This window comes from Gracilinanus agilis, chromosome 2 (genome assembly GCF_016433145.1).
Source record: "Gracilinanus agilis isolate LMUSP501 chromosome 2, AgileGrace, whole genome shotgun sequence".
Classification (NCBI taxonomy): Eukaryota; Metazoa; Chordata; class Mammalia; order Didelphimorphia; family Didelphidae; genus Gracilinanus; species Gracilinanus agilis.
The window spans coordinates 402,112,247-402,232,867 of record NC_058131.1 but is presented as its reverse complement, the minus strand read 5'-3'; the positions used below and the strand labels follow the sequence as shown (position 1 = coordinate 402,232,867).

The following is a 120,621-nucleotide window of genomic DNA, read 5'->3' as shown; positions in this document are numbered from 1 at the left end:
GGGGGGGGGGGGGTTGAAGGGGAAAGGGGAGCATGAATCATGTAACCATGTTAAAAATGAATATTAATAAATGTTAAAAAAAATATTAAAAAAAAATTTATCTCTTTCTCTAGTTCTAGCTCCTCCCCAACTCATTGAGAAATCAAGCAATGTGATACTCATTATATATGTCAAATCATGCAAACATATTTCCATATTAAAACTGAAGTTGTTCTAAGAAAAGGCCTGGAATTGTTGACTTTCTGAGAGTTCCATATGTGTCATCAGTCTTGTAGCAGCCAAAAAAATGTTAATGTGTTGTTGGGATTTTAAGAGGGGAATAATTTCCAGGATAAGGAGGTGACAATCCTATTATATTCTGCCCTCATCAGACTTCATCTTCATTTAGAGTATTATTTTCATTTTGGGGCACTGTAGTTTAAGAAAAGTAATGATTAGCTTGGATAGGGTTCAGAGAAGTACATCCAAGAATGTGAAGATTCAAAGAGATTTGCTTATTAAGTAGAAGAGAAGACCCCAGGGGAACATACCAGGTGTCTTTAAGTATATAAAGGATTGTCATTTGGAGAGAGATTAGACTTATTCTGTTTGGTACAACAGGGCAAAACTGGGAGCACTGCATGGAAGTTATAGGAGCAAATTTATGCCTGATGTCAGGAAAATTTTCCTCTTAGTTTCCTAATCTGCTGCACTCCTCTCTACTTTTCCATCAAGTCCTTTTCCATCAAGTCCCTTTTTATCCAGCAAGATCACTTTAGCGCTGGAACTCACTTTGTCAGTACCCTGCTACCCTTGGATCTTCTCCCTCCCTCTGATAGAATTGTGAAGAACTTTCCTTCCAGAGCCTCCATTTAAGGAGGGAGATGAAGTTAGCTATCTCTTCATTTGACACCTATCTGCATTCCTGTAATTCTCTATGATGCCCTTACTCAGACTATGTTCTTTCTCTGTTTTTCTGCCACCTGCTTTTTGGCCATCTACTTTTCTGGTTCCTTTTGTATGTTTTCTCCCCTCCCCTCTACTCCCAGTATATTTTAACTTCTTAAGGTCAGGGACTGTCTTTCGCCTTTTTGTTATATCCCAAGCACTTAGCACATTATTTCACATATAGAAGGTACTTAATAAATGCTTACTGACTAATAATCAGAGCTGTCCAAAGTTGGAATGGGCACTCTAAAGTGGTAGTTAATTCCCTGATCTATGAAATCTTCAAGAAGAATCTTTATGGTCATTTGGTGGGTACAGTACAGTAGGGATTCCTTTTGTGTATATGGGGCCAGATAGCTTCTGAAGTCCCTTCCAGCTCTCAAATATTTTGAGAAAAGTTTGAGTCTGGTATCAGGGTATTTTGAGGTGTGAAGAAGAGATTAGAAAAATAGTAATAGCCTCTGGTAGGTATTGTTTTTTTTTTATTTTTAAAAATTTTATTTTTTAGAAAAACTTTTTTTTCCATGGTTACATGATTCATGTTCTTACTCTGTCCCCCCCAAGCCCCCCCACCAGCTGACGCACATTTCTGTTCTTCATGTGTCATCAATCAAGGCCTATTTCCATATCATTGATAGTTGTACTAGGGTGGTTATTTAGAGTTTACTTCCCAAATTATGTCCACATCCACCCATATGTTCAAGCAGTTGTTTTTCTTCTGTGTTTCCACTCCTGTAGTTCTTCCTCTGAATGTGGGTAGCATTCTTTTCCATAAATCCCTCAGAGTTGTCCTGGGTCATTGCATTGCTGCTAGTACAGAAATCCATTACATTTGATTTTATCACAGTGTATCAGTCTCTGTGTACAATGTTCTCCTGGTTCTGCTCCTTTCTCTAATATAGCTGTAATGTGGGTTCTATAGAGCAGCCAAGGGGCCTAGGCAGATGTTGATGATGGAATATGAAAGGAAGAGAATCCCAAACAAAGGCTGTATGAGAGTTAGATAACCTCTCACAGCAGCTAGGTCAAGTCCCCTTTAAGCCCAAGATTCTCTGCTAATAGGCCCAGGGCTTGGAACCAATCCAGCCAAGACAGTTAAAAATGTTTCCAGGAAGCTGACTGAAACTTCCTGAAATCTCAAATTGAAATGGTTAAAGTGGCTTAGAAAGGCTTTCTCCCACTAAGTTGTAAAGTGGATCTGACTGCTATTAAAGTATGGTTGATGCTAAGGTAAGCAAGACTCCAAGACTGTTTAGGCTCAAGGCTAACTAGGATTTATTTGTAAATAACTGTGGGAAGGAAAGGGTAGGTAGGTGGACAAAGAAAACCCTAAGACCTTGCCTAAATTTTTGATGTAGATTAATCCTGGAGGACAAGTTGATGTTCTCTAGGAACTGAGCAATGAGACAGCCTTGAGGGCAAATCCCAACTCCGTTGCTTGTTGCTGAGCCCAGAGGCTGGAAAGCCCCTGGGTCAGTTGCAGTTGTTCTTGGTTGTAGCTGTTTCTCACTAGCTGGTATGTAAGGATGTTATCTATGCCAAGAAAGTATTGAATATTTGGCTAATAAATGAATAGTTCCTACCTGCCTAACAGAAACTCCCAAAACCACCCTGGGGACACAAAACCCTACAGGTGAGTCAGAGAAGTGAAGTTCCCAGGGGTTAAAGGACCTCCTTTTATATACCCTGTCCTTAACTGACACCCTTTGATGACTTCAGGATACAGGAACCAAATCCTTGCTCAGCCAATAATCCAATGAACACTAGGGAGGGAAGGCTATCTGCAAGCTGTCCACCAGATGCAGGCTCTTCCCTCTACCTAGGTTTGCCTTGATAGATGTCTCCAATCTTCTCCCACATCCCAAAGATCCACAGCTTGTAGAGTCACCGCTGGCTGGACAATAGCTCCAAAACCTTCTTTTTCCAGCCCTGACAGTTCACTTTCTCTTCTCTTCTTCACCTGCATTCTATAAAATGCCCATGACTGGCAGCCAAGATTTTGCCCTTAGCATGCCTGCTACCTATCCTAAATTTCTATCCTACCCCATAAATTACTCATAACAATGTAGAGCAAATCAAGCATGAAAGGAAACTTGTAAACAAATCAGTAGAATTCCAGAAGATCTGTGAAAGGAATGATTTGACAGAGAAGTGGTGATGGTTAAGTCTAATACCTGATAAAGATCTGATGGTGTTGATGGGGACAAAGAAAAAGTTGATTGTGTAGTTATCTCTTACTAAACCATTATTAATTTAGACTCTAAATGAAGTAAACAGAAAAAACAGGGCTTTTTACTAGGTAGGCAGGTGGCTCTTATGAATCACAAGGAACAATGGGCCAGGTAGTGAGAACTGGCTAGAGGTAGGGCAAGAAATTGAATAGACTTATCCAAAGCCACAGAAAGCAATTCTGAGGTTTTAAAGATTTAAAATTAAGTCTCCTGCCTCTTTCTTTATCTGTCTTGGTTCCTCTCACTTTCAATTGAACCTAGCTGTGATTCTTTTGTTACCAAGCTCCCTTCCTTCTAACTGTCACTACTGGGATTCTTAGATTTCTCAAAATATCCTTTCTTTTGTATCATTGAAAAACACATGTCATGATCTTGAGTCCCTGCAACATTGTAATCATTGCTCTCCAAGCTTTTCAGCTTGTTTATATCCTTCCTAAAATGTGACACAATATTACTGTGGAAAGGAAAACTGAAACAAGCTTTTGGCTTTTCTGCCCACTGAGAAGGAGCAGACAGTGGTTGGAATGTGAAGGGAGGGGCAGTGACAGTTGGAGTGAGAGGAGAAGTTTGTGAGAAAAGTTAACTGAAGGTCTTTGCCCTCTGAACTCTGTCTAGTGTGGAGCAAAGTCCTGGAGCTCTAAATTCCCACCTGTGGAAAAGCCTTGCCTCCATTTTCCCTTGCCCAGAAGAGAAAGAAGGTTCCCGTAGTTGGAGAGCCTCCATTAGAGGAAGAACAAACAACTAGAGCTGCCGAGAAGGGGCTGATCCCTTAACTTCAGGGGGTCACTCTGAAGATCCTTTCCATCCCTTGACCTTCCCAAGAAGGACAGTTGCCACTGGTTAAGGCAGGAAAGAGACTTTAATTAGATAAGAAGAGGAGACAAGTTGGAGCAGAGCCACCTTGGCTCAGGTGAAGAAAACAAGAAACCCCCAAATAGGGTTGCCTCTCCTCTCAAACCTATCTCCCCTTGATTCCTCTATCCTCTCCCTTCTCCAGCTACCTTGTTCATCTACAAAATAAACCAATTTATAGTCAGATCAAGGAAAAATTACACGAGGCAAAGAGGGGAAAGAGATTTGAGTATCTCCTTTGCTCAGACTCCATTTTGATCGAGACCCCTGCGGTGCCAACATTGACCGTGGAGAGGTTTCTCTAGGGAGAGGATCCGTGCTTGATCAACCAGTGTTACCATCCACCTCTCCAAATAGGAAAGCCTTCCCTTTAGCATTCAAGGCTGGTTCCTGTTCTCTGAACATCCACCATTCCAGAGAAACCTCCAATATCTGTTGTCTGTAGTAAAAGTAGTGTATTGAGAGGGGAGTTGACAGACATTCACACCCAGATCTGTCATTCTTTCATAACATCAAACCCTCTTAAATATACCTATATTCACATTACAGATGTAGTCTGTATCACTGCCTGTGTTCTAGACACTACTTTTTCTGATGCAGCTTAATAGCGTATTAGCTTTTATGGCTGCTATTTCATACTATTGACTCATTTTGAACCTAAAGTCCATTAAAACCTTCTAAACTACTTTCTAGCTACATATCTCCCATCTTGTACTTGTGACATTTTTTAAAATAAAGGGTAGAATGTGACATTTATCTCTATTTTTTCATCTTTTTCAGTTTGAACCATCATTCTAGAATGTGAAATCTTTTTGAGTTCTGACAATCTTTTATGTTAATCATCCTTTTCAGCTTAGTATTAGCTGCAAATGAATACTATCTACATCTTTATTCAAGTCAATGAAAAAAATTAGAGAGGAAAGGGTCAAGGATAGATTTCTAGTGGACTCTATTAATAATCTTCCTTTAAGTTAAAATGGAGTTATCTATCATGTATGAATCTAGCTCCAAATTAATTATTTAGACCACAACTTTCTTTTTTATAAAAAGTTTCTCAAATGCTTTGCTGAAATTTGAATAAATTGCGTGTACAGCATTTTCTTCAGTAATTTTGTCAAAAAAGAATATAAGATTAGTTTGGCATGAACAGTTCTTGATGGAGACATTCTGGCCTTTAAAAATCATTTCTTCCAGTTTAGATATTCACACACCAAGTTTAAAAATATATAGAATTTTTTCCCCAGATGTTGAACTCAAATTCACTGGTCTATAGTTTGCAGACTCTACTTTCTTTTCTTCCTTCTTTCCTTCTGATAGGAAGGCATTTGGGAAGAAGGTAATGGACCAAAGTGGAGACACAGAAGCTTGATGGAATGTAGGAAGCCAGAAAGTACAGAGGAAGATCTCAGTATCCTGGGGTGGGATTCTGAAGTGGGTAACTGTCATCTGGGAGAAAGTGTGAACTCTGGAGAAGTAAATAGCTCCTGAACTAAGCTCTCTCCTACTACTGATCTTTATCCTGATCCTGCGGGAAACCTACCAGTTCCAGATATACCTCTTTGATCCCAGACACTGAAATAACATCTAGTGACATCTCAAGAGAAGCGTCAGTGACCTGGACTTCTGAGTTACCTTGGTGGGCTTTGCCAACACCTGAGTGACTAGGTCACACCAGGCACCAGTTCCTGACTTAACATCTATCTCTGGCTTTCACCAAAGACTATAATTTGTGTGGGCTTAGCCTAGGGTAGCAAGATAGGGCCGAGATTTGAGATAGAAAGGGAGTTAGAGTAGCCCCAACTCTGTTGGGGACCAAAATGACCCTTTGCAGGGTCAGTGGTATGGGAAAAGTAGGAATTATTAGTGATAGGGAATCCTCTAGCCCTCAGACCTTACCTTATCCAAATTAATCCTCTATAATAAATCTGTTACTGTTTAAACCAAGAGTCAGATTGCGTGGTCAGGATTGTAAAGATAGAGAGAAGCCAGTACCTTGTATATTAATAGCTCTCAATAAATATTTCCATTTATAGCAGCATCATGAGATAGAAAGACCATTCGATTTTGTGGCAGAGGATTTTGGTTTGAATTCTAAGTCTGCCCCTGAATTTGAGGATAGGACAATCTTTCTAGTCCTCAGTTTCCTTATTTTTAAACTTAGCTGATTGGATTAGATGACCTTCCTGTTCTGAATCTGGCCTTTTATGTCTTGGTAGTTGTTTTTGCTTGTTTTATTTAAAATTTAGCTTTTAAAAAAAATAGCAAAAATCGATTTTCTCTCTTCTCCCTTCATTGAGAAAACCATCTCCCACAAAACCTATGTAGCAAAATCGTTAAAACTATGTAAAACAAATGGCTTGCATTGCCCATGTTTAAAAATTATATATCTCAATTTATATCTTGAGTACATCAAATAATATATGCAAAGTGTTTTTCAAACCTTAACACATTATGCAAATACCATTGTTATTATCATCACCTCTTTCAGGAGGATAGCATGCTTCATCATCCATCTTCTGTAATAGAGGTTGTTCAGTGCTTTGAGCACAGTTCTTTTGTCTTACAAAATGGTTTGGCCCGTTGTTTAATGTAGATCTCATCCTATACAATTTGAATGAATTATGTTTCAAATGATCTCTGAGGCAACCAGGGACATAGTAAACAATACAGAGCTGTCTGAAGTACCTAGTGCTTGGATCACACACTAATAATCAGAAGAGGGCTTAAGAACAAGCCTACCTGGTTTGCTCCTCTCTCATTTTGCCTTTGGCTCTTTTATTGGTTAAACGAAATTCTGAAAGTTAAAGTTTTAAAAAGAATCCCCCAAAGAAAAGATAGTGTAGGGTGATTTAGAATTAGGTAAGCATGGTAAGATAGAAAGATCACGAGATTTTGAGGCAGAGGATTTTTGGTTTGAATTCCAATTCTGGCTATTCAATCCAATTTGGCTATCCAAAGTATTAAGGTTAAATGTTGGGGTCGATTAAAAAAAAATTAACTAACACTGCTTCCACATCGAACAGAATCTCATAAGATCATCGCGGACCAACCAGAAGCGGAAGTGGGACGAGAACTCCCATTCTCGCGGTTTTTCTTTCATGGACAGTCAGAGCAAAACAAAGAGTAAAAAGCTCTCTGGGAAGAGGGCGGAGACCCGGAAGTAATTGTGCTCCATCTTCCCAGAGCAGTCGTTACGCGTAGAAGTGTCGTTATACGCGGAAGTGTCGTTAAAACATACCTATAGTTTGTTGTTACCTCTAGGCTTTCCTCTGGATATCTAGAGTTATGGGCCTTAGAGTCCTACGGTTCCTGATGGGCATCAGCCTAGGAGAACGAACCTACCCTTTGGCATCTCTGCGCCAAGGGCTTAGAAAGGACAGGATGCGGAGGGATCCTGGGAGCAACCTCCGTTAGGACCTTTTTAAACTGGAAGAGGAATCAGACTTAAAGAATGCCCAGGAAATCTCGTTTTCTGTGATTTTATCCACAGCTCAACCCTCTTCCTTCTTTGAGTGACTAAAAGTTTCTCGCACGAGAACTCCCGGGGGGTGAGGGGTTGGGGAGGTTGGGGGGGCGGGAGGCGGTAAAGGGAGGAAGCGCAGAGCGTGAAGCTCTGTGAGTGCGGAGGAAACTGGAAAAATAGGCTTTCGGAAAGTGGGGATTGGCAGAGGAGGGCTGGGAATTAACAATTGGTAGCTGTTCGGCCCCTAGATTGGAGACAGAGTCTCTCCATCTCTTCCAGGTTGAAGAGACTAGGAAATCAATGAATCAAAACCTGTTTGTCTATCATTAACAGCCAGTCAACAAACATTAAATCGTCAGAAAACATTAAGCCTCTTGTGTGCTAGGCCCTGTGCCGAACACTAGGATAAAATGAAAGGCAAAAACAATCCCTGCCCCCAAGGATATCTCAGATTAATGGAAGAAACAGTGCAAACAGCTATGAATACACAAGATATGTATATAATAAATAGGAAGTAATATGGGAAAAGGCACTAATATCAAGGAGAACCGGGGAAAGATTGAATTGATTTACAGACAACCCCATATTACAGCATTTGGAAAATTTGCATAAATGCCATTATGGATCAGAACTTTCCTTCTATGAAAGGGCAATTTTTAATTGATATCAGAGAAGCAAAAAGAAGCGAATAGATTGAGATTTGAGGGGACATCTTATGTGTCTTCCTCAAAACTGACCATAGCAACTAGTACTCTTGCTCATAACTTTACAATGGGACACACACACACACACACACACACACAATGGGCCAAAGATCTTTCTCTATTTAAAAACAAATCTCCTTTCCTTTTTAGAGAACAATTCCTCTTGTGCATAATTCTTGTCTAACACACAGAAATGTATTTCCTAAAAAAAAAAAAAAACAAAAAAACCCCAAAGCAGAGATCCCTCATTTCCTAGTCTTTTACATAGATGTTCCCTCCTTACTCTAGTAACAGTGGGAAGTCATATACTGATACTAAGTTCAAGCAATTTCTGAAGTAGTTGAAGACCATAACAGCTTATAGCTAGATGGAGACCAACAAAGACCTGTTTAATCTTGATCTTGAAGGCCCTTGAAACCACAATATCTTGTTTCAGCTTTAGGGAACTTTTCTTCAACAAAATTGTATAGATCACTGTTCCAGGTATTGTGAGATTAAACAGAATATTTAAAGAACCAAGATTTGGTCTCTGCACAGGAAGAACATAAATTTTTTTGGAGAGATGCCTACATTAAATGCCAATTGAGTTATTAAATGCAGTAAATGTTACAGGAGTTTAATGGAGGTATAGGTTACTGGGTAAAGGCCAGCACCTTAGTTTATAAGCTTTCCTGTCAATAGAATGAAATATTCAGAAGAAATTTGGGGGATTGTAGTCATAATTGAAATGGTAAATATCACCTTTATCTGGAGGGAAGGTAGGAGTACAACCACTAGCAAAACATTTTGAAACTATATCAACCTCATTTAAACTGGTACATTCAGTGAAAATGAAGTCAAATTTGTTTATTTTTTGGCACTGTGGCAATAAAATCTGGGGATCTTGAGGTTGTAAATCAAAGAAATTCTTCATTATCAAGTCTCATGATTCAAATAACACTAAAGGGAAATTATATAGAGACAGAGACAGAGAGACAGAACACCTGACCTTTTTAAAGGGAAAGATTCATGTTCATTTATTTATTTTTAGGTTAGTGGCTTGATTGGCAATGTGTTTAGAATACAAATCCATTGGTAATTAACTGAAATATTTTTTAATAAAATGGAGAAAGATTATAATTGTAAATATTATTCTAGACATGAATTCAAATTCAAACATGAATCCTAGCCAAAGCAAGGATAGTTTGATAGTTCCTGAATATTAATTCTTATTAAAAAAACCAAAAAACAAAAAACCCTTACTTTCTGTCTTAGTAACAACTCTAAAAGGGCAAGGATTAGGCAGTCAGGGTTAAGTAACTTGCTCAGTGTTACACAACTAGGAAGTGTTTGAGTGCCAGACCTAGAGTTGGGAGGACCTGGGTTCAAATCTGGCCTCAAACACTTCCTAAAACTATGCACAGGCTATACTCATCCTTCCTGATCTGACTAACCCAAATTTTTATTGTTTTAAATAAACTAACACTATTAACCTTAAAATTCTTAACTTCGCCTCCAAGTTATAAAAATAACAAAGACTAACTGGTTGAGTCTCAACAAGAATCAAGTTGGGACTCTGAGCTTTAGCAGACTCAGAGTCCAAACCAAAGACCAGGTCTTTTTTTGGTCTTCTCAGAGTTGAAACAATCTATTAAAAACAGCAATAACGTTGGAAAAGGAGAACACTAAGCACCTTCAGATCTTTACCTCAGACAGTGAGAGATAGAGAGAGGCAAAGATGTTACCTCCTCCAAGCCCTCAGAGAGAGTTTCTGTGAGTTACTCTGCCAATTCCAGAGACCAACTGCCACTCCCAGAGAGAGTAACTGTTACAGAAAAAGACGTTAGACTTGAAACTGACACTCTCTCAGCACTGTTTGAAACTCCAATTCTTTCCCAAGCCAGCGTCTCTACTTATCTCTAAACTAATATAACAAGACTTATTTTCTAATATCATCCTTATAGGAACAAGGAAAAGAACTTATATGTCCTAAAATATGTATAGTAGCTCTCTTTTTGGTAGCAAAAACTAGAAACTGGGGGGATGCCCATCAATTGGGAAAAGGCGAAATAAGTTGTGGAATATGATTGTCAGAATGCTACTGTACTGGAAGAAATGATGAGCAAGTTGGACTTTAGAAAACCATGTAAAGACTTGCATGAAATAAAGAGCTAAACTAACAGAACCAAGAGAACATTGTATTCAGGAAGTACAATATCGTTTGAAGAGTAACTGTGAATGACTAAATATTCTGTTATATAAATATTCAAATAAACTACAAAGGATTTATAAAGGAAGTTGCTCTCCACCTCCAGAGAAAGAATTGGCATATGAAAGAATATATTGTATCTGGATCAAAAGTTGGCCTTCTGTAGTGTGGGGAAGGAAATGGCTTGGAACTCAAAATGTAACAAGAAAAAAATAAATATAAAAAATAAAATCTTTATAATATCCATTCAGCACTTAGTCAATAGAGCAGCAGTGTGGTATAATAGAATGCATGCCAGACTGAGAGGCAAAAGAGACTTGGATTAAAATCTCCTCTCACTTGGCCATGTGAAAAAAATAAAATAAAATCTTTCCTCCCAAGATAAAACAACCTGATTTATTCTGTTACACAGGCACTATAAGAGGTACAATTAAAATTTAAAACATCTATGTGTCACACTTGCTCGCTTTAAATAAAGATTAGCTAAGACCTGATTTAATTGGTTAACTAGTTGGTTAATGAGGGGGATGACTTATTTTTTCCATTTGACTATTTAATCATAATCTCTACAAGTCAAATATTTGTCAAGTTCATGATACTTGGTTCAGTTTTACATAGACCATACCATTGAATTTATAGTTATTTTCCTGTAAGACTGGACTACCTCAAATGATTCACCTTAATTTAAGGAATTTGATCAATTTAAAGTAAGGGTCCATTTTATTTTAATGTGATATTTGTAATAGAACACTATGTTTTGAATATGGTAAATATTAAACTTGATTTTTCCACATATGTCTAGAAAGTCAGGTCCATAGAATTGTACAGGCAAAGGTATCAAAGGGTTAACTAGTAATTTGCATTTTGTATAAGTCCTTACCATACCACAGAACTGAACTTAAAAACATAAAAGAACAAATCACCCTAAATTGTAGTCAATAAATATTATTCACTAAGTGGTGGTAATTGGACTAGAAATGCCTTCTGTAGAAGGTAATGTTTGAACTGCTCTTGAAGGAAGCCAGAGATGGCAAGAGATAGAGGTGAAGAGGTAGGGCATTTCAGGCAAAGGAAATAAGACAGAGATGGAACATAATGTTAAAAAAATATTAGGTGTCCCAATAGCTAGATTGCATTCTTATGGGGAAAAATAGGGGAGTTAACTTAAATATTATATATGGGTTCAGAAGGGTGAGTAGGAGACAGGAATGGACAATAGGTGGGACCAAACAAGTTAGGGAAACTGGGTTTAGCTGTTAAGGGAAATGACTGTTGACAGGAGTGACAGGCCCTAACTGTTACCCTGCCCCACCTAGACAAGGGGTCTGTGAAAACCAGCAAGCAAATAACAACAGGGCTTGTAAACAAATTTAATTAAAGGAACTATGGTCTAAAGGATGGGAATAGGGGTTTCTATACTTCCAGACTATTGGAAAACCACAGGGTCAGGGGAGGGACTTATCTACACTGAACGAAAGCAAGATAGGGCCCAAAGAATAGCAGGACTGAAGTGGGTATCCTCACAGCAGAGTCCTGACACACTCCAGTGATGTTGCAGCTCTTCCAGGACCACTATCTGTACTCCAGGTGGGTAGATCTGGGAGCTAACCCAGCCCAAGTTAACCTGCAACTCAGGTTGGGATTAATAGTCTCTACCAAAAATCTCCTACAAGTAGATGACAGTCTTCCTTCTGAATATCAGGAAATCCGGGTGCGAACTCCACTTCCTCTGAGGTCTCCCAGGATCAGTTACAACTTGTCCCAACCACCATGGAGTCCATCTCAGAGAGAGAGAGGCCACACTTTCTGCTTCCCCATTCCATTTAGAATTCTCCAGCCCTGCCTGCTAGGTCTCCTAAATAATAATTTAGTAAACTTCCTCACAACAGCATGTAGTGGAGTAAGTGAAGGAGAGTGGAAAATTAGGAAGGAGCCAGGTGATTTGAAGCTTTAAATTCAAAATTAAGGATTTTATACTGATCTTTGAGATAATAGGGGACCACTAGAGTTTATTGAGCAAGGGGTGACAAAATTAGGCTTGTGTTAATTACTTCAACCAAAAAAATGTTTAATGCAAAAAAAGCATAGTTCTACTAAGTTGAATGACATTTACAATTTATTTGATTTCTACTTATTCTTCTAAGAACACTTAGAATTTAACTTTTAAATTATCATTCTCAGTTGATTATAGGGTGATTCTAGTGCAGAATGGAAATATTTTAAACATCATCCTCATATGAAATGTAAGAAATGATGCCATCAATGAGATGCCACCATTCAGTTCGTAAGATATTGAACCTTATCTCATGTTCACTGATGTTTAATGTTTACAGATTAAGTGGTTACTTGCAGATCAAAAGGATGCGATAACTATTGAATTTAAACATGTAAGATGGATATGTTTGGAGAGGTGCCCAAGGATGTTAGGTGGATGACAGACTTGAAAGATGGAATCTGTCTGGGCCACTCTCCTATCCTTCTTACTGAGAGGATGTGGGGTATCTCTGTATTGTATATTTGGAATTGGGAAGATGCCATTTAAAAGTATGTTATATATTTCCTATGGACACGTGGGGACTTTGAAACTACATTTCCCATGATTCTTCATGGCAAACAGGAAGTATGATGATGTAAGAGAGGGGATAAGTCTCCTGGGTGAGGAGGAAGTCACTCTCTTAGCTACCTGAGCGGGCGATACGGAAGGTAAAAATGGCTGAGGCAATGTGAATTCTTACAGGCACGTGGTCTAATGATTTTATCCCTATCAGCATGGCTTTAATTAAAATACTAATTTCTATTATTATCATTTTTAATTTTTTTATTTAAATTTTTTATTTAAATTAAATAATTAAATATAAAATTATTAAATTAAAAAATTTAATTTTTAATCATAACAATAAAGGGGTGTGTCTACAGAGATGAGCAAGTGACAATAGCCTGATAGGGGTTTCTTTTTGGGGATAAAGATGCCAGGATTACCAGCCTAAAGAATCCCTCTTTTAGTCAGACCACCTTGCCAGGTCAAGGCAGCACAGCAGTGGGGCTTAATCAATGGAGCCAAGCCCCAAGCTGCCAGCTCTTCCCACTCCTTCCATTCCCTCTATATCTTTTTCTCAAGAAGCTCTTTATCTGTTTGCTTTTCAAAGTTTATTATTGTTGGTATCAATATTGTAGGATTGGGGAAGGGCAGTGGTATTAAGGGGATCCCTGAACTAAATTCCAATTAAGGTTCTTCTTCCTCTGGTAGAGCCAAACACAAGACCGGGAATTTACCTTCCCTTCCCTATACCTTATCCCTAAGCTAATACAGATAGGTATTGAAATCAGGGGTCTCATGTTTGCAAGGCAGACAGCCTGTGTCTCTTCTTGGTTGTCCTGAGGCCTCTGGGGGTTGGGGGGCTTTGACTTCTGAGGTCCTGGTGTGTCCTGGAACTCTTCCTTGATGGTGTCAGGTTAAATCATGTTCAACACAGGTTTTGAGCTGTCCAACTGTCTCCAGGAAAATCCCTCCCTCTCCCTCAGAGATCCTAGCACAAAGACCCCCAAAGTTCTCTCCCACAATCCTTTGCTCCCCCAGGCTCAACTGTTGTGCTGTCCCTCCTCTCTCTTCCTGAACATTCTGAGAGGCTTCACTCTTGCAATTCTGTCCTTACAGACAAAAATGTCTGAATTTTGTCTAATGTCTAAACTGCATGTCTGATGTCTAAATGTCTAAACTCTAAACCATGTTTTAAAATTAGTACAAATAGGAACTCTGAATGACTCAGGATACTCAGGGATAAGAACTTGATTCTATTACACAGCAGTAAGTTTATTGGTAATAGATTTAGACTTGTAAGAAAACTTAGAGCTTATCTAGTTCAATCCTTCATTTTATAGATGAGGAAATGGAGGCCAGATGAAGTGAAATGACTTGCTCAAGGCCATATAGATAACATTATATATGTATTTATATGCATTACTAAGATAAAAGGAACATTTTTTTCTTTTATGTGGAAGAGGTGTGGATATATGTATTGAAGGCCCAGCATATTAATTTTAGGGAAAGATATTCTGCTAAAACAACAATAAACATTTTTTAAGTACTTTATTGTATAGAACACTGTACAATATGTTAGGGAAGGAAGAATTGGATAAGACCAGGCTAGGTCACTCCAATATAAAAAAAGTGATAATGCTACCCAAATTAATTTACTTATTCATTCCTCTAACAATAAAATTCCCCAAAGAATATAATATTGGCCTATAAAAATAATGATGATATTTATTGATATGGTTTGTTTTTTATTTTTGAAGAGGACCAATTAAAATTATGGTGTGATGTATTGACTTGTATGTGAATTGGATTTAAGTGAGACAATTGCTCAAAATCATCAGTCTCATTCTCTCTTTCAGAGTCATCCAAGTTCAGTGGCAAGACAAAAGTCAGGATAGGCCAGGATGCAGTAGATGATCTTGATGTCTTTCATGACCAAGGTATAGGTGTTTCATAGCTCCTACTTCAGTTGCTTTCATGACCATTATAACAAATTGTTCTTGTCTCCCCATTCCACTGGTGTAAGTCTTCACATGTTCAAGGTAGACACCCCACTAACTTACCAATAGTTTTGTGGCTCACCAGTTACCCTCAACCTGGTTTAGTCAATCTGGTCAAATGGTTTAACTGTGACATGGCTGTTGTGCATACTAGAACTTCTTGGAGTCACAGGTAATAGTTGGGTGAAAGTTAGACACTAAAAGTGGAAGAGTAGTCCTGAAAAGGACTTATAATACCCTCACACCAGAGATACTAGTTCTCCTGGAACACCCATTTATCCTAATGATGACATTTATATGGAGAAACAAAATGTCAAGAATCTCATAGATAATAATCAATAAAAGTGGAAGATGGAGTCTACCAATACCAGATCTCGAACTGAATTAATGTACTACCAATTATGAAATGGTCAGTGTAATTTATCAGTGTAAAATATTAAATATCAAAATGCAGAATTAAACAAATATAATAGCATAGTCTGATAAGCCCAAAGATTCCTAGTTCCTGGGAGAATGGCTCACTATGTAAGAAAAAGTTTAGTAGAATTTAGATTCATTTAATCACAACATACTTTCTATCTACATAAATTGCAAATGAATACATACACTAGATATGAGAGGGCAAATAATAAATAAATTAAAGAAACAAGGAAGAAGTAACCAGAATCAATGAGAACAGAAGTATTCATGAAACAAGTGAAAGGGAGAAAAGATCACAATATAATTTTAATTACATAAAACATAAAATTTTGCACAAATCTAATGTAATACAATTTAGAAGAGAAATAGGTAACTGGGGAAAAATTTGCAACAAAATTTTCTGATAAAGGTTTCATTTTCAAGATATATAGGGAACTAATTCAGATTTAAGAGTCCCAGTAGAGAAGATATAAACAGGAAATTTTCCAAAAAAAGAAATAAAAAATCAACAACCATACCCCAAAAGCTAAAAATCATTAATAATTACAGAAATGTAAATTAAAGCAACTCTGAGGATGCATTTCATATCTATAATCCTGGCAAGGATAACAAAAGAGAAAAATGATAAATGATGAGGAGATTGTGGGAAAACAAGCACACTGTTAGTAGAGATGTGAACTGGTCTAGTCATCAGCAATTTTGAACTACATCCAGGAAATTATCAAAGTGTGTACCTTTTGATCCACCTATACCCTATAGCATAAGTAGACCTAAACCCCAAAGAGAATGAAAAAAAAAAAGGGAAAGGATGTGTAAGTACAAAACCGTTTATAGCAACTTTTCATTGTAATAAAAAATTGGAACCAAAGGGACTTACATTGGGGAATGGATAAACAAATTATAGTATATGAATGTAATGTAATATTAAACCATAAGAAAGTATAGAAGTGATAATTTCAGTTGGAAACGGAAAGACTAACTGATAAAGAACAAAGTCAGAATTAGGAAAACAACTAACTTATGTTGTTAGCAATAACAATATTGTAGAGAAAACAGTTTTGAAAAACTTGAGAGCTGTGATTAATTCAGTGATAAACCATAAACCAATGATAAATCATAAAAGAAGTGAATAAGAAACAATCACTTATCTTCTAATAGATAGGTAATGAACTTGGAATATAGAAAGAGATATTTTCCATACATAGTTAACATGAGAGTATTGTAAATTTTGTTTTTCAGTTTAAAAAATAATTACTAATTTGGGAAAAGGATAAAGAAAGGACAGATTAATTTAAAAAATATTTGTTCCTTGAAAAACAAAAATAATAAACTACAAAAAGAATAGACAAAATTTTTCTCAATTTTTTTCTACCCAGTGAAATCTAAATTACCATGGGACCATGCAATGTAAGCAATGTAATTGCAATGTAGGCGATATTTAATTTGCTTGTAAGGGTATATACATAAATATATTTTTTACAGTCCAGTACAACAAATAATAAAGATGATGTAGAAGTTAGAGTTTGGAAAACATTCATCTGATCATTAAATCATTAGATTTGATCATTAGAACATAAAAATAAAATGAAAAACTTCAGTTTCCTTAATTTTCTTTAAAGGAGAAGATAATATGAAAACTTTTTAGTTTTTTTCCGATTTAATTTCTGAAATAATAAAATAATAAAATTCTGAAATAATGAAAAAATAAAATATTGAAAATGATTAGAAAAAAAGTATTTTGTGGAGGTCATTTTGATTCATGGCAATAATGCTCAAATCTAGAAAATAAAAGACAATGAATAAGAAGAAAATCATGTTTTTAGATAAGATGAAAATTTACACCTTAAATCACTTGGGGTCGCTGATAACTTAGAGGATAATGCAATTTTGACTGCTGAGCTTCCACAATCAGATAGCCGCCTAGGTATAGATTCCAAATCTATTATAGAGCCATAGTTAATAGATTATGACTACAGGTCTCTTCAAAGGATTAAGGACCCTATCTAAAGCTATTGATTCAAATATCTGGATCCATGAAGCTTGTGAAATGGAGGATTTCTAGAGAGGCAGCTGTTACTTTGATTTCTGCAACGCACAACCTGGGTGGGAGGTAACGAGCAGCCAGGTTCATTGTTCTATGCCAGAAAAAGCAAAACATAGTATGTTCATGGGAAGTAGTGTAGGAATTGGGTCTGGAAGTTGAGGATCTTGTGTAATGGCTGTTCCAGGTGATATTCAGGGGAGACTCGCAGAGGACATTTCGTTTGTGAATTCGCAGATGAACGTGAAGTGCCGCATGGCTGGATGCAGCCTGGTAGAGCTACCCAATTTGTAGCATCCGCTTGGAGGCGATCCCGGACAAGCCTCTATAGATATTCCATTTAAAAGTGGAAATTAAGGAAGTTAATGACAATCATTCGTATTCTCTGCAACAGAAATAAAGCTGTTGATTGTAAATTCCATTCTGTCAGACTTTCGATTTCCTTTAGGAGGCTCATTGAATACCTGTGCTGGAAAAAAATCATAGCTTGGTGTTGATCACATTTTCTTCCTGGCTATTTGTGCCAAATATTGAGAAGAAAACGGACCTATGATTTAATAACAAAAGGAATACCTGAGTGATTAAACTCCCTCTCCTAGTGCAGGTTGAAACTTTCTCAACAATTTAGTCTTCAGGAAGTAAAGTGACTAGCCTAGAGTTGCCTAATCAATATATATCATGGGCAGGGTCGGAATCCTTCTTGGATTCGAGTCCAACTCTGGCCACTTGTGACTGGGAATTCGCAGTGTGGAAGTAAATTAATTAGTCGATTTGGTGTTAAAGAAGTTTCTTGAGGCTTTTGTTTTCCTTTCTTTCCTGACAGTTCAAGCTCAAGAACACAGTGAAGCTCTCTCTTCTGGTGTGAATGACAATGCCTCCCAGTTTGAACCTTGGAAAATTAGGTTAATTTATAGATAATAAAGTGAACAGAACTTTAGTAATAAGATCAAAGACTTCTGATTTAAAGGAAGGAATTAATAAATAAGTCATGTATAATTTTGATAACGTTATACCAATTCAGGTAAAAGATATTTTCTTATTGCACTTGAAAAAGAGAGAAATTAGAGTTGATCAGCTTAGATACTGAAGCCACAAGTATATGAAATTCCTTTGACAGTGAAATTGATAGTTGGTGCACAAAATTTTCTTTAATGTTAGCCATTAATAACATCCCCTCTGAAATGGACTTGACAGCAGTATCTTTACCAGTCCCAGAGGATTCCCAGCCAGAAACAGTCATTTTCCTCATTAGCATGTCTGACCCCATGCTAGGGTTTCTATATTCAGGAATTACAAGCTTCTGGCTCTGAAGGGACCCATGGACCTCGAAAACGTTCAGACTGAGACCTCGAAGGAAGGTGGGCCATCGGGAGACATGAACTTCAACCTGTGTGTGGTTTTTTCGACCTGTGTACCTGGTGTTTGTGAGGAACGATCCTGAAGTCAGTTCCTCGCTTAGGTGATGGGGCTCCTGAGGGGGCTATACCTAGAGAACAGGTTAGTGTTCGCATTACTGCCCCAGGACCAAGAGGAGCTGAAGCAGTTGAAGTTCCAGGTGAGCGCCTAGGTCTCAGACTTCACTCTCTTGGACTTCTATGTGAGTCGGCAGGCATTAGTGCTCGAAGAGAAAGACCACCTTCTTCAGTGTTGCTGCCTCAGGTGGGTTAGGTTAGGAAGCAGTCCAATGATCCAGCTGGATCCAAAGACGGAGAATACAGGCCACGTGGTTGCTAAGAGCTAGGTTGTGGATTCGGATTCCGGATCCTAGGCTTGGCTATCTCAAAACCTATTTCCATAGTATTCATTATTGTAATAGAGAAGTCTTTTAAAACCAAAATCCCAAATCATACCCATATCAACAGGTAACAAATCATGTTTTCTTCTGGATTTCTATACCCACGTTTCTTTTTCAGGATGTGGACATTCAGAAAGATAATATTTGATTAAATAGCAAACAAACAATTGATTAGAACATAGCTCTACCTGTTGGAAAAAAAAAATTCCCCGGAGCCTTAACTATGATTTCTCTGTGACTGATGCAGTTGTGGGGATTGTTGCTGTTCTGACCAGAGTAGGAATTTCATTGATTTAAGGAGAACAATGGTGAGGAAACTCCCTCTATCAACCAGATTTATTTTCAAGGAATTGTCTGGGGTTTTAGGGAGGGGCATTGAGAGGGTAAATGAATAGCCTGGTCGCATCGTTTGCATTTGAAAGAGATGGAACTTGAACTCTGGTCTTTGCATATTACAGCCCAAAATACTCTCCATTTTGCTATTTCCCCATCCGGATTATTTCATCTTGTTCCTTAATAGAAAACTATAATTTCCAAGGCACTGGCTTATTTTATGATTATTAACACCACCTAGTACCCGTTGGCAAAGACATGGCATGCGCACAGAGCCGACACTCGGGAAGCTGCTCTGTTCACCTTCTTCCGAGCACCCAAGAACATTTTTTGCATGCCCCACCCCTCGGTCCAGCCTCTCAAAGCAAGCACTTTCTCCCTCTGTTCTCTCTGATAATGCGAGGGCTCACCGACAACTTGAATTTGCACTCTAGGCACTCGAACTCCTTAAAGGTTCGCCTACGTAGACTGGTGTATTTTTCTTCTTTCCAATTTTTTTAACTGAATTTTGTCTCTTACTAATAGTTGGTGCGTTTATTGAATTTTCTTTCTTTAATTGCTCAACTCCACATCTTTGTGAATCATTTGATTATTTTCTTTTTAGTTTTCTGCTCTGTCCCTGATTATAAAACCTTTACATATATTTTTGTTATTGTTCTGTTGGTGATTGAGGGATAGAACTATATAAGAGGAATGAATTTTAAAGAAATACTGAAAATTAAGAATTCCCCCCCAAAATGGGAAAATTTATATTAACTGATTCAGTGACGAATGCAAAACGAATAAAAAAACAGGCACAAGGATTATTATAATGTAAATTGTAATAAACAGCAATAAAACAAACTTGAAGGCTTTATACTAATAATGATCATACATACTTGTCCCCGGGGAAAACTGGGAAAAAATGCACCACCAACCCTTCAGGGGGAAACTTTAGGTGTGGAATATTGCAAATACCATTAAAGATAGTCAGAATATTGATTGACATTGCCCAATTGTTTTTTTTTCTGTTTCTTTTTAAATCTTAGGAGGAAGAATTTAATGGAAAAGGGGGGTTGGCAATAAAAATGTGATCAGAAAGAAAAAAAATAAATTTAAAAATAGTTTTAATATTATAAATTAATAAATTCAACAATTTTAAAATAAAAAGATATCATAATGAAAGTTTTAATAACATGGTGTCTGATAATGAAATTTGGATTTTTAAACCATAGTTTAAAATATTAAAATGATAGGGTCTTGGACAGGTATATACCTAACTAACAAGAGCTGATTAAAAATTCCTTTAGTGAAGTATTGCAAAGTAAATTTAAACTTAAAAAGGATGTGACTTGAATAGCCATCATGTTAGACACCATAGAGAGTAACAATTACATAGGAAGGAAAAAAATCTAGATAGAGAGACCCAAAAATTCTCAGGGGACAAAAATCCAAGAAAATGTTCCAAAAATAAAACCTTTGATCCCAGATATCTATACTCAAAGTCACAAAGTCTGAGCAACAAACCAATTCACTGGAGAACCTCATGCAAAAAGGCAAATTTGATTTCATGGGAATTACTGAGACTTGAGAAAATGCAATTAATTACTGCATTATGGCTCTGTAAGAGTTTATTCAAGAGAAGTAAAAGAGGAGTGGGAAAGCATTATATCTTAGGAAGATATACTTAAATGAGGAAATAAAGGAATGAGAGAAAGGGGAAGGAAGCATACTGTGAGTGAAGAAAAATAAAGGCAGAAACAGAAATATTTGCATAAAATTTACCACCAATCACCTGAGTAGATAAGAAGAGATCAAGAACACATATCAATTCTGACACTAAAAGATGACATTGTAATGAAAGGAAACTTCGCTTATCTTGATATATGCTGGAACTCCTTAATGGCTTACCTTAAAGATAATTTCATCCTTAATAAGATGATATTAAAATTGATGTGGATCTGATTTTCATCACCAAGCAGAAGCTGGTTACTGGGGTGAAAATATTGGCAACCACTCCACATTACAAATTAACACAGAGAAGGAAGAAAATACTGACATACACCACTGATTTTTGGGAAATGATTTTCAAAGGGGAAAAGGATAAATGGTGTTTAATTAATAAAATTCTATGTGAGAATTCAGGTCAAGAAGGATAGATAGTTGTTAAGAATGGAATTCTGAAGACAGAAAAAATTCCGTTGAAGAAAAAAGGCCAGTGTTATTTACAAAGGTAAATGTAGGTGCACTGGAAATCCATCTATAAACTTAGATTTTTAAAAAATTATACACATAGAAGGTGAAAGCAAGACCAATAAGGACCATTGGGTATTTCTATTTATTATGCAGCTGAAACCTCTTATTTTTACATCTTCTCTATTAAAATACAAGTTCCTTGAAAGCAGTGATTTGTAGTTTCACTAAAATACAAAAGTTTGCACAAAGTGAATGATGCTTTTTCCATTCATTTATTTATTTTCGTTAATTTATTCAGTCATTTAAAATGTGGCAAGGTCCACATACAAATCACATCATATTTTAAAAAAAGTTTTACTGGAGATGAAAGAATTAAATAAGAGCTCAGACCACTGCTGCATGAGGAATAGATGGTGATCATAGCTGGCAGAAAGATAGAATAGCTGCGCAAGTATTATTTTGCTTGTTTCCCCTGAAAATAAGAATTATCTGTGATCTGGAAAGGAAGGAACAAAAATAGTCTGTAGAGTTTTGAAACTTAAGGTAAGTAGAAAAACAGTAAGAGATAATACAGCTGTCCTGGACCCCACAGAATTACACACCAGCGTTCCAAAAGAGTTGAAAATGCAGTTGTCATCAATGATCTTTGAAAACTCTTGTGAAACAGTAGAGATACCATAGAATGAGAAAAAGGCAAACGTTGTTTCAATTTTCAAAAAGGAGGAAAATGGGGTCTAAAACCACCATCCAGCAAGGACTTTACTGCTTGGTTAATAAATATTTGGAAAAGGAAGTGGAAATCACTAATAGCCAATATGGCCATGTGGAGGACTGGTCATCTCAGACTAATCAAAACTCATTGTTTTTAAAATTTTTATTTTTATTATCATGCAAAATGCATTTCCATATTGGTCATTGTTGTAAGAGCACACTCATACATAACCAAAACTCCAAAATAAAACCACAAACACATGATGCTAAAGATAAAATCTGCATCTATTTGACTCCAACAGTTCTTTCTCTGGAGGTGGATAGCATTCCCTGTCATAAGTCTTTCAGGTTGTCCCAGATCATTGCATTGCTCAGAGTAGTCAACTTTTCATAGATGATCATCATCCAATATTGCCATTACTGTGTACAATGTTCTTCCGGTTCTGCTTATTTCACTCTGCATTAGTTCCTGAAGATCTTTCCAGGTTTATCTGAAATCATCTTGCTTATCATTTCATATAGTACAATAGCATTCCATCACTAACATGTACCACAATTTGTTCAACTCAATTGATGGACATTCTCTCAATTTCCAATTCTTTGTCACCACAAACAGAGGTGCTATAAATATTTTTGTACTAGTAGATCTTTAAAGCCTTTTTTTTACAGCTTCATTAAATAAGTAGAAATTTGGATTGCTTCAGAAATAATTCTTTTAATATTTTACAAGGTTGTTTGTTTTATCCTTGGGGAAATGATGAAAAGTTAGATGATAGTATGGCTAATTAGAATTAAATTTGAATGACTGAATCCAAAGATTATTATTATTTTTTTTTAACCAGAAAACAGTTATCTCTTTATTTATGGCTGCACAAAGGCTGACAGATACAGACGGTGGCCACAGGCCAGCCCTCAGGAGTGGAGGGCTCGCCACTTGTCCAAGGGGCCTCGGTTAGGGAATGAGCCGCTTCTTGGAGATCATATCCTCAAACTGATCGGCATTGAACTTGGTGAAGCCCCATTTCTTGGAGATGTGGATCTTTTGGCGGCCAGGGAACTTGAACTTAGCCCTCCGCAGAGCTTCGATCACATGCTCTTTGTTCTGGACCTTGGTTCGAATGGACATGATGACCTGGCCAATGTGAACACGGGCTACGGTGCCCTGGGGCTTCCCAAAGGCCCCCCGCATGCCAGTCTGGAGCCTGGGAAGAGGGAGAGGATTAGGATCCAACCCTAAGCCTAGGTGCTTCCTTAGAGCTAGCTGAGCTGCCCAGACAGGAAAGGGTTAGGCTTAGGATTAGGAAGTGTTTCCGAGGTCCCTTAGAATACCCTGCACAGAAAACAAGGTACAAACACAACCAGGGAATTCATGTCTGCAACCATTGCACACCAGTCCCACACTGAGCCGTAGGGTTGGTCGGCTTAATCAAAGATTATTTCTTAATGGTGCTATTTAAACGTAGAAAGAAGGTCTTTAATAAAGTGATCCAGGGATCTGTACTTGGTCCTGCTTAGTCCGAATGAGTATTTCTCTTTGGATGTACAGACAAATGAGGAACTGGGTCAATCTCTGTCCCTTGTGCTCAGGAAATCTCTGGACCGAGAGGAAACATCAAAGGTTAATTTATTATTAATTGCCACAGACGGGGCAAACCTGAACTCACAGGCACTGTTCATTTGCTCATTAAGGTGCTGGATGTGAATGATAATGAACCAGTGTTTGACCAATCACTTTATAAAGTCCGATTACTAGAGAATACAGCAAACGGAACGTTGGTGATCAAACTGAATTCTTCTGACTCAGATGAAGGATCAAATAGAGAGGTCATCTATTCTTTCAGTAGAGATGTTCCTTCAACTGTGCAGAACAAGTTCAAAATAGATGCTAGCACGGGAGAAATTAGAATCAAGGGGCAATTGGATTATGAAGAAGCCAAATCATATGACATTCAAGTAATTGCTTCTGATAAGGGAATTCCATCAATGTCTGGCCACTGTAAAGTCTCATTGAAAGTTCTGGACATCAATGACAACGCCCCCGAGGTATCCCTCACCTCACTCTCACTGCCAATCCGAAAAGATGCCTCTCCAGGCACAGTTATTGCCCTCATTAGCGTGTCGGACCGTGACTCAGGTGCCAACGGACAAGTGACTTGCTCGCTTTCACCCCAGGGGCCCTTTACACTGGTGTCCACCTTCAGGAATTACTACTCACTAGTGCTGGAGTACCCTTTAGACCGCGAGAGCGTGCCTGCCTATGAGCTGGTGGTGACTGTGAGGGATGGTGGTACACCAGCCCTTTGGGCCAAGACCAACTTGTCTGTGGGAATCGACGACGACGTAAATGACAATGCCCCAGTCTTCGAGCAGCCCCAGTACACTGTATTTGTGAAGGAGAATAACCCACCTGAAAGTCACATCTTCACGGTGTTAGCATCGGACACGGATGCGCTGGAGAACGCTTTAGTGTCTTACTCCTTGGTGGACCGACAAGTGGGAGAACGTCTACTGTAGAGTTATGTGTCTGTGCACTCGGAGAGCCGGAAAGTGTACGCCCTGCTGCCCTTGGATCATGAGGAACTGGAATTGCTGCATTTTCAGGTGAGCGCCCGCGACGCTGGCTTCCCTCCTCTGGGCAGCAATGTGAGCATGCAGGTGTTCGTGCTTGATGAGAACGACAACGCGGCAGCGGTGCTGACGCCTCATGCTGGCATTAGCTCAGTAACGGAGTTGGTATCACAGTCGGTAGCGGCAGGTCATGTGGTGGCGAAGATCCGAGCTGTGGATGCGGATTCGGGTTACAATGCATGGCTGTCTTACGAATTGCATCCAGAGGTGGGCGTAAGTCGCAGCCCTTTTCGCGTGGGTCTGTACACTGGAGAGATCAGTACGATTCGGGCACTGGAGGAGTCGGATGGACCGAGACGGACGCTGTTGGTGAAAGACCATGGGGAGCCTCTTCTGTCTGCCACAGCTACAGTGATCTTGTCTTTAGTCGAGAGTGGATTCTCAGTGAAGACCTTTTCTGGGATAGCTCACCAGTCGGAGGTGGCAGGCATGTCGAAGGAGAAGGTCTTGGGAGACATGAATGTCTATCTAATCATAGCCATCTGTGCTGTGTCCAGTCTCTTGGTGCTAAGCTTGTTGCTGTATATGGCTCTAAAATGCTCCACTCCCTCTCAGGCTGTCTACGGCCCTGGGAAGCCCACAATAGTATGCACTAGTGGAATGAATAGTTGGTCATATTCCCAGAAGCGAGGGCAGAGGGTTTGCTCCGGAGATGGGGTAGAAAAGAACGACCTCATGGCCTTCAGTCCCAATCTCCCTTCCTGTCTTTCTTCTGAGGACAGAAGTCCACCCCCGGAGACAGGTTCTGCTCCTTCTTGTAAGGTGAATTCATAATTTAAGGTTTATTTATCAATTGAATTTTCCATCATCTTTGTTTTACACATATTTATGTGATGACAACATGTAGGTAAATATTCAGGGCATATTCCATGTGATTGCAAAGCAAATCTGTATGGGGCTGATAGTTTCAGACTCCAGTTTTCAATATTACTGTCATTGGGAACTGCATATTTTTTGTCTTACTTATACCTTTCACACTTATTTTCATAAGACTATGTCCAGACAACATATTTTCTTCATTTCTCTCAAATTCTCCTGAAAATTACATTCCCTCAGAGCTATGATTCATATCCACAACCATTACTTTATTAATTTGACAGACTGATATTTGGCTTTTATTATTTTGAAATGTGTAGGATATGAAGGAATTGAAAAATTAGCCTTATGTGATATAATTAGATGTTTTCTTGGAAGGATTTTGTTTTTCCAGTTCTTTTGCTAGTGATTTGCTATAACTTTATCTAGGGAAGTAGAAAAAATTTATTTCAAGATTTCAGTTTTATGACCTGTGAATTTGCTGTATAAATTATTCATTTGGTTTCATTAACAAAGAGCTTTGAAGGGAATTAATTCTTCAGGTAAGGAAGATGGACATTGTTTATACAAAATTCCCATGTCCATTTTGTCATCCTATTCTCCTCCAATTATTTCTTCTTCTTCCTATTGTCGTTGTTGTTGTTGTTGTTGTTCTTCTCCTCCTCCTCTTCCTCCTTCCTTCCTTCTAGGACAATTGGCCAAATTTTTTTTTTGTCTTTATAATTTTCAGGGAAAATAGAGACACAATAAGAGCAGTAAGTTATGGAATTAATAAAAAGTTTCTGCTACATACAAAAAACTGTTTTTATAGTACTGATATCTCTTTTTAGAAGTATTGACAGGAGAAGTTTCCTTATAATACAATGTTTTATATTAAGCATTTGAATATTCACAAGAAAACTTAGAATATTTCATTTACTTTTATTAGAACTGATTTTCTGTTTGACACATGCTTACATAGTTTTATGTGCAAAAATTGCACCTTTAGAAAATAATATTTCATAATCTTATTCAATGTAATTTGTGCGACCTTTAAAAATTGCTCCTAGATATGCTGAAATGCAGCTGTTATATGTAGGGTAACAAATATCAAGAGGAATCTGGAAAATTCAAATTCTCCATTAATTTCTAAATATGTAAGTGTTTGAAATCAGTGACTATTTTTACTTCTTGTGGACAGAACCTCAGAAAGCTCATGACAGCTCTACTTCTATAGGCAGAATAGTAAAGGTAACTAAAGAACAATTATAGGTAATTATAAAAGCTTGGGACAGCAAGGTATAGCAATGGATTGAGTAAAACCATGGTGTTGAGAAGACTCACCTTCCTGACTTCAAATTTGGCCTCTGATATTTAAAAGCTATGTGACTTAACCTGGTTTGACTCAGTTCTTCATCCATAAAATGAGCTGAAGAAGAAAATAAGGGAAAACCACTACATTATCTTTTCCAAGAAAATCCCAAATGGAGTCATAAATAATTATAGTCTTGCAATATTCACATATGAAGTTAATAAAATGATCAAAATAGAATTAAATGCTACTAAAGGAATGACATAATTAAAATTTTCATAGGAATTAGTCTAATTCCACATGAATTCAATTTTTAGCTGAATTTTTTACAGCTAAAAACAAATCTGTTAACTTTACTATATCTGTTATACATTTCTAGTACAGAGTTTTCTACAGTGGAGTTCCTTTTTTTTAAATTGGCAAACTATAAAATTAAGGAAGTGTACATAGTGGAGAGAGTGTTATAAATATCTATCCCTCACCTCTAAACTTTTGTGACTCTACTTTCGAATGCACTCTCTCCTCACATATGCCACTCAAAATCCTAATTTTCTTTCAAAGGTGAGCTAAAGTTTGATTTCTAACATGGGGCCTTTCCTGATGCCCTAAAGCTGTTTCTGTTCCAATTATTTTGCACTTATCTTATATAGATATAATACTTACTTATATGTATACATGTTGTTTCCCTAAATAGAATGTAAGCTCACTGAGGGCAAGGAACTTTACACTTTAGTCTCTCATATGCATAGCACCTAGCACAGTGACTATAAGAGTAGAAATGGACTCTTGATCAACATTAGGAAGGGTTGGGCTCAAATCTCATAGCTGACAGTTAAAATTAACCTGATCAAGTCATATCTTAGTAGACATTTGCTCAGGACTTTATGATTAAGTCTTTGGTTGGGTTGTGGTTTGCTTTGATGGATCAGTCTCATCACGCTGAAATCACAAGTCCTTCCCATGCTATTTTATAACTTTTTGGAAAAATCTTCCCCTTGTTCCTCTTGATATCCCTTCCAGGGAAATGGATTATTTTCATTTTTCATTGTTATACTCTTCATGCTGGTTATTTTTAACCAAATGAGTGTGACATCTCTTTATTGTTTTTAAGTATTTATTCAACTGTCTTAAAATATTAAAAAATATTGTTGCTATGAATGGAGCCCATGTGAAAGGAAACCTTGATGATAGTTTATAATTAAAATTATTGTTAGGAACTTTCATTTCTCCTAGGAACAAGTGACTGAAATCTCTAAAGGTAAAACATTAACGCAAAGTCCATTTCCTCATAAGTTTATCTTTAAAATGTCAGAAAAATTATTGGATCTTTGAAGACAAAGATATTCAAGAGAAAAACATATTCTTGAGTATTTTTTATGAAAGTGAACTATGACAAAATTTTAACTCTCAATATTATTCTGATGTGGTCATAACAGAGCTGGTGCTTACCTATTGACTAATTATTTCATTTAATCCAATACATTCATAACTATTAACAAAATAAATGTTCCAAATGGCATATCTACTTCTCTTTTCAATTAAATATATTTCTAGATTGCAAACTATTTAGAGACATAAAAATAATACAAACTCATTTTTATTATATGCCAGTTATTTGCTATTGTCCTAATTGTGGGTAGAATAAAAAATCCACTAGCTTATCCAAACAGAAATCATTCCTCTTCTCACTCTTTTTGATAGCCCTGAAGCATTTGGCAGTCATGAACATTTTCCTCCCCTGCTTGTGAAGATTCTCCTCTCTTGGCTTTTATGGCACTAAACTATCTTGGTTCTCTCCCTGGGTCTTTCTCTCTGTATCTGTCTGATTTTCATCTCTCTCTTCCGAATTCTTCATTAGTTCTCATGTCCTAAATATGGACATCCCTTCTGGTCCAATATTTTGTTTTTGCTTTCACCTCTAGAAGTTTCTCAGTGAATTTAACCATGCTCACTATTCTATGATTCCTGCATTTTCTTAAGCTTTGCTTCTTATCCACCTCCCTGTCTCATGCCACCAAATGCCATCATGTAATTTTTATTTAGATATTCTGTCATCTCCTTAAATATTGCCAATGTGAAATACAGGCTTAGCTACTCTCCAACACATAACTTTTTCTCTGTCCCTTTGTATATGCAAGGTAATTCCCTCATTTTTATGTCTCATTATCTTCTCCCTGCATAGAATCTTTCCTTTTCCTTTGTTCACTAATTCTTCAAGATCTAGCAAAGACCTCACTGCTATTTTTTGGGATGATTTTAGCCAAAACTAGTTTCCTTCTTGACTGGCCACTCATATCTTCTCGCATATGTTGACCTTCCATAATATTCTGTTTAGCCCTTTATGCTATTTTGGCTGGTATTATTCTCACATAAATTTGTTTGTATAGTTAAGATTGTATGATGCAACATAGATAATTATAATTTATGAAAAAAGTTTGTATTCACCTTGAAGCCAGAGAGTAGATCTAACATATACTCACTGTTTCCCACAAAAATCCCTAGCTTGGTCCTCAACAAAATACATGTTCCATAAATAGTTGTTGAATTAGAAAATGGAGAGTTCGAATGTGCATATTCTTCACACTGTTTAAAATAAAATCAATTGTTGGTTTTGTATATTGATTACTTGAAGCAAATTAAAGATGGATTTATTTTAACAAATAAAATTGATGTTGATATACCTTTTATAATAGCATTTACTAATTAGGTTGGTAGATGGGAAAATGAGTATTTTCTTTTTATAGAACAAATATGCTAGTTGAAATTGAAGTTTGAGAAAATAGTTTGCTAGTTGGGATCAGAGAAAGCTAATTCCTGAAACATTTTGTACCTTATAAATGCAACTAATTTTAATAGGACTTTTAAGGATTTTCTTGTCTCCTTAAGGAGAAGGAGAAGGTAAAGTAAAAATTATATTTGAATATCCACATGAGTAAAAAGAGGCATAGGTCTAAATATTACTTAAGACTTAGTATGATCTACTCACGAGCAGAGAAAGCATGGAAAATTATGTCCAAAATACATCTTTTTTCAAGCTATTATAAAAACCAGATTCACAAAGTCAAATCTCGGGTAGGTGTGCAGACCAGGTTTGATTTTGCATCTTGGAATTAAGCATTTCTTGTATTTCTATCTTAGGTTCAGACTCACCACTCACACTATATATGGGCTTACCTTACATTTTGATGCCAATTTCCAATTCCATTCAGAGTGAGGAAAAAGGTGGTGGTGGTGATGGTAGATTTTAAAGGGCCAGCTTTGAGAAATATAATTCAGCATATCCTTAAAACCAAACATAATCAATTTTTGCGAAGGTAAAAAGATGATTTTATCAGATACACCATTCAAGCGTCTTCAAATAGAAAAATAAAAATTGGAAATACTGCAGGAGTAAACGAAAAATAGATAATTCAAATAAAATTTTAAAGTCAACTGACCACATGGTGTCGCTGTCTACCTTCTAACAAAGGAGGGAGCTCATCCCTATGATTAAAAAAAATCGTCCACATCCTTCCAAGTTTTCTTACTGAAAAATTCTGAGAGCGCTCATTGCTCTGCCATTGAGCTTAAGGACTTTCGTCATCCGCTTTATTACTGGAATTTGTAGAGTGATAGATAAATGATTAAGGCATTTGAATAGGGTTTGCGATGATAAATTGGAGGACAGGCTGCCTGGGAGCCGGCTTCTGCTGCTTTCGCTTCTACTCCACACAACCTGGGAGGTGGGGAGCGGCCAGGTCCATTACTCAGTGCAGGAGGAAGCAAGACACGGTACGTTTGTGGGCCGCATAGCGCAGGATCTGGGTCTGGAAGTTGGGGACCTTGTGACAAGACTGTTCCGGTTTGTGTCCAAGGGCCACAGGAAGTATTTGGAGGTAAACAGGCAGAATGGTATTTTGTTGGTGGATTCTCGGATCGACCTTGAGGAGCTGTGCGGTCGCAGCCCTGTTTGTAGCATCCACCTGGAGGTGATCGTCGACAAGCCGCTACAGGTTTTCCATGTGGAGGTGGAGATCAAGGACTTTAACGATAATATGCCTGTGTTCCCAGTAACGCACAGAAAACTGTTAGTTTACGAATCCAGAGTAGTGGGTTCAAGATTTCCACTAGAGGGAGCATCTGACAATGAGGTGGAAGCCAATGTTTTGCTGACTTATAGGCTTAGCACTAATGAATATTTCTCTTTGGATGTAAAGACCAAGGATGAACTCAGTAAGTCTTTGTCCCTTGTCCTTAAGAAATCTTTGGACAGAGAGGAAATCCCAGAATTTCCTTTATTATTAACTGCTACTGATGGGGGAAAGCCAGAGCTCACAGGAACAGTACAATTATTGATAGAGGTGCTCTATGTTAATGATAATGCTCCAGAGTTTGATCAGGAAGTTTACAAAGCCAAATTACTAGAAAATACGGTAAATGGAACGTTAGGGATAAGATTCAATGTCTCGGATATCGATGAAGGAGTAAATGGAGAAGTTTTGTACTCATTCAGTAGTGACACCCCTTCTAACGTAACTGCAAAATTTAGAATCAATCCCATCACTGGGGAAATAAGAATAAAAGGACAACTGGATCACGAAGAAATAAAATTATATGAAATTTACGTAATAGCCATGGACAAAGGAACGCCACCATTATCTGGTCATTGTAAAGTTTTGGTGAAAGTATTAGACGTTAACGATAACGCACCAGAGGTGGCCGTGACCTCACTATCATTGCCTATTAGAGAGGACGCTTCTCCGGGCACAGTCATCGCCCTCATCAGTGTGTCTGACCGTGACTCAGGAGCTAATGGGCAAGGGACTTGCTCGCTGTCACATCCTGGGCTTTTCAAGTTGTTGCTTTCAAGAATTACTACTCGCTGGTCCTGGAGGGCCAAGTGGACCGTGAGAGTGTGTCGATGTATGAACTGGTAGTAACAGCGAGGGATGGTGGAATGCCGGCTCTGTGCACCACAGCCGGTGTATTAGTGGACATCGGCGACGTGAACGACAACGCACCTGCATTTGAGCAGTCTGTATATACTGTGTTCGTGAAGGAGAACAACCCGCCTGGCTGTCACATCTTCACTGTGTCCGCATCGGATCCAGATGAGCAGGAGAATGCGCTGGTGACTTACTCTATAATGGAGCGGTGGATTGGAGAGCGTCCACTATCGAGCTATGTGTCAGTGCACTCGGAAAACGGGAAAGTTTACGCCTTGCAGCCCCTGGACCACGAGGAGCTGGAGTTGCTGCAGTTTCAAGTGAGCGCCCAGGATGCTGGTTTCCCTCCCTTAGGTGGCAACGTGAGCCTCCAAGTGTTTGTGCTGGACGAGAACGACAACCCGCCAATAGTGTTTCTGCCTCAGGTTGGGGCCCAGTCTGGTGGCAGTCCAGTGACTGAACTTGATCCACAGTCAGTGGCAGCTGGACATGTTGTGGCGAAGATCGGGCAGTGGATGCAGATTCTGGCTAAAATGCATGGCTGTCTTATGAGCTGCTGCCAGAGGTGGGAACTGGAAGGAATCCTTTTCCAGTGGGTCTGTATACGGGTGAGATCAAGCACTACAAGGACCTTGGAAGAGTCAGACGGACTGAGGCATGTGCTCTTGGTGCTGGTGAAGGACCACGGGGAGCCTTTTCTTTCTGCGACTGCCACGGTGACAGTGTCTTTAGTAGAGAGCGGACAGATGCTCAAAGGGTCATCTAGAGTGGCCAGAGATGGGGCACGAGATAGGAAGGCGACTCTAGTAGATGTGAACGTTTATCTGATCGTTGCCATCTGCTCCGTGTCAAGCCTGCTGATGCTGAGTCTGCTGCTCTATGCATCTCTGAGTTACGCGGCATCCCATCAATGTGCATATGGGTCTCGCAAGTCCACGAAAGTGTGCTCCGGCACTGTTGGAAGCTGGTCATATTCCCAGCAACAACGACAGAAGGTGTGCTCTGCAGATGGGGTGTCCAAGAATGACTTCATGGCTTTCAGCCCCAACTTTCCTACATGTCCTAGTTCTGAAAGAAGAGCTGAGCAACAGCAGGTTAGTTTAGCCTTCCAAGGTGTTTGGAAGCTAAGACTTTGTTTCTTGTTTGTTTGGAGAATTGACTGTTCCTATAGAAGAACCATTTTCAGTTTCCTCACTGGGTTTGGAAAGTAAGTTTGGAGGAACTGAATGTTCTCCTTTCCACATCATTTATACCTTTAAGAATTAAGAAAAATATTGTTAATTGTTATATTTTAATTTTTAGAAGTCTATTAGGACTATTTTTCTACCTTTCATTTCAAATTTGGGTGCCCTGCGTTTGTGGTATGCCTTGAGTTCTCACCTATATTTGAAGTTCATCTTCAGCCATATTCAGTAAACTCGAAGTAGTTGAAATTTTAAGACAAAACTTACAAATAGATGGTTCCCTTAAAAGGCTTTCTTTAAAATTATAAAATAGTTCACTTCCAAAATTCTGCTGCTTTTGAGCTGCTATGCTTTTAACTTAATTCGAAAGTTCTTTAAAATTGGTATTGTATGCAAATTGTTAGACTACCTTATATGAAATGTATTCATTTTCAATAAGAACAATATGAGGAGGAAGCAAATGCCTCATTTACGTTATGCACGTGGTAAATTAATGCCAAAATTTCATATTTCTTATTATTTCTACATTTCTGTTGATAAGGATGTCCTTTAAGTGTTTGTTTTTCCTTTTTTGTGAGAGAGGGGCAGGGATATTGTAGATTTTCCTATTTTTTTAAACTTTCAGAATTTTCTGGGATTGATGAGTCTATGCCAAGACCAAGAACTTCTGGTCAAATAAAAGTCTCATGTGACATTTTAAAGGCTCACATTCTAGTATTGACATTAAATCTATTCTCATTAAAGATTTAATAACTTTTTCAGTAGTTATTCCTGGTTTGGCAGTAATGATTATGGTGCTAATAGGAAACAGTCACGAACATATTTGCTTTGTTTTCATTTGTTGTATTGAGAAATATTTTCCCAAAGATTTTTTAAAATATGAAAACCCATGTGTTTAATGCCAAATTCCTTAATTGCAATTTAAAGTGAGTGCATGTATGGGTTGATGGGGATATGATTGGGAATGTAGATTCTAAACGATCACCCTAGTGCAAACATCAGTAATATGGAAATAGGTTTTAATCAATGACACATGTAAAACCCAGTGGAGTTGTGAGTAGGCTATGGGAGAGGGGTGGGAGGAGGAGAGGGAAAGAACATGAATCATGTAACCATGGAAAATTTTTATTAATTAATCAATAAAAATTTAAGTGAGTGTATGTATTTAAATATGGATAGGATTTTTTGAGCTCAGCTAATCCCAATCATTTATTTCAAAGGGGAAGACAATGAGGTCTAGAGAGGCTGTAACTTGCTTAAGGTCTTCTAGGCAATAAGTACAGTGCCAGAAATTGAACTTATGTTATCTAACTCTAGATACATTGCTTTTCATACTATTTTGCCATTGGTAGTGAAGTGAAAATATTTTACTATAATGTGTCTTCATTTAAGAACTTTTCAGAATGGGAAAAACTCACTCTCTGCCTAAAAGATATTAACTATTAGGATGAAAGAAAACAACATGACTTAATTATTCAGTAGATTCTAAATGTTTATAATATTCTGGACATTTGATTATTGAAATCACATAGATGCTCTATACATGACTGAATAAATGCTTTAGTTTTACAAAAGCTTCTTCCTTCTTATGGACACAATGTTTTTAAAAATCTGGGCCCTTGTCTGTTTTGCATGGGGAGAAGAGGGAGAAGAGGGATGATTACTAGTAAATGTGGTTAAAGATTCTTTCTGCCTCTCTTTTTAAAGAAAGTTTTCATAAAACATTTCCCAGATAATTGGATCAATTTTATGGTCACCCAACTATAGTATGAGATCATTCTTAATCCAAGAGAATAGGGTCAAGATAGTGTATTAATGAAAGGGAGTTGTTACTGTCCTTAGTTTGTACCTACTAGTCCATAGATGTAGCAACTGGCAGAAGGAATGACATCCTAGGAATATAAAGGAGGTAAGTATTTAAGACACAATACTGAGTAAAACGAGCAATCCACCAATTTTTGAGATGTCTCTATGAAGGTGTCATGAGGGATCATTTGGTAGGAAGAGAATAAATAACTGTTGACTGCAAAGTTTACTAATCTATTGCTAAAGCCCTTGTTCTGATGTGTTATGTATTATCCTTCATTAATTTTTTGTTGAACATCAAGCATGTGAAGTTACACATGACTGATGAACAAAGTACATGCTATTTGTATTTTTCTTCTGCCATTACCTTTGAAAAAACCAGTTATAAATATTTTTTGAAGTACAGTGTCCAGAGTATTGCTTTATACAATCAAGAAAACAATTTAATAATATTACAAGCTTTTTTAAGAATAAAATTCAAATTTGGAAGCACTATAATTACTGAGGAAAGGAACTTTTCAAAGGAATGCAATGTTAACAAATTGATGCCAGAGGTTTGATCTATAAATGTAGTAGAGGCAGAATAAACCATCTTTTTATTTGGGGAGTCTTGTTTTTGAGAAATTCCTTTGCAAATTTCATCCTTGTGACCAATTTTGTGCTAATGTGGAAAAATGTCAACTCTACCCTGTCAACTATGCTTTTCTTCCCATAGTTCTCTTTGATGGAATTTCACTTTGTGGGAAACTGTAATTCTAATAATATAATAATATTTTTAAAAGGGTGATTCTTGTTCAAGCTGGACTGTATTTAGTTTATCCACAATTACACACTCTTTTCTCTAGTAATATTATCCTGATATAGTATGTTGTTGTTGTTCAGATATTCAGTCATGTCCAACTCATAACGTCTCCATGGACCATAGCAGACCAGGTTCTTCTACTCTCTACTATCTCTCAAAGTCTGTCCAATTTCATGATAATTGTTTCTATGACACTATCTAGCCATCTCAACCTCTGCTGTCTCCTTTTCTCTTTGCTTTCAATCTTTTTCAACAGCTGTGTGTTTTCCCATACGTCCTGTTTTCTCATTACATGGCCAAAGTATTTAAGCTTCAGCTTCAGTATTTGACTTTCCAGTGAATAGTCAGAATTAATTTCTTCAAGTATTGATTGATTTGATTTCATTGCTGTACAAGGGACACTCCAAAATCTTCTACAGTACCATAGTTTGAAAGCATTGATTCTGTGCTTTCTTATGGTCCAACTCTTGAAGTCATAAGAAAAACCATATCTTTGACTGTAGGTGTGTCAGCAAAGTGATGTCTTTGCTTTTAAGTATGCTGTTCAGATTTGCCACAGTTTTCCTTCCAAGGAGCAAATGTCTTTTAATTTCATGGCAAATGTCATCATCTGTAGTGATCTTTGAGTCCAAGGATATAAAATCTGACAAAGCTTCCATTTCTTCTCCCTCTATTTACCAGGAAGTGATGGGATCAGTTGCCAAGATCTTAGTTTGTTGTTGTTGTTGTTAATGTTAAGGTTCAAGGCAGCTTTTACACTATCCTATTTCACTCTCATGAAGAGGCTTCTAAATTCTTTTTCACTTTCTGACATCAGAGTAGTATTGTCTACATATCTGAGATTGGTGCTATTTTTTCTGTTGACTTTAATTCCAGCTTTTGATTTGTCTAGCATTTTGCATGATGTATTCTCCATATAAATAAAATATATCATATATTGTATAAGTTAAATATAGTATACATGATATATTTTAGCTAGCATTTTTTTTTTGGTGGGATGGAGAAAATAGGTGTCATTGTGGATGGAGAGCAGGGCCTAGTGTTAGGAAGACTTGAGTTTAAATCTAACCTCAGACACTTACTAGATCTGTGACTCTGGATACTCCTTCTTCCTACTCCCTCACTGGCTGTTTGCCTCAGATTCCTCATCTGTAAAATGAGATTATAATAATAGCACCACCTTTGCAGAGTTATTGTGTTTAGCACAGTGCCTGGCACATAGTGATTATTATATAAATGTTAGCTATTTTATTGGTTTAAAATAAATGTGGCATTTCATGTCTTTTCAAGTGTTTCCCAAATGTCTTAAAGTCATCATAAGTGAAGGACAACTTTGGTAATAGTTTATAGTTGAAATTACTTAGGAATTATTATTCCTTTCAAGAAGAAGTTGCTGATGTGACTAATATTGAAATATGTTTTGCAGGATTTCACATAAAAAATGATATCAAATTACTTGTCTTATCAAGTTAGGGAAAGGAGAGGAAGGAAGAGACTTGGAATTCAAAAAATTAAAAAATATTTTTAAAAATTTACATGGAATTTAGAAAAATAAAATCTAAAAAGTGTTGCTGACATTTCTAGAGGCAGACCATTAAAACAATTTCTATAGGACAGATCCAATTTGTAACATTTCAGTTCTTGCTTCTGTGAATTTCAGGATGTTTATTTCTGAAAAAATATATGATAAATATCTTCATGAGAGATTAATTCTCAATACTGCTGTCACATGTGTACCCATAAATCTTTCTGATGAGCAACTGATTATTTTATGTAATCCATCACATATAAGTTCCTTAACAATATAAATTCCAAATTCCATATCTGCTTCTTGCAACTAAAACCATATCTTGTTTATTACTTTTATGGAATTAAAAAATAAAAGGCTTATATTTTGTATATCACAATTCTTTATCATCAACTATGTGTGCAAATGGTTTCTAGTATTCATTGTTGTTGATCTCCTGGCAACATCTGATAGTACTGGCCATTCAACTTTTGAAAGAAAGTTTAGTAATACATTTAATGTCTATATAACCATCACTTCTGAATATACCCTTCCTCATCACCTTGAATTTAATATGTTCCAAATGGAAAGATTTTTCTTTTACTTCCTCCCCCACTACTACTAGAAAGAACTACTAGTTCTTTCTAATTTCAGTTAATCTGTTTATCATCATCATTATTATCATTGTCATCATCATTTATTAAACCTCAAATCCTTGAAGTTATTTTTTATTCTTTCCTCTAAATTATCTCTTATAGACCATTAATTACTGAATCTTGTTGATAACTCATTCTCAACATCTCTTAAATCTGTTTCAATCTATTTTTCTTACCACCACTTATCATTGTACAATGGGGATAATCCTGTATCTGAGTTAAAATTTTTGCTCTTCTACTTACTGTCTTTATGATCATAGACAACATTTTTGGGACTCCAGAATTTGTAAGATAAGGGATGAGGCTAAGTAAGTGGTACTTTCTAACTCTAAATACTTTGTTGCCAAAATTAGCTCTTTTAAGAAAATGTAACATTATGTCAGAGGAATCCTGGCCTCAAAAAATCTTTCCTTTTGAAAATGAAGACATTTTCTTGAGGACACATTATTGAAAAGTTACAATAGCCAATACTACTGGACATTTACTCAGTAAATAAATAGCTATTATTTTCAAAATATATTGGCATAATATAGTCTTCAGTGAATATGAGAAAGTTTTGCAATCATAAGATGATTCAAAATATCTAAAAGGGAAAGAAAATAATCTAGAAAGTAATTGGTAGAACGGAGTGCTCATTATCTGCGACAATATAAGAGGAATAGATGGACAAGCATCAGCATAATAATGAATGTTCAAGGAATTTTTATGAGAATCCAGAAGAAAAGACTGAAAAATTGTAATGGATATTTTTCTTGAAGTTAATGAATTTAAATGTAAATATTTTCCAAGTAAAATTAACTGGTTGCATTACTTTTTATTTACAAGTTTTTAGTAAGATATTAAAAATTTTAAACTACATAAGATAATAAAAATAGGCAGATCTCACTTACATAACTAATCCACAGAGTGTCGCTGTATACCAAGAATTTTACTATACACAGAAAAAACACTAATTTTCCTTACTGGGAAGATAGAGGCTCCTTTCCATCACCATCCCAGAAGAGCTGAAAACCAGGGACTGCCTGAGATGGAGATTTAAGGAATCGTAAGTAATCCTACGTATTTGTGAGAGACAGAAGGTTGGTCCAAGGGCAGAAAAAAGGGATTTGAGATGACTGCAAGGTCTAGAGGCCTCCTGGGTTTCCAGCATCTGCTATGCTCCTTTCTTTTCCACACAGTCTGGGAGGTAGGGAGCGGCCAGGTCCATTACTCCGTGCTGGAAGAAGTGAAACATGGTACTTTCGTGGGCCGCATAACTCAGGATCTGGGTCTGGAGGTTGGGGAGCTTGTGACGAGACGTTTCCGGGTGGTGTCTAAGGGCCGCCGGGACTACCTGGAGGTAAACAGGCAGAATGGTATTTTGTTTGTGGATTCTCGGATCAACCGTGAGGAGCTGTGCGGTCGCAGCCCTGTTTGTAGCATCCACCTGGAGGTGATCGTCGACAAGCCGCTACAGGTTTTTCATGTGGAGGTGGAGATCAAGGACATTAATGACAACCCGCCGGTGTTCTCCGTAACACAAAAGAATCTGTTTATTTCTGAATCTAGTCCACTAGATTCTAGCTTTCCACTAGAGGGCGCATCCGATGCCGATATTGGAGAGAATGCTTTGCTGACTTATAACCTCAGTCCTAATGAATATTTCGCTTTGGATGTAAAGAAAAAGGATGAAAAAATGAATTCTCTTACGCTAGTTTTGAAGAAAGCTTTAGATAGAGAGGAAACCATTGAACATCATTTATTACTAACTGCCACTGATGGAGGGACACCTGAGCTCACTGGCACCATTCAATTGCTGATCACAGTACTGGATGTGAATGACAATACCCCGGAATTTGAGAAGACAGTTTATAAAGTGAGATTATTCGAAAATGTGCCGAATGAAACATTAGTGACGAAAATGAATGCTTCAGATTTGGATGAAGGATTAAATGGGCAAATTATTTATTCATTTACTAGCGATGTTTCCCCCAATGTGCAGAACAAGTTTCACATAGACCAAGTAAATGGTGAGATCAAGATAAAAGGGAATATAGATTTCGAAGAAACAAAACTATTTGAATTCCAGGTAGAGGCGACTGATAAGGGGACTCCTCCCTTGGTTGGCCATTGTACAGTTCTGATCGAAGTCCTGGATATCAACGATAATGCCCCAGAAGTTGCAATGACATCACTATTACTTCCCGTTAGAGAGGATGCACCTCCAGGCACAGTTATTGCCCTTATCAGTGTGTCTGACCATGACTCTGGCGCTAATGGGCAGGTGACTTGCTCTTTGTCACCTCCTGGGCCCTTCACGCTGGTGTCCACTTTCAGGAATTACTATTCGCTGGTCCTTGAGGGCCAGGTGGACCATGAGACTTTGCCCGCTTATGAACTTGTAGTAACAGCGAGGGATGGTGGGGCGCCAGCTCTGTGGACCACGGCCAGTGTGTCAGTGAACATCGGTGACGTGAACGATAACGCACCTGCCTTCGAGCAGACTTTATACACGGTGTTTATGAAAGAGAACAATCCACCAGGCTGTCACATCTTCACAGTGTCTGCGTCCGATCCGGATGCAGAGGAGAACGCGTTGGTGACTTACTCGTTAGTGGAGAGGCTAGTAGGGGTGCGTCCACTGTCTAGTTATGTGTCTGTGCACTCAGAGAGCGGGAAAGTGTATGCCCTGCAACCTTTGGACCACGAGGAGCTGGAGCTGCTGCAGTTCCAGGTGAGCGCCCGAGACTCTGGCGTCCCCTCACTGGGCAGCAATGTGAGCCTGCAGGTATTTGTGCTTGATGAGAATGACAACGCGCCGGTAGTGCTACAGCCTGACGCTGGCGTTAGTCCAGTGACAGAGCTGGTGGCTCATTCGGTGACTGCGGGCCATGTGGTGGCGAAGGTTCGAGCTGTGGATGCAGATTCAGGATATAATGCGTGGCTGTCTTATGAACTCCTGTCGGAAGTGGGAGCTGGTCGCAGCCCTTTTCGGGTGGGTCTGTACACTGGTGAGGTCAGCACGACGCGGGCTCTGGAGGAATTTGACGGACCGAGGCAGACACTGCTGGTGTTGGTGAAGGATCATGGGGATCCTGTGCTATCTACCACAGCTACTGTGATAGTATCCCTGGTGGCAAGCAGACAAATGCTGAAAACCTCTAGTTCAGTTCGTGCAGAGGTCAAAGAGGGGGTTAAGAAAGAGGCACCGCTGGTGGATATTAACATGTATTTGATTGTAGGTATATGCTCGGTTTCTAGTTTATTGGTGCTGAGCTTGCTATTCTATGTGGCAATAAGGTGCTCTGCGCCTCCAGAGGGCCTCTATTGTCCAAGAAAGCCAACTATAGTGTGTTCCAGCGATATGGGGAGCTTGTCTTATTCTCAGCAGCGAAGGCCAAATGTTTGCTCTGGAGAGGGAGCAGCTAAGAGGGACCTAATGGCCTTCAGCCCCAACTTCCCTCCTTGTTTGGGGGACAGAGGTCAGCAGCAGGAGGCAGTTCCAGAACCTTCTGGGAAGGTAAGTTTCAATTTGTCTACCTGAGATAGTCTTTATTAGCAATTTCAAAAAAAACTTTTGAAAAATTCCCAGAAATATTTTCTATTTACTCCCCAGAAGCTTCATTCTCCATTTCACAAATATCTAATTTTATTGAATTAATTTCCCTTTGTGACATCAGGATTTATTAGCACTATAGGTGACATTTGTTCTACTGAGAAATCATAGTAGCTATGAAATATCCTTTCATTCCTTCCACTACTCACAAATTGAGACTCACTTTCCCACAGATACCCATAGTGTCTTTAGGAAGAATGGACACAAATACACAGAACACTGGCAATTAAGCTTGAAAATAGGAAACATGTGTGGCCAAAATAACTCATGCCTCTGATACTTTTTTTGTCTCTACCATCACAGTTATTTTAACCTACACTCCTCCCTTCTCCTTGACAAAACTACATTCTTCCCTGATTTGATTCCACATTCTCTTTATCTTCTCATAAAACTATCTTGTTTTTTCTTTTTGCTTTAGGAGAAAGTTTTATTGATATATTAAATTTGTAGCACTACACCACCAAGTGTCTTTCTTTTCTAGGTCCAAATTTTATATTGAAGTATTTTATTATTCAAAGCCTTAAAAGGGTATGTGGGAAATAGAGTATTGTTAATTAAGACTTTGATCAAAGGCTCAGAAGACTCCCTCTGCAGGAAGGGGTCTATTGCTCCCTTCATTTTTATATTCCTCATCCCCTGTCCAACTGAATCTGCTTCTCACATCAGAGACACTAGTTTCTCTTTGGTTTTGACTATTTATTAATAAGCTACACTATTTTTCTGAAGCCATGTTTGCTAAGATTCATTTTCTTTTGCCCTCAGACTTAGCAACTCTTAGGATGAAGTAGTGTTCATTTATTTACTTCTCAAAATGTAATTCTCAAATTACAGCATAATTATATCATTATTTTCAAACTTATATGTATAAAACACAATTAATTTTATTCAAATAAACATACATGGAGAACAAACTTATTAGGATTTTTAATAAGAGTATAATTCATTGTTCTAATGGATTCATGATTACACCAATCAGTATATTCTTTTCAGTACTACAGATTATACTCCATGCACACTTCATGCTGTGCATTTCTTATCTCTGTCCTCCAAAGAGAATCTATACTCAACATGGGGAAGTCTTTTATCTAAGTCTGTACATTTTCTGAGTACAGCATTTGGGCTCTTTATCAGTTAACTTGTAGCCTTCTTAGATGAATCTGCTTCTGCTTTGATCTTTCTGTACTCTAATTCCCTTTAGCCTCCTTTTATATGTTGTCTTCCTCTAGTCCTTGAGAGCCTGACTTAGCTTTCTTCTTGTATTTGTATTCCCAATATTTAGCATGATCTTAGGCATGTAGTAAGCATTTCGTAAATAGTTGATGACTTGAATATCCAATTAGTTTTTCTACCAATTTATTTTTCTGGAGCTTAATGGTATCAACACTTAATTTGCATGGAGAGCATATGGATCTATTGTTGCTCATGGTGCATCTTGCTATTGTTCTTAATGAAACCTGAAGTGTTTTTTTTTATTTTTCAGAGACTGTAGTGTTAAGAGGTTGGGTTTTGTGTTGGGGAGTATCTTGGAATCTTGGAACAATTTCACAAATTCATTATATCTTTCTATTCTCTTATTTCTATTTAGTTCTGGTCCCAGCTCATAGTCTCAGTACATTTTCCATTTGAAGTTCTCACAAAACTGATTAATATAGTGACTTGTTTGTTAAACTGCTTCTCTAGGGTTGGTTTGATCTTTTCATTTTTCCTTTATGGATTCTTAGGTCAATCTCTTTTGGGTCACTGGATAGAGTGTTGAAAGACCTTTATTTTATGTGGACACTTGATGCAATCAAAAGGATTTCTTCAGAAAAGAATAGCATCTGGAGGACTTTGTCCTTTTAGGAATGAATCCCTTTAACAAGTACTATTCAGAGAAAATCTTATTGTTTTTCAAAAGTATTTTCATTGTTGATGACTTTTGAAGGTAAGATCATTTGATCTCTTCCTATTCCTAGAGTATGACTTTTGTTCTCTTCATCAATATTATCTTCTACTACATCATCAATAAAAGTGGCCATCCACTCTTTATTTTCATATCTGTAATGAGGGATAACCAATACTTCCTAAGAAAATTTATTCCACTTTTGGTATAGTTAGAATTTTTAGTTTTTCTTACAAAAAGAAATGCCTACCTATTAATTCTCTTTTTTAAACCTGTGAGACCAAGAAATCTAATTATTTCTCACCATGAAAGTCCTTCAGATACTTAAAGGCAGTTTACATTTATTTCCCCATAAATTTTCTTTTCTCCAGCCTAAATTTTCCTAGTTCATTAAAACAATTCTTAAATTGCAGAGCCTCCAGTTCATTACCAATGGTCACTTTCCTCAGGATACTCTCTGGATTATTAATCTCCTTCCTAAAATATGGCCGTGGGAGCTGAATGCTCTATTCCATTTGTTTTCTAACGAAAGAGGAGAGTATAGACATTCATTTGAATATTATTGACAATTCTCTAAATGAAGCCGACAATTTAATTAGCTGTATTTACTCTCATGCTGGATTTTTGACTCTTTGGAGTTGACTAGAACTGCAAGGTCTTGAAAAAGTCATGAAAATGGTTTCTAATAATGGCTCCCACTTCTTGTCCATGTAAAGCTGATTTTAAAATATAGGTGTAAGATTGTTCAATAATCTCTATTAGATTTAATATAAATAATTCAGTCCATTTTCCTATTCTGTAGATATCTGGTTATAACTATAATTCTCATATAATGTGTTGGCTAATATTTTCAGATTTATTTAATCCGAAAATCTTAAAAGAATGCTATCCCAATCATTGACGAAAATGTTAACTAATACACAGAAAAGAATAGATCCTAGAAGCCCCCTATTGGAGACATAAATTCAAAATGATACCAAGGCATTGATAAATATTGTTGACATATGATAATGTAGCCAATTCTGAATTCATCTAATTATATACTGTTACCTCTTCCACCTTATAACTTCACCTAGACAACTGGAATAGCAGGAGGAGCTATTTCAAAAGTTTTATGAAACTATGCCTATCCAAATGGCCTGATTTCAAAGTCTAATAACCCTGTCAAAAATAGATATGAATTATTCTGTAAGTTATGATGGCTCTAAGTAATTGTTACTTTCATTTCTACACACAGACCCACACTTTCCTTAATAATATGTTCTAAATATTTACTAGGTATTGAAGTCAAGTTCAACAATTTATATTTTTATAGAATTCATTCTATTGTCATTATTTTGAAAACCAGGATAACACTCTCCAGTTCTGTGACATCTCTCTTACTTTATCATTTCTCTTTCTTTTCTTTTTAAACCATTGCTTTCCAGCTTAGAGTCAATGCTTTGTATTGCTTCCAAGGCAGAAGAGCAGTAAGGGCTAGGCAATGGAGATCAAGTAATTTGCCCAGAATCACACAGCTGGGAAATATCTGAGTTCACATTTGAAGCCAGGACATCTCATCTCTAGGCCTGGCTTTCAATCCACTGAAGTACCCAGCAGCCCCCTATCATCTTTCAAAGATCTTTGACAATGGCTCTATAACCATAATCTGCAATTCTTTCAATATCATGAAATTCAGTTCTCAAGTTCTTGGCGACTTGAATTCATTTGCATTTAGGTGGTTTCTTATTGTTTCCTTGTTTATCTTCAATTTTCATATCCTACTAATCATTTTTCATGTTGTCTTTTCTGGTCCAAAGCTCATTCTCCTTCACAGAAAAGACTAAAGGAAAGTAAATGTTGATGAATTCTGCTTTTCTGAAATTGTATGTTATTACCACTATATCTGTTTGAGGTGAATTTTCCCTTTTATGATCCTTCTTTTCCTCTTTCAAAAAGAATGTTCTTAGGTTGTCCTTCATGCTCTGCCAAAACTAAAGATAGAAGACATCCAACAGTCACTTGAAAATGTAGAGTTGGAGCTCAGGAGAGACATGATAGTTAGACTGTAAATTTGGGGATTAAACATATTCAGATAACTGAACCCATAGAAATATCACCAAAAGAAAGAATATAAAGAGATAAAAGAATAGCGTCCAGTAGATTCAGAAAATCAAAACCTTAAAATAAATATTTCCTTCAACATTGCTTCTTTCCTTCCATATTTTTCCCTAGTGTTCTGAGACTTATCCATTTTCTCAATGCACTCTTTTAAACAAACAAACAAACAAACAATCAAATAAATAAATAAATATATCATGCTGATTACAACTCAGTTGTCATCAATATTTTAAAAAACGCATGTGGAGAAAGATGAAAAAAGATGTTTTCTCTTTGTCCTCACATAGCTTGGGACACTTAGGATTTTCTACTTCCCTACCATGTATCACATCATATGTAAGAGTTCTCTTATTATGTTTAACCCTTCTGGTGGATAGATTACTTAATCTCTTATCCTCCTGTTCAAAGAGTCTAGCACAGAGCTTTGCATATAATCACTTAATGGTTGTTGATTTGAATGTTTTCCTGCTGAACAAAGTCTGCATTACTTCTACATTCAGGTAGTAGAAACATTAAAAAGGATAACATTATTTTATGAAATCGTGAGAATAGTGGACTTTTCCTTCCCTAGACACTCAAGTGTGGGGAAATGAGGAATATTTTCTATTGCAAATACAGTAAAGAGAATTACTAAATCAAGTCTGTGTACCACTTAGTATTGACCACATGATGTCGCTGCCTACCACGAAATAGTCTCTCCCTCCCCACCACCCCCAGAAGGCCAAACCTCACATTAAGCATTAAAAAGAACTGTTCTGTTGGAGAATGTGAATGATGGCGGATGCAGCAGAATGGATTTAAAAGAATCAGAGAACAATATTTACCTTTATTCTCTAAAGATGATTCATTGATTAGAACAATTCCACGGAGGATCTGCAATGTTTTTTTCCCGAGTAGGCGGCCTGGGAAGCCAGCATCTGCTGTTTTCATTGATGCTCTGTACAGTCTGCAGGGTAGGGAGCAGCCAGGTCCATTACTCCGTGCTGGAGGAAGCAAAACACGGTACGTTTGTGGGGCGAATCGCCCAGGACTTGGGTCTGGAGGTTGGGGAACTGGTGTCTAAACTGTTCCGGGTGGTGTCCAAGGGCCGCAGGGACTACCTGGAGGTAAACGGACAGAATGGCATTTTGTTTGTGAATTCTCGGATCGACCGTGAGGAGCTGTGCGGCCGCAGTCCCGTTTGTAGCATCCACCTGGAGGTGATCGTGGACAAACCGCTGCAGGTTTTCCATGTGGAGGTGGAGATCAAGGACATTAATGACAACCCGCCAGTGTTCCCAGTGAAAGAACAAAAGCTGTTTATACCAGAATCCAGGTTGCCAGACTCTAGGTTTCCGCTAGAGGGTGCATCTGACCCAGATATTGGGACTAACGCCTTGCTTACCTATTCTCTCAGCACCAATGATTACTTCATTCTAGATGTGAAATCAAAAAGCGAGCAAGACAAATTGGTTGAGTTGGTATTGAGGAAACCTCTGGACCGAGAAGAAGTTCCTGAGCATCGCTTAATACTGACAGCCACAGATGGGGGCAAACCAGAGCTCACAGGCACAGTACAGCTGCTTATCACTGTACTGGATGTGAANCTTGGATAGCTCAGGGAAGGTGGGTGATGATTGATTTTGCATTTTTATTTTTGTTTAGGTGCAAATTGCCATTTTCCTACATTATTTGATAATTCTTGTGGCTTAATGTTTGTTCATACTTTAAAAGTTTCCTTTTTCTCTCTTCAAATTGTGTATTCCATTTCTTAAATAGTATGATAAGATTTTATGAATGATCTTTTCCCCTCTTTCATCTCCTTCTCCTCGTTCTTTCTTCCCATCTTTCTCTCTGTTAAGTATGTCCCTGCATAGGCCATCGTTTTCATATATCTTTTACTTATGAAAGCATAAAAATTGTACTATTCTTTGGCTAGTTCCCATTACATCTCTCTACTAGGTTCCCCCACCCATAATCGTTTTGTGCCATATATATCATTAGTATGAGTGATATTATCTTATGCATGTTCAAGTTCCCATTTTGATTGTTCTTTAATGCATTCCATTTCTTTGTAAGCAAAATTAATATTTAGTTTATAATCTTAAAATATCTAATTGCTTTGTATTAAGTCAGTTGTATAATCATTACGAAGAATGTTTTTTAAAGCATACAATTAATTGTCTATGCTATAACTAGTGAGCATTTATATAACACTGAATTTTGCAAAATATTTTGCATGTGTTATTGCATTCACTCCTTACAACAACCCTGTAAGGTAAGTGATATCCTCATTTTATAAATGTGGAAACTAAAATTTGTTATAGAGATTGCCAAAATGGTCAGTGATTCCAAGTGACTGTTGTGGACTTTGAATTTATTAATACACATGGACTTATATTCATGAGAACATATGTGTGAAGGCATGGTCAGGAAAAAGACAGAGGCCAAAGACATTGATTATACAATGGCTAACTCCTGAACACTTTCTTCTAAAAAGAAATGGTAAGCACTGGATGCAGTGAGCACCAAAGGGTATTACCAAGGAATAAAATCAACTATATTTTAATGGACAGGAAAAGATTTGGAATAGATGTGGAAGTTATCCCTGGGTCAGCTTTCTGCTCACATGACAAACCATGGATTTGTCAAAGTTAAGATTAAATTTTTTAATAAGCAAGAAGAAAGAAGAGTAATGAGAAAAGGTCTGATGTACAATAAAGAAAATTTAATCTTGGATCATTTAAACAGGTAATGTAAAAAATATGCAATGGACAACAGAAATAATATTGATGCTGACATTAATAATTTGATCCAGAAGTGAAGCTATGGTAGATATTTTATTACAAGATGAAAAGAATCCAGCAAATGTCTTAGTCAACAAATTTGTTACTTCTTGGTTAAAAAGAGAGAGTTGTTTGCTAAATGCAGTACCAGGGTTAAAATATAGACACATCTGTAAAATCTTTGAGAAAGATTATATAGGAATATGAGCAGTATCTTTTCATCATAAAAGAGCAAGAAACATTGAAGGTAATACCAATTAAAATAAAGGCTGGCAAGATATCCAACTAAGCAAAATCATCCAAGGATGAAAATGTGAAAAGGATTACAAACACAAGAAAAATGAAAAATATTAAAAAATATTACATTGCATGATTCCTCCAACAAAGACAGTGGAACCACTACAATGAAAAACCAACAATGCAGTCCCTGAGGAAGTTTACAGAGGAAGTAAAATGGTATTAAGGAGAATAACAACAATCAGAAATACATATTACCAGATCAAGTATATAGGATATATGTTAAACTTTTAAATAAATTACAGTAAGACATTGAGGGTATATGTGTGCAACCTATTTATAAAGAAGATCTATGAAAAGGAGAAGAATAGCATACTGGATTTCTTCTAGAGAAAAGCACTTACTGAGACCAAACTTCCTATGACAGCAAAGACCTATCTTTTCAATGCAAACATTTTACTGGTGTTGTTGAATAATAGAGAAACTTAGACTGCTACTGTATCTGAGCAAAGGAAAGCTGAATTATGGGTATGAGTAGACTGAAACATAGAACTAGTGATGACCTCTGAAGCAGAGGGTTTAAGGATGTCACTGTAAGCTTAAAATTAATATATAATATCTCCAAGTATTATATTTTATAAGATTTATTAAAAATCACTAGAAGTAAAGAAATAAAAAGGTAAAAAATAAAACCATATGCTCAAGCTAATCTACCTATTCAAAAAGCCCACTCCACCAAATCTGTGACCAGAAGGCAAGAAGAAGAGAGGCAGAAAAAGGGAGAATTTATGTCCTGCATATGGCAGTACTTAACAACAAGAGGAGAGTGGGGTACTGGTAAATGGAATTCAGGGGTACAAGATTTCTAATTACACATCACCAATGAATTGTATGACTGAAAAAGAAAATAGATTTGTCATGTGACAAGAGAAATGGAGGATATGCTTTAGCCGTTGGGACAAATCAAAGAAGGCCTCCAGCAAATTGGGGGTGATCCCTTGTGACTAACTTGTATGGACAGGAATTCTAGTTGTAGAGGATGGGCAGCTAAAAGAAACTCTCAGCCTTCAATTCTAAAACATATATTGGAAGAAGGAAGAGATCTTTGCTTATTTCATGTGTGTAGCTAAGGATAAAAAGAATAAACTAGATTAGAAACCACAATCATGAATAGCTTGAATAAGAATGAATCATATTATAATGAAATTAAGTATAAAAATTAATGGTACATTCATGACTGCTAAGATGTAAGTTCCACTGTATATATATTTTTAAAAAATGAAGATATAAGTAAAATTTTTATTAAGTTCAAAGATTAGCACACTATGTGAACAAGAGTAGAGAGTGGTAATACTTTAACATTTGTATAGAAAGTTTTATCTGAGACTGACTTGAGAAAAGAATTGAGCTCTCTATGTCTGTGACCAGCTAAGATGCAGCATATTAGAGTACTAAATAATTTTATCTGGAAACATTAGATCTAAAGTGTAATAATAAGAAAAATAATGAACTGACCCTGATTCAGATGGTCATTAAGTTGAGACTCAGAATCAGATACTAGGGAAGTAGCAGTTGAGAATTAACATACTTGAGCAGAGGAGTTTGTAACTATATGCAGCATGTTCAGAGCCCAAGTCTCTCATTTCTCACAAGCTTGATAATTCATTCGAACCAGACAGTACATCCATCTGGAACATTATGAACTAAAAGACATTCATATGAGTGGCTATTCCAGGCAAGGCCTTTACTGGAAAACTGATTTTAAATAGTATCAGATGGATGTACTATCTGGTTCAAATGAACTATCAAGCTTGTGAATTTTCTTGGATTTAATACGAAAATAGCATTGCGATGAAATTATAATTTAAAGAATTCTACAATACTTATTTTAAAAAACAACAACAGGATATTTTCAAGACAATGAAAAGGAAGAATAGGAAACCTTGAGAAGACCAAAGAAATAAAACCAGCAGCAAATTAATCGGGATAGTACTTACAAACTGAGCCACATGATGTCGCTGTACACCGAAAAGTGAGTTTTTAAACAAAAGAAAAACACTTTCTCCCCACTGTAGAAAGAAGCTCATTCCGTAGCTGCTTCAGAGAAAACGAAAAGGGCCAGGAACGGGGAAAAAAAAATTGAATTTCAAGATTCACATAGCATCTTCAGAGATGATGTACATTTCGAATCCCAAATAGGTGCCATAAATCTAGAAGAAAAGATTTGCGATGGGATTTTCTGGGCAAGGCGGCCTGAAGCTTTTGCAGTGGCTTCTCCTCTATTCTGCCTGGGAGGTAGGGAGCAACCAGGTCCATTATTCAGTGCCAGAGGAAGCGAAACACGGTACGTTCGTGGGGCGAATCGCACAGGATCTGGGTCTGGAGGTCGGGGAGCTAGTGTTGCGGCTGTTCCGGGTGGTATCTCCTGATCACAGGGACTATCTGGAGGTAAATTTGCAGAATGGCATTTTGTTTGTGAATTCTCGGATTGACCGTGAGGGACTGTGCAGCCACAGCCCAGTTTGTAGCGTCCACTTGGAGGTAATTGTGGACAAACCACTGCAAGTTTTCCATGTGGAGGTAGAGATCAAGGACATTAATGACAACCCACCTGTGTTCTCTGTAACACAAAAGAATCTGTTTATTTCTGAATCTAGCCCACTGGACTCTAAATTTCCACTAGAGGGCGCATCGGATGCAGATATCGGAGTGAATGCTGTTCTCTCTTATAAACTAAGCCCCAATGATTTTTTCACTCTGGATATACAAAACAATGATGAGCAAATTAAACCTCTTGGGATAGTATTAAAACAACTTCTAGACAGAGAAGAAATTCCTGAATTTCACTTACTGCTTACAGTCACTGATGGGGGCAAACCAGAGCTTACTGGAACAGTTCAGCTGCAGATTATCGTATTAGATGTGAATGATAACGCTCCAAAATTTGACAAAAAAGTCTATAAAGTTAGATTAGCCGAAAATTCACTCAATGGAACAATAGTATTGAAAGTAACCGCCTCAGATACGGACGAAGGAACAAACGGCCTAATTATTTATTCTTTTGCAAATAATGTTCCCCCAAATGTACTGTCTAAGTTCGCAATAGATCCATTGGATGGAGACGTTAGAGTGATTGGACACATAGATTTCGAAGAAAGTAAATCATATCAAATCCAGGTAGAGGCGACTGATAAAGGAATTCCCAAGATGGTGGGTCACTGCATGATCTTGGTCGAAGTAATGGACACCAATGATAATGCCCCCGAAGTGACAGTGAAGTGGCTGTCGCTTCCAGTTCCAGAAGATTCTCCATCAGGAACAGTTATCGCTCTAGTCAGCGTGTCTGACAGAGACTCTGGGGCCAATGGGCAGGTGACTTGCTCGTTGTCGCCACCTGGGCCTTTCACGTTGGTTTCCACTTTCAGAAATTACTATTCACTAGTACTAGAGGGTTCTGTGGACCGCGAGAGCGTGCCTGCCTATGAGCTAGTGGTGACTGCGAGGGACGGCGGGTCACCAGCGCTTTGGGCGACAGCCAGCGTGTCGGTGGCCATTGCTGATGTGAATGACAATGCACCTGCCTTCGATCAGCCTGTGTACACTGTGTTTGTGAAGGAGAATAACCCTCCAGGCTGTCACATCTTCACAGTGTCAGCGTCTGACCCGGATGTGCAAGAGAACTCGCTAGTATCTTATTCGTTAGTAGAGAGACGGATTGGGGAGCGTCCACTGTCTAGCTATGTGTCAGTGCACTCGGAGAGCGGGAAAGTGTACGCCTTGCAACCCTTGGACCACGAGGAGCTGGAGTTGCTTCAGTTCCAGGTGAGCGCCCGCGACGCGGGCTTCCCACCCTTGGGCAGTAACGTGAGCCTGCAGGTATTTGTATTGGACGAGAACGACAACGCACCGGTAGTGCTCCCGCCTCACGCTGGGATCAGCCCAGTGACAGAGCTGGTGTCACTGTCAGTAACTGTGGGCCATGTGGTGGCGAAGATCCGGGCAGTGGATGCGGATTCTGGCTACAACGCGTGGCTCTCTTATGAGCTGCTGCCGGAGGTGAGCATTGGCCGTAGACCTTTCCGTGTCGGTTTGTACACTGGCGAGATCAGCACGACGCGGGCCCCGGAAGAATTGGATGGGTCAAGACAGATGCTATTGGTAGTGGTGAAAGACCACGGGGAACCCCCTCTATCAGCCACTGCCACTGTGAGCATATCTCTCGTGGATAGCGGGCAGGCGCTCAAGGCTTCCTCTGGTGTGTCCAGGTCAGTGGCAAGTGCAGGGAAGGCAGCAGAGGCTCTGGATGTGAATGTTTATCTAATAATAGCCATTTGCTCAGTGTCCAGCCTGTTGGTGCTGAGTCTGCTGCTGTATGTAGTACTACGGTGTTCTGCACCTCCCCAGGGTGTGTGCGGGCCAGGGAAACCAGCGCTGGTGTGTTCCAGTGAGATTGGAAGCTGGTCCTATTCCCAGCAGCGACGGCAGAAGGTGTGCTCTGGAGATGGAGGTGTGAAAAGTGACCTTATGGCCTTCAGCCCTAACCTCCCTCCGTGTTCTGGCCCAATAGACAGTGTTGAGCAGCAGGCAGTGGGGCAGGATCATTCTGCCAAGGTGGGTCTTAGGGATTATTATTGATTATTCAACTTTATATTAGATAATAGGAGCTATTTCTTTAAGAAATTTATTTACATCTTTTGGCTCTGTTTTCTTCTTTTGGTTATTTTTTCTCTTTGCTCCTTAAATTACACTTTGTTATTTCTGAAAACTTTCCCTGAGAGCTTAAAGAGCTAATTTCTTTTCCTTTCACTTATTTAATATTTTGGAAATTTGGTGGCATTCTTATTTCCATTTGTCTATAATGAATAATAGCTAATGCATATAGGACTAAAGTTTATCAAATACTTCACATTTATTTTCATTATTTCATCCCTACTCTATCTAATATATCAAGCTTCTTCCCATACAGTTTTGAATATTACCAAAAAATAAGTCATTTTAAACTTTATTTTTATTCTAAAATATTTGTCATAAATAATTCTCTTGAGTAATTTTTCTAATATGTGTTTTTAGGTTCCTAAATGAACATTTAAAGGTCTTTATAATTTTGATAGAGAAAATAGTTTTTTTGGTGTATGTATATCTTCAAAAGAGTAACTGAGATGCAGCAGAAGCTTTCTTGGCAGCAAAAACATTTAATACTTATTAAGCTTTTTACAAACCCTTACTTTCTGTCTTCGAATTAATACTATGTATTGGTGCTAAAGGAGGAGTTGTATCCACTGAGCTGCTTAGCTGCCACCTTCACCTTATTCAGTTTTAAAGGAGGATCCTGTGTCAGAGAATCAATTATTCTCACTTGTGGAATTTCTTGCTGAACAAATTAAAGTAGTTTTATTAGCACTCCCTACTAGTTCATGAACTCATTAGTTCCTGAAGTGGAATCCCTGTAGGACTTTAAATACAAGTAGCAAGGTTTTATTCTTTGAAAAACAAAGTAATTAGGTTGTCATAAGCTAACCCACCAATGCTGCTCTATAACTTATGCTTTTATGTACATGGTTAGTAATTTTCCTATGACTTTAGAGTAGTTGCTCCTTTGACTAAAGGAATTTATGCTGTGCATCTTATGTCAGAAATCCTCAGGATATTTTCATGGTTTTTTTTCTTAATTTTTTTTCTTTTTTTGGTATATGATCTGTTAACTGACAATTTTGCCTAGTATTTCTTAACTTCATGGGATGTTTGGTCATCTTGCCTCGATGTGCTCATAACAATGAAACCAGAAAGATCACAGTGAAGTTTATGCATCAGCATTTCTTATAGAGCAGGAAGAACTAGAGAAATTTCATTTGAGAGGTTGATAATTCTTTCAGAGAGAGACACACAATGGCACAGAGAAAGTAAAACAGAGATGGGGAGAAGACAGAGAGGGAGAGAGACATCAGAGAAAAAGGGACAGATGGAGGGAGAGGGAGAAGGGGAGAAAAGAGAGGGAGAGGAAAGGGAAAAGGAGTTGGAGAAAGGGAAAGGGAGAGAGAAAGAGGGGGAAAAGAGGGAAGATCAGCCAGAAATGTTTTGGAAAAGATATATTTCAAGGTTAAGAAACAACTCACAGATTTGGTACCCTGGAAGCCTGACTTCTTCAAGGAACACACTTAAAAATATAACTCACAGGCTTTCACCAGTTAACTTTTAATAATCAGAATAGCATAAACATTACTCATGAACCTCCTTAACCATAAATTTGGGGGAAACTCTCCCCCAAGTATACACAACGCCAGAGGAAAACTAGTAGGGAGGCACACATATATAGATCATTTTTCACCAAAGCAACTCAAGCCTCTAACATTTACTGGCTCTGAAGTCTTTTATCTTCTCATTGTATCCTCATATTGCTCCATATAGGTGTATTATCTCTTGGGCAGGTCACTCAGGTGAGCTCCCTGGGCCTACTCTTTACTGTAGTTCAATTTAATTCTATCTGATGTCTCTAGATCTGATTCTCTTTCCCTCTTCGTCATTTTAGGAGAGAAGGGCAAAGAAAAAGGAGTAATTTCCTCTTAAGAGCTGGTCACTACCTCCACAGATAGCTCTTTTTTTGGTTGCCAGGGATGCCTGTCTTTTTTGCCTGAGTTCCTTCAGTTTTAAGTGCCATAAATAAATGGCTTCTCATCATTTGCTCCTGGACATCACCTGAAGTGTGGCCTGTCCTTCAGCAAACAATGGCTAATTTCTTTATGATTCAAGTAAATGGAGTAGAGAATCTTTTTCAAGATGTGAATGGGTCACTCCCAGGTTCATATCCTTTCTAATCTTCAAGTGGGTCACTTAGCATATGCTGTCACTCAAGGTTTCATACTCTGCCATAATGCAACCACTTACAGTCTGAAGGGGGTAAGACTTTAACTTATTCCTTATATCACATAAATTTCCTCAAGTGGATTAGGGAAACTCACTTGATTAAGGGTTTCCCATTCAGACTCCTCAAAATATGAGCATTTCGATAATAATATATTATCTTTATCAGTAGTAGTGGATCTTCTAGATTTGAATCCCAACACCTCAGTACTCAAATGCTTTGAAAAAATCATCTCCCAAGACTGTTCTGATCAAATGAGATAATCTTTGTTGTTGTTGTTGATGTTGAGTCATGTCCAATCCTTTCTGAATCCTTTTGGGAATTTCTAGGCAAAGGTACTGGAGTGATTTGCTATTTCTTTCTCCAGTTAATTTTACAGATGAGGAATTGAGACAAATAGGATTAAGTGACTTTCCCAGGGTCACATAGCTAGTAAGTGTCTGAGGTCAAAGATGACCTCAGGAAGATATCTTCATGAACCCAGACCTGAAACCCTATCCACTTAATCTATCACCTATTTAAAGCATTTTATAAAACTATACAGGGTCATTAGAAAGATCAATTCCTAAAGAACTAATGTAACAGGAAAAGCACATACAGAAAGAACTGATGCTGGAAGAGATCGACTGAGGGACTGAATTTCAAGATATCTGAGAAGAGAGGATATAAAAAAACATGAAAATGTCACAAATAATATTCTTCTGTCTCACCCATCTCCATCATCCTCAAACAAGAAGACATAGATTATTACTGCTCCATTTACCGTCCTTTTTATCTTTAGTGTCTTTATTTTTAAAAAAAGAAGTTTTAAACTATGCCCGTTGTTTTTATCACATTATTTCTAAATACTGTCTTCCCTTCCTACTGAATGAACCATTCTTTGTAATGCTCATTTAAAACAAAAGAATAAAAGGTTAATTGAGCAATGACACTGACAGTATATGCAACATCCCATCCCATCCATAATTCTGTGTAGACCTCTGAAATGAAAAAGAGAGCTGAATTTTGATAAAAATTCTACTGTAACAGTAGTAACTAGAAGAAAGTCTGAAAAATGGAAGAGATATTTTCAGTTAATCTTCTATAATAGAGTGCCTCTTCAGTCATAAAATTTACTGAAAAGAATACAATATCTCTTTACTATGTATGAGCCTGCATACTACATTGTCTTTGGTATTTTTGAGCCTCCCCTGGATTCTATCCTATTTAAACTTTTACTGAATTCTATTTGAGTAAAATATTTTGCACCCATGTTCTTTCTCATTCAATTATTTTATAACATGCTATAGACTAAGTTTGAAATTCTTTGTGAGGCAGTTTCTGATTAAAACCCAATGGAAAAAATCAGAGTAGCTTATAGAAAAGCAATGGTAAAGTACAGTCTAAGGGAACTCTATTTAACTTTGGTAAATCGAAAAATATTTGAGTGAGGACATAAATAACCTGCAAAAACCAAGACAGAGTTGTCCTTAGCCTTTCTTTTTCATTATTTTAATTTCACTAAAAAAACCCTTGCCTTCTGTCTTAGAATTATACTATTGGTTCCAAGGCAGAAGAGCAGTAAGGGCTAGGCAATTGGGGTTAAGTGACTTGCCCAGAGTTATACAGGGAGGAAGCATTTGAGGTCAGATTTGAATCAAGGACGTCCTTGATTCCAGACTCCAGGTCTGGTACTCTATCCATTGAGTCATCTTGTTGCCACCTTCATTATCTTTAAATACAATACTCCAATGTTTTCTGAGATCATAAGGCCACTAGCAATACTCTTCCACACCTCTCAGGTTTCATTCTGTTGAATATGACCTATTTTGGTCCAAGACTTCAAAATTTCCTAAACTACTTCTTGAACCATGGAGGTCGAGTTCCTCCATTCGGGTTGTGAGCACAGTTCAAGTAAGAAGTTGCTTAGGTAGTCCAAGTGAAGTGTATTTAGCAGGTGTTTGCCTCCAAATGTGTGTTCTATTTAGATAAAGACAAATCAAATTTCACTAGTATCAGTTCATATCTTTGTATCAAACATCACTCACTGGAAATCTTAAAAAATGTAAATGTTTCTAAGCAGAGTAACTTTAAGTAAGTACTGACAGTACTGTAACATCAGTTAGTGGATGAATTGGTTTTGCCAGCTTTAGAGTTCTGAGATACATGATGAAACTAATACTTGAAATAGTAGTTGGATGAGGAAAAGTATAGAAAAGGGAATATGAAATGATGATGAAGACAAACTTCTGTTTTGATATCTTGTCCAGTGATAGCCCCAGTCCTATGTCAGCAAAATGGTTTTCCCTTCAACCTGCAGTGGGTATTTGCTTTCATTTAGTACACAGACAAAATTCCTGAGGTGACTTAAGCAATGTATATATTTTATATTTTTGGACAGAATATAAGATGACAGCCCTCTTTATTTCATATGATTTCAAGTATATCAGTTCTATATTCTTGTATAACATATCTGCAATTTCTATTCTGTCTGAAATACTGCCTAATAGATTCTTATGTAATATGGACTACTTTTGTGACTTTTGTGACAAATATATCCTCTTCTCTGAGGTTTAGTTTCTCCATCTATAAAAAGAGGACAAAATGACCTCTGAGATCCTTTTCAGCTCTTAATTTGATTCTATATAGGATTAGTCACTTAGAATGTGGATAATTAAAGCAGTTTGAGTAGCTCTATAGTTCCTGACTGATAAACTCTACCAGTAGCTTGAATTGATATTAAGAATTTATCTCGGGGCAGCTGGATAGCTCAGTGGATTGAGAGTCAGGCCTCAGACACTTCCCAGCTGTGTGACCTTGGGCAAGTCACTTGACTGCCAGTGCCCACCCTTACCACTCTTCCACCAAGGAGCCAATACACAAAAGTTAAGGGTTAAAAAAAATAAACAAAAAAAATAAATAATTTATCTCTTATCTGTACTTCTTATAGGAATAAATCTTTCATACCAACAATGGACCCAACTTTCAGTGGACACAATAATAATAGCTAACATTTATATAGTAACTACTATTTACCAGACACTGTGATCAGCACCTTATTTATATTTTCTCACTTTATCCTCACAACAACTCTAGGAAGTAGGTACTCTTAGTATCCCTATTTTACAGATGAGGCAAACAGAGATTTAATGACTTGCCTAGGGTCACACAGTGAATAAATATCCGAGACTGGGTTTCATATCTTTTTGGTGCTCTTTCCATTGCCATTTAGCTACCTCAACTTTTTCCAAGAAAATAATCCAAAAGAGTGAATTTTATCCTTTGAAGTAATCAGTGTTTTTCTTCATAGAACTAAGTAGCTTTTGCAGATTGTTCATTTGGGGGTTGATTTCCTGTCTGACTTTTTACTCACAAATTTTGTTGATCCAGATTTAATCAGCTAATGAATTTTTAAAAAATCAGTTTTAACTGATTGGTCCTTCACAAACATATAACAATAAACAACAACACAACAATAATAATTCACACTTGTGTAGCATTGTTCAATTTGCCCCATTCTTTACATAGATGATCTCATTTCATCTGGGTTTATGGTTCATATTAGGACTCTTTGTAAAGTTGCTAAGCACACAAGATAATTGTTATAGATAGAAGCAAAGATCCTTTTTGAGCATAAGGCAAGGATTTATGTAATTTTTTTTTTGCAAAAAGGGCAATCTTGGATATTTTCCATTTCAGTAATTCAGGATTGAATAGAGGATTTCAGCTTTGGAACGTCTGAACCTAGAAGCACTAAGAAGGTGTAAAAAAAAAGTCCCCCCCCATTACAGGTGATAACTGGTATTGAGTAAATTGGTGGACATATTTCAAAATAAAGGAATAAATATGTATGTATAAAGGAGAAGATGAACTTTTTGCAAAATGAGAATACTTCCAACAAGCAATAGTTTTAATTATTTCTCAGTAGAGAAAGGAAAATAAGGCTTTTTTTGCCCACTAATGGAAGTGGGGGGCAGAAAACAGGAAATGAAACATTCTTTTGAATTTAATAATGCTGCCTAACATTGTTTCTTATAGGAACAATAATTTTTGCTTTTAACAGAGATATGATGAAGGACAGGGGAGGGGAAAAACCTATTAAATATCAATTTGCAGAGGTCAATGTAGTTTCCCTGACCTTCAATAAAGTAAGATAATATATAGACAAATTGAGGTTTAGTCTACAGATCTTCAGATTTTCAGTAATATATTGAAACCTTGAGCTTTCTCATCATAAAAGGACATTTCCCACACAGATGGAAATATTTAGTGTGACTGAAAAAAGGCAGTCAGCTAGCATTTATTTATCAAATGCTTATCCACACACTATGCTAAGCCCTGGAAGAATATGGACTAATATAATTTGATTACATGAAATAAACATCCAATAATAACGATAATTCAAATAATCCAAATAAGGAAAATATTTTCATTTGTTTTGATATGTAATCCAAAAACTTGGAAGTAGAATTAGGTGAAAATCACCATTAGATTTTTTTCTGCTATTTACACTTAAAACAACACTGTACTTGGAAAAGCAATTTACTAGACAAGATCATATTTAGAGTCTAAGTAGACTTATATAAAAAACAAAACATAAGACCTTGAAAGGATTCTCGAAACGGCAAATTCAACATAAAGGAAACGATGGCAATGCAACCTAAAAGAAGTGAATGTAAGAAATACAACTCTGCATTAATTGCGATTATACTTACATATTGAGCCACATGATGTCGCTGTCCTCCACAAGGTGGATTTTCTAACAAAGGATAAACCGTGTTTCTCATCGGAATAGAAACAAGCTCGTTCAATGGCTGATTCAGAATGAACAGCAACATTCAATGAAGAGAAAAAGCAACGTAGATCGGATTTAAGGAGAAGAAGGATAAAGTAGCCTTTCAAAGATATTCTTTAAGCTTCAAATCATGAATCAATGATTTTTGAATTCAGAGAGAAGGGATTTGCGATGGCATTTTCCTGGGGAGGCGGCCTGAGAGCCTGGCAGCTGCTGTTCTTGATTCTTTTCCACACAGTCTGGGAAGTGGGGAGCGGCCAGATCCATTATTCAGTCCTGGAGGAAGCTAAACACGGTACGTTTGTGGGGCGAATCGCGCAGGACCTAGGTCTGGAGGTCGGGGAGCTTGTTCCGAGGCTGTTCCGGGTGGTGTCCAAGGGTCGCAGAGACTACTTGGAGGTAAATGCACAGAATGGCATTTTGTTTGTGAATTCTCGGATAGACCGTGAGGAGCTGTGCGGCCGCAACCCTGTTTGTAGTATCCATCTAGAAGTGATCGTGGATAAGCCGCTGCAGGTTTTCCACGTGGAGGTGGAGATCAAAGACATTAATGACAACCCACCTGTGTTCTTGGTTAAGCAACAAAGATTATTGATTTTAGAATCCAGGACTGCAGATTCTAGATTCCCACTAGAGGGCGCATCTGATGCTGATATAGGAACCAATGCAGAATTGTTATACAAGCTGTCTGCGAATGAGCATTTCACTTTGGATATACACACAAATGAGGAAGAGGCTAAATCCATAGAGCTAGTTTTGAAGAAATCTTTAGACAGAGAAGAAACTCCTGAACACAGCTTATTATTGACAGCCACAGATCAAGGCAAACCAGAGCTAACAGGAACCGCGCAGCTGCTGATTACTGTGTTGGATGCAAACGATAATGCCCCAGCATTCGATAAATCCATCTACAACGTCAGATTACTGGAAAACATTCCTAATGGGACGCTAGTGATCAGATTAAATGCCTCTGATGCAGATGAAGGTGTAAATAAAGAAATACAATATTACTTTGGAAGTCTTGTTCTAGCCAATGTAAGATCGAAATTCAGCATTGATAGTAATACAGGAGAAATCAGAGTAAACGGAAATATGGATTATGAAGAATGTAACTTGTATGAAATTAAAGTTGAGGCTATTGATAGAAGTTCTTTCCCATTAACAGGCCATTGCAAAGTTATGGTGAAGTTACTAGACCTTAATGATAACGCTCCTCAGGTGTCTGTGACTTCGCTTTCATTGCCTGTCCTAGAGGACTCGCCGTCGGGCACAGTTATTGCTCTCATTAGCGTATCTGACCGTGACTCAGGTGCTAATGGACAAGTGACTTGCTCTCTGGGACCCCCAGGGCCCTTCACGCTGGTGTCCACCTTCAGAAATTACTATTCACTGGTGCTAGAGGGCACCGTGGACCGCGAGAGCTCGCCGGCCTACGAGCTAGTGGTGACTGCAAGGGACGGTGGGACGCCAACACTGTGGGCCACGGCCAGCGTGTCTGTAGCCATTGGCGACGTGAATGACAATGCACCTTCTTTCGAGCAGCCTGTGTACACTGTGTTTGTAAAGGAGAACAATCCTCCAGGCAGTCACATCTTTACTGTGTCAGCGAAGGACCCAGATACACAGGAGAATGCTCTTATATCTTATTCACTAGTGGACCGACGGGTCGGGGAGCGTCCCCTGTCAAGCTATGTGTCCGTACACTCGGAAAGCGGGAAAGTGTACGCCCTACAGCCCCTGGACCACGAAGAACTGGAACTGCTGCACTTTCAGGTGAGCGCCAGAGACGCGGGCTTCCCTCCTCTTGGCAGCAACGTGAGCCTGCAGGTGTTCGTGCTGGATGAGAACGACAATGCGCCGGCCCTGTTGCCGCCTCACTCTGGCGTTAATCCAGTAACAGAACTGGTGTCAAAATCTGTGGCTGTGGGCCACGTGGTTGCAAAGATTCGAGCTGTGGATGCGGATTCTGGTTATAACGCGTGGCTGTCTTATGAGCTGCTGTCAGAAATGGGCGTAGGGCGCAGCCCTTTCCGAGTGGGTTTGTATACAGGAGAGATCAGAACGATCCGTGTCCTAGAGGATTCCGATGCATCTAGGCAGACCCTACTAGTATTAGTGAAGGACCACGGGACACCTAAGTTGTCATCCACAGCCACTGTGAGTGTGTCACTGGTAGAGAACGGGCAGACATTCAAAACTTCTTCTAGTGCTTCTACGGTCCTGTCAAAGGCTGGCATGGGACAGGAGACAGCGCTGATAGATGTGAATGTCTATCTGATCATCGCCATCTGCTCGGTGTCTAGTTTGTTGGTGCTGAGTCTGCTCCTTTATGTGGCATTGCGATGCTCTACGCCCCCGAAAGATGTGTGTGGTCCTAGGAAGCCCACGCTAGTATGTTCCAGCGAGGTTGGGAGCTTCTCTTATTCTCAGCAGCGGAGGCAAAAAGTATATTCTTGGGATGGAGTAACCAAGAACGATCTCATGGCCTTCAGCCCCAATCTCCCCCAGGCTCCTGATTCTAGGGAAGGAGGTCAAACCCAGGAAGTTGTGATGGAGCATCCCGTGAAGGTGAGCTCAAATTTCCATCTCTTAGCAACTATTTAATAGTAATTTTAAAATTTCCCCACAATAGCTAGTGTTTATATAATACCTAAATGCCAAGGATTTTACAAATACTCTGCTATTTGATCTTCACCACAACTTTGCCTTTTGCATTTCTAACTCCCTCCCCATATGGGAAGTTTATTTAGTACTATTTCAATCAAGTAGTCATGATAAAATTTAGCCTCATTTATTTGTGGTTAAAATATTCTCATTTAATAAGGTGAATAGCTCTGACAGTAACAATAAATAAGACTAGTGAATTTCTGTCAATATTGCTGTCTTGATTAATCTTTATGCAAGATTTATGCTCAGAAATCAGCTATTATCTATGGAGTCTAGTTTTAAATTCTTCTGCTGGCATTTAAGAAACTTCACAATAATGCAACATCTACCTCTTCCATTTTTAAAAATTAAGTTCCTCCACATACTGTAAACTAATCTGAATATTTCACAAAACTAAAAATTTCAGCCATTGGTATTCTATCCATTTTTAAGTAGCTCAAATTCCTCTCCACCATGATTTGTTTCCTGAAATTTCCCCTATTACATTTTCCCAGGAAGACACCATAGCCCTTACATTTGTAATTGAGGAACTTGTCAGTTATTACTTTTTTTGCATATTCTAGATATTCTTCTTTTATATTATAAGGTGCTGTATTGTTTAATGCATCCAGCATCATGCTCTGGAGATAGTAGTTGCTTAATAATTGTTTGTTTAATTTAATAATAAACAGTTTTCTTTCAGTTAAAATAAAGTTCAAAATGTACTTATACAGACACTAGTTTATTGAATTTATGTTCTGGCAATGATGTATTCATTCATAATGCAGGAAAGCACTCTTCATCTTCTTTTCAGTGTTAAGAGAGATTAAATCTATAGCATCACATTTCCAACACTGTCCTATCAAACTTGACTCCCCCCTCCCCCACTTTACATTTTGGACAAACATTTTGGTTTGGCTCATCATCTAATTTTAAATTTGTATTGTTGTCTTCTGTTTCTTATCTCATCATAGTTATCCCACTATCCCCCCTCTGATTTATTTTGATTTTTATTATTGTATTTTAGGGGTTTGTATAGTGACTCATTTCCTCCCACTTCATTTTGTACTTGGATCCTTGGTTGTGGTGCCATCATTATGAAGTTTTTTTCTTAGACATCTTTTGAAAATTTAATTTAGGTGAGAAGTAAAATAATACTCTATATGTGTAAATATTATTAGCATTTTGGGGGTATGTGAAAATAATTTAGACTGATTTCAAATATTTAAAAAAATATTACTTAAGCTGATACTAAATGTAATCTTTCAAAATTAATTCAACCTTTGTCTCTATAACATTAAGATGGTGGTATAAGTGGTAGCAGTTGGCTCTTGTTCCATGTTGTATATATTTGTGATGAGAAAGCTGTGCACTAGTTCTGATGTAGTGCTTTTATGATTACTACTTCCTTTTGTATTCATATCTTTATGTTGTCCTGAAATCCCTTTAATTCCTCAAGTTATCTCTTAGTATGAGAGAAGATGTCCCTGAGAGCACATGATCATCAGGATAATTAATAAATTGAAAGGGACTCTTTTTCTGTACATTGTAGTGAGTTTGTAAACTAATTTAGTTTACAAAGCTAATTTAGAAAAAAACCAACTCAATAAATTCAGGTATTTGAAATGAAGAAACTTTTATTGGTTTCTGTACCAAAGGAATATTATGTAATTTTGAAGGTCAAATATAGGCCACAAAAGTTCATAGAGATGGGGCAACTAATCCTACTTAGGGTGATACATTTTTCTCATTCCCTAGAATGAATGAAAGAAGTAACATTGACAAAAAGGGGGAAAGAAGATTTAACCTTGCTGGAAGAAGTCCATTGTGAAGTTCTTATATATTTATGTTATGTAAGATATTTTAGGGTTTTCTGGTATATATAAAGGGAAGACAATAAGAGTATTCCCACTAACCTGGATGCTCATTCATATAATCTATTCAGGAATGGGAAGGAAAACTCAGAAAAGGAAATTTGTTTCAGTGAGCTACTGAAAATTACAAAGAAATTCTTTAGTTGGGACATTGTCTATAAAAAACTATATTGAATACCTCGTAAATTCAGCTTAGCTCAAGGGATGACACTGTTAGCTGAGGAAACATTGTCAAATATCCGGATTTTGTTATAGTGAGAAATTAGCTTCTTCTTTCATGATCTTGAGAAATTAGCTTCTTCTTTCATGATCTATGAAATATATGCACACACACACACATATATATTTCATATGAAATGCTTTTCAAGGGCACATCTCCAAAGAAGGATCATAATCACTTGTGTGTTGAGATTCTTATGCTTCAAATACAGACTGGTATAGATTTATTTTGAAGATGTTTTACTAGAAGAAGCTATAACCCTAAATTCAATGAAAATGAAACACTTTCACAGACAGAGTTATCTAAGGATCTGTAATGCATCTTTTTTCATATAAAGAATAATTGAAAACTCTATAATCCATTCAGAATTTCTTTATTAAGTGCTTGAGTGCCTACTATGAATAAAAGTTATACGCGAAGAAGAGACAGGGATACAAAAATGACTGAAGACAAAATATCTGTCTTCGGAAGATTATGGCCAAGATTAGGTGAAATCAGATGATCATATTCCAGTTCCTCTCTGATCTCTACACTATAGGTAATACTAATGCATATACCTATAATAATAATAAAAGAAATATAATAAAAGAAAATCTATAAGCAGAAGAAGATATCTGCTTACAAAATTATTTTAAATTCTGGATTCAGCTTGTCTAACTGCAGAATCTGTCCAAGATGAATGAACCTATAAATAAACCCAATGGACTGCTCATTTAACTGCATGCCATAGTTTGAGTGATAGATATTTTAAATCCATTTAAGTTTTCTTATATGGATTGTTAGGTTGATCCCCTTCGAGTGACTTTGGGTCTCATAAATGAGAATTTTATGTGCTCAGCATTTCAACATCTGCTTATCTATAGGAAATTCTTTTTCCATTTGAACTCTGAGTAGAACATCTTTTATCATTATGGTGAAGATCTTTGACAAGAGTGTTCATTGATTAAATTAGTCGATTAGAGGTTGAACAGTCATCACTGTGATATATATCCATCATGGCATCTTATATGAAATGAATGTACAAAATGAAAACAACTTCTTGGAGATAATCCTAAAATTTTTTTTCTCTTTTAAGTCAATTAAAAAAACCAATAAACACAGTTGAATTTCATATTCTCTATGCCTCTGAAGATATGGTTTAGCGTACAAAATCATCTGTGAAAGTCTCTCTATTCTTTATTTTTTATTAGTGAAACTTTTGATGCATGTGTAAATTATTTTTAGAAAGTTTTTTATTGAGGTGATAAAGTTGAAATATGTCTGTAGTTTGTGATTTCTTCTGTTTTTCTTGAATGATCATTTAATCAGGACTTGTTATGGAAATGGAATCTTAACGATACAGATTTTGAGTGTACTAGGAGATGTGGAACCTATGATTTTTTTTTCACAAAAACTGATACTCTCATATAAAATGATAGATACCTCAAATAGAAATATTGGGAAGCATTTGTTCTGGACAGAATACTCCTTAGGATTGTTCTTTTACCTTCCAGTAGTATTACAATTATTTTGATTCTTCTCCAGGTGTCATTGATCTCCTTCCCTTTTCTTTAATATCTACTAATCTTTTTTTTAAACAAGGATATTGTGTTTCAAGGGGAGAGGGCAGGAATAAATTGGAGGTAGAATATTTGTCAATAATAATTATAACTAATAATGAACATTTCTTTAGCACTTTGTGGTTTACAAAACATTTTATATCTAATGAGTTCATGACAAATTGAACTAGTTATTATCTCCATTTTATACATGAAGAATCTGAAGTTTTATGTAACCTCACAAAGTAAGAACAGAGCAGGATCCCCAAACAAGTCTTTTGTCTCTCAAATTCATTACTTTCAGGGGCAGCTGGGTAGCTCAGTGGATTGAGAGCCAGGCCTAGAGACGGGAGGTCCTAGGTTCAAATCTGGCCTCAGACACTTCCCAGCTGTGTGACCCTGGGCAAGTCACTTGACCCCCATTGCCTACCCTTACCATTCTTCCACCTATAAGTCAATACACAGAAGTTAAGGGTTTAAAATTTAAAAAAAATTAAAAATTAAAAATCAAATTCATTACTTTCCCCGGTAAATTATACTTTCTGTCTACTGTTCCAAACCACATTAATTTTCCATATCCACAATATTGATAATATTTTTGCAAATTGAAATAAGGGCTTAATATTTAAAACTGGTTCATACTACTTTTCAAAGAAAGAATAAAACTACATTGCCTTTTCCCTTACTGTGCTATGGACTAGACTTGTTTCTCAGTGGTCATGCCTGAAAAGCTTAAGATCTGGCAGGTTCTATTATGTAATGGAACAGTTGATGGAAATAGACTGCATGCCTATTGTCCTAGGAGAAAGCTCAGATAAATTTTCGAAGGCTAGTAATCATTGGTCTCAGAATAATGAAATTTTTGGTAACAGAAGTTCTGTCATGTGCAAAGTAATAGAAGAGTTTCTATTTGCCCCAGTGGAGGATATACTCCTACTCACAAGATAAGAGATAATTGAAGTGAAGAAAGAAAATTAACTTTAAAATCAGTAGGAAATACAATATTTCTTACCTCAAGGTATGGTTCAATGCTCTCACGAAGAATGAATTGCGGAAAATAAGTTCAGAGAATAAATTCATTCCTTTCATGAATTAGTTAAGGATGACTTCCTACTTACTCTTTGGTCCACATGATGTCGCTGTTTGCCACGAAATGTTATCCAAGCAAGCTCAAAGGAAAGTTCTTTTTCCCTCTGGCCCTGGAAATGCTTTGGGGTTTGTAAGCGGATGACATCTCGCCATGGCGTATGCATCATGATCTGTTTTTATCCAAGAGAAGAAGACGAGAGCTATTTTTATTCCGAATCGTGATTCGAAAATTGGAACATTTCACCAAATATTTGCGATGGTGTTTAGCGAGAGAAAAGGCCTGGTAACCTGGCAGTTGCTCCTCTCATTTATTCTCCACGCAGCCTGGAAGGTGGGGAACGGCCAAGTCCATTATTCGGTTCCAGAGGAAGCGAAACACGGTACGTTTGTGGGGCGAATCGCGCAAGATCTGGGTCTGGAGGTCGGGGAGCTTGTTCCGAGGCTGTTCCGGGTGGTGTCCAAGGGCCGAAGGGACTACTTGGAGGTAAATGTGCAGAACGGCATTTTGTTCGTGAATTCTCGGATCGACCGTGAGGAACTGTGCGGCCGCAGCCCTGTTTGTAGCATCCATCTGGAGGTGATCGTGGACAAGCCACTTCAGGTTTTCCATGTGGAGGTGGAGATCAAGGACATTAATGACAATCCGCCAGTGTTCTCCGTAACACAAAAGAATCTGATTATTGCCGAATCGAGGTTGCTTGACTCTCAATTTCCTCTAGAGGGCGCGTCCGACGCAGATATCGGAGCGAACTCTCTCTTAACTTACAGACTCAGTCCTAATGAGTATTTCATTCTAGATATAAAAAATAACGAGGAGGAAATTAAACTTGTATTAAAAAAACACCTAGACAGAGAAGAAACACCAGAACTTCACTTATTGCTTACAGTCACGGATGGGGGCAAACCAGAACTAAGTGGAACAGTTCAGCTGCTGATCACTGTTCTGGATGTCAATGATAATGCCCCGGAATTTGACAAAACACTCTATAAGGTGAAACTGGAAGAAAATGCAGCTAACGGAACGCCCGTAATTCAACTAAATGCTACAGATTTAGATGAAGGATCAAACTGTCAAATTACTTATTCATTCACAAGTGATATTTCTCCAGATGTAGAGGCCAAGTTCCATATAGACCCAGTAAGTGGAATTATAAAAGTAAAGGGGTATGTTGATTTCGAGGAAATTAAATTATACAAAATTCAGGTAGAAGCTACTGACAAAGGGACTCCCCATTTGGTTGGTCATTGCAGGGTCCTGGTGGAAATTCTGGACATCAATGATAATACCCCTGAAATAGTGGTGACATCCTTGTCATTGCCGGTCAGAGAGGATGCCCCACCAGGAACTGTCATAGCTCTCATCAGCGTGTCCGACAGAGACTCAGGCCCTAATGGGCAAGTGACTTGCTCTCTCTTGCCCGAGGGACCATTCAAATTGGTGTCCACCTTTAAGAATTACTACTCTCTCGTTTTGGAAGGTCCCATAGACCGGGAAAGCGTGCCAGCCTATGAGCTTGTGGTAACTGCGAGGGATAGTGGGATGCCAGCACTGCGAAGCGCTGCCAGGGTATCTGTGGGCATTGGCGATGTGAACGACAACGCACCGGCCTTCGAGCAACCTGTGTACACCGTATTTGTGAAGGAGAACAACCCGCCAGGCTGTCACATCTTCACAGTATCTGCTTCTGATTCGGATTCTCAGGAGAACGCGCTTGTGTCTTACTCCCTGGTGGAACGGAGAGTAGGGGAACGACCTCTGTCAAGCTATGTATCTGTGCATTCGGAGAGCGGCAAAGTGTACGCGTTACAACCCTTAGACCATGAAGAACTAGAACTGCTTCAGTTTCAAGTGAGCGCCAGAGATGCGGGGTTTCCTCCTCTAGGCAGCAATGTGAGCCTCCAAGTATTTGTGCTGGATGAAAACGACAACACACCATCGGTGCTACCCTCTCATGCGGGTTCTGGGGCAAGTGGGGGCCCAGTGAACGAGCTGGTGTCACAGTCTGTAGCTGCAGGACACGTGGTGGCAAAGATTCGGGCTGTGGACGCGGATTCAGGCTACAATGCGTGGTTATCTTATGAGCTGTTGCCCAAAATGGGCGTTGGGCTTAGCCCTTTTCGAGTGGGTCTGTACACTGGAGAAATCAGCACCACTCGAGATCTAGAGGAATCAGATTCAGGAAAGCAAACATTGCTGGTGCTGGTGAAAGACCATGGTGAACCTATGTTGTCTGTCACAGCCACTGTGATCGTGTCTGTAGTGGAAAGTGGATTATCCTCGAGGACTTTTTCTGGAGCATCCAGGTCTACTAGTTCTGCAGGCTCAGGAAAGGAGGCAATTTTGGTAGATGTGAACGTATATTTGATCATTGCTATCTGCTCTGTATCCAGCCTCTTAGTGCTTAGCCTTCTGCTATATGTATTGCTTCGGTGTGCAGCACCCCAAAGGGGTGAGTACAGGAATGGGAATCCCACAATGGTGTGCTCTAGTGGGATGGAAAGCTGGTCGAATTCCCAGCAGCGGCGCCAGAAAGGTTTATCTGGAGAAGGCGCACCCAAGAACGACCTTATGGCTTTTAGCCCCAACTTTCCTCCTTGTCCTGGCTCTGTGCATAAAGGGGAACAGAAGGAAGCAAGTGCAAATTCCTCTGACAAGGTGGGTTATTTGAAATATTTTGTGTGTTGTCACAATACTAGCTTGGGTCAGGTGGAGTTTGTTTTTTCATAATAGCTATAAACTGCATTATTTTGGTTATCTTGGTAGAATGGTGAGATCACTTTTCTTTTTTGAAGGGCCTTTTTTGTTTACAATTTGACTAGGTTTAAATAGGTGGATCTTAAATTCAGTATTGCCTTTCAATAATAACAACATATTTGTCATAATTTCAAGTTGTCTTTTTCTCCTGGATAGTCTTCCTGGCATGTTATCAGTGTACTTGAAATACAGTTCATAGCTTCCCTCTGGCTTTCTACCCCTCCACCTTCAAATTCAGGAGCTCCTTGAATAGATTTGTAACCTGAATGGTGCTGTGAATCTCTTAAAACATATACTGCATTTTATAAAATTTTATATTCTCATAATTGGACAGGACCTTACGGAATATGGAATTCAAACATTGGGAAGGCACAGATCTTTTCTATGACATTCTCAAGAAGTAACTATTTAGCTTATTGTTGAACACCTCTTATGAGGGGGAACACTCTACATTCTGAGAGACTCCATTTCACTTCTGGGTTATTAGGAAGTTCCCCCATATTCTCTGCAATTTCCAGTCATTACTCCCAAGTCTCTGCTTTTTGAAATTAAGCATAAGTTGAATTCTTCTTCTACGTGAACTCTACAAGTTCATGAGAAAGCTATAATGTTCAAATAAACTGTTCTGCCTTTAAGGTAAGCAATTCCAATTCCATTAAATCATCTCCAGAACTTTAATTATCTTAGTCATCTGCAAATTGCTCAGTTCAATTTAATGAGTCTAGAAATCTAGCTAGAAAGAATTTATTAGAAAATCTTTATACTGAATAGAACAATGAAAAATTCTGTCATTTCTTAAAATAAAAAAGTTATGAGTGTTTGTGTATAGTAAAATTTTGTAATAATATCACTTTTTTGAGGATGAGTATATAGCAAAGAAAATATGTAAAGATTTTTGCAACTTTGAAGTGCTCTGGAAAAAAGTGCTTTTCTTAGGATTACCATGCTTTGTGACTTTTAAAAACTCTCATACTCTAGCAACTGTTTACTATTTATACTTATTTATACTTAGGAACTAAACATTATTCTTTATACTTAGGAACTAAACATTATTCTTTAACAATAAGTCTATTAGTGAGCTAACTCTATGCCAACTTAGTTCACTAAGCATGAAGTGTGCCAGGAAAGAAAAAAAAAGCTCCCTGGGAGCCTAGTCCCTTTTTAGTATTTACAGCATGATGGAAGAAATCTTCATTCATTCTCCAGTAAAATTTTCATTGAAATGTTAAAATCTTCATATTTAATTCCTTTTTTAAATGGACTTGTATTTTATTTAGCTGGGCAGCTAGATGATGCAGTATATTAAAGTGTGGTCTTAGAGTCGGGATGAGTTCAAATCTAACCTCAGAGGATTCCTAGCTATGTAACCCTGGGCAAGTCACTTAAGTTTGCCTTAGTTTCCTCATGTATAAACCACTTCAGTATCTTTGCCAAGAAAATCCCAAATGGATTCCTGAAGAGTTGGACAAAATTGAAAAACAATTGAACTATTTATTATTATGTAATACTAACTAGAAGTCCAACTATGGAGTCTGAAGAGGTAGGTTCATTCTGTATCTCTGATACATGTTGGTCATATCATCACTGGAAAATCAAACTGTATTTCCAGGTGATTTTGTAAGTTTATAGATAACATGTGAGATGCTGCTATGTATATTAAGGTGGAGAACATCCCCACATGTATGTTCAATACAATGAAATCACTCAAATAATTGCACTTGACTAGAGGTTACATATACTTCATTCAGAAAAAAAAACCCAATTACTTCATTTTTCATGATAGGATCGGGCACTTTAAAATTTTGGACTTTGGAGGGGGTTATTTCACTCAAGAAAGCTTAATTTAAAAACAGAACAAAAATATTCTTTCATGTTCAGTAAAGCTCTGGCACTTTTGATGGATTTGGTTTCTTTTTAACAGATAGTTATGTAGACTAATTTTATTAACAGTTCATCTGTCAGGCACATTAAATGAAACCGATTTGTCCTCATTATGCTGCTTTCAAGATTATAAATATGGGAACAATCTTGCAAAATTAGGCAAAGGAAAAAGGTCGTAAGGGTACATACTGCTACATATTTCATCAATGCTTTGCTTTTCAATAAATGCAACAAACATTCATTTGTTGTATATTATGTGCTACTGTGTTTTTGGGAAGGTAGAGGCATTGAAAATATTAAAAAGACAAGGTACCAGTTCTCTTCAAACTTATTGGGTAATACTTTCTTTCTGGAAGAATATGGAGGAGAGAAAATTCTTGCGACTTTCTTTTCAAATGAAAATAATGGAATCAATGTTAACTACGTACTTGAAGGAGGAAAAATACTCGTTTTAGTACCTACTTGATTTTCATTAAAAAGGAATGTGTAAGCGCCATTAAGCTGTCTTTTTTGTCGTGCCATGATTCAGAAATGATATATTAATGAGTAAAATAAAAAAAAAAAACTAAAAGAAAGAGGAACTAAGAGGCACAAAGACAAGTTGGAACAAAGATACAATCGATGCGACACAATAGACTAAATTTCAGACTTACCCAAATTACCACATGGTGACGCTGTTGGCTCAATAAAACAAATCCTTCAGGCATGAAATCACTGCTCTTCTTTCCGTTTAAAGGACCCTGCATTGAGACTTCGCCAGCATCCATGTTTTTAAAACCCATACCACAGAAAACAAGCAGGCTCTGGATTTCTCTTCCAAAAAATTTGATCTCTTTATAAACTGCAAATCACGGAGGAGAGAATCAGATACATTGTGTGTTTACAATGGGATTTTCCGGGGGAGGCGATCTGAGATTCCGGCAGCTGCTCCTCTCATTTTTACTCCATACATCCTGGGAGATGGGGAGAGGCCAGATCCATTACTCGGTGCCAGAAGAAGCGAAACACGGAACGTTTGTGGGGCGAATCGCGCAGGATCTGGGTCTGGAGGCTGGGGAGCTTGTTCCGAGGCTTTTCCGGGTGGTGTCCAAGGGCCACAGGGACTACTTGGAGGTAAATGCGCAGAACGGCATTTTATTTGTGAATTCTCGGATCGACCGTGAGGAACTGTGCGGCCGCAGTCCTGTTTGTAGTATCCACCTGGAGGTGATCGTGGAAAAACCGCTGCAAGTTTTCCACGTGGAGGTGGAGATCAAGGACATTAACGATAATGCGCCAGTGTTTCCTGCTGCAGAACAAAGGCTGTTCATTTCTGAGTCTAAACAACCAGACTCTCGATTTCCGCTAGAGGGCGCCTCAGATGCGGATATAGGAGTGAACTCTGTCTTGACCTATGGGCTTAGCCCTAATGAGTATTTCATTTTGGAAACGCAAACGTATAGCGAACAAAGTAAAACTTTGTCACTTTTGTTAAGAAAATCTTTGGACAGAGAAGATACTCCAGAAATTAATCTGTTACTGACCGCCACTGACGGGGGCAAACCGGAGCTCACAGGTACAGTCCAATTAAGAATCTCGGTGCTAGATGTCAATGATAATGATCCTGAGTTTGATCAGTCAGAGTACAAGGTAAAATTGTTGGAAAATGTAGCAAATGGCACATTTATAGTAAAGGTCAATGCCACAGATAGGGATGAAGGAATAAATAAAGTTTTAAAATATTCACTGCGTTCGATAAAACCAAAGGGAAATTACTTGTTCAGATTAGATGAAAATACAGGAGAAATTAGGGTAAATGGAAACTTGGATTTCGAGGAAAATAAATTCTATGAACTCCAAGTAGAGGCGACTGATATGGGAACCCCTCCCATGGTGGGCCACTGCAGGGTTTTGGTAGAGATACTCGACATCAACGATAACCCTCCAGAGGTCACTGTGACATCATTATCGCTGCCAGTTCGCGAAGACGCCCCACCGGGCACAGTCATCGCCCTCATTAGCGTGTCTGACTTTGATTCAGGAGCCAATGGACAGGTGACTTGCTCTCTATCTCCCCCGGTGCCCTTCACGCTCGTGTCCACTTTCAGGAATTACTACTCTCTAGTGCTGGACGGTACCTTGGACCGCGAGATTGTGCCCGCCTATGAACTGGTGGTGACTGCAAGGGATGGAGGGAGTCCTGCTCTGCGGGCCACCGCTAGCGTTTCAGTAGGCATTGGCGACGTGAATGACAACGCGCCTGCCTTCGAGCAGCCTTTATACATCGTATTTGTGAAGGAGAACAATTCACCGGGAAGTCATATCTTCACTGTGTCCGCTTCGGACCCTGATGCTCAGGAGAACGCTTTGGTGTCTTACTCGCTGGTGGAGCGCAGGGTAGGGGAGCGTCCGCTGTCGAGTTATGTGTCAGTGCACTCGGAGAGCGGGAAAGTGTACGCCCTGCAGCCCTTGGACCACGAGGAGCTGGAGCTGCTGCAATTCCAGGTGAGCGCCCGCGACTCAGGCTTTCCTCCTCTGGGCAGCAACGTGAGCCTGCAGGTGTTCGTGCAGGACGAGAACGACAATCCGCCTGTTGTGCTACCGCCCTACGCTGGCATTAGCCCAGTGACAGAGCTGGTATCACAATCGGTAGCTGTGGGCCATGTAGTGGCGAAGATTCGAGCTGTGGATGCGGATTCTGGCTACAATGCGTGGCTGTCTTATGAGCTGCTGTCCGAGGTGGGCGTTGGGCGCAACCCTTTCAGAGTGGGTCTGTACACTGGCGAGATCAGCACGACGCGAGCCCTGGAGGAGTCAGATGGCCCTCGGAAGATGCTGCTAATACTAGTAAAGGACCACGGGGAACCCACGATGTCTGCGACAGCTACGGTGACCGTGTCACTTTTGGAGAGTGGTCAGGTCCTTCAGACGTCTTCTGGGGTGGCCAGGCAGCCAGCGGCGTCATCCATTGTTAAGGGAACATCCCTGGTGAATGTGAACGTGTATTTAATCATAGCCATCTGTTCTGTATCTAGTTTGTTGGTGCTGAGCCTTTTGCTATATGTGGCGCTGCGATGCTCTACACCGACGCCGGGTATATACGGGCCTGGGAAGCCCACACTGGTGTGTTCGAACGAGGCTGGGAGCTGGTCGTATTCCCAGCAGCGGCGGCAGATGGTTTGTTCTGGAGAAGGAACAGTCAAGAACGATCTCATGGCCTTCAGCCCCAACCTTCCTCCATGTCCACCAACTTCAGACAGAAATCAGCAGGAAACAAAGAAGGAGCCTTTGGGCAAGGTGAGTCTTTTATAGCTCACTCATGCTTATAGAAACAACGTTGTAGCACGTTGATTTTTATAGTTTTAAATTCCTTCTCTTCCTTTTCTTCCTTCTCTTCTTGTTCTTCCTTTCCCTCATCTTTTCCTTCAATATGTTAGGGGTGGCAAATTCTAACTTTTCAATAACAGAAGTAATATATATTTTTGGGCTGTCATTTTTTAACCTGTTTAAAGTTCTCCCATCACACATTGTTATTAAAAAAAAAATAGGACCAATGGCTTCTTTCTTTCTTTCTTGTACCAGACAGGCTTAAAAATTATATATTTTAACAGTTTTGTAGGCTCTTTTAATAGAGTCGATGTGGCCATTCATTGTGGATCATATAGCTCTAAATACATTCTTTTCCTATTTATTAATTTTTGTCCTATTTTGTATAGCATTCTTCTCAGTTGTTAACTTTATTGGGCTTTTTAATAGAATTAGCTGCTGTGTTGAAATCTCAAATAAATCCTTTCCTTATTATCCATTTCTTTTAATTCTTCAGTATTTTGTTTAGATGGTGATGGTTACATTGACCTGCATATGAGCAAGGTGGATCACAGTGTATTTTTTTTGCTTTTCTTTATCATTTCAGTGACAGAAGGAGGTAACTTAATGCAGCTCTTTATTCTGAATTCAAGATGCAGAAAGTGCCATTTAGATCCTTTAGGGATTTTTTTTTGTTATTTGTTCTGGAAAGTTGCATTCCTCATTGTCTTGAGAATAATTTACCATCCAATTTTCAGAAAACACCCCTAACTTAACACTTCCCATGACTGAGGTGCACCTTTTTAAAAAATTCAGACTTCTTTGAACCAATCCTTTAACCTGGAAACACGTCAATCTGTTATCATTTTTCTGTTGTTATGCTTCAGCAAATTAGGAAACAGATCAAATTAAGCCAAGGCAATTCATAATATACTCTACTTCTATCTGTCTAAAATAGTCATTCTTTTTATTTCTTGTGACATAGTCAATCCATAAGTAATTCTATCTTTAATTCCATCTTCCAATACTTGCAAGGATCTATGACCCGTTGATGTAGGTATACCCTCAAAATGTGAAGTTTTTAGGGTATCTATGTTTTTTCATCCTGTGTCATTCACGTAAATATTCTCACATAAATGTTCCATGAAGAATCTACTCAATTGCTTTAGCTCTTTTTCTATGGTAAGCATTCTATGGGTACCTGTGCAACACATGCAAACTCTTTTTCATATTTCTTTCTTTATCTGCATTATCATATCATGGTTTCTGATCACGATTCCTCCATGATATATTTTATGCTATTTTTGGCACTCATATAATCACTAATAAAATGCTGCTATCTACCCATGCCTACCATATTTCTCTCTCAGCTGCTCTTTGTCTCCCTTGAAATTTTGATTCTTTGGAGATTGTGGTATTCCATGATTTTCAGCCATGCAACATGACTAGGAGAATATTCTTTTTAAAAACATGTCCTTTTCTGTCAGGGAATATTTGATATTGTTGAAAATATGATATTACTTCCAAAGTATCATCCAGGTCAATATTTTTCTCATTTTGAAAGCTGGATTTAGCTCATTGACCATCTTCTTTTGGTCTCAGTCTAATCTATTTGTACTGATGAAGTAACTGAAATGATTTTTCAGAAAATACTGTATTATGTTTGTACCTCAAAACTTTAGTGCCATTTCTTCACTCTGAAAAAAATATGTAATTTTTAAAGACATTGAAATTATTTCATCAAAAAGTTTATATTTATTAACCAAATGCTGGATCTCTGTAGTCATTTTAAGGATTCAATCCCTGTCTTTACCAAGTAAAGTATCAAAGCACAAGAAAGTTGATAAATTCCTAGAATAATATTAAGTCTGGAATTGCCAGTGAGACAATCTAGAAATGTTCATTTGAATGAATAAATGTCATTTTTACTAAAGAAAGAGTTTCCTTGGCCTTAAAAAGATCATGTTAAGGATTTGTATGTGCTTTTATTCGACTTTGTATAACCAGTCACACATGCAAATTTTAGATAACTTCAAAGTACTAATTTGTGAGTCATTTCAAATTTAGAGTCACATTCAGTGCTATAGTCTTTTTGTTTTGATTGCTTGAGTTTGTTTTACAGTGTAATGGTTTCTTGGCCACAGACTTATATATGTGCAAAGCACTCATTTCTATTATGTTGGTTTAGTTACAAAGATGATAAATTATTTTTGATGAAAAAGAAAGTACAGTATGTAAACTCATTTATATAAGAATATAGATTTTTAAAAGATAATTTTTCAGCTTAAACATTTTGCTCTTTATTTAATTAAACTTCTGATACTATATATTTGAGTTCAATTTTGGTTACTTGATTTTTTTTTCATTCAGAGTTGACAGATACTCTCTGGAGTCATATAGACTCAAATAAGAAATAAATGCAAAGTTTTCAGTTTGACAAAGCTTTCATTCACAATATCGCTTTTCAAAGTACAGAAGTACAGAACTCATGAATCCCATGCCTACATATATAAAAGAACCAAAAGTAACTGGAGTGGAGAATTCCAGTTCTCATTTCATGACTTCCTGGCACTTTTATTCCCATTAGTTACAGGTTCTGTTTTGTTCTTTCTTTTTCCTTTGAGAGTGGTCTTGAAGGCAAAATAAGAAATTTGGAATAACCTTTGCCTTCTATTCATAATCTAGGAAACCTCTGAAGAAAGTATATAGGTAAGCACATAATTAGACTTCAGGGAATGATTACTTAGCACTTTCAGTGACTTTGTTTATTAATGTGAATAAGTACCTAATTGTTAAATTGACCTAAAGGGTGGCCAATCTATGAACAACAGAAACTCTAATAAGAGTATTTACTGTGGGCATTGCATTTCAAAACCTTGAAACAGTGAGATATTTCAAGACTTCAGCCAAAGACAATGTTTCCAGCAAATAAATCTGAGAAATCAACTGAGAACAATGGAAACACTTTCATGTCCAGTCAACACATCTAACCAACAAAGAATAAAAGTGAAGTCACTATCTACAAGACATTATGGTAATGTTTATCAATTTTATTTCTAGAAAAAAAAGGCTTATATGTCTAGTATAAACAAGTTGTTAAGATCTGGGCAGATAGTTGGCTCTGTGGATAGGAAGTCAGGCCTGGAGATGGTATTCCAAGGCATCTACTGCCTTGGAACAAATATTGATTCTAAGACAGAAGGTAAGGGTGGAAAAAAAAGATCAAATGAACTACTAGGTTATCATTTAATGAAATATTTTAAAAGTGAAGATACTATTGAATTACTTTTAACCTTCTGTCATTGTTAATGGTCTTTGGTAACAAATCATAGATTAGATTTTCCTTCCTATCATTGAACTTTTGTACAATCAATCATATCAAAATCTTATAATAATAGATTTGGAACTGGAAAGAGGACCTTCAGGGTCATCTCATCTAAAAGAGTCATTTTACGTATGAAATCATTCAGGACAAAAGAGATTAAGTGACCTGGTCAAGGCCAAACAGGCTGCACCAGCAGGACCAGGATTCCAACCCACATCCTTTGCATTTGTGCCACTTTGCCTTATGGTATCTTGAATTTTATATTAATCAATCAATACTTGGAAATTTATGTATGAATTTTAAGCAAAAGAAGTTATCAGGACATTAAGTAGAGAAAATAAAATTTAAAAATATGTCTTAAGAATTCCGAAAATGCTGCAATTGGCTGGAGCTTATTTGTATTTAAACAAGTTAGGAGGAAAGACAAAAATAGTGAGACAGATATTAGGGTTAAAAACACATAGGTAAACCCAATATAAAAAAGAAAATAAATTCCTTTTAAAAACTTACACAAATCGGCACATGATGTCGCTGTCCACCCAAAAGCTGATGGAAACGAAAAATTCTACTCCATTCTTGGATATTGCAACCAGTCATAGGAGGATTGGAGCCATGTTGGTGAAGGAAGCTTGATAGTTTAATGACAAATATTTAAGGAAACACATCAATTGTGGATGAGAAACCTGCAAACAGTTATTCTACTTCACAAATAATCGGTCTGCGTGGGCGATGGGGGTTTCCCAAAGAAGCGGTCTAGGAACCCGGCAGCTGCTGTTCTTGATTCTGTTTCACACAGCCTGGAAGGTGGGGAGCGGTCAGATCCATTATTCGGTCCCGGAGGAAGCGAAACACGGTACGTTCGTGGGGCGAATCGCACAGGATTTAGGTCTGGAGATCGGGGAGCTGGTATCGAGGCTGTTCCGGGTGGTGTCCAAGGGCCGCAGGGACTATCTGGAGGTAAATGTGCAGAATGGCATTTTATTTGTGAATTCTCGGATCGACCGTGAGGAGCTGTGCAGCCGAAACCCTGTTTGTAGCATCCACCTGGAGGTGATCGTGGAAAAACCGCTACAGGTTTTCCATGTGGAGGTGGAGATCAAGGACATTAATGACAATCCGCCAGTGTTCCCGGAAAGACAACAAAATGTCTTCATTTCAGAGTCTAGACTTTTAGAGTCTCATTTTCCACTGGAGGGCGCGTCAGATGCGGATATTGGCGCAAACTCTCTTTTGAAGTACCAACTTAGTCACAATGAGTATTTTACTCTGGAGATGATAACCAAAAACGACAAAAGCGTGTTGCCTGAACTAGTATTACATAAATTGTTGGACCGGGAGGAAACTCCAGAAATCATTTTGTTACTGACGGCCACTGACGGGGGAAAGCCGGAGCTCACAGGAACAGTTGAACTATTTATCACAGTCTTGGATGTGAACGATAACCCTCCCAAGTTTGATAAATCTGGATATAAAGTCAAACTTTTTGAAAACTCACCAAATGGGACACTAATTATTAAACTTAACGCTTCAGATCCAGACAAAGGAATCAATGGAGAGATTTATTATGGAATTAAAAAAATTTCACCAGAAAGTGAAAAATGCACGTTTATTATGAATTCAGTTACTGGCGATATCCGAATTCATGGAGAACTCGATTTCGAAGACAATAATATATATGAAATTCAGGTAACAGCCACTGACAGGGGAGCTCCTCCCATGGTTGGTCATTGCACAATCTTATTCGAAGTCGTGGACATCAACGATAATGCCCCTGAGTTGTCCGTGACCTCCCTATCTCTTCCAGTCCGAGAGGACGCCCCAGTAGGCACAGTTATAGCTCTCATTAGTGTATCCGACCGAGACTCTGGAGCCAACGGGCAGGTGACTTGCTCACTGTCGCCTCTGGGGCCTTTTACTCTGACATCCACCTTCAGGAATTACTACTCGCTGGTGCTGGATAGTTCTGTTGACCGTGAGAGCGTGCCGGTCTATCAGCTGGTGGTAACAGCAAGGGATGGAGGGACTCCAGTGCTCTGGGCCACAGCGAGATTGTCTGTGGACATTGGCGATGTGAATGACAACGCACCAGTCTTCGAGCAACCTTTGTACACCGTGTTTATGAAGGAGAATAACCCACCTGGAAGTCACATCTTTACAGTATCTGCATCAGACCCAGATGTTCGGGAGAACGCTCTAGTGTCTTACTCTCTAGTGGAGCGACGAGTAGGAGAACGTCTCCTTTCGAGCTACGTGTCTGTGCACTCGGAGAGCGGGAAAGTGTACGTCCTGCAACCTCTGGACCACGAGGAGCTGGAGCTGCTGCAGTTCCAGGTGAGCGCACGCGACTCGGGCGTCCCTCCCCTGGGTAGCAACGTGAGCCTGCAGGTGTTCGTGCAGGACGAGAACGACAATCCGCCTGTTGTGCTACCGCTTCACACTGGCGTTAGCCCAGTGACAGAGCTGGTGTCAAAATCTGTGGCTGTGGGCCACGTGGTTGCAAAGATTCGAGCTGTGGATGCGGATTCTGGCTACAATGCGTGGCTGTCATATGAGCTGCTGTCCGAGGTGGGCGTTGGGCGCAACCCTTTCAGAGTGGGTCTGTACACTGGCGAGATCAGCACGACGCGAGCCCTGGAGGAGTCAGATGGTCCTCGGAAGATGTTGCTGGTCTTAGTGAAGGATCACGGAGAACCGGCCTTGTCAGCAACGGCCACAGTCAGCGTGTCTCTTGTGGAGAGTGGAATGTCGGTGAAGGCTTTGTCTTTCAATGCTGAAGCTGCAGCTGCTGGGCGGGCACCTGAGGCGGGGGTTAGAAACGAGGCAGCCCTGGTCGATGTGAACGTGTACCTGATCATAGCTATCTGCTCAGTGTCTAGTCTGTTGGTGCTGAGTCTGCTACTATATGTGGCTTTGCGATGCTCTTCAGCTCCGCAGGCTGTGCCCGGGAATTCCAGGCTGGTGTACTCTAATGGGATGGAGAGTTGGTCTCATTCTCAGCAGCGGCGGCAGAAGGTTTGCTCTGGAGAGACTTTAGCCAAAAATGATCTCATGGCCTTCAGCCCTAACCTTCCTCAGTCAAACGAGGAGAGTCAGAATCCCTGTTTAATTGTGAGTTATTTGTTTTTTAATTGTATATTGTTCTTTCAAAATTTAGGATCAAATTTTTTTTGCTGATGAATAACTGAATATATTCCATTCTTAAGTGGAGATAACTTCTCTAATGATTGAACTTCAAGGTCCAAAGCTATGATTAGAAGAGCAAAAGTGATCAAAGCTTTTAAACTTCTAGCTTTATGTTTAATCTTTTCCTCTTATTTTTGCCATAATTTGTACTTTCATCTTCTCTGGGTCCTCAAATATTGCATATCTCAGTTGATTAGCCATAGGTTCAAATGATTTTGAAGGCACAGGCATTTCTTTTTTTAGCCATAAGTGTTCTTTTTGATTGATGACTCTTGTTGTCTCCTCTGTGGTATTTTAGACTTTAAGATCCCAGTATATATTAATCAATTCAGGCAATTGTATGGCCCTTGATAAATAATAAGGTAACTAATGCTAATATTTTTCCATTTATGATTCAAGAGAATGGAAGAAGATCCCAGAACTTTGGGTGGACCTTCTATGACCAGTTTATGGAAGAACTTAGACAAGAGTCACATAGAATAGGCAAACACAAATAGATGACAAGTGGTATCTAAGAAAGGAACATCAACATCATGAGATCATCGAACACTGGAATATTATAGGAATTCAACTAGGAAAGCACTGATTGGACTATAAAGTTAGTATGTGTGTGTGTATACTAGAGTATAGAAGATAAAACTGGAAACATTACTGTACCTCTTGGCTACAATAAATTAGATTATGTTCAATCCCTAAATAATACAGTAGGAGGAAATTAGGTTCTTTGTTTTAAACATCAAACTATTTCAGGGTATCCAGTACACTCTATTATTTATATCCCTACTACTGGACATTAGGTGGCACCCACAAAAATTTAGAGTGTGCTTCCCAAGCATCTAATTCATAATGAAGTTTCTCATTCCATATAAGGTTAGTTTAAATAAGGAAATTTAATAATAATGATAACAATAAAGAGACAATCTAATAATTTAACAATAGAGAATCTAATAAATTGACTCCATGCATACAATCAGAATGAAGCAATTCCTATAACATTCTGTAAGATATGAGGACAAAATGCTTTAAAATTCATAAAGATGTCATTTGGTCAATGTGTTGGGAATCTCTAATAAGGTAAACCACAATTCAATATATGGTTTAGTGTGTAAGTCCTAGAGAGTTGTCTGAATTACATAAAAGGTAAGTGAGTCATCCAAGGTCAAATAACCAGCAAATTTAAGAGGCAGGATTTGAATGCATATTTTGACTCCAAGTCTAGGATCCCATCTATTCCATTACTCTGTTGTCATACAAAACACATTTAATTAAAATTCCTTAGAGAATATTTAGATAATTTTTATAAAAGGTTGCCTGAATACATATATACATATATATACACATACATATATAGATAGATAGAAACTTGGATGGAATGACTAAAAATTTAAGACATGATATGAATAGAAATTGGTAGGGAATAGAAATAATTGCAAAGCAAGTTTAACTGGTTGTAGTGATGCTTAATGCTATTCATTCAAAATTATTTTAAAATGGCAATGAAAAATATAAAAAATTGGCTGACATTGATTTTCTTCTAAGTTAATGAGAATTTTCAATAGCTGATCCTTTGTAGGTGGGGAATGGTAAAGGGGGTGGGGAATCTGAATAACTTTTGTTTATCTAGTGCCCAATGGTAGAGGAAAATCCATCTATGCTATTCTGACTCAGTGTGCAAAAGATCGTTCAGGTCATTTAGACTAAGGAGACAGGGATCACCATTTCTTATTGAATATTCTAGCCATATCTTGAAAGTTGAAGAAACTCCAGAAAGATGCATTTCAGAGCTGATTTGACTATTTTGAAGATAACAATTATGAGTAAATTAAAAGTCATAAGTTACTTATTTTAGGTATTATATAAAGTTCTGTGAAGGACAGAACATAAATAATTACAATACGAGGAGAGAAATAGTTCTATCCCTTGTGTTTGTCAAGAATACAAATCATTTCTATTTTTTTGAAAAAATTTAAGTCAAAGTGCTATAAATAAGATATCAAACTTGTTCTTTCAACTCATACCATCATTTTGAATTGGATATTTTCCAATTGCCTAGATATGATTATGAGGAACATTTTGGAAAAGGATGTTGAGTAGTGTCAAAGACCAACAGTAATGGATGGAGATAAAGAGAGACTTCATACATGAGATTACTAATCATTCAGGAGCTGAGTTTCCCCCTTTCTGACAGAATAGCATTCTGGATGAATCTTCCTTACTTTTTACTCCCCATAGAGTATTTTCTGTCAGAATGTAGGGTAGTCTGTTGCAACATCCATTTTCAGTCTTTGCAGTTGCCAAGAGAGAGGCATAACTTCAGAGATAAACCGACTTGTAACTTCTTGTAGAGCTGTTCAGTGGTGGTACTGCAAGGTCTAGAAATCATTGCAACTGGACTACAATTGGACCGAAGCCTTACTGGCCCTTTTCCTTCTCCTGTTCCTTATTAGCTTCCTGTAGCTTATTAGCTAGACCCTGCCCCCTTTTGGGAAATTTTGATGGACAAGAACAGAAGAAAGACCAGGATGTAAAGGGGAAATCTTTTTCATATCTCCCTATCCTCTTCCATTAAGTATGTTTGACCCAACCCTCTCTAGGTTCTAGATTTTGTATGTCAGATTCCCTTTTAGTGTTTAGGAGATCTTCTATGACAACTAAAGTAAATGCTCATTGAGTAGTTAAGCTTGTGGAAAATAATACAAATCCTGTCAAATCAGTGGGATCCTTAATATAGCTACATTGATAGCCAACCTAAAATCCCCAAAGTACTAATATTCCTTCAATTGGGTTGGGGTTGTTTCCAGGAGAAAACATTCTCCACTCATGGGCAGAAACATCATAATCTACACATTGCACTAGACTTTTTTCTTTTTGAAGCAGAAGTTGCTAATCATTTCCTCTCTGGAGAACAAAGAAGAGATGGTTCCCTTTGAAACTCTTCTTTAGAATTTTCCAATCTCTCAGAGTACTTTGTTTCTCTTTTGTTGTATTCTATTTCACGATTGTAGCAATTTATATACCATCTTAACTCTCTCGGTTCAATCAAATTCAGTGTCTATCATTTGCCCAGTGTAGGCAATGGGAATTGTTTGATTTTTTGATGGATCTGTCTTTTAGTGGATATGGGTCTCATATTTCATGTTTCAACCTAGGGTTTCTCTAAGATTACGGACAGAATTAGAAGCATCCTTAGTGGTCATAGAGTTCAATACATTTTTAAAAACATAAAGTAATTGTGACCCAGGGAGGTTAATCCATTTTTTCAAGGTCCCTCAGATAGCAAGCAGTAGAGTTGACACTCAAAACTTAAGTGTTTCTGAACTGATTCCAGTTCACTTGGTTATCATTATGATTATGAAGAAAAAGTGCTTTAAAGTTTGCAAAGAACATTAAAATATTATCTCATTTTTTCATCACAATAATACTGAAAGGTAGGTGCTTTATCTATATTTTACAGTTGAAGAAATTGAGGCAAACAGATTAAATGACTCTGTCCAGGATCACACAGCAAGTGTCAGGCTGAATTTGAATTCAGTCCTTCCTGACTTTAGATCTAGAGCTCCAGCTACTTTGATAAAAGCAGCTCAAGAAATGAATATATTCTGAAGGATAGTTCTTTCAGTTCTACAAAGCTCTTTATTCACACCTCACTTAATCCCCACAACAACCTTGAGAGGTACTTACTAAAAGTATTATGATTCCAATTTTACAGATAAGGAAACAGGCTCAAAGATTTTGAGTGACTTGACTATGATCATTCAATGTCTATCACATCTCACTGCAGATACCCAAGTGGTTACATTCTTTACATCTTTAGAATATTAAAAAACAATTTTATGCATATATGATAAATTTAATGGGGAAGATTATAATCCCAGAAAAATTTTAATACAATTTTAAATACAGCAAAGAAAATTGAAGCATCACTTACCATTCTTCCTTTATTTGCAAGTTCTTTCTTCTCAATCTGACTGGAAGAAGTGATATATTGACAGGGCCTAAAAATATACACGAGGAACACTTGTACAAGCACTGTACCTGTGATTGGAACACAAACCGGATGAATTCAGTTCTCCTGAAGCGATTATTCAGAGTAGCTGGCCCCTCTGGGCTCCCAGTAAGATCGTTCAGAGCACTAAATGCAGGAAGGGTTCTAAAAAAATGTAGAGAGAAAAAGTTCTTCACGTTTCTGCCATCAAAATGTTCCATGGAACAGCAGTTGAGAGGAAGAAGACTGGAATTTATCATTTCCAGAAATGAAATAATTTCTTCAAAAGAAGTAGAAATTAGAAGTCAAAAGTGAAAATATCAGACTTGTGAAAGATATTCTACTGAGAATTTTGAGAATCCGTTACTATTTTAGTTACACATTCATGCACATGGTGTCGCTCTTCACTGAAAACATTTGGAGAAGAAAGAAAACGGCAGCTTCTCCCTGAATCCGCCTGAAACGAAGCAACTCTGGTTATTCTTTCCCGGAATCAGATAGAGGCCATATTACTGGCTCTCCCCAAACAGTTTGCAACAAAGAATTCATCTTTTTGCTTCCCTGAAGCGCCAATTCAAATATAGATAGTCTTACCTTTGCGTAATGGAGGGTCCTTACAAAGCCCAGCATCTGCTGTTCTCCATTCTGCTCTTCACAGCCTGGAAGATGGGGAGCGGCCAGGTCCATTATTCAGTGATGGAGGAAGCGAAACACGGTACGTTCGTGGGGCGAATCGCGCAGGACCTAGGTCTGGAGGTTGGAGAGCTGGTGTCGAGGCTCTTCCGGGTGGTGTCCAAGGGCCGCAGGGACTACTTGGAGGTAAACTTGCAGAATGGCATTTTATTTGTGAATTCTCGGATCGACCGTGAGGAGCTGTGCGGCCGCAGCCCTGTTTGTAGCATCCACCTGGAGGTGATCGTGGACAAGCCGCTGCAGGTTTTCCATGCGGAGGTGGAGGTCAAGGACATTAATGATAATCCGCCCATGTTCCTAGAAAATAAAAAAGAAATAAATATTGCTGAATCAAGACCACCAGACACTCGTTTCCCGCTAGATGGCGCATCTGATGCAGACGTAGGAGAAAATGCGGCCTTGACCTACAGGCTCAGTCCCAATGAGTATTTCGCTTTGTATGTACAGAGCAATAGTGAACAAACTACTTCGTTATCACTTATTCTAAGGAAATCTTTGGATAGGGAGCAAACTCAACAACATCGTTTATTACTGACTGCCACCGATGGGGGCAAGCCGGAACTCACCGGCAGTGTTCAACTGCTGATCAAAGTGCTGGACGTGAACGATAATGCCCCGCAATTCGACCAATCTGTTTATAAAGTGAGAATGTTAGAGAACGCTTTGAACGGTACATTAGTGATCCAGCTCAATGCTTCTGATGCTGATGATGGAACCAATGGAAATATTTTATACTCATTTCGTAGCCCAGTTCCTCCTGAAGTGCTACACACTTTTCACATCAGATCAGATACAGGAGAAATTAGAATAAAAGGAGAATTGGATTTTGAAAAGAATAATAGGTATGAAATTCAAGTCGAAGCTATTGACAAAGGGAGCCTTCCAATGGCTGGCCATTGCACAGTTCTAGTGGAAATTCTGGACACCAACGATAACTCTCCTCTGGTGTCTGTGACATCACTTTCATTGCCTGTCCTAGAGGACTCCCCATCAGGCACAGTCATTGCCCTCATTAGCGTATCTGATGGTGACTCAGGCGCCAATGGACAGGTGACTTGCTCATTATCACCCCCAGGGCCCTTTACACTGGTGTCCACCTTTAGGAATTACTATTCGCTGGTGCTAGAGGGCCCTGTGGACCGTGAGAGCATACAGGCCTACGAGCTAGTGGTGACTGCAAGGGACAGCGGGACACCAGCCCTGTGGTCTACGGCTAGCTTGTCCGTAGACATTGGGGACGTGAATGACAACGCACCTTCCTTCGAGCAGCCTGTGTATACCGTGTTTGTGAAGGAGAACAACCCACCAGGAAGTCACATCTTCACTGTGTCCGCATCTGATCCGGATGCGCAAGAGAATGCGCTGGTGTCCTACTCATTGGTGGATCGGTGGATAGGTGAGCATCAGCTGTCGAGCTACGTGTCTGTGCACTCGGAGAGTGGGAAAGTATACGCCCTGCAGCCTCTGGACCACGAGGAGCTGGAGCTGCTGCAGTTCCAGGTGAGCGCCAGAGACTCTGGTTTTCCTCCTCTGGGCAGCAACGTAAGCCTGCAGGTGTTCGTGCTGGATGAGAATGACAACGCGCCACAAGTGCTACCTCCTCTTGCGGGTTCTGGGGCAGGCGGGGGCCCAGTAACCAAACTAGTGTCACAGTCAGTGGCTCCAGGTCACGTGGTGATGAAGATCCGGGCTGTGGATGCGGATTCAGGATACAATGCATGGCTATCTTACGAACTACTGTCCGGCGTGGGCGTTGGGCACAGCCCTTTCCGCGTGGGATTATACACGGGTGAGATTCGCACGACGCGAGTTCTGGAGGAGACGGATGGACCTCTAAAGATACTTCTAGTATTAGTAAAGGACCACGGGGAACCTGCGCTGTCTGTTACCACCACTGTGAGCGTGTCACTATTGGAGAGCGGGCAGGCCCTTAAAACTTCGTCTGAGGTTGTTGGAGCTGTGGCCGAGACAGGAGTTAGGAAGGAGGCAGGACTGGTGGATGTAAATGTGTATCTGATCATAGCTATCTGCTCAGTGTCTAGTTTGTTGGTGCTGAGCCTGCTGCTGTATGTGGCACTGCGGTGCTCTGCTCCCCCGCAGGTCAGATATGGGCCTGACAAGCCTATGCTGGTATGTTCGAATGAGGCAGGGAGCTGGTCCTATTCTCAGCAGCGGAGGCAGAAAGTTTACTCTGGAGAAGGAACAGTCAAGAACGACCTCATGGCCTTCAGCCCCAATCTGCCCCCGTGTCCCAGTCAGTCACATAATGAGGAACAGCAAGAATATGGAGCAGAGCAATTGGGGAAGGTGAGTGTTAACAAGAAAATCTTTCATAGGAAGACCTCTGCCTTGATTATGATTTTATTATATTAATTTTATTTTATTTTTAAAATTTCAAACTCCTATCTTCTGTCTTAGAATTGATACTAAGTATGGAGCCCAAGGCAGAAGAGTGGTAAGGGCTAAGCAATTGGTATTAAATGACTTGTCCAGGGAACACAGCTAGGAAGTGTCAGAGGCCAGATTTGAATACCAGTTCTCCCCACTCCAAGTAGGGCACTCAATGCAGTGTGCTACCTAGCTGCCCCAACTATATTAATTTTAAAGATCTATATTCTTTTGGGGCTCAAAACCTATGATTTTAGATACTTACTATTGTGTCCAAGATCTGAAAATGGATATTGCACTCACATCATACCCTCTTCCTCTTTTGTGCCAGTCTGTGAGTCAGTGGTCCAGTGGGAAGACCTAAGAAATAGTTCTACTTTAAATATGTTCTAGATAATGGGAGAGAACAAAGGGCCATATAAATATCCCATATTTCCATGATCTGGTTAAAATGGAGCCCCAAAGCAATAGTTTCAAATATTATTTACTACCAAATGAACTCTTGAAGGGCCTTAAAAATGAATGAAACTCAACTAGGAGAGCATACCATTTCTTGTTGGAAGAAATATCCACATTGAAGATATCAAGATCTTATGAAACATGAAATCCAACATTGTAAAGAAAAGGAGAATTAATGTTAGATAAAGATTGTGTGGCATATTTCTTCTGATATTTCATTTTAGTAGATGTTACTTAAGTACAGACTGACCCAAAAGTCTTCGGTGCAGTTTTAAGCTTTTAAAACATTAGGAGACCCAGACATTCCCTTGTGCTCAGATGACATCTCCCTCAAATTCTCAGAGAGTAGTTGACAAATGAATGACTTGGGCAAACTATTGCTTTTTGTATACACAAACTAGTTTGGCTAAAATTTGTTGTATTGTTATTTTTGATAATAGTAATTTGGAACTTATTTGGGGTTTTAGTATCAGGAAGCCGAGATCAAGAACTGGGTTTCAACCAATTCCCTTTTACTGAGATAATGTCTAGTTGATTCTCTTTATTAGCATGGAACATACCAAACTCAAAGAACAGTATGTGTGTATATATATATATATATTTGCCCTGAAGATGTGTCTTCTAAGGTACAAATCAGTGTCAAAAGAGTTTGGTTGGGGTGAGCAATTCTACCCAATTCATTTGTTATAAAGATCTAATGGTATTACAAATATAGTTTAAGACTTTGATGTTTATTGATGTTGGCTGTGGCTTAACTGTGAGAAATCATCACTTCTGTAACCAAATGTCGTGGTAACTGGGTCCACTCTCTCTCCCTTAGTGTTCACTCTGCTTGAAGGTGGAGTTCAGTCCTTGAAGGTGCTTAACCTCTGAAAGGAGGTTAAGGATTCTTTTTCTCCCATTCCTGGCTACTTAAACTTCTATTCTGTTGTTCCTTAGATGACTTACTTATAGCTCAGGTTTGGGCTTATGTACAAAATTTCCTCAAAAGGAGGAAGAATGATAATCACTGTACAATATGAATCAAGTATGGGACAGCTATTTAATTCCTCTACACAAAAGAAATGGTAAAACACAAAAGACAAAAACACAAACGTGTTAGCACTACTCCTTATTAGGGTTCCCTCCCTTGCTTTGCAACAAAACTTAGGTTAATTTTTCTTTGAAAAGTGGCAAAGATATCCTTTGGTTTTGATTTGCCTCAGAGGTAAAGCTAAAATTGCCCTTTAGAAACTTCCTGGAAACCTCTGGCCATATTGATGGATCATCCTTGTCATTTCAGAGAATAAAAGCTTCATCTGAAGATCAGAATCCTTCCAATACAATGTCGGTCTTCAGAATGTAAGATATTGGCACCCTATTTGTTAGATATAGTTCCATATGGAGATAAGGAAGGCTATATTTACCTAAGCTAATGCAGGAGTATCCTTGTTGAATATCTTTTCTATGATATAGCTAATCCTAACACTGAATCTAAGCTGACTGGTTCCTGCCTGAATAAGGCCTTCTTCTTATGACAAGTGAACATTGATAGTAAGACATACTAAAAAGATAGTAGAGGCAGTTACACTTATAACCTTACCATTGATTTATACTTAAAGTTGTCTAAGCACAAATAAATCATGGAATTGTTCATTAGGTATTTTACATATTGCCTCAGCTATTCCTATCTAAAAAACATGTCTTTTGGTTAAATGGATCAAACTCCCATTAATCTCCATGTTGATGCTTTTTGTCTCCAAGAGTTGCTGGGGATTCTTCTTCTTGAAACTATTGAGTTTCATTCAAAAGGACTTGGGAACTCTGGACCTCTCATGCTCACAAAGCCAACTCTAAGCCTTAGAACTTCCATCTCCAAATAGGTTCTCATTCAAATAGGCTCATTAAACACAAAAATGGAAAAAAATGGAAAAGTCTTCATAAGTAGGTTTGTGTAGTAGTGTCATAATGATTGCATCTGGAAGCCCCATTTTAAGTCCTTCTCACTTGAAGTCTTATATTACATGATTTCATATGAAGAGTTGAAGAAAGAGGCTGAGTCAGAAGCTGCTTCTTCTAAGTAACATAGTACCTTTCAGTCCTACTGCAATCTCCGATCAAGGAAGAGGGCCAATGAGACCACTCTAGATTTCCCTTATCTGTGTGAATCAGTCAGTCAATATGCATATATATCTTTTTAATATGAGCTAGGTCTTATGATAAACTCCGGGAATACAAAGAATGGGCAAAAAACCATTTCTGTCCCCAAGAAGCATACATTCTAGGAAGGAGGGAGACACCATACAGATAGTTAGTAGGGACATAGAGGTTATAGACAGAATCAATGAAAACAATTAAGAAAGGAGAGGTATTAATATCTTGGGAGTAGGAGTGGAGGTGAGAAGAACTAGGAAAGACCTGAGGAAGTGAGATTTGAGCTGAGTCTTGAAAGAACCCAGGAAAACTAAGAACTCGAGATAAGGAAACAGTATGCTAGGCATGGAGTAAAAAAATAAAACAAAACAAGAAAAAGAAACAGACAGAAGATGTATTGTTTGGAAAACTACAAGCAGGCCAGTGCGGTGGGACTGTGGAGCTCAAGGGGGGGATTAAGGTATAAAAATGCTGGAAATTTAGGAAAGAGTTAGGTTAAGAAGAGCTTGAAATGCCAAACAAAAACACCAAGTCTTTTTCAGAACTGGGTCACCAAAAGGCTAGTAAAACAACCAGAGAATTCATCATCTATGAATCCCACAATTGTTGAGTTAGGTAGTTGTAGGCCAGAAGCAGGAAGGAAATATCTAGGCATGATTATATGACCCGTTTTAAGGTGGCATTATATATTTCTCTTGGCATTTCAAGAATAAATATTCATTACTTTCACCAATTTCACTTAAATTCAAAAAGATATTAAGTATCTACTATTTGTAGGTAACTTTGCTAGGCCCTGGAGATACATGGATAAAAAATATTTCTCCTACCCTTAAAAAGTCTCAAACTTTAGTATATTTATATTTATTTTGTTAAAAATCTTTCCCAATTACATTTTTTTTAAACCCTTGTACTTCGGTGTATTGTCTCATAGGTGGAAGATTGGTAAGGGTGGGCAATGGGGGCCAAGTGACTTGCCCAGGGTCACACAGCTGGGAAGTGGCTGAGGCCAGGTTTGAACCTAGGACCTCCCATCTCTAGGCCTGGCTCTCACTCCACTGAGCTACCCAGCTGCCCCCCCAATTACATTTTAGTCTAATTTGTGTTGACTCAGGATCGAGTGCTGCCCTTGGACCACATGTTAGACATTTCTGATTTATCTTACATTTGCTTCATGGAAGGGGTCCTTTATGGACATACAGAGCAGAGCAAGGGAATGTTGTTAGTTTACAAAAGGAGAGAGTGAGAGTGGTCCTTACAAAAGGAGAAATCAAGTGATTATGTTCTCCATTTGTTTTGGAATTTTTTTAATGACTGAAATAAAAATATTGGATTTTCAAGTAATGTCCTACAAATTGTATGCTGAGAAAGTACAGTGTAGTGATAAACAATGCTAGCCTCTCAGGAGACCTCAGTCCAAGTTTTATCTTCACTTCTTTGTAGCTCTGTGACCTTTTTCATGTCTCAAGCATGTCGAGCTTGTGATATGCCACTTTCCCTTTTTTGTAAAATACATATAATAGTATTTTATGTATATGTATAATATGTATAATAGTGTACACATAATATTGCATTTCTCAGAAATTTTATATGTTAAACTCTAATCTGAGAATATTTTAAAAATCTTAATGAAAAATTGTACAAAATCTGTCCAACTATATTTTACTTCATTTCTTGCTAACATATCCATTTATATGGCTGCTTTTCCAAAGCAACCATTAGCATCTCAAAAACCATCATGAGTTTTTCTGACTCTATTTCAGTGAGGTCTAGATTGTTCTTTTTACGCTCTCCCAATTGGAACACTGGGTATCTATATCATCATGCTATTACAATCAACATACTTAAATTATTCCAGTCAAGCACCTAGCAAGTTATGTGAGAGAAAACTGTCAAGCTTTTAGGCAATGAGAGGAGGTTGTATTTAACTAACTACATAGATAAATCAGGAAATATAACAAATATATCTGTTTCTCCAAGATCAAATTTCCCCAGTTGGATAGAAATGAAAGACTATCCAATTAAAGTAAACAAGATAAGACCTACTCAAAGATTTAGAAAAGAACCATATCTAAAAGATTAGGTATGTTTTTTTGTAGTATAAGAATTTTTATAAGTGGAGTAGAAAACTGCCTCTCTTCACTTATGGTATGATGCTGATTAATTTACTTAATGACTCAGTTTCCTTAGTTGTAAAATGGGCATAACTCAAGCAATAATAGCCCATAGGATTGTTTTCAGGGTCACAGAATTACAGAGACTTAATAAATCATTTAGTCAATAAAGAAGAATTTCAGAGAGGTTTTCTCCCCAGTAATGCAAATACTCTGATAAGTACTAGAAATACAAAGAAAAAAATGAAAACATAAAGAGCTTATATTTGAATGAGAAGGGAAGTATAGCTACATATACATATATTTTTATATATGTATGTATACTCACATACATTATTAGTTAACCTTTGAGGAAAAGGTAGTAGCATATGTGGCAACTGAGGAAGGTCTCCTGCAGAATGTAGCATGTGAGCTAAATCTTGAAGTAATCCAGGGATTCTAAGAGGTATAAGGGCATTCTAGCCAGAGGAGTCAGTCAGTTCTAGGCATGGAATATTGTGTGAGAAACAATAAATAGGCCAGTACATCATCGAGTACATGGTCAGGAGCAATGTGAAAGAAGAATGGAAAGATAGGAATGGGTTAGGTGATCAAGAGCTTTAAGTACTAGAAGGGCTTATATTTGATCCTAGAGGTAATAGTGGGTCACTGGGGTTTATTGATCATGTGTGACATTGTCAAAATGCATGTTAGGGAAATCATTTTAGTGACTGTGTGGAGGATAGATGCTTAATTTGGGAGAGAATTGAGGAAAAGAGAAAGCAGTGATGTGGGGCTTACCTAATGTAGTGGCTATGTGAATGGAGAGAAATGGACTCATGAGAAAGATGTGGAGCTAGGAAGAAGTTGTGTTCATATAATTCCTATGTCTTGACAAATAGATTCCTAAGTATTTTATATTGTCTAGGGTGATTTTAAGTGGAATTTCTTTTTCTAACTCTTGCTGCTTGTATGTGTTGGAAGTATATAGAAATGCTAATGATTTATGTGGGTTTATTTTGTATCCTGAAACTTAGTAGTATCACTGAATTATTGATGAAGAAGGGACTCTTCTCCATGCCAAAGTCACTTTTACTGTTCAAATACCCACAATCCCATCCTATCCCACAATCTGTAGCAGACTGTTTCTATTATTTCCTCTTCTATACTTTTCAGCTGTTTCTTCTCTGTTGGTGCCTTCTCTGCTGCCATATAACTGCATTCACTCTCATCTACTATAGCTATTGAACTATATCTTTCATCTTCTTAGCTAAATTTCTGTGACTCTTGATTGCCCTTTTTTTTTCTGAATCCCTTGCTACTGGTATGGCATTGGTTGCTACTGCTCCTTCATTTCCAAGGTTTGTGATATGGATTTCTGTCTTCCATGGGTCTTATTAACACTCACTTCCAAAACTAGATTAGCCTCACTCTCTGCCTCCTTTGGACCTATTCATCTGCTCTTATATGGAACAAGAGAAATTTGCTAAATAATGATGACTCAATCTACTATGAATTGATGTTATCTAATCTCAACTGGGTACTTACTGCAGCAAGGCAATCCTTTTACCTCTCCTAAATTGATTCTATATTCTGCTTTCCACAGGAGATATTCCAAACATTGTTTTTTTTTTCTGTTCAAGTCTCCAATTACACCCACCCCACTTTTCATCTATAGGCTTCAACTTATACTTTGGAAAAATAAATAAATACTATCTGCTTAGAATTTTAGCTTCTCTCCTTCACTTTACTTGATGACCTCTCCACATCTCATGATATTATTTTTGATCATTTCCTATATTACTTAATACTTTACTGAAGGGAGCATTATTCTCACCAATGTTAACCTCCTTACATTCACCCTTGATCTTCTCTCCTCTGGTTTTCTCCAGAAAATAGCCACCAGTATTATTTTTCTCTCACTAATCTTTAAACTCTCCTTATCTGCTTGTTTCTTCCTTTTTGCCTTAAACATACCAATGCCCTTAACCACTCCTGTAGTTCCTACAGTCTCCATTATCTCTTATTTTATATTTCTCCAGTCTTTTGGCACCTTTATTATTTGCCATGATCTTTAAAAGTTCACTCTCAGAAAGCTTCCAAGATAATTGCCTGACCAGAGCTAGGTAGCTTAGCTTCTACACACTTACTCCAGAAATAAAACCTTAAAAATACTATCAGATGACATAATGATGAATAAATCCCCAGAAAAGCAATAGTAACTGAAAATCACCAAAATATGCCAGAAATCTCTAGGAAATCAGAGAAGGAACCCATCAGAAAAGCAGTGCCAGCACAGCCAAACAAGATGGAAGTCTTTCATTGTGACCAGAAAAAAATGGAGATGCCTGTAGTCCGTAATCTCCCATATCCCTTTTAGATTTAGGGAACTAATGTTCCATCCTCTGTTACCTATCCTTTCCTACCCAAACCTTTCCAATACTCATTAAATAAAAGTTTTTGTTAAGCTATCTTCAAGGAGCATTACTTGGCCATTTTTTGACTAGACCCAACTGTTACTCAGTGCCTCAGCTCAATCCTTGCTGGCATTCAACTGACCCTTTAAGCAACAACAACTAGAGCCTATAATAAGATACAGAGTATCCCAGTTTATACCTAACAGAACCAAGAATTATTTTTTTATAATTCCAAATATGTGGGGGGGAAATGGGCCTTTATTGTATTAGAAGGCTTTCAAGTATTCCTAATGAAAAGACAAGAACTAAGTAGGAACTGTGAAATACAAATAAAAGTAAAAAAAAAAAACCCCTAGAAAACTAAATAATTTGTGCAAATGAAAAGGATAATATGATAATGAAGAACTAACTTTCTAATGGGGTAGGGGAAAAAAAACAAGTATCACTTCAGAAACTTAATGACTTCAAGGGCCATTATTGATATGAAATTAAAACAGGATTTGTGGTGGATCTGTCCTCTATATGTTTTTTAGTGGAGAAAGAAAAGGACAAGTAGAAGGATTCATTTTGACGGAGGAAGAAGGGTGTAGAAGTTACTATTTTTCAAATCTGGGTCCTAGGAGAAGATAATACAAACATGAAGGAAGATATAGGGCAAACTAGTATCAAATGAATCTCATTTTCGTTGAAAGTGGACATGCACATATACACACAAAGAGTTTTTATGTAGAAATACCTTAAACTCAACATGCAATTAGGAAGGGTAGATAGAAGTAAGAGATAAGAGGTAAAATAATACCTGAGAGTGAATGGTCAAAAGTAAAATGAGCTTTACATAGAGATGGTAGAAACTAAAGGGGAGATGAAAAAGATAAAAAAGGAAAGCAACCCACTTTCTGGAAGATTAGAGGATTTCCATCAGTTGAGGATAACTAAATTGTGGCATATAATTGTCATTCAATATTAATTGCATTATATGAAATAATGAAAAATGTCTTCAGAGAATTCTGGGGAGGTTTCAATGAACTGATCAAGAGTGAAGTGAATAGAACCAGCAGAACAATTTACGCAATAACAAGGATAATAAAAACAAATAAAAATGACTCTGAAAGGCTTAAAAACTCAGATCATAGCAATGACCAGCTATGACTTTAGAGGACAATGATAATGGATGCTATCCACCAGCTCAAAGAAAAATAATGAACTCAAAGTGTACAAAAAGACATACATTTTCAGACATGGCCAATTAGTTTTATTTTTTGTGACTATGTTAATTATGATTTTTTTAATGGATAATAATGTTATTCAGAAAGAGGAGTGTGGGATTTGGAGTCAGAAGATCTAGGATAGAACACTGGTTTAGTTGCTTACTACTTGTGTCACTTAGAGCAAGTCACTTAACCTCTAATGACCTCAGATTGTTTATTTTTTACAAGGGATTTTTTTTTCTCTTTTTCTAATTAGAGGAGGGAAATCTAGTGGGAAAGGGAGAACTAGAAATAGTAATTCCAAAAAAGAAGAAAAGAAAAAAAGGTCAACAAAGCATTTTTTAAAAAGTATACAGAATAGAAGGAAGTCAATATGGAAGCACAGACAAACAAGACAGCTTTGAAAGTAATGTGTTGAATTCATTATATATGTGAAAAATCAATCTGGTGCAATGGAAATATATAGTTTCATATATGATCCTATCTTTATGTTCTATTTTGAATGTGGAAATTCATTTTTTTTTTGAGAAAAGCGAGGGGTTTGTTAAATTCGCAATGAACCCCTGCCCTCCCAATCATTCTTCATGACTTAGAAGTCACATGCACTAACCCTTTCAGTACTTAAGTTTATCTGAGGCTAGTAATATGATCTTAATAGAAGCAGTTATGCACACTATGTATTTGATTTTCTTTTTCCTATAAGCTATTTTCACTCTTCTAAATATAAAGACTATTCTTAGAAGTGAAAGCAAAAGCAAAATTAGATTTGAGTAGTCCTATCTTCTCTTTGTAATCTATTCTCATAATCCAATAGAACCCAAGAAGTGGTTCTGTTTATACTTTGATTTTTCTCTTTCCCTCACATAGAAAAAGTAATTTCTCCTCTCCATCCTGAAGTGTTCCTCAACAGTCAGATTATTTTGACTATTATATATTCTTGTACTATTCTTACTGGATAATATCAATTTTGCCTTTTTTTTTTTGGTTGTATGACTTTAAATTTTCTCTGCATTTGTTTTCCTCCTAAAAAAGGTTGAAAGATCCATTTTTTGCATATTTTTCTGTTTATGGTCACAACAGATACCCAAATAACCTTGTTTTTATGAATTATCTTTCTTGAAGCAGTTTACTGATATCTGAAAGAGGGGATGCATTCTTAAACTACATTTGTATAACACTAATATTGACCATTGTCTTTGACTACAGTTTCATTGCCTCTCAATGTTGGAGTTGTTTACCTTGTTGTACTTATCAAGTACATTTTTATTTTTTTTTATTTTGTTCAATGTAATATGTATTTATTTTTTTAAACATTTATTAATATTTATTTTTTAGAAAAGTTAACATGGTTACATAATTCATACTCTTTCCCCTTCACCCCCAGAGCTCCCCCCTCCCATGGCTGATGTGTATTTCCACTGGTTTTAACATGTGTCATTGATCAAGACCTATTTCCAAATTGTTGATAGCTGTATTGGTGTGGTAGTTTTGAGTCTACACCCCCAATCATGTCCACCTCAACCCATGTGTTCAAGCAGTTGTTTTTCTTCTGTTTCCAGTCCTGTAGTTCTCCCTCTGAATGTGGGTAGCATTCTTTTCCATAAGTCCCTCAGAATTGTCCTGGGTCATTGCATTGCTGCTAGTACAGAAGTCTATTACATTCTATTTTACCACAGTGTATTGGTCTCTGTGTACAATGTTCTTCTGGCTCTGCTCCTTTCACTCTGCATCAATTCCTGGAGGTCTTTCCAGTTCACATGGAATTCCTCCAGTTTATTATTCCTTTGAGCACAATAGTATTCCATCACCAGCATATACCACAATTTGTTCGGCCATTCCCCAATTAAAGGGCATACTTTCAGTTTCTCCACAAAGGTTCCTTTGAATTATTTTAAAACTGTTGATTTACTTTTTAAATTATTGTCTTTTCCTAATGATTTGGTACTACCTACTAGAAATATCCCTTGTAATGAAAAGGTACAGTTAAACAAAACAAATCAACATATGGGCCATGTTTGAAAAAACCATGCTTTATTTTATAATTATATTCTACCACCTCTCTGACTTGAGGGATGAGGCATATTGTATCCCTCATTAGAATATAATTTTTTGAGAGTATGCATAGATTTTTTCATTCTTTGTCTTTGTACCTTCAGTACCTAAGCATGATGCCTCATGGTTTTATGGACAGCAATATTACATTTCATTCATATTTCAATTTACTCAGGTATTTACCAATTGATTGACATCTGCTTTACTTCCAGTCCTTTGTACTTGAAAAGTGCTGTTATAAATACTTGTGTGTATTTATATAGAACTTTTATTTTATATTTGACCTCATTAGGGTGGCCTGACTTGCCCAGGCTCACAAAGCTAGGAAGTGTTTGAAGCCAGAGTTGAACCCAGATCCTCCAGACTCTAACCCTGGCACTCTATCCATTGAGTCATTTAGCTGCCCCTTTACTCAGAAACTGAAACTCTTAGACTCATGACTTTAATAACAGGACTGGAAATGCCTATTTTGAATCACTAGTTGCTGCTGACTTGTACTCAGAAAAGAGAACATAAAAGATAAAGTTGACAGGAATTCAGACATATGTTTATTATTCAGACACATCTAGGCATGCACATGTTCCCATTGCCATGGGATTGTTGCTACTATTTATACTAATGTGAGGATGTTTAAATTAGAGAAAATACTCAATTTAGCCCAAAAGAGGTCTGGACCAAGAATAATTTCCATTTCTGTTATAGAACACTAAGAAAGGAATTTCTTCATGACTTCTAATTTTCATCTCTGACACCATCTCCTAGGCATGGGTACACAAAGGGACTAATAAAGTGTTTCATGTCCTTCAGGGATGAGCCAACATGCATATGCAACTTCATCAGACAGGCCTCTTTTCAACAAATGTTAATGCCTCGTATTTTTAACAAGCAAATTGAGGAATTCAGCTGGCTTAATACTTAATACTAAGACTTTAAATTGATTTAATCTTGTATATTCTTCTTTAATTTTGTTACTAATATATAGCAAAACTGATGATTTTATGGATCTTTTATCTTGTCACTAACTAGAACATCTTATTTTCTTTGTTGATTTTTAAATCTTTTAAGTAAACTATCATGTTATCTGAAATTAAAGAGGACTTTATCTCTTCCATGAGTATTCTTATTCCTCAAATTCATTTTCTTGCCTTACTGACAAGGACAGCAATTAAACATTTTTGTTGATATCCTCTTCCCCATATTACAGTCATTTTTACTCTCACATCTTGATAAACTCCTTGTTCCTTAGTTACAAAGAAAATAACCCTCAGATATCTGATGCATAAACCCTAACTGAAAATGTATATAACACTGTCTCCAAAAATGATGTCCCACTATTTCTTTTCTAAGACCTCCACTGGTCTATCTACCTCATAGAATTAAACTTCTCTTCAGTGATAATCCTCATCTGTACTGTTGTAGTTACCATTCATATTGTTATCTTGGTTCTACTTATGTATGTGAGTTAATATAAATCTAAATTCTTTGTAATCTCTACTTCTTACTGCATTATAATATTCCATTACATTAAAATACCATAACTTTTTCAACCATTCTTTGACTGATGAGCACCCATTTTATTAGTTTTTTTGAGTAGGAGGAGGAAGAGAACATTTATTGAACACTTACTATCTACCAGACACTGTACTAAGTGCTCTAAAAATATTATACCATTTAAGATTCACAGCCTTGGGAGGTAGGTGCTATTATTACCCCCATTTTAAAGTTAAAGAAATTGAGACATACAGAGTAAGTGACATACACAGCTAGTAAAAGTATTTGAGGTTTAATTTGAACTCAGGTCTTCCTAACTTTAGGCTTATTGCTCTATACACTGTGCTGCCTCACTGTCTCAAAAGTGCTGCAAAGAAGTGCTATTGGGGCAGATGGGTAGCACAATGGATAAAGCATGAAGCCTGGAATTGGAAGGACCTGGGTTCAAATCTGGATTCAAATGGACACTTCCAAATTGTGTGACCCTGGGCAAGTCACTTAACCCCAATTTCCTACCCCTTACTACTCTTCTGCCTTGAAAGCAATAGTTATATTGATTCTAAGACAGAAGGTAATGGATTAAAAAAAAGTGATAATCTATCCAACCAGAAAAATTCCTATTGTGAACATTTGTATATATATTCTAGATCTTTGTTTTTGTCTTTGGATTCCTTGGGGATATGCCCCAACAATGGAATAATTTTGTCAAAGGCTTTTGCATGGATGGTTTCCTCACCTTTAAAAGAATTCTAAATGGAAATTCAGAATGGTGGATCACTTTCAAGTGCTGCTGCTAACCCCATATCACTATGATTGTCTTCACCCAACCCCTCTAACTGATTGTTCTTATCCCTGATGATTTATTTTGCATGAGGTGAAGTCCAAGAGTTCTTAAATGTACATTTCTCTTATGATTAATGATACTAATTATATTCCCCTAGAATTATTTTAATTTGGAAATCTTCTTTAACAATCTTTTTTCATATTATTTGACTACTTAACTCTTCTGGAAATTTACTTTAAGATAAATATGTGTCAATTTCCTACATATTTTCAATATTAGACTTTGTCATATATTTGATGCAAATATTTTCTCCACACTACTACTTATCATTCAATTTTGCAAAATATTTAAAATTTTGTGTAGTCATAAATATCTAGATCAACTTTTCTGATTCTATCTGTTGTTTGGTTAATTCTAGCTCAAAGCCAGTTGTGAAAAATACATATGCTGTTCTCATCTAATTTCTTATTGTATATCTTTTAATATTGAAATTATGTGTCCATTTCAAGGTTATTATGGCATACGGTGTACAATGTTTATCCAGTTCTAATTTCTATTAAACAGATTTCCAATTTTTTCAGCTGTTTTTCCCATAAGGGACTCTTATGTAATGTGTTTTTGAGTTTGTTAAACATTGTATTACTATTTTCACTTGCTTCTTTTTTTCTTATTCAGCCTTCCTCCTGTTCTACTTTCCTGATTTTTATCATGTACAAAATAATTTTGATGAATATTCCTATATAATAAAATCTGAAGTTTAGTAAAGCTATGACTAATTATTTACACATTTTCTCATTATTTCCTTTGAGGTTTTCGATTTGATTCAACAAATTATTATGATGTTGACTGTTTCCAAAAAGCATCTTATGTTAATATGATTGGTATTGCACTTAATCTATAAATTAATTTGGATAATATTGTTGTTTTTGTTATGTTGACATGACCCAATTATGAGTAGAGGATCTTTCTCCAGTTATTTAAATTTCTCCTCATTTTTGTTGAGTGTTTTGCAGTTCTAGTCAGATAAATCTTATATGTATTTTGAAAGGTTAATTCCCAGATATTTGATTAATGTTGAAGTTATTTTGAATGGAATTTCTCTTATCACTCCTAGTTTTTTGTTAGTACTATATAGATATTCTTTCTGGTTTTTTTTTGGTAGATTGATTGATTGATTTATGTTTATAAACCCTTACCTTCTGCCTTGGAGTGACACCAAGTAAGGGTTTATAATACTGTGTATTGATTCCAAGGCAGAAGAGTGGTAAGGGCTAGGCAATGGGAGTTAAGTGACTTGCCCAGGGTCACACAGCTAGGAAGTGTCTGAGGCCAGATTTTAACCTAGGACCTCCTGTCTCTAGGCCGGGCTTTCAATCCACTGAGCTACCCAGCTGCCCCCTGTGCATTTATTTTATATCAATCAGCTTTATTTTAGCTATAAATAAGATTCTTCACTGATTCTGTGAAATTTTTCCCAAGTATGCCATCATGTTATCTACTTAGTTTAGCATTTCTAGCATTTATTCATTCATAGAATAAGCACCAAGCATCCTTTTTTTACCCAATTCTCACTGGGAAAGTTTACAGTGTTTTTTCTTTATAGATAATGCTAGACCCTGAATATAGATTTTTAAAAGTATATTATTTCATTGCCTCTTAGTGTTTCTAATATAAAAGAATAATGAATATTGCTAATTATCTAATCTTAATAATCTGGTTAAATGAATGTTTTTTTTTCATTTACATGCTGTTCAATCTGTTATAAATTTGACCTGATAGTGCAGAGTTATTTTTTGGATACATACATGTATTTCATATCAGGAATCCCATAAGTTGCCTTTTTTCTCTGTTTGTTTGTTTGTTTGTGTGTGTGTGTGTGTGTGTGTGTGTGTGTGTGTGTGTGTGTGTGAAGAGTTTACAGAACAGAGTAGTTATTTGCTACTTAAACATTTGATAGCTTTTTTGTTGGCATATAATTAAGTATAGGAAGTTCTGATAATTTTCATTTCTTTTTCCTCCTTTTTGTTTTAAATGCATTCTTCTCATTTTTTAAGTTAACATTTTTGTATTCCTAAAACTTTTTATTTCAATTAGTTGACAGTTGATATATTTTGTTGGGCTTATTGCCTCATTCAGACTTAAACAAATGTAATAGAAATATAATATAAAAGATTTAGAATTACATGGGGTTTTGTCTGCTAAGTAGTCTTTTTCTTTTCATTTAAAAAATTTCTTCATTTCAAAATACTCCTCATGTTTGTTTGGGATAGACAACTGTTAAAAGGCACTATGAGGGCCACTGGCTCAATGAGCTGGGCCTGACTAGCTGGCACTAGATCCTCAGGTAGTGGGAGAATTTAAGGCTGAGTGGTGGATAGGGTTGCCTGCATGATCACCAAGATGTGCAGGTAACTACCAGGGCTTATGGGTGTTCAGCTTAGCCAAGCCCTTGCCTCTTAACAGTGCCCAAGCCAAGTAGCTGGTGAGGGGCTGTATGTATGTTCCACAGCTCCTCTAGCTCCCTGACTTGGGTTTGGGTTTGATAATAAGGTTGGTTATGGTCTGGTTATTGTGCTAAATGGATAACACTGTTTTCTGACTGTGATTTGATAAATCCCTTTCCCTATAGCTGTAAATGTTTACTAGCCTAGGAAGGAATGCCAATATTCACTTGGATTAAGATGTAACAGGATTAATTGCTTAATTCTAAGGGGTAAGAACAGGACAAGGAAAGAGGTGTTGGGAAATGCTATACTAAGTCTACGGAACTAAAGTAGTTTGTATATAAGAGCAGCAGGTTGATATTGGCTGGAGACTCTTCCCCTCTCACAGTCCCTGGCCTGGCCCAGCCATGGCCTGAACCAAAGGAAGGGAAGGATAGTGATGTTCTTCTTAGCAGCTGTGCTGTTCTTGACTCTCATTTCAATATAGTAGCAAGGTGAATGAAGCTTCTTGTGATATTGAGATATGGATGCTGGATTAGCAGGTCTATGGCCACCCGCCCTTCCTTTTACTAGAAAGAAATCAGCTCCAGACACTTGCAAATTGTATTATTTGAAATAATTTGATCCCAAACTCCTCTATTCTTCCTCTTTTCCCAACCCAGCTCAGATCTTCTTGAGTCTTGCCCCGTTTTTCTTTTTAAAAAAGTCAGAAGTTTAATAGTTGTTTGTTTTGCTTGAGACCATCTACCTTTTCATCCCACCCTCTGGCTCCTGTATATCTTCTTTTTCCCTATCCCTGTGTAGTCCCTGCTCATTTTACTTTATTTAGACTACTATAATATATATTTTTATCTTTTCTTGCTTGGCCTAAGTAAGAGTTTGGTTAGTTAAATTACCTCTTCTTACTACTCTAACTCTTTGCTTGAAATATTTTCTTCTGTGATACTCAAAATTAAGAAATATATCTTTTTTTTCTTTTCTATTCTGGACAAATCTTTTAAAACACTGAAGCCCAGAACTTGTCTCTTTTTGCTTCTTCAATGACCCTTTGACTATGAGACTCTAAAAGAACAATAGTTTTGTGATCTCTTCTCAGCATGCAAGCAGAGGATAATTATCTTGTTTTTCCCCCCAAATTATTCACACTTGTTTGCCTTTCTTAAGTTTCTTTTGTCATTTCTTTTTGAATTTCAAAGAATGCCCAACTCTGGTTTTTTTTAACTAAAGAAATAAATGGAAAAGGCAATTCTACCTAAATCATTTTTCTTCCCAGTAGAATTATTCTCAGCTTTGCAAGATGCTGTCTTTGTGTATAAGGCACTTTTTCTTTTCTTATTTGTTGTTAATGAGTGATGCTGTGATTCTGCTAGGGAGTTCTTTGGTATGTGAATTGTCTCTGTAAGCTGTGGATTTTAAAATTAATATCCAATAATTAAAATTATATTTAATAAAGTTTTATTAATAATAACTAAAGTGAGAGAATATATATATATATAGCTTAGAATCAGCGAAAGGTTTCTCACCCAAAAAATGAGATCCAATTTCCTTTTTAAACTTGGCCATCAACTACTATGAATGCAAATTATTTTTACAGAATAACATATTTATAAAAATGATAATATAGTAAATAATGTACATTCAAATAAAGTACCAAATTCCCAAAATTCACAATAGCCCAGTTATTGACAATAGCAAACAAACCCATTATTATATAGGATTTACCTGAGTTTATATGTAGTGTAATGCAAAGATGCAATAAAGGTTTTTGCCCTTGCAAAAGTTAACTGAAAACTTCTGGCAGTTAAACCTTAGAATCCTGATAGTCAGTTGGTTCCTGAGGCTTGAGGAGAGTGGAAGGACCAACTGGAGCTCTGCCTTTGGCTTTCAGCTTTGCTTTTGGCCTGTGCCTTGTCTCTGGACAATTTGAATCTAGCTAATTTCTCTAGGCCTCTCCTTGACCTCCTCCATACTATTCCCTTGTTTCCTTTCCAGTTTTTCCTGTGGGCTCTGGGAGGAAGGGTGGCTTTTGGATTTTAGTGAATGTACTTTGTGGGTTAGTTTCCCTATAGGCAAGTAGGACATCCTTGAATCAAACTATCCTTTACTTTATTGATTTAGTATACCCTCTACTTTAAAAGCAGCCAAATCTTCCCTGGCTAAGAGAGCAGGTTCTCTCTCAGGCTAACCCATTCCTGTGACCCTCCCCCATCTTGAGTTTCTCCCTAGCATTTGTCCCTCTCTCTCCTTCAGACCAACTTTGAATTTCAATAAATCCCCTTGTTACCTAATCAAACCCTCTGGTGAATCATTGTGGTAAAGAATTAGGCAAGGGTTGAGAGGGAAGGAATTATTCTCTTTTATTCCTTGAGGGAACTGGAGGCATCCATCTTGGAAGGAAGTAGTTGCCCAATACTTCCTCCTGAATCCCTTCAGTTTCAGTGACAGGGAGGAGACTTGCGACTCCTCCTTTGAGGATTTGAGAAACTGACAAAAAAGCCCTCAAGTCAGATTTAAACCATTTCTGACTGGCCCTCTTCCTTGTGTCTATAGAAGTACCTTTCCTGCCTGGAAGGGTTCAGCTTATTTTCCCCCCATTATCCTCTGTCTCTAGCCTGAGTATTGTAGTGCAAATAAGGTGCATGTCAGCCCTGCAAAGCCTTACTGCAGAGTTTTTCTGACAGTTGATAATGGAATAAGGTGATATAATAAGGGACTGAGGCAATGGGGTGATATGGGACCAAGGCTGGAGGTAATTAAGGGAATAGGCTAGAGGTAGTAGGGAAATTAAGGCAGAGGTATGGTTGGAATAGAGGATAAGGCAGGTAAGGGACTAAAGGTAGGGTGAATCGGGGATAAGGCACTGTGGATAGGGGTTTGTGAATCCCTAAGGCAGTAAAGTGAATAAGGAAGGTATAATGGTAAAGGTGGCAAATTGAGGTGGTAGGAGTAGTAAGGGAATGACTGAGTTTAGGGAATATAAACACGGAGGTATAGTTACAAGGGAGAGGATGAGATACTTTGGGCAAACAGCTACAGCCTGGGAGACCCAGACTGGGACACAGACTTGAGACAGAGACACTTAAGGGAAACAGACTGAGCCCTTTAGGTAATAAGGGCACTTCCACAGGCAAAGGTTAAGGCCAGCCAAGAATGGCTTGAAACTGACTAGAGGGCTGCTAGTCAGTTTCTCAGGTTTACAAAGGAACAGTTCAGAGGGAGTATTAAGATCTCACTTCCTTCAAAATGAACACCTTCAATCCCTCAGAACCCAGAGAGAATGTTATTCCTCTCTCTCCTCCTCCCTTTCTAATAAATCAACTAATGAAGTAACCAAAGGGTTTGATTAAAGACAAACAGGGTTTATTGATTTTTAGGGTTTATTGGAAGGGATGGAGAATACAAAGTAGCCCTAACAGCTGCCTAGAAAAAGCTTCAGGTGGGGGAGGGAGACAGGAACGTGAAACTGAGAAAGGACCTGCCTTAACTCAGCTCTCAAGTGGTTTTGTAATCAATAGGGTTAGGAAAGTTGGATACAATGATTCAATTGATAATTTGTAACAAGGGTAAGCCCTATTTGACTATTTAAACTATCAAGTTTAAAACTAACACTCCAATTTACCCTCCTTTCAAAACTTCACAGAAATTCAGGCAGGGAAAATGAAGAGGGGAAATAAGGGAGGTTAGGGAGATTCAAAGGAAATAGGTAAGCTAACAATTTTAAGAGAAAAGTTGCAGAATATAAGCCAGGTTTCAATCCAAAGAAAGAGCTCAGATTGGCCCTGCTCCTTTCCATGAGTCCCCAGGGTCAACTGAACTTCCTCAAGAATCTAAACCCTTATCAACTGTCAGAAATTCTGCAGTAAGGCTTTGCAGGGCTGACATGCACCCTATTTACACTACAGTATCTAGCCTGTTTCAGCTGCCTCTCCTGAATACCTCACCCATTCTTTTACCATCCAAAATACTGCCTTGTCTGTTCCTTCCCTAAACTTAGCCATCTCCTTCCATTCCTCCTCCTAATTCCTACCTCACCTTTATTCCTTCCTTTAACCTAATAGATTCCAAGATCACCTCACATTTCTCCATAACAGTAGCCACTTGCTGTGTGATGAACTGATGGATAGTTGTCACAAGTTATACAGATGTAACAATTCTTTCAACCTTGGCAAAAACACAAACCTCTGTATTGCTCAGGAAAATCTTTTTGGGGTCTACAACATCACCAAATATTTAGATCCTTCCAGAAGTAAATTAAACTAAAGAGCTAAAATATCATGCATGCAAGAGCTCTTTTTGGCTTCCTGTTTTGTATATAAAGTTTTGGTAGGAACTTCTATTTGGTTCTCTACTTTTAACACAACATTCTTTATTACATAAATTATATATATATATACACCTATCATCCATTCCGTAGGTACTAGGTATCTAAAAACATTTCTAAAAACCCTTTATAAAATTTCGGTTTAAATTCTTAAGTCATTGTATTCTCCAAGGTTGTATAAGTAACATGTGATCTTGATAGTTAAGATGGCAAATCCAGGATACATAAGATTTATGGGCTTATTACAACTTAAAAAATTTTTTTGTGTTAGATGTTCATGAACTTTTTAGAATGATATGTTTTTTAGTAAAGTCATAGGGAAATGGTGCAGATAAAGAATCATATAACAGAATAGATATTAGATTAATACAGATAAACTTAAAAAATTTAAACCTTAAAGAAATCAGCAAATACAATAATATAAGGAAATAACAAGCAATGCAGTCAAAGCCCTTTTTACCAATTCCAATAGACTTGTTCACTATTAGGGAGGGGAAAAGTTGAGAATTATTAGTAAGCAATAAACTTCGAGATCTCTTAAGGTTCTTTCCCCTCCTCCATATAAATCAACCATTCAAATTTCGTTTGTCAGAGCTCTGAATTTTGTCATAGTGAGGGCAAATTCTGCACAGAACATAGTGTGCTCGACCCTCATAACAGATATGAGTAAGCCAAAACACCAAAGGGGTGTGAGGAGATGAATTTCTCCCTGAATCTTAAGATTAGTGAAGCTCTCAACTGCAAGGTATGCAATCAGCACAAAAATCTCCAGAAAAAGAATTAAGGAGATCCAAACTGCATTTTTTAGCCCTACCAACTCAAACTGTTGTTTCAGAGTTTCAAGCATGCTTTGAAACAGCAATTATTCCTGAGGAGGCTGAATGGGGTTTTGTTTATAGAGTAAAAAAAAAAGTAAGCAAAATTTCTAGAGGGAGAGCAATAGGGCATTTGTAAATGAGAGAGCTGGCCAAAAAGTTGAGACAAAATCCCAAAAACTTTTACTTAGAATCTACTGATTTAGTCTCTCCGCTCTCAAAAGAAAAACTGCAGAAGTCCCCTTCCTTCGGGGGAAAAAAAAATTTACAAGTTGCAAGTCTCTTTCAGCCAGAAGTCCAGGATTGGTTTAAGACTTCTGCTTAAAAAATGGTAGCAAAGGCTGGAAAAGCCACGTGGGGTGGGGGAAGGGATTTGGGTCTCACCCTTCCATTAGAAAAAGGCAGTTTGGATTGGCAGGCTGCAGGCTGGGCAGGGAGCAGTGAGGAAAGCTGGCTGGAGCAGATGAGTGTGAAAAGGTAGCAGCAGCAGCAGCAGCAAAAGCAGGCAGCTGGGGGGCTGGTTGGCTGCAGTGGCCAAGATGGGATGAAAGCAGGAAACTCCAGCTGTCAGTTCTTGGGCAAACTTACTAAGTATACTGAAAACATATTTAAAATTTTTTGAGGATTCTATCCTGTCGTGGTTAGCCCAAAGGTGTGGATTTTAAAATTAATATCCAATAACTAAAAATTACATTTAATAAAGTTTTACTAATAATAACTAAAGTAAGAGACCTGGGTATTCAGTCTGCTCGCCAGAGCAAAAAAGAAAAAGAATGAGGTGGAGCCTCAGAACTTATAGAAACGTGACCACGCAAATGTAAACAAAAGGAAAAGCATTCTAGATAATACAGAAAGGAACTCTGGGCAATGCAGTCTTTAGGGGTTCAAGATTTTCCTATTATACAAAGCCTTGTGTAATATTTTCTTTTTTGACTTTGGAATTCTATAGGTTAGATAGCATATTTCTGGGGATTCCTTGTTCTAGAATCCGTTAGAGTCAATAATTTTATACTTTCTTCTTTGGTTCCAATACTTAGGCACTTTTCTTTTATGATTTTTCTGAAACGTGATGTCTAAACTTTTTGTTTCATCTTGTTTTTCTTGTGGAGCAGTGGCGACAGTTTTGGGTCTGCCATCAGTAAGATTTGAGTTCAAATCTGATCTCAAACACTTACAGTGTGACTTTAGGCAAGCCACTTAATCTCCAACTGCTTCTGTTTCCTTAAGCGTAAAATGGAGGCAATAATAGAACCTAGCTCCAAGGGTTGTTGTGAGAATCAAAGGAAATATATTTAGAATGCCTAGGACAATACCTGGCACACAGTAGACAGTTAATAAATGCTTTCCTTCCTTCTTATCTTCTTTCCTTCTTTCCTGTTTTTTATATCTTTAAATCCTGTCTTCTTTTATAATTGTTCAAATGGTGTGAACGTCCCTTCTAATTTTACTTTCTTGATTTTACTCTAATAATTCCTGTTGTATTGCTGGATTTCTGAATCTTGTCTTTCCCATTACCTGGGGGACATTTACTTTTTTGTTAAGGTTTTCTAATGGTTTTTAAAAATTCTATTTTATTTTATTTTCAGTACTAAATTCTCTTCCTTTTTCCTTACCCTCCTCCACTTTTCAGACAAGGAAAACAAAACCCATTACAACTATATATAGCCATGCAAAACAAATTAGCCACGATACAAACAAAAACAAAAAGAAAGAAAAGAAAATATGCTCCAGAGGGGCATTGTGTGTGAACATCAGCTTTCTATCTGGAATTGGATAGTATATTTCATCACGAGTCCTTTGGAACTGTGATTGGTCATTGTACTGATTAGAATTCCCAAGTCTTTCAAAGCTGATTATCTTTACAATTTTGTTCTTCCTCTCTAATTTGTGCTCTTGGTTCTGCTCATTTCACTTTGCATTTGTTCATACAATTCTCAGATTTTTCTAAAACCATTCCCATCATAATTTTTATAGTATATGAGTTATATACCATTTATATGCCTTTAACTTTTTCAGCTTTTCCTCAATTTTGGGGCATCTAACTCAGGTTCGAATTCTTTGCCATCACAAAGAGAGTCGCTATCAGTCCCTTTGTACATATGGGACTTTTTCCTTTGTATTTGATGTCTTGGGGATATAGACCTAGTAGTAATATTATTGGGTCAAAAGGTATGTTCGGTTTAATGGCTTCTAGGGAATAGTTCTAAATCATTTTGTGGAATGGTTGGAGCTCTACCAAAAGTGCAATAAAGTACCTGTATCAGGATGATGGCGGTATCAAAGAAGATAAAAGATCATATTTGAGAGATGATAAAATCTACAACTCTGGACACTAGAATGGATATGGGGTGGTGAGGGAGAGTGAGGATTAATGGATGTGAGGAGTCTAGATTGCAAGACTGGGGGACTGGGAGGATGGTGGCGCCTTTGACAATAATAAGGAACTTGGGAAGGTTGAAAAAATGATGAGTTTACTTCCAGACACATATCTATAAGATACAGAGTTTGAGATGTTTAATAGGCAGGTGGAGTTGGAGATATAAGACTGGAGATCAAGAAAGAGTTTAGGCTGAATAGATTCTCAAATCTACTTGTTGCATTTCTTTATTGTAAAAAATTATTTTCTTTGTGCCATTGCAATTCAATATATAAAAAATGTCCAAGTTGAGCTTGATTTATTCAAAAGAATTTTAGGGTGTGGGGTCCTGTCTGCTATTTCCCTGAACCCTTTCAAAAGTCTAGGTGGCATGTTGGTTTTGGTCTTTTCTACCCATATTCTGATATGTAGTAATCACTTTCCCACAAGGCTCCCATTACACGTTTTATTTTTAAAAAATTGCATCAATATTCATTAGGGTGATTGGTCTATAGTTTTCTTTCTCTGTTTTAGTTCTTCATGGTTTAGATGTCAGTACCGTGTTTTTGCCATAAAGAGAATTTCGAAGATTTCCTTCTTCCAAATATTGTATGTAGTATTAGAATTAATTGTTCTTTGAACATTTGGTAGGATTCACTTGTGAATCAATCTGGCTCCAGGGCCTTTTTCTTGGGGAATTCTTTGATTATTTGTTTAATTTCTTTTTCTGTGATGCAGTCGTTTGAGTATTCTGTTACCTTTTTAAAAATCTGGACAGTTTCTTTTTTTGTAAATATCTGTTTCACTTAGGTTGTCAGATTTATTGGCATATATTTGGACAAAATAACTTCCAATAATTGCTTTAATTTCTTCTTCACAAAGAATCACAAAGGTTGTGATTTCACCTTTTTCATTTTTGATACTGGTAATTTGTTTTCCTTCCTTTTTAAAAAATCAAGTTAACCAGTGGTTTATCTATTTTGTTGATTTTCCCCTCATAAATCCAGCTCCTTGTCCTTGTCTTATTTATTAGTTCAGCAATCTTATAATTTACAATTTCATTTGTCTCTTTTAATTTTTAGGACTTGTTTAATTTAAGTGTAAGCATTTAGAGATATAAAATTTCCCCTAAGTACAGTTTTGGCTGCATCTCATGAATTTTGGCACAATATCTTCTCATTGTTGTTCTCTTTAATTATAAAATCCAAAAGTCCTTCACTTTGCCAGGTAACCCATCAAGTCTAAGACCCTGGGGTCAGACAGGGTGTTCCCTGAAACAAAGTTTCACTTTCTCAAGCCCACTGATTAAATCCTAAAGCTATGGTTGTGGTAAATCAAAGAGAGGTACTACTGAGCAAAGCCCAAGGCAACTGGAGTTCAGGGAACAGCTCCCCCAAGGAAGTCCAGAAAACCCCCAAACTCTGTTGGCACTGTTGTTGGTATAAGTGAATCACAGGAAACAAGATGTCGCAGGAGAAAACACGTCTTCTTTTGTATGTCAGGGAAATCCCCAAAGGTCACTTCTGAGGGTCTCAGAGCCAGTTTCAACCACCTCCCACTCTGGTTTCTCCCCAAAAGTTCATGTTTCACTTTCCCAGAAGTCTCTGCTCTTCCAATGGCCACTGGGTTCTTCTTCCAACATTCTAACTGACAAATTTTCAAAACTGTAAGGGCTTGCTTTTCATTCTTATACCTGAGATCCTGATTACTTTCTTTTAGCTGAAACATAACTTCTACTCCAGCCTCTTTGTATGTTTCCCTGCTTTATATGTGTTTATTATAGACATCATATTGTGAGATTTTGGGTTTTAATGCACTCTGCTATCTTTTTCCATTTTATAAATGAGTTCATTCCATTTATATTCACAGTTATGATTACTGTGTTTTTTCCTCCACCTTATTTTCCCCGTGTTTATCCTTTCTCTTTCTCCCCTTTCAGCCTTCCCCTGTTCACAAAAGTTTTATTTCTGACCACTGCCTCCCCCAATTTGCACTCCTTTTTTTTCAATCCCTCTCTTCTCTTATTCCCCTTTCTCTCCTATTTCCACATAGGAGAAAATAGATATCTATAGCTGGCGAGTGAGGGTGTTATTCCCACTGTGAGTCAATTCTGATGAGAATAGCCTCCCCCAATTTGGCCTCCTTTTTGTCCATTCTTCCTGCTCTTATTCCCTTTAATTCCCATTAAATAATTCTGAAGCGAGTAGAATTCAAACACTTCCAACCCCCATCCCCCAACTTCTTCTCCACTGTGTTGATTCTTAGGTGTCTCTTCATGTAAGATAATTTACCTTCTTCTCTCCTTTTCTCTTCTCCCTGTATGATCATCTTTCCCATCCCTTTATTTTTTTATATTTACCTATCTTATTCTGCTTGCTCTCTTCTTTATTTCTAAGTATACTCCTTCTTACTGTCCTAATAGTGATAAAGTTCTTAAAATATCTTAAGTACTTTAGGTATTTTGAATACTTTAGGTACCTTAAGAAGTGTTTCAAATATCATATTTTAAGTAACTTGATTATCACCTTCCCAGGTATGAACGTACTCAATTCAACCTTATTGAAATCCTTAAGTGTTCAGTTTTCTGTTTACTTTTTAATACTTCTCTTGAGTGGAAGATTTGCTTATCATGTTTCTTTTCAGTTCTGTGTGTTGTTCCAGGAATGCCTGGAAGTCCTCTGTTTTACAAAATATCCTTTCCTCCCCACCCTGGAAGATTATGCTTAGTTGTGTTGGGTATGTGATTGCTGATTATAGGCCCAGATCCTTTGCCTTTCAAAATATCATATTCCATGCCTTCTGGTCCTTTAGTGTAGAAGCAAGGCCTTGTATGCTCTTGAAGCTTCACAGTATTTGAATTGTTTCCTTCTGGCTGCTTGTGGTACTTTTTCCTTGTCCTGGGAGTTTTTGAATTTTGCTATAATAGTCCTGGGATTTATTTTAGGGTCTTTTTCAGGAGATGATCAGTGGGCCCTTTCAACTTCTATTTTCCGCTCCCGCTTGAGGATATCAGGACATTTTTCCCTGATGATTTCTTGTAATATGGTTTCCAGCCTCTTCTCTTTCTGATCATAGCTTACAAATATTCTGATGATTCTTAGATTGTCTCTTTTGAAATTATTTTCCAGCTAAGTTGTTTTTCCAGTGAGATATTTCAGATTTTCTTCTGTTTTTTTCATTCTTTTGATTTCATCTTATTATTTCCTGATGTGCTTCCATATGCTCAATTCTACATTTTAGGAAGTTATTTTCTTCTTTGAGCTTTCATGTTTCCTTTTCCATTTGGCCCATTCTAATCTTTAGGAAGTCATTTTCTTCAGTGTTTGTTGGGTTTTTTTGCCTCCATTTCCATTTGGCTCACTTTAGTTTAAAAGTTGTTGATTGTTTTTTATTGTTTCATTTTATTATTTTTTTATGTTTGTATAAATATATAAATATAATATTTATTATATTACTTCTTTTATTCTTTAACTTTTCAAATTCTTCCAAGAGTTCTTTTGAGACCTGGCATCCTTTTCCACTTTCCTTTGAGGCTTTGCATGTTTCCTTTCTGCCATTGTTGTCCTTTTCTGAGTTTATTATTTTTTTAACTTCACTGTCACTAAAGTAACTTTCAAAGATAGTATTTTCCTTTGTATTTTGCTCATTTTTTTAGTTATTACTTTTTCCCCTTGTTACTTTATCTGTTAAGGTTCTGCTCTGCTGAGTAGAGGGAGTGCTGTTCCAAGTTTGTTATGTAGCCTTTTCTGGTGCTTGGGGATAGATGTGGTTGTGGTTGGGTCCTAAAGTGTGCACTTAAAGGGGATGGCCTGATTGACTTCTTGGAGGGAGGCTTGTAGCTCTTTTGTCTAGCTGGATTCCACTACCCCTGATGTTGGTTTTCTTGTAGTCTCCTGGGCTGGGTTATTTCTCCATCTGCCTATTCTTCACCTTAGTTCATGTGGATTATTCCCTGACTCTGCTGTTTTGTTGCCTCAGGCCACATGGAAGCAGTAGGGTTAGTATTAGGGTTAGCTTCCCAACATAGTGATAGTGTTGATTGGAATTCTGCTGGTTCTCCAGACCCCTCCAACCCCTACACCTCTTTCCATGTCACACTCCCTGGGCTACTTTTCCTTTTCACCCTAGTGAAGTGTATCTTTCTTACTTTTCTTTGTTTTAAGGTGCTTTATTTGCTATTTTGCATTTTTTGAGGGTTTGTGTGAGCTAAGAATCCCTTACTTCACCATCTTAGCTCCCAACATCCCAGAAATCACTATTACAGATTAAGGGCTAGAAGGAATTTCAAGGCCATCTTGGCTTAAAAAAAAAAAAAGTAGATGTAATGGGCTTCTGTACCAGCAACAATGCAGTGACCCAGGACAGCTCTGAGGGATTTATGGTAAAGAACGCTACCTACATTCAGAGGAAGAACTGCAGGAGAGGAAACATATAAGAAAAGCAACTACTTGAACGCATGGGTCGGGGTGGACATGATTGGGGATGTGGACTCGAAACTACCACACCAATGCAACCACCAACAATTTGGAAATAGGTCTTGATCACAAGGACACATGACAAAACCAGTGGAAATGTGTGTCGGCCATGGGTGGGGGGAGTGCGGGGGGTGAAGGGGAAAGTAGGAGCATGAATCATGTAACCATGTTAAAAATGATTATTAATAAATGTTTAAATTAAAAAAAAAAGTAGAACCTGTGGTCCAGAGCAGTTGAGAGATTTTCCCAAGGCCATGGAAAGTGGCACTCAGAGGTAGGATTTGAAGTTGAGACCCATACTCAGTGCTCTTTCCACTGTACTAGATTATATAATTTATACTTTAGTAACTAAGTGTATCCTATTGATGAGCATCATATCCATATAATAACATTTTTCCTTGTTTCTTCCTCCATCTTTTTGAAGGATAAAATGATTATTCAGGTAAATTAAACAATTATTAGCTACTCTGTTTTCTTTTTTTTTTTTTTCTTTTGGAGAGAGGGGGAAAAGATCGACAGACAGAGACAGAGAGAAGTATTAGTAGCAGATATCTGAAAAATAAAAGTCCCATTTCACTTCTATATTATATCTTTGTGCCAGGCTTATGATTGGATTTGAAATAGACTGGCAGTGGGCAGTAAGGGGTAGTAATAGGAACAGGACCTTCATACTCTGAAACCTTGCATCTCTCACCAGTTAGCACTAGTTAAACATCAACTGCAACACCTAAAGTTTCAGCATTAATCAAACATGAATTGTAGATTGTTTAGTTATATACTCTGTATACCAGAATGGCAAAATTCTGTATTAGGCATCAGTTTTGTACACACTCTGTTTTATTAATTGCTTATATTGTTCTTTGAAATAATTAATTACCTATAATGGTCCTCCAGTGTACTGTATTCCCTTCCCATGTTCCCACGCTGGAAGGGCATCAAGACCTTTCCCTGACAAATGATAACAAGATGGAAAATGGAGGAACATGGAACCTGTGCACTGCCCCCACTCCCTGCAATCTTGTGCATGCTCCTTATTTCCTATGGCAACAAACCCTAAAACATACCTCTGTCTGAGTTTGAAAAGGGAGATGCTGAGGGTTCCGGGTTAAGATGGCGGCAGAGTAAGAAGCAGCTCTTAACCTCTCCTGACTGAAACACACAAAACTCCTCAAGGGGACATAAGAACAAGTCCAGACGAACGGAGGAACCCCACAACAGGGCACAGAGTGGAAGGTACGTGGAATCGAGGCATTTCCATGCTATAAAGGGGTGAAACAGATCTCACTAAATTGAGGGCTGAGCAACCACCCCACCCCCACCCCCTCCACACACAACACCTATAGCACCAAAGCCAGCTAAAAAGAAATAGAGCAAATTTGGGGCACCCATTGAGTCATTGGTAGCTCCGGGGCCTGTTCCTGAGAGCAGCAAGATTTAGGACCCCAAAAAGCTAATGAACACACACAAAATCTGAGCGCGGGAGCAGGCCACAGAGAGTGGACGCAGGGCGCAGAGCGCAGGCTCAGAGCGCAGACACCAGCGGAGGCTTGGGTGGAGGCAGACACAGCCACGAGCTAAAGCTCTGAAACCCTGAGTGGGGAACCAGTGCAGATGGGTATACGACTGTGGAAGCAGCGCCCTGAGACTTATAAAGAAACCTCCGGCAGAGGATCAAGCAAGGGGGTCCACCAGGGGGCTTGACCTTGGAAAAAAACAGAACTCAGACCTCAGGAGCCAAAAGACCGTGAAGAGACCCTGATCGCGAGGATAAACCTGAGAAGCTGCTGGGCTAACAATGGCTACCCAGTCTCAGGAAGTTCAAAAGAGAAAGATTAACAACAAGAAAAAGAAGTCTTTAACACTCGACAACTTTTACACAGAGAAAATCCAGACAACCGAGCAAACAGAGGAGGAGAACAAACAAGCATCCGGACCCTCCTCAAATAAGGAAAACTCCTCAGAAGCTATGGAAGAGTTCAAAACTGAGATTTTGAGGAAAATGGAAGAGATATGGCAAGAAAATAACTGTTTAAAAGGTAGAATCTTGCAAATGGAAAGTGAGGCTCAGAAACCAAATGAACTGATAAGCAAATTGAACACCAGAAATGACCAGATTGAAAAGGAATACCAGAAGATTATGACTGAAAACCAGAAGATCATAGCCGAAAACCGAAAAATTATAGCCGAAAACCAATCCCTAAAGGCTAGAATTGAGCAATTAGAAGCTAATGATCTCTCAAGACAAGAACAAATAAAACAAAGTCAAAAGACTGAAAAAATAGAAGGAAACATGAAATATCTCAACGAGAGAGTGACAGACCAAGAAAACCGGTCTAGAAGAGACAATTTGAGAATAATTCGTCTTCCAGAAAAACCAGAAATTAATAGAAACCTGGACTCCATACTAACAGAAAGAATTCAGCAAAATTGCCCTGAAGTCCTACAACAAGAGGGCAATGTGGACATTGAAAGGATTCATAGAACACCTGCGACATTCGATCCAGAAAAGAAAACATCCAGAAATATAATTGCCAAATTCAAGAGTTTCCAAGCAAAAGAAAAAAATCTTACAAGAAGCCAGAAAGAAACAATTCAAATATCAAGGAGCACCAATCAGGATCACACAGGATCTGGCAGCCTCCACGCTAAAAGATCGCAAGGCTTGGAATACGATATTCAGAAAGGCAAGAGAGCTGGGCCTGCAACCACGGATCAACTACCCATCAAAATTGACTATATATTTCCAGGGGAAAGTATGGGCATTCAACAAAATTGAAGAATTCCAGGTATTTGCACAGAAAAGACCAGGGCCAAATGGAAAGTTTGATATCCAACCACAAAAATCGAGAGAAACATGAAAAGGTAAATAAGATACAGAGGGGAAAGAAAGAAAACTTATAATTTTTAAATTTGCCTTTTTAAGGGCCTCAGTGAGATCTAATTATCTGTATTCCTATGTAGAGAAATGTTATGTATAATTCTCTGTAGTGAACTCTATTCACTATTATAATATTCACTATTATAGTAATCAGAAGAATAATTCACAGGGTGAGGGTGGAACACTAAATAATCTAAGATGACATGGGGGATGGGAAAGAGGGGGTGAATAGCAGGGGACACCAAGAGAAACTTGAGTGAATAAGAAAATAGGATATTCTATTACACACAAAGAGGGCATGGGAGGGAGAGGGGACGACAAATACTATTATAAGAAGGAGAGGAAGAGAGCATTAAGAGGTAATAATCAAACCTTACTCTCAGTGTATTCAACCTGGAGAGGGAAGAGTAGCTATACTATCCATTGGGACATAAAACTCTTAATCTAACCCTTCTGAGAAAGTTAGAAGGGATAAACCAAGGGGAGCAAGGGAGTGGGGAGGTCAAAAAAAGGGAGGGGAGAAGGGGGAGGGAATTCATAAGGCCTTTAAAAACAAAAAGGGGGGGGCAGCTGGGTAGCTCAGTGGAGTGAGAGTCAGGCCTAGAGACAGGAGGTCCTAGGTTCAAACCCGGCCTTAGCCACTTCCCAGCTGTGTGACTCTGGGCAAGTCACTTGACCTCCACTGCCCACCCTTACCAATCTTCCACCTATGAGACAATACACCGAAGTACAAGGGTTTAAAAAAAAACAAAAACAAAAAAAACAAAAAGAGGGGGAAAAATAAAGGAGGGGGTTGAAAGGGAAGTTAATCAAGGGAGGGGATAAGGGATAGCGGCTCAATAGCAAACCACTGGTTTAAAAGGAAAAAGTATAAGGAAAAAGGGGGTAGGAATAGGGGAGGATTTGAAAATGTCGGCAAATGCACAAGTGATGATTATAACTCTGAATGTGAATGGGATGAACTCGCTCATAAAACAGAAGGAAATAGCAGAGTGGATTAGAAACCAAAATCCTACCATATGTTGTCTACAAGAAACACATATGAGGCGGGTGGACATACACAAGTTTAAGGTTCAGGGTTTGAGCAAAATCTTTTGGGCGTCAAATGAGAAAAGAAGGCAGGAGTGGCTATTATGATTTCTGACAAAGCCAAAGTAAAAATAGATATGATTAAAAAAGACAAGGAAGGTCATTACATCCTGATTAAAGGCAGTATAGACAATGAGGAAATAACACTGCTCAATATGTATGCACCAAGTGGCATAGCACCCAAATTCATAAAGGAGAAACTGGCAGAGCTCAAGAAGGAAATAGATAGTAAAACCATACTAGTGGGAGATCTAAATATTCCTCTGTCAGATCTAGATAAATCAAACCGAAAAATAAATAAGAAAGAGGTAAGAGAGGTGAATGAAGTCCTAGAAAAATTAGATTTAATTGATATGTGGAGAAAAATAAATAGGGACAAAAAGGAATACACCTTCTTCTCAGCTGCACATGGCACATTCACAAAGATTGACCATGTTATAGGGCATAGAATCATTGCAAACAAATGCAAAAGAGCAGAAATAATAAATGTAACCTTCTCAGATCATAATGCAATAAAAATAATAATTAGTGAGGGCACTTGGAC

At 37.8% G+C, this 120,621-nt stretch overlaps 5 protein-coding genes, 1 non-coding gene and 4 pseudogenes across 6 annotated transcripts; 8 read left to right on the top strand and 2 right to left on the bottom strand.

Moving 5' to 3' along the window:
- The window catches only part of LOC123233856, a 46,535-nt pseudogene extending 20,757 nt beyond the window's left edge, over positions 1-25,778 (top strand).
- On the bottom strand, positions 23,214-23,710 carry LOC123235640 (annotated as a pseudogene).
- Positions 23,679-23,806, bottom strand: LOC123238472. The gene has a single exon (XR_006505635.1). It is a non-coding gene; the product is annotated as a small nucleolar RNA SNORA70 (small nucleolar RNA).
- Positions 25,779-30,759: 4,981 nt separating the features above from the next.
- LOC123233855 lies at positions 30,760-33,757 on the top strand (annotated as a pseudogene).
- A 4,896-nt stretch (positions 33,758-38,653) lies between these two features.
- Positions 38,654-43,075, top strand: LOC123233853 (annotated as a pseudogene).
- Positions 43,076-46,446: 3,371 nt separating this feature from the next.
- Positions 46,447-54,072, top strand: LOC123233852 (protocadherin alpha-3-like). The gene is made up of 3 exons (XM_044659890.1): positions 46,447-47,139; positions 51,478-53,120; positions 54,021-54,072. The coding sequence occupies exons 1-3, from the start codon at positions 46,447-46,449 to the stop codon at positions 54,070-54,072; spliced, it is 2,388 nt and encodes a 795-aa protein (XP_044515825.1).
- Positions 54,073-60,374: 6,302 nt separating this feature from the next.
- LOC123233851 (protocadherin alpha-5-like) lies at positions 60,375-62,807 on the top strand. Its single transcript, XM_044659889.1, has one exon. It carries the CDS (start codon positions 60,375-60,377, stop codon positions 62,805-62,807), a length of 2,433 nt encoding a protein of 810 aa, XP_044515824.1.
- A 5,019-nt stretch (positions 62,808-67,826) lies between these two features.
- On the top strand, positions 67,827-70,298 carry LOC123233850 (protocadherin alpha-9-like). Its single transcript, XM_044659888.1, has one exon. The coding sequence runs from the start codon at positions 67,827-67,829 to the stop codon at positions 70,296-70,298; it is 2,472 nt and encodes an 823-aa protein (XP_044515823.1).
- A 2,793-nt stretch (positions 70,299-73,091) lies between these two features.
- Positions 73,092-75,497, top strand: LOC123237547 (protocadherin alpha-11-like). Its single transcript, XM_044664528.1, has one exon. The coding sequence runs from the start codon at positions 73,092-73,094 to the stop codon at positions 75,495-75,497; it is 2,406 nt and encodes an 801-aa protein (XP_044520463.1).
- Positions 75,498-79,545: 4,048 nt separating this feature from the next.
- Positions 79,546-89,050, top strand: LOC123233849 (protocadherin Fat 4-like). Its single transcript, XM_044659887.1, has 2 exons — positions 79,546-81,924; positions 86,573-89,050. Exons 1-2 carry the CDS (start codon positions 79,546-79,548, stop codon positions 89,048-89,050), a joined length of 4,857 nt encoding a protein of 1,618 aa, XP_044515822.1.
- The last annotated feature ends 31,571 nt before the right edge of the window (positions 89,051-120,621 follow it).

What these genes read in the sequence shown, in the direction of transcription:
- LOC123233852 (XM_044659890.1), top strand. Translation starts at nt 46,447, where the DNA reads ATGTTTTTTTCCCGAGTAGGCGGCCTGGGAAGCCAGCATCTGCTGTTT. An exon ending in CAGTACAGCTGCTTATCACT is followed by an intron (nt 47,140 to 51,477) that starts GTACTGGATGTG and finishes GTTCAGCTGCAG; the next exon opens with ATTATCGTATTAGATGTGAA. An exon ending in TTCAGCCCTAACCTCCCTCC is followed by an intron (nt 53,121 to 54,020) that starts GTGTTCTGGCCC and finishes GAATCCCTGTAG; the next exon opens with GACTTTAAATACAAGTAGCA.
- LOC123233851 (XM_044659889.1), top strand. Translation starts at nt 60,375, where the DNA reads ATGGCATTTTCCTGGGGAGGCGGCCTGAGAGCCTGGCAGCTGCTGTTC.
- LOC123233850 (XM_044659888.1), top strand. Translation starts at nt 67,827, where the DNA reads ATGGTGTTTAGCGAGAGAAAAGGCCTGGTAACCTGGCAGTTGCTCCTC.
- LOC123237547 (XM_044664528.1), top strand. Translation starts at nt 73,092, where the DNA reads ATGGGATTTTCCGGGGGAGGCGATCTGAGATTCCGGCAGCTGCTCCTC.
- LOC123233849 (XM_044659887.1), top strand. Translation starts at nt 79,546, where the DNA reads ATGGGGGTTTCCCAAAGAAGCGGTCTAGGAACCCGGCAGCTGCTGTTC. An exon ending in GTCAGAATCCCTGTTTAATT is followed by an intron (nt 81,925 to 86,572) that starts GTGAGTTATTTG and finishes AAATATAGATAG; the next exon opens with TCTTACCTTTGCGTAATGGA.